At 41.3% G+C, this 127,925-nt stretch overlaps 1 protein-coding gene and 1 long non-coding RNA gene across 5 annotated transcripts; one reads left to right on the top strand and one right to left on the bottom strand.

Moving 5' to 3' along the window:
- The first annotated feature begins 7,791 nt into the window (after nt 1–7,791).
- Nucleotides 7,792–28,478, top strand: LOC117522470. Its single transcript, XR_004564220.1, has 3 exons — nt 7,792–7,986; nt 8,103–9,682; nt 28,467–28,478. It is a non-coding gene; the product is annotated as an uncharacterized LOC117522470 (long non-coding RNA).
- cables1 (Cdk5 and Abl enzyme substrate 1) lies at nt 24,220–80,642 on the bottom strand. 4 transcript variants are annotated; one of them, XM_034183886.1, is made up of 10 exons: nt 80,067–80,642; nt 55,128–55,199; nt 54,917–55,009; nt 47,797–47,874; nt 32,633–32,738; nt 31,473–31,629; nt 31,212–31,315; nt 26,815–26,921; nt 26,525–26,732; nt 24,220–25,064 (listed from the first exon to the last, which is right to left on the bottom strand). In XM_034183886.1, the coding sequence occupies exons 1-10, from the start codon at nt 80,579–80,581 to the stop codon at nt 24,924–24,926; spliced, it is 1,581 nt and encodes a 526-aa protein (XP_034039777.1). In that variant the 5' UTR covers nt 80,582–80,642; the 3' UTR covers nt 24,220–24,923. The 4 variants fall into 4 exon arrangements, with proteins under 4 accessions (XP_034039777.1, XP_034039776.1, XP_034039778.1 ...); XM_034183885.1 differs by having other exon boundaries at nt 32,633–32,741; nt 80,067–80,628; XM_034183887.1 differs by lacking the exon at nt 47,797–47,874 and having other exon boundaries at nt 32,633–32,741; nt 80,067–80,624.
- Between the last annotated feature and the right edge of the window lie 47,283 nt (nt 80,643–127,925).

The following is a 127,925-nucleotide window of genomic DNA, read 5'->3' as shown; positions in this document are numbered from 1 at the left end:
ATTTGGGGCGACATGTCAGAACTCGTAATTTGGCCTCGTTTTAGATTTCTGTAACATGTCACAGAAATCCTGCCCATTGACCCCGTATGTGCTGTGCGTGACACCACCCACAAGGCCTGTGGGAGAAAAAAAAAAAAAAGATTCCATTCAAAGCAAAGAGGGCGTGGCAAACAGAAGCACCTTTCCTTTTAAATGAATAGGCGCAGAAAAAAACGCCTTAAATCTGAAAAATTGGATTTTTATGATGCATCACCTCAGTGTCTGCATCAGGGGCCACAACACTTCCAGGATAACCCGAAACATTTACAAATACCAAAAACCATCTTGCTAATTGAACTAACTTACTTAAATAATATTTTGAAAAAACAAAAAACAAACAACAACTTGCAAACAGAAGAAAATATATAAACGGCAGCTTATGCAACAATTTAATGTAACACACCCAGGCAAAAAATGCTCTGCAAAGCTTCCACAACACAACAGCGATACAACACAGCAAAAGTAGGCACGAGTTCGCAAACAGCAGCTTCTGCCGGAAGACTTTATCTGACGGACTGTTCAGTGCATTGGGGTGTTTCACTCTTCATCTCAGCAGAGTTGAGTAAGTTTACCCTTACGCTACAATTCTGGGACAATTCTGGCAACTGTGGTTACCAGAGTTACCAAAATACCAGAAAACTCAGCCACATGGGGTGTGCAGCCAGTATATTCTGAGTGCCGGTCCCAAGCCCGGATAAATGAGGAGGGTTGCGTTAGGAAGGGCATCCGGCATAAAACAAGCCAACCCAACTATGCAGACTTAGAATTGAATTCCCATACCAGATCGGTCGCGGCCCGGGTTAACAACGTCCGCCACCGGTGCTATTTTCCAACAGGGTGCCGGTGGAAATTGGACTACTGCTGGGCGAAGACGACGAAGAAGAGGAGGAAAACATTGCCACGAACAGCGGGAGAAGAAGAAAACTAGAAGGGTGGAAATGAGAGTGGGGACTTTGAATATTGGTAGTATGACTGGTAAAGGGAGAGAGCTGGCTGATATGATGGAAAGGAGAAAGGTAGACATATTGTGTGCAAGAGACCAAGTGGAAGGGAAGTAAGAGCAGGAGCATCGGCGGTGGGTACAAGTTGTTGTACCATGGTGAGGACAGGAAGAGAAATGGTGTTGGGGTCATTTTAAAGGAAGAGTATGTTAAAAGTGTGTTGGAGGTTAAGAGAGTGTCTGACAGGGTGATGAGTGTGAAGTTGGAAATTGAAGGGGTGATGATGAATATCATCACTGCAAATGCCCCACAGGTAGGTTGTGAGATGAAGGAGAAAGAAGATTTCTGGAGTGTGTTAGATGAGTTGGTGGAGAGTGTGCCCAAGCATGAAAGAGTGGTGATAGGAGCAGACTTCAATGGGCATGTTGGTGAAGGGAACAGAGGTGATGAGGAAGTAATGGGTAGATATGGTATCAAGGATAGGAATGGGGAAGGACAGATGGTAGTTGATTTTGCAAAAAGGATGGAAATGGCTGTGGTGAATACCTACTTTAAGAAAAGGGAGGAGCACAGGGTAACATATAAGAGTGGAGGAAGGTGCACACAGGTGGACTACATTCTTTATAAGAGATGCAAGCTAAAAGAAATCACAGACTGTAAGGTGGTAGCAGGAGAGAGTGTCACTAGACAGCATAGGATGGTTGTTTGTAGAATGACTTTAGAGGTAAAGAAGAAGAAGAGAGCGAGAGCTCAACAAAGGATCAGATGGTGGAAGCTGAAGGAGGAAGACTGTTGTGTGAAATTTAGCGAGCAGGTGAGAGAAGCACTAGTTGGAGGGGAAGCAATTTTGGACAACTGGAAACGTACTGCAGATGTGGTGAGGGAGACAGCTAGGGCAGTACTGGGTATGACATCTGGACAGTGGAAGCAAGACAAGGAGACTTGGTGGTGGAATGAAGAGGTCCAGGAAAGCATAAGGAGAAAGAGGATGGCGAAAAGGTTTTGGGATAGTCGGAGAGATGAAGAAAGTAGACAGGAGTACAAGGAGATGCGGCATAAGGCGAGAAGAGAGGTGGCAAAAGCAAAGGAAAAGGCATATTGCGAGCTGTACAAGAAGTTGAATAGTAAGGAAGGAGAAAAGGACTTGTACCGATTGGCCAGACAAAGGGACAGAGCTGGAAAGGATGTGCAGCAGGTTAGGGTGGTAAAAGATGCACATGGTAATGTGCTGACAAGTGAGGAGTGTGTGCTGAGAAGGTGGAGGGAATATTTTGAAGAGTTGATGAATAAAGAAAATGAGCGAGAGAAAAGGCTGGATGATGTGGTGAGAGTAAATCAGGAAGTAAAAGAGATTAGCAAGGAAGAAGTGAGGGCTGCTATGAAGAGGATGAAGAGTGGAAAGGCAGTTGGTCCAGATGACATTCCAATGGAGACATGGAAATGTCTAGGAGAGATGGCAGTAGAGTTTCTAACCAGATTGTTTAATAAAATCTTGGAAAGTGAGAGGATGCCTGAGGAGTGGAGACGAAGTGTGCTGGTTCCTATTTTCAAGAACAAGGTGATGTGCAGAGCTGCTGTAACTACAGAAGCATAAAGCTGATCAGCCACAGCATGAAGTTATGGGAAAGAGTGGTAGAAGCTAGGCTTAGAAAACAGGTGAAGATCTGTGAGCAGCAATATGGTTTCATGCCGAGAAAACGCACTACAGATGCAATGTTTGCTCTGAGAATACTGTTGGAAAAGTACAGAGAAGAGATATTGTAATAAAATGGTCAGAAAGTAGCCTGTTAGCATCACCTGATGAGACTCTAGGGAGTTCTAAAAGATGTCGTTTTTAAGATGTAAACTACTAACTCGATTGTGAATCCTTGCTTTAATAAGGCAGTCCCCTTGCTCAAGTCATAAGCCACTGTTAGCATTTCCCACAATGAATTTGCAGTTTGTTGATCACGTCTTTATCTCTGTCAAAACACTGACATTCCTCCCACCCTAAGAGAATCATACATGGTGTGTGTAATGTGTAGAAATGTACAGTTTAGATGCTAGCAACACCAAATTTTGGTGTTGATGGCTGGCAGTGTTTCCCCAAGAATCCCCCCAAATCTTGAGGCACATTGTGCAGAAAAATACAAAAGTGAAGTGATGTGCTCATTATTTGTGTAATCTTGCCACAGTCCTGCAAAAGCTTATCATTGGTGGGTTTATAAAACCAAAACTGACTTTTCACAAAATGAAGTATTTTTCATATTCCACCAACAATATATGTGAAAATACACAAAATTGAATGTGTGTACTTGTCACAATCCCGTGGAGTGGGGCCAAGCAGTTAGTGTGCTTGTTTCCGGTTCCTGGTTCAAACCCCACCCCTCCCCCTTTCTCCATGTAATGTGGAGATGCATCAAGAAGGGCATCCGGTGTAAACCTTGTGCCAAATCACTATCCACCTCTGATTTTCTGTGGTGACCCAGAGTGAAAATGAGGCAGATTCCAAAGGGACTTACTTTTACTATTTGTCGGATCCCGCACCCCATCATTGACATGTCACAGAGTGCATGTTCAGCCACTTTTTTTCCCCTTTAGAAGTTTGGGTCCAGACACCTGGGTAATGCATATCTGAAGAGCTTTTAATGCAGTTGTTACACTTGAGAAAAGCTGCAAGCATCAGAGTTGTTCTTTTTAAGTCATACAGTACTTGGTGATGGAGTCAGCTTGTGGGGCTGATGTGATCACGGTGTGGTTAATGTTCATGGTGTTGTTTTCTATTATTGTTGCAAGCAGTTCTTCCAGTCTGACCTGATCCTGCAAATATTTGACCAGACATAAACCAGTGTACAGAAGGAACTCTGCCCAAAATAATTGGCACTGTGGCATTTGGAGTAGTGATTGTAAAAATGAATTGTCCAGCCCCCCTTTTTTTTTTTTATGTTTGCTGTTGTTGCAGATAAGTCTTGCTTTGTCTGTTTCAGCATGACAAATGTATTTGAGGTTAACACCAAAGGTAAGTGATGTCACTTTGTGAACTGAAACATTTTGTGTGTGCACGTGCAATAGTTTAGCAGCACACAATGACACAGTGATGTATGAGACTTCGAGGAAGCTCATAAAATGCCCTGAGCTGTGGATCAGGTTGGTTCCTCCCTGCTGGGTATAAGTGGAAGAACAGGATTTAATTGATCAAAAAAATCTGCTGGGTTTATTTTGGTGGATGTTTGATTTCTAAAATGATGGATAACGACATCTAACTTCAAAACCAGATGTTGCAAGAGAGAGACTGACGAAGTGTCTTCTTCACCTACTTTCAGGCAAAATCCTTACCTGAGGACTTGTGACTGTTAAGAAATTTAAACTGTAATTGCTGTGGAACAAAGTCACGCTTACATCTTTGAGTTAGTACATTTATATGTGGCGAAAGGGCCTTTCACTGACTAGCAACCTCACCTGCTCCTAATCCATCATTATACCAACAACCACTAACAATCCAACAGGTGGCAGACTCATCTGTTGGATATGACAGAGACCAAACAAAGCTATTTTGAATTGATCACCAGGCTTAAATGAATTAGTCCTCATAATTTGGTTAGTTATACGATGAAAACTGTTATTGTTTTTGAGTTATCACGTTCAAGTAAATCTGATAACTTTGGGCGATGGACTCATCTATTCACTAACATTGCTAGAGGTTTCCAAGCCTGAGAATGCCATGTGGGCTGTCTTGATGGAATATTTGTCGGTTTATCAGTGAGGGGTTTTTTACACTTTCTCATAAACTGACTTGATCTTTACTGTCCTCATGTGGAAATAAGTGTCCATCTTTACGTATTTATAAGTGTTATTTATTTAATCTCTCCTGTAAAGATCTTATTGGAGCGTTTGTGTTTCTGGTCCTCTGTTGCAGTGTTGTGGTATCTCGGTGGAAGTTCTGCAGTCACATTGTGCGAGCTTTCTCCGTCAGTGTGAAGAGAACGCGAGTGGAGCGGGCTGAAGAGGCTCTGGCCCACATGGCAGCTCCGTAAGTCCATCTTGAGTCAGTGCACCCAAGATAAAAGCCATCACTTGACCCAGCTATCTTAGCTAATTATAGGCCAATCTCCAACCTTCCTTTTCTCTCAAAAATTCTTGAAAGGGTAGCTGTAAAACAGCTAACTGATCATCTGCAGAGGAATGGTCTATTTGAACAGTTTCAGTCAGGTTTTAGAATTCATCATAGTACAGAACAGCATTAGTGAAGGTTACAAATGATCTTCTTATGGCCTCAGACAGTGGATCATCTCTGTGCTTGTCCTGTTAGACCTCAGTGCTGCTTTGATACTGTTGACCATAAAATTTTATTACAGAGATTAGAGCATGCCATAGGTATTAAAGGCACTGCGCTGCGGTGGTTTGAATCAGATTATCTAATAGATTACAATTTGTCATGTAAATGGGGGAATCTTCTTCACAGACTAAGGTTAATTATGGATTTCCACAAGGTTCTGTGCTAGGACCAATTTTATTCACTTTTACATGCTTCCTTTAGGCAAGTATTATTAGAAAGCATCGCGTAAATTTTTATTGTTACGCAGATGATACCCAGCTTTATCTATTCATGAAGCCAGAGGACACACACCAATAGTTAAACTGCAGGATTGTCTTACAGACATAAAGACATGGATGACCTCTAATTTCCTGCTTTTAAATTCAGATAAAACTGAAGTATTGTACTTGGCCCCACAAATCTTAGAAACATGGTGTCTAACCAGATCCTTACTCTGGATGGCATTACCCTGACCTCCAGTAATACTGTGAGAAATCTTGGAGTCATTTTTGATCAGGATATGTCCTTCAATGCGCATATTAAGCAATATGTACAACTGCTTTTTTGCATTTGCGCAATATCTCTAAAATTAGAAAGGTCTTGTCTCAGAGTGATGCTGAAAAACTAATTCATGCATTTATTTCCTCTAGGCTGGACTATTGTAATTCATTATTATCAGGTTGTCCTAAAGTTCCCTGAAAAGCCTTCAGTTAATTCAAAATGCTGCAGCTAGAGTACTGACGGGGACTAGAAGGAGAGAGCATATCTCACCCATATTGGCCTCTCTTCATTGGCTTCCTGTTAATTCTAGAATAGAATTTAAATTCTTTTTCGTACTTATAAAGTTTTGAATAATCAGGTCCCATCTTAAAGGGACCTGATTATCCTCTAACAGGGAGTTTTTCCTTCCCACTGTCGCCAAGTGCTTGCTCACAGGGGTCGTTTTGACCTTTGGGTTTTACGTAATTATTGTATGGCCTTGCCTTACAATATAAAGCGCCTTGGGGCAACTGTTGTTGTGATTTGGCGCTATATAATAAAATTGAATTGAATTGAATCTTATCTTAGGGACCTCTTAGTACCATATCACCCCAGTAGAGCGCTTCGCTCTCAGACTGCAGGCTTACTTGTAGTTCCTAGGGTTTGTAAGAGTAGAATGGGAGGCAGAGCCTTCAGCTTTCAGGCTCCTCTCCTCTGGAACCAGCTCCCAATTCGGATCAGGGAGACAGACACCCTTTCTACTTTTAAGATTAGGCTTAAAACTTTCCTTTTTGCTAAAGCTTATAGTTAGGGCTGGATCAGGTGACCCCGAACCATCCCTTAGTTATGCTGCTATAGACTTAGACTGCTGGGGGTTCCCATGATGCACTGAGTGTTTCTTTCTCTTTTTGCTCTGTATGCACTACTCTGCATTTAATCATTAGTGATTGATCTCTGCTCCCCTCCACAGCATGTCTTTTTCCTGATTCTCTCCCCTCAGCCCCAACCAGTCCCAGCAGAAGACTGCCCTCCCTGAGCCTGGTTCTGCTGGAGGTTTCTTCCTGTTAAAAGGGAGTTTTTCCTTCCCACTGTCGCCAAGTGCTTGCTCACAGGGGTTGTTTTGACCGTTGGGGTTTTTCTGTAATTATTGTATGGCTTTTGCCTTACAATATAAAGCGCCTTGGGCCAACTGTTTGATGTGATTTGGCGCTATATAAATAAAATTGATTTGATTTGAAGATAAACTCATTCGGAGCCAAGATACTCATTCTCAAGATACTCAAGATAAACTCATTCATTCACTTAGGGGAGGTGATGGTCTAGTGCAGGGGTAGGCAACCTGTTCCAGAAAGAGCCATGAGGCGCAGGTTTTCTTTGCAACCACTGACTCCACCAGGAGATTTTACTGATTAATATCACTTTGAGCAGATGGAATCAGTTAATCAGTGAAATCACCTGGTGGAGTCAGTGGCTGCAAAGAAAACCTGCACCCTCATGGCTCTTTCTGGAACAGGTTGCCTACCCCTGGTCTAGTGGGTAAGATGTTGGGCTTCAGACCAGAAGATCCTTGGTTCAAATCCCCGCCTGACTGGAAAATCACTAAGGGCCCTTGGGCAAGGTCTTTAATCCCCTATTGCTCCCGGTGTGTAGTGAGTGCCTTGTATGGCAGCACCCTGACATCGGGATGAATGTAACTGTAAAGTGCTTTGAGCGTCTGATGCAGATGGAAAAGCGCTACATAAATGCAGTCCATGTACCCGGTCACACTGCCTGTCTTTGTCATCAGACGAGACACTGAATCCGCTTCGTCCTAGTCCACCCAGCTATACGGAAGTAATCTGTGACTGCCTGTAATGCCTCCCAGGGGGTTGTTGTAGACTTTCACCTGCTGCACATGACTGTGTCCAGGGATAAGCTCCATCCCGATGGGCCTCGGGTCCTGTATAGGATTTACTTCTATTATTACAGTTATACTTATCCTCACAGGAGTAGAACAGTTTCATCAGGTTTACAATTTCTTTGTGAATTTTTGTTTTTGGTCTTTCAAGCTAACTGCTGCTCTCCGGCAGGTGTTCAGCGGGATCACGTTGACGAAGTTTGGAGGTATCCTGATTCTGGCACTTTCCAAGTCACAGATCTTCCAGGTCTTCTATTTCCGGATGTATCTGGCTATCGTGCTGCTCGGAGCAGCGCACGGACTCATATTCCTGCCCGTGCTGCTGAGCTACATAGGTCAGCCATGTTTTCACCAAGCGTAGTACCCGTTTCAGTCTTGAGTTCCTCGTTAACACCTTAGAGAAGTTATTGACATAAATGCACCAGAGTTCTAATGCTGCGACTCTTTGCAGGTCCTTCAGTGAATAAGGCAAAGGTGGCCGCTGCTAACAGGCGCTATGCCGGCACAGAGCGGGAGCACCTCCTCAACTACTAGTAAGCTTTTTGAGACGGCGGACTAATGACTTGTCTGTAGGGAACTGTGTGGGTGTTTGTGTGATTACTGACACACTCACTGCTATGCACCAGTTAACTCAGGAATTTACTCAGGAATAGGAGCGCCAGGGGCCTTGTCCAAGCACGTAATTATTAAATTCCTCCGCACACTTTGGACTTGCAGGTCACCACCATTTTTCCTACTCGCGTGCTACAGGACAAGCCTGAGGGAAGTAATGAACCATGACATCAGTTTACAGATGCACCTTCAGTCGTATGCTTATTAACAATAAATCTATTTTAATATTTTGATTTGGGCACGGGAGAGACACACACACACAAAGGGGTCAGTCTTTTTTCCTGTGTATTACATTTGTATCACACAACATTTTTTTGTTTGTCTTTGTATATTTACTAATAAGGTACTTTTCTACAGTTACTCACATAATGAAACATTTGACTGCAGCAGAGCTAATTGATAAAACTGACAATCGCATCGACCCTGTTCATAGCTGTTTGGTTTTTGTTGTTGTTCTGTTTTTTTTTGTTTTGTTTTTTTTAAGCTCTTCATCTAAGCAGTTGGAATGTAGAGCAAAAAATAATAATAATAATAATACATGCAAAAATAACCTGTTGGTCTGAAGCTTTAGTGATTTGCGTCTCATGGTTTTTGAGTGTCCTTTTGGTCTTGTGTGTGTAAAAACCATTTCTCACGTTTTTTTTTTTTTTTCTCCATTTTATTTCTACTTTTTTTTGCTGTGCTTCATGTATCTGCACCATCCTTTTGAAATAATTTGATTGTATTGGTGGGTTTTTACAATGGACGTATTAGTGCCACCGACAATTTCCACTGAATTGTTACTAAATAAAATGTTAAACTGAAGTTTATAAATAATTACAAGTTTTAAGTAACACGCAGTAACTAATTTAAAACATTTTCATTTGTCTTCTAATGTATGTCAAAATAAATAATGTAGTTTGACACCTGGACAACAGCACACAGCAGTCTTGTGTTTTATGTTCCTTGCTGTAACAGTTTTTTTTTTTTTTTATATATATATTATTTTGCTTGGGGTGGGGGGGGGTACTCTGAATCCTGGAAATCGTCTGGGGATTCCCCAAAACTTTTAAACACAACTTTGATAAATACTTGATTTAGAATTGTTCCCACATAAACGATATTAAGCTACAACAAGAAGAACATGGTAATTAAAATCTGGAGGCTACAATTTTCTTAAATAAATTTTTAGGTCCTTTTAAATTTTATTGCAAACATGAAAGTCAGGCTTTAAAAATATGTTTTTAAAGATCCCGCTGGGTCCGCCTGCCTACCTTCATAACCCACCAGCGCCCACACTTTGGGAACAGCTTAAAAAAAACAAAAAAACAAATCACATTTTACTAGTTTGTGCGTGTGTGAGTGTCACTACAGGTACTTTCTCTTCTGTGCAATCAATATGTCTGTTAATTCACTTTTTTCTCCACAAATGCACAACACGTGCACGCTAAGTTGCACTGTATTTATAGTGATAAAGTTTAATTTCATATGGCTTTTTTTTTTTTTTTTTTTTTAAATCTTGAATCAACAAATGCAGTTGCTGCTGTGTAAATGCATGCTTGACCACTGTGTGGCGCCACTGCACACTCAGCTCTAACTGCTGCAGGCTCTCATAATGTAACTGTAGTGGGCGTGACCTCGATCTGAAAGAGTAGAGAATCATCCAATTACATATTGAATGAAATATTTGCAGTGCTCCAGTTTTCCAAACGCAAAGTCTACAGTGCCTCAGATTTTAATTTCATTGTTTGGAGTTATTCTGTTCACATCAAAACTCACATCCTGACTGAAACCTGCAGTCGTACTCGCGCTCCGAGCACGCTCTGTTGTTACCGTCTGCCCAGACGTGCTGTCACACAACCTGCAGCTTGTGACTTATTTATCACTGTGTGGGTCTGTGCCACGGATTAAAATATTAATTTCTCCTGCTGTGGCGGCCTGCAGGTTGCACAGGTTGTGAGAGTGCAGTTACGTAAGGCGGATTCCACACTGCAAGGCTCAGTGTGGTTCACAAAATGTGGGGAAAAATGTGGCAAAAAAACAAATCCAAAAGATTGCTGAAATTACATTTTTTTTTGTTTAAACTGTATGTCTCTCACGAACTGCATCTTGAGTCCCACTTTTTACCGAGCTGAGTGTGACTTTGAGAAACTCATATTGACACCAAACAGATAAGTAATGCGACTCACAGCTGTGATGTAATAACCACTGAGCGGTTTAGTGGGATTATACTAAACGCTTGTGTACTTTAAACACTTTGTTACCAATTTTCTTCTATTTTGCGTCATTTAAGTTGTTATATTGTGTAATATCCATTGTACTGTAAACACATTGGGGAAAGCTGTTCTAATTTGTCCTGATGAGGTTTTTTGCCAATCTCTATATATGTCCAAATGTGTCCAGTCTCTATTGTTTGAATGATGTGACCTTGGATTACTGTGGTGCTTTTTTTTTTTTTTTTTTTTGATAGGTAACAAGACTGGTTTTATTGAACTAATAAAAATAATTAAAAAAAAAAATCAATACGTGTCTGGATAATGCTACAGAATTTGGTCTAAACGAGTGTCATTCAATCTGATATTCAGTATACATACTTATTTGTGAATTTAATTTTTGTTGTTAAATGCAGGATGTCTTGTGCGAAAGATGGATACTGAAAATAAAAGTTTAATTGAAATAACATTTGGTCAAGTCAAAGCAGTATTTATTTTTCCTTTTGAACATATGCATCCAGCATTCTGAACAACCCTAAATCAAAACCTTACTGTATATCTGTTTGAAAACGTTACTGAATGTTTGTATTTATGTTTGTCCTAAAGAGATGTTGCGTCATTCCAGTGTGTGAGTGTATTTCACTGTAACACCTGGATTCTTGTACAGATCAGCCCGCATGTCTTGCCGTCTTATACGGAGTTCACTCAACGTATGGAATAACAGTTTCTGCTTTACACTTAAGAAAGTTTAGAATGTCAGCTTTTATTTACTCCAGGATATGTTGGTGTACAGTGGTCACCAGTCCTGAAGATCTCCTGCCCTGCACAGTGACACAGGTGATTGGTCAAGGCTGGTGTTTCCTAGTTCCTGATTGGCTGGGCACACCTGGCTCAGTTAATTAGCAGTGGGTGGGATGGGGAGAGTTGGCAAACATGCCAGGCAGGTGATCCTCCAGCAGAAACATCAAGAAACCTCCGTATTTGATATCCAGACTGGGAAAGTTCGTTGTGCACGGAGAAGTTCTTCCCCACAAAATTGGTCCACTCCTCCATACAGATCTTCTTGAGCTCTTTCAGGTTTTGAGTTTCAGCTCCCTCCAAATATTTTCTATTGAGTTGAGGTCTAGAGACTGTCTAGACCACTCCAGACCTTCAAATGCTTCTTACGAGCCACTCCTTAGTTGCCCTGGTTGTGTTTCGGGTCATTGTCAAGACCCAGCCACGACCCATCTTCAATGTTCTTACTGAGGAAGGACCTTGGTTGCCAAAATCTCGTGATACATGACCCCATCCATCCTCCCTTCACTACGGTGCACTCGTCCTGTCCCCTTTGCAGAAGAGCACCCCCAAAGTATGATGTTTCCACCCCCATGCTTCATGGTTTGGACGGTGTTCTTGGGGTTGTTCTCATCCTCCAAACACGGCAAGTTGAGTTGACACCAAAATGCTCTATTTGGTCTCATCTGACCTCATGACCTTCTCCTTTGCCTCCTCTGGATCATCCAGATGGTCACTGGTGAACTTCAAACGGGCCTGGACATGTGCTTGCTTGAGCAGGGGGACCTTGGCGTTCCCTGCAGGATTTTAAACCATGACAGTGTGGTGTGTTACTCATGTAATCTTTGACTGTGGTCCCAGCTCTCTGCAGGTCATTGACCAGGTCCTCCCATGTAGTTTTAGGCTGATTTCCTGACCTATCTCAGAATCATCTTTACCCCTTGAGGTGAGATCTTGCATGGAGCCCCAGACCGAGGAAGATTGATAGTCATCTCGCATTTCTTCCATTTTTCTAATAATTACGCCAACAGTTGTCTTCTCACCAACCTGCTTGCCTGTTGTCCTGTAGCCCATCCCAGCCTTGTGCAGGTCTACAGTTTTGTCCCTAGGGTCCTCAGACAGCTCTTTGGTCTTGGCTATGGTGGATAGGTTGAAGTGTGATTAAGTGCTTTTATACAGGTAACAAGTTCAGACAGGTACAATTAATACAGGTAAAGAGTGCAGAACAGGAGGGCTTCTGAAAGAGAAACTAACAGGTCAGTGAAAGCCAGAATTTTTTGCTGGTTGGTAGGTTATCAAATACTTATTTCACACAATAAAATGCAAATTAATTACTTAAAAATCATACAATTTTATTTTCTGTCTTTTTTTAGATTCTGTCTCACAGTTGAAGTCCACCTGCAATAAAATTACAGACCTCTCCATTCTTTGTAGGTGGTGGAAAAAATCGACAGTGGATCAAATACTTATTTCCTCACTGTATAGTATATTTGAGCTGCAGCTTTTGGTGAGGCACAAAGCAACTGGGACAGTTAAAATATGTATAATATGTGTATGTTACATATTTTTATAGTTTTCAATGCATTTTGAGATGGAAACCATCACCTGTATCTGGTAGCACTGATCATCCTTGAGCCCTGCCCCTGCCAGCAGAACATTGGCAAGTCTGTGAGAAATAAATTGAAGAAAAAGATGCATGATGCAGCTCACATTTAATAAATTCCACTGTAAATGTAATTTGCACTAAATAAGATGTTTGAAATATCTACGGAAGGAGGGCCCTGCACAGAAGTTTGGGAAGCACCTTTCTCTGTTAACACATCCAGATAGAAATAAAAACTGGTATTCTAAACAGTTTTCTCAACCAAAATCTCTTCAGTGGGCAACACAAACAAGTGAAAGTTTTTGTTTCATGACTTTAGTACTTTGACACTTTTCAGCAACCTTTGCAAATTTGTTTTGGAGAAAATAATGTCCAAAAACTAAACTAATACTATAATTCTTGGTAAGATTAGTCTTGCCAATTTTTGTGGAGGTTGGTTGAAAAAGCATTATAATCCTGCTTGCGAAAAAAAAATGCAGAAATGCCAAACAAAAGCTCTGTTTTAGTGAGGTAAGGATATGCTTTGTTCAAAAACACAACCTCTGCAACCTTCTGGAGAGTGAAAACATCTTGTACTTAAAATGACAAGCTTCTGTACTTCCTAACGAGCGTCACCTTTGGGGGCGAGGGGAGGAATGACGGCTTCTCTAAAGGCCCTTTTCCATGACACAAAATTAGGACTACACGGCTCTACTCTTTATTTTTTTTTTTGTGGGGGGGGGGCGCTTCCCATTAGGGTTAATACCTGGTGCTTTCTTTGGTATCTACTTAGGATCGGTTCCAAGCAAACCGAGCCGATACTAAAATGTGATGTCAACAGGCCAATGTGTATCTGATCGGATTGTTCCACTTTTGGGTCCGTTTGCGTCGACATTGTCCTCACGTTCATCTTTGCCTCTTCACCACCTCTACGTAAAAGTATTAGTAAACAAGTGTGCGTTTAATGTGCCGTTCTGTATCAGTGGTTTTCCGTTACAATGGGTTCAGTTGTCTCTGACGTCGAGTCTTCCGGTGGAACAAAAGGGATTAGGTAGCTTTTAAACCTGAAGGGAGGATCAGATGTTGTGGTCCACCTGTTGTGCTTTCTCCTTCTGACTAAAAACATAAACCTGCTCACATGAACCCCGTGCAGTCACTGGTGTCTTAAAAATGATCAACCTGAGTGCTCGTGGCTTCCTTGTTTATGTGGAAAAGCTCTGAGTCATGGTACCATGGCAGGAAAAGGGGGCAAAACGGCATTTCAACCAAACGGTGTTTTAAAGGGAAGAGCAATAGAGCCGCTGTTTGCCCCCCAAAATATTTCTATAATGAGGGTCACTTATATGTAAGCGCCGGTCAGGAAGGGCCGTCAATAGAGGCCTTTATGAGGTGGCTGGGAGGGAATTAGGCCGTCAATGGCCCGGACTAAGCCACGTATGCCATGAGTCCACACTCGAACCCGGCCTGTTTGTTTTGATGGCGTGACTGTGAGCCTTGTTTACGTTGGATATGCGTTGGTCAGAGTTCCCTCTCTTTCAGAACTGCAGGTGCAGAACATTTCTAATGCCTCGAGCGGGAAAAGGCCTCCGATTCGGTACTCGGACATAAGCAACGGCCGTGGATCAATGCAGCGTTTTCAGTTTGATACTTAGTGCAAAACTCTTTAAAATTTTTTTACAGAAATGTCAGCCAAGCTTTAACACGTGTGTGAGGTTATGCAACTGCCTCAGTGTCTTTCTCCTCAAATTAATGAACATGAAGTGACAAACTTGTAGAAAGATGGTCACTGGAGGAAAGAAGCATTGCTTAAAAAATGTAGTCATATTAAAAGTAATCCACTAATCTTTTTGTATGAGACAAACCAAACTTTTTTTTTAAACTATCAGAAAAAAGCATGTTCAAATATCAACAGGACACCAGTTTTGCAACTGCTAATGTAATAATGTTCACTATTTTAATTATTATTACATTAGTGGTTGCACTAACGTAATAAAATTGTATTACACCAGTGGTCGATGTTCTGGGTTGAAATTTCTTTCCTTGCCAAATTTCTACCACAATCATTCTTAGAGGAAAAATACACAATGTACCCAGTACCCCAAAACATTTCTTCATTTTCATTTTAGATATTACACTAGTAACAGTTAGAATAGTAATCTATTATAACCACACACTAATATATATATACAGTGAGGAAAATAAGTATTTGAATACCCTGCAGTTTTGCAAGTTCTCCCACTTAGAAATCATGCAGAGGTCTGAAATTTTCATCTTAGGTGCACGTCCACTGTGAGAGACGTAATCTAAAAAAAAAAAAAAAAAAATCCGGAAATCACAATGTATGATTTTATAATTTATTTTTATGTTACTGCTGCAAATAAGTATTTGAACACCTGTGAAAATCAATGTTAATACTTGGTACAGTAGCCGTTGTTTGCAATTACAGAGGTCAAACGTTTCCTGTAGTTCTTGACCAAGTTTTCACACACTGCAGCAGCGATTTTTGGTCCACTCCTCCATACAGATCTTCTCCAAATATTTTAGGTTTGGAGTTTCAGCTCCCTCCAAAGATTTTCTATTGAGTTCAGGTCTGGAGACTGGCCAGGCCACTTGAAATGCTTGTTATGGCGCCCCTCCTTAGTTGCCCTGGCTGTGTGTTTGGAGTCATTGTCATGCTGGAAGACCCAGCCATGACCCATCTTCAATGCTCTTACTGAGGGAAGGAGGTTGTTTGCCAAAATCTCGCAATATATGACCCCATCCATTCTCCCTTCAATACGGTGCAGTTGTCCTGTCCCCTTTGCAGAAGAGCACCCCCAGAGTATGATGTTTCCACCCCCATGCTTCACAGTTGGGATGGTTTTCTTGGGGTTGTTCTCATCCTCTAAACATGGTAAGTGGAGTTGATTCCAAAAAGCTCTAGTCTGGTCTCATCTGACCACATGACCTTCTCCCATGTCTCCTCTGGATCATCCAGATGGTCACTGGTGAACTTCAAACGGGCCTGGACATGTGCTGGCTTGAGCAGGGGCACCTTGCTGCCCTGCAGGATTTTAAACCATGGCAACATCATGTGTTACTAATGTAATCTTTGTGACTGTGGTCCCAGCTCTCTTCAGGTCATTGACCAGGTCCTCCTGTGTAGTTCTGAGCTTTCTCAGAATCATCCTTATCCCACAAAGTGAGATCTTGCATGGAATCCCACACCGAGGGAGATTGACAGTCATCTTGTGTTTCTTCCACTTTCTAATAAATAATCATAACAGTTGTCTTCTACCAAGCTGCTTGCCTGTTGTCTTGTAGTCCATCCCAGCCTTGTGCAGGTCTACAGTTTTGTCCCTGATGTCCTTAGACAGCTCTTTGGTCTTGGCTATGGTGGACAGGTTGGAGTGTGATTGATTGAGTGTGTGAACAGGTGTCTTTTATACAGGTAACACGTTCAAACAGGTGCAATTAATACAGGTAAAGAGTGCAGAATAAGAGGGCTTCTTAAAGAAAAATTAACAGGTCTGTATGAGCCAGAATTCTTGCTGGTTGGTAGGTGTTCAAATACTTATTTGCAGCAGTAACATACAAATAAATTATTTTAAAAATCATACATTGTGATTTCCGATTTTTTTTTTTTTTTTTTTTAGATTATGTCTCTCACAGTGGACATGCACGAAAATTTCAGACCCCTCCATGATTTCTAAGTGGGAGAACTTGCAAAACCGCAGGGTGTTCAAATACTTATTACTTAAGTACTTATATATATATATAGAGAGAGAGAGAGAGAGAGATACCCACAGTAGTGTTCAGAATAATAGTAGTGCTAATTGACTAAAAAGATTAATCCAGGTTTTGAGTATATTTCTTATTGTTACATGGGAAACAAGGTACCAGTAGATTCAGTAGATTCTCACAAATCCAACAAGACCAAGCATTCATGATATGCACACTCTTAAGGCTATGAAATTGGGCTATTAGTAAAAAAAAAAAAAGTAGAAAAGGGGGTGTTCACAATAAAAGTAGTAAAAGTAGTGTGGCATTCAGTCAGTGAGTTCGTCAATTTTGTGGAACAAACAGGTGTGAATCAGGTGTCCCCTATTTAAGGATGAAGCCAGCACCTGTTGAACATGCTTTTCTCTTTGAAAGCCTGAGGAAAATGAGACGTTCAAGACATTGTTCAGAACAACAGTGTAGTTTGATTAAAAAGTTGATTGGAGAGGGGAAAACTTATACGCAGGTGCAAAATATTATAGGCTATTCATCTGCAATGATCTCCAGTGCTTTAAAATGGACCAAAAAAAAAACAGAGACACGTGGAAGAAATGGAAAACAACCATCAAAATGGATAGAAGAATAACCAGAATGGCAAAGGCTCACCCATTGATCAGCTCCAGGATGATCAAAGACAGTCTGGAGTTACCTGTAAGTGCTGTGACAGTTAGAAGACGCATGTGTGAAGCTAATTTATTTGGAAGAATCCCCCGCAAAGTCCCTCTGTTAAATAAAAGATGTGCAGAAGAGGTTATAATTTGCCAAAGAACATATCAACTGGCCTAAAGAGAAATGGAGGAATATTTTGTGGACTGATGAGTAAAATTGTTCTTTTTGGGTCCAAGGGCCGCAGACAGTTTGTGAGATGACCCCCAAACTCTGAATTCAAGCCACAGTTCACAGTGAAGACAGTGAAGCATGGTGGTGCAAGCATCATGATATGGGCATGTTTCTCCTACTATGGTGTTGGGCCTATATATCGCATACCAGGTATCATGGATCAGTTTGGATATGTCAAAATACTTGAAGAGGTCATGTTGCCTTATGCTGAAGAGGACATGCCCTTGAAATGGGTGTTTCAACAAGACAATGACCCCAAGCACACTAGTAAACGAGCAAAATCTTGGTTCCAAACCAACAAAATTAATGCCTTGCAGATGTGAAGAAATCATGAAAAATTGTGGTTATACAACTAAATACTAGTTTAGTGATTCACAGGATTGCTAAAAAAGCAGTTTGAACATAATAGTTTTGAGTTTGTAGCATCAACAGCAGATGCTACTATTATTGTGAACACCCCCTTTTCTACTTTTTTTTTTTTTTTTTTTTTTTTTACTAATAGCCCGATTTCATAGCCTTAAGAGTGTGCATATCATGAATTCTTGGTCTTGTTGGATTTGTGAGAATCTACTGGTACCTTGTTTCCCATGTAACAATAAGAAATATACTCAAAACCTGTATTAATCTTTTTATTATAATAACCACATTAATTATCAGCAGCCACTTGTATACCTCCCTCAGCAGCAGTTGTAAGTACACATAATTGACAAAACACCCTTATTTCCCAGTGTTTGTTTTTTGATTTGCTGACGGTTATTATAATAGTGACCACATGGAGCAACCACTGTTCTAATAACATGCACTAATGTAATAATTATCAACTTTTCTAATTGCTCCAGAGGCACTCCACCTAAACTTTCATGTTGAAATTTTAATACTTTTGTGTTGTTCAAGTGTTTGCAGTCCATCCTTACTTCATTATTTATATCATTGCTGATACTGCAATAATGATGGTTGTTATAGTGGTCATTGCATTGAACAGCCTTAAGTTTTTCTTCTTACATCTGCTCCTGTTAAGAGGTCACCACAGCAGGTCAACGAGTTCCATCTCACCCTGTCCGCTGTGTCTTCCTCTGTCATCCCAACCACCTGCATGTCCTCCCTCAGCACACCCATAAAACTCTTGTTTCGCCTCCCTCATCTCCTGGCTGCTGACTCCATCCTCAGCATCCTTCTCCCTATGTACCCGTGGGTCCTCCTCTGCACATGCCCAAACCATCTCAATCTCACCTGGCTTTGCCGCCAAATAGTCCTACCTGTGCAGTCCCTCTGATATGTTCATCTTGTCCATCCTCATCACTACCAAAGAAAATCAGAGCATCTTCAGCTTTGTCACCTCCAGCTTTGCCTCCCATTTGTTACACCATTAGTCTCTAACCCATACAATAAAGCTGGTCTTGTTAATATTCCCTTTCATTCTTTCAGATACCTTTTTGTCACAAATCACTCCTGCCACCTTTCTCCTCTGACTCCACCCTGCCTGTGCTCTTCTTTACCGCTCTACCACTTTCCACTACTTTGGATAGTTAACCACAAGAATTTAAATTCCTCTACAATCACCACCTCTTCTTATAAACACACTATTGCAACAATCCTTCACACACATATTCAGTCTTGCTCTTACTTTCATTTCCTTTCTGTCCAGAGTGCATCTCTACCTCTCTAGACTAGTCTCAGCATGCGCTCTATTCTCACAACAGATCAGTGTCATCTGCAAACATTATAGTCCATGGAGACTCCCGTATGATCTTGAAGACCTGTCTATCACCATTGTAAATACGAAAGGGTTCAGAGCCCATCCCTGATGTAGTCCCACGTCCACCTTAAATGTATCATTCATTCCTACTCATTTGCTGTCACATGGTCCTTGTGCATATCCTACACCACTCTCACATACTTCTGACACTCTAGACTTCCTCCTATAATACCGCTGCTCTTCTCTTAGTACCTTGTCATAAACTTTCTGTAAATCCACAAACACACAAGGCCTTCTTAATACTTCAACAGCAATCTTAGAGCAAACGTCATCTGTAGCGCTCTCTTGGCATAAAACCATATTGCTGCTCACAGATCTTCACTCTTTTCAAAGCAGAGGTTCCACTACTTTTGTGTAACTTCATCCTGTGGCTGATCAGCTTTGCCTTTGTATTTACTGCAGCTCTGCACACATCACCCTTATTCTTAAAAATGAGAACCAGTACACTTTTCCACTCATCAGGCACCCTCTCACTTTCCAAAATTTTATTAAACAATCTGGTTAAAGCCACACTACCATCTCTGCTAAACATTTCCATACCTCTAGTGTGGTATACCATCTGGACCAACAGCCTTTCCATTTTCCTGCCCTGACTTCATCCTTACTAATCTGCTGCACTTCTTGATTGATTCTCTCCATCATCCAGCCTTCTCTCGTCTTCATTATTCAGCTCCTCAAAGTACTCCCTCCACCTTCTCAACGCACTCTCTTTGCTTGTTAGCACATTTCAGTCTCCATCCTTTATCAATTCAACCTGCTGCATAGAATTTCCTACTTGGTCCTTCTGTCTGGCCAATCACTACAAGTCCTTTTCTCCTTCCTTTGTGTTAAGCATCACGTACCTCTCACTATATACCCTTTCCTTACCCTGCCACGTCCTTGTTCTACTTTCATCATCTCTGCCTATACCAATTCTTTTTTTCACCAACATTGCACCAAGTCTCCTTGTCTTCTTTCCTCTGTCCACATCAGACACAGTACCATCCCATCACCCTGACATCTGCAATAGTCCTCTAGCTGTCCAAAACCACTTCATCTCCATCCAATGCCTGTCTCATCTGCTCTCTGAGTTTTACACGACAGTCTTCCTCCTTCAGCTTCCACCATTTGCTCCTTAGTTCCATTCTCACTCTTCCTCACATCTAAAGTCATCCAACCACCATCTGATGTTTTCTGGTTATGCTCTCCCCTGCCACCACCTTATAGTTTACATTGTCTTTCAGGTTGCATTTCCTACATAGAATGTAGTCAAACTAAGTGCTGTGCTGCTACTCCTCCTAAAAATAAGTATTCACAACAACCACTTCCATCCTTTTTTGCCCTCTCATTCCTCTTGATACCAATCTACCCATTACTTCCTCATCACTTCTGTTCCATTTGTAATGCAGACGATAACAGAATATTTACAGAGGAATCCTCTAAATGATGATAGAAGCACCAGATTTGGCACAAATACTGCTTAGATATTACTCTTTAGAAAAAACGATTTGTCACTTGACTTTTCAATAGGCAGCCAGGTAGGGGTCAATTGAACAATTCCCATTACGGGGTAACATACAGTAGTGTTCAGAATAGTAGTGCTATGTGACTAAAAAGACTAATCCAGGTTTTGAGTATATGTCTTATTGCTACATGGGAAACAAGGTACCAGTAGATTCAGTAGATTCTCACAAATCCAACAAGACCAAGCATTCATGATATGCACACTCTTAAGGATATGAAATTGGGCTATTAGTAAAAAAAAAAAAAAAGTAGAAAAGGGGGTGTTCACAATAATAGTAGTGTGGCATTCAGTCAGTAAGTTCGTCAATTTTGTGGAACAAACAGGTGTGAATCCGGTGTCCCCTATTTAAGGACGAAGCCAGCACCTGTTGAACATGCTTTTCTCTTTGAAAGCCTGAGGAAAATGGGATGTTCAAGACATTGTTTAGAAGAACAGCGTAGTTTGATTAAAAAAAAAAATGATTGGAGAGGGGAAAACTTATACGCAGGTGCAAAACATTATAGGCTGCTCATCTACAAGGATCTCCAATGCTTTAAAATGGAAAAAAAAAAAAAAAAACAGACACATGGAAGAAAACGGAAAACAACCATCAAAATGGATAGAAGAATAACCAGAATGGCAAAGGCTCACCCACTGATCAGCTCCAGGATGAGCAAAGACAGTCTGGAGTTACCTGTAAGTGCTGTGACTGTTAGAAGACGCCTGTGTGAAGCTAATTTATTTGCAAGAATCCCCCACAAAGTCCCTCTGTTAAATAAAAGACATGCAGAAGAGGTTACAATTCGCCAAAGAACACATCAACTGGCCTAAAGAGAAATGGAGGAATATTTTGTGGACTGATGAGAGTAAAATTGTTCTTTTTGGGTCCAAGGGCCGCAGTTTGTGAGATGACCCCCAAACTCTGAATTCAAGCCACAGTTCACAGTGAAGACAGTGAAGCATGGTGGTGCAAGCATCATGATATGGGCATGTTTCTTCTACTGTGGTGCTGGGCCTATATATCGCATACCAGGTATCATGGATCAATTTGGATATGTCAGAATACTTGAAGAGGTCATGTTGCCTTATGCTGAAGAGGACATGCCCTTGAAATAGGTGTTTCAACAAGACAATGACCCCAAGCACACTAGTAAACGAGCAAAATCTTGGTTCCAAACCAACAAAATTAATGCCTCGCAAATGTGAAGAAATCATGAAAAACTGTGGTTATACAAGTAAATACTAGTTTAGTGATTCACAGGATTGCTAAAAAAGCAGTTTGAACATAATAGTTTTGAGTTTGTAGCGTCAACAGCAGATGCTACTATTATTGTGAACACCCCCTTTTCTACTTTTTTTTTGTTTGTTTTTTTTACTAATAGCCCAATTTCATAGCCTTAAGAGTGTGCATATCATGAATGCTTGGTCTTGTTGGAATTGTGTGAATCTACTGAATCTACTGGTACCTTGTTTCCCATGTAACAATAAGAAATATACTCAAAACCTGTATTAATCTTTTTAGTCACATAGCACTACTATTATTCTGAACACTACTGTATGTCATATGTATCCAGTGACATGTTACCCTGTAACATAACTAAGCATGACAGATGGTGAAAACTATTCCTTTTTAGAACCCTATTAAAGTAAATAATTTGCATCACTTCTTACCAAAATTGGAGCAACTTTTGACCCCTGTACAAACTGAAATTGTCCTTTGACACCATCCTTGCTGTTTTTACCATATAACTTCATATCATTCCATCATAGGTAGTTCAAACTATACCTTTCTGGAATATTTATAATCAAGACAAATGTTAGAGCTTTCAGTATGATTAGATCATCTTTTAATTTTGACCCCTGTGTAATTCTTCAATTGACCCCTACCTGGCTACCTATTGAAAGTTGCCAGTCAGTTTTCTCAAGAGTAAAGTCTGAGTATTTGTACCAAATTTGGTGTTCCTATCACCATTTGCAGTATTTATTTGCTGCGCTATCGCCAGCATGCTCACTGAAGTCTGAGCCTGTCCTTAATTTTGGTTTAAAAAAAATTGCAACTTATTGGTTGAGTTAATCAGGCTTTAAAAAGGAAGTTTGCATCATGTGTCATGCTTAGTTCATGTTATAGAATAATCTGCTGCAGTAATAAGCCAACAGAGCACATATATATACATATACATATATATATATATATAGCAACCTGCATTAAAGGAGAAATGCAGTTTTTAACAACCTGGACCTCATTTCTTGTGTAAAATATGGTCATTTATTACCAATATAAGTTTGGTGTCATTAGGAGTACACGGTTCAGACGTGTTTTTCTTCTTCTACTAAGGTGGATTATAACTTTTTGTGTTACACAGTGCCAACTACTGTACAGGAGAGACCTAGCAGCCTATGTGTCTCAGATTTAAAATGGCTCTTTTCAGCCAAATCTGTGGTGCTGTGACATGTCAATCATCTGGGGTGTCCAATCAGATTTCAAGGTGGTCCAGTGACACCCAGCTCAAACATGTGACATTTCCTGTTTAACTGTAGACTCAAAATTTGGCACTTCCTGTTTGTGTGAACTTGTCATTGAGTTCCCGTGGCATTCTATGAGATCTCGTCTGTCAATCCAGGAAGTATTTGACATTTCCTTTTTCACTGTGGACTAAAAATTTGGCACTTCGTGTTTGGGACTCTGTACCAGGAGCGTCACTTCGCGCTGCTGCGCGTCACTTCGCTCGTATAATATTGCAAATCTGGTTTTCATTTTCTCAAAAAAAAAAAAAAAAAAATCAAAACTGGGTCAGTTTTCTTTTTTGTTGCAAAAGTCAAGAAACAAACAAGTTTGTGCACAGTGCATTGCATGTTGTATATTCTTTGCCTTACGATGGGAAATTTAAGCAGTCTTTAACATGCACTTTGAATAAATTAAGTCTCCAAATGTAGTTGCACAAAGAAATCTGTACAAATGCTTCGGCTGAAGAAATGCTGACAAAGATGATTTGATTAAACAGGTGAAGCAGTTTATTTACAAACGTACACAGATAATACGCATCACTGCCCGCGAGTTCGTCCTCACGCAGTGATTAGTGTGCAACTCTCAGCCAAATCTTTTGAGCTCACGTTACTTCTCTGTTCTCGCTACAATGTAGTCGTTTTATGATCGTTTCACTGAAATTCAATGAACACATTCAGCAGAGTTGAAGACAGTTTTCAGGTAGTCCTCTCAATACTCAGTGGTACTGCAAGACTACATCTAGAAATGTTTGCATGAGAGGAAAAGATACTTGCCAATTAAACAACTAGGTTTCATATTAAACACTAATTCTGTTTAATTCATGATGTCATGTTGATCCTTGTTGGACATAGTTTTTCTCCCCTCGAGGTGCAGCATAAAGGTTTCACCTGGGACAGTGTCTTGCACTTCAGCAGTGTGGATTATTACTGGCATAGAGCAGTTTCCCAAATCCAGAGTCTTCAGAACTACACTCCAGGCCCAATATGGCACCACAAATGTGCCAGCAATACACTCTAACATAGAGCACAGGAGATTCAACGTGGGTCTCGTCTCCATAAGTCCATAGCAAGCTTTTGATTGATTACAAAAAAGTTAATAGAACACTTCAGCTACAGTGAAAAATAGAAAATGCAATCTGATCTGTAAGCACACGTATACAGATTTATCGTGCAGATATTACAAAATTATAACTAAATGACATGTGCGGCGCTTATGAACAAGGCTTATTTTTCAAGGTTGGTTCCAAAGCTCATTTAAAAGTCTGAAAAATGTCTTGCAATATTAAATTACTTGCAAAACACATGAATTACTCTGAGGAATAACAGTCCAGCCCAAACAGCCCCTCAAAGGGCCAGGTTTAAAATTTTACCAAGGGTGAGAAACAACCAAAATCCATGAGAAAAATGAAAAATTAAGCATTGCTTGCTTTAACTGAGAAAATGTTCACCATCACAATAATGACTTTAAAAAAAAAAGCTTTTAACAACTCTCTTAATCAACAAGAGGTCTAAAATACACAAAGCAAAGCAAACAACAACAAAAAAAAAACTTGTTTGCAGACGACAACGTTTTTTCACTCACGTTTAGCAAAATGTGTAGTAATGAAGAAATGTCACTTTGGCAGAATTTAAGTCAGAGTGTGTTGCAGGAAAGTAATGAAAAGCTGTTGATGGTTAGCGGGGCCGAGGAGTGTTATAGGAGGTTGGAAAGGAACAGCAGATCAGGAGAACACTGCGCTTGTCGTCCCCCTGATGGGTCACTAATGCTAGGACGTTTGCAGGAGGCGTCTGTAGTGGGGCATGATCTCGTGTTCAGGAAGGTGCAAGTTGAACTCCAACGCCACCAAGACGGGGAACTCGAATGCTATCAGTTCTCTGCGGTTCACCCTGAACCGCTCCTCCAGTTTCTATTACAGAAAAAAAAAAGGTGGGGGGGGGGGGGGGGTGAATTAACCGTAAGCCAGATCTGTGAGAAATGATTCAGATGTCACAAAACTGAATAACATTTTGCAGCTAACACATTCCATAGATGTAGCAAATTATTTAAAGAGTTCCTTAATTGCTACGACACCCACCAAAAAACACTGTGTTTCACTGTGGACTCATAATTTCGCACTTCCTGTTTGGGACTCCATGTACCATGAGTGAGCTTCCTCTTTGCAGCACCTCTCAAGCTCCATCAGGTTGGATGGGGAGCGTCGGTGCACAGCCATTTTCAGTTGTCCTGAAGCCATTCCTTTGATAACTTGGCTGTGTGTTTAGGGTCATTGTCCTGCTGAAAGATGAACCGTCGCTCCAGTCTGAGGTCAAGAGTGCTCTGGAGCAGGTTTCCATCCAGGGTGTCTCTGTACATTGCTGCATTCATCTTTCCTGCTGCTGAAAAACATCCCCACAGCATGATGCTGCCACTACCATGCTTTACTGTAAGGATGGTGCCTGGTTTTGTCCAAACGTGACTCCTGGCATCCATACAGGCCTGATTGGTGGATTGTCCTTCTGGAAGGTTCTTCTCGTTACACAGAGGAATGCTGGAGCTCTGACAGAGTGACCATCGTGGTTCTTGGTCACCTCACTGGCTAAGGCCCTTCTCCCTCAATACCTCAGTTTAGATGGACGGCCAGCTCTAGGAAGAGTCCTGGTGGATCCTAAATTCTTCTATTTATGGATGATGGAGGCCACTGTGCTCACTGGGACCTTCAAGACAATCCTGTCTCAGAGGTCTACAGATAATTCCTTTGACTTCATGCTTGGTTTGTGCTCTGACATGCACTGACAACTGTGGGATCTTATATGTAGATAGGTGTGTGTCTTTCCAAATCATGTCCAATCAACTGAATTTATCCCAGGTGGACTCCAATTAAGCTGTTGAAACATCTCAAGGAAACAGGATGCACCAGAGCTCAATTTTGAGCTTCATGGCAAAGACTGAATATTTATGTACATGTGATTTATCAGCTTTTTTATTTTTAATGAATTTGCAAGTCTCCAAAAACCTTTTCATATTGTCATTATGGGGTATTGTATGCAGAATTTTGTGGGGAAAAAAATCTTAATTATTTTGGAATGAGGCTATAACATAAAATGTGTAAAAAGTAAAGTGCTGTGAATACTTTCTGGATGTATTTTTTAAGATGTTTTGAGGATCAACTTTTCACTCAAGCAAAAAATGAATGTAAATCACCTCGCATTATTTATTTATAATGCAAATGCCATGTTAGAAAGCAAAAGCTAACAGGCTAATTAACGTTTCAGTCAACTTCCTTCTGACTCATTTGTTCATTATTAGTAGCAATGCTGTAATAGAGCTTAACAAAAATTGTCAAGCATTTTGATTTTTTGGATTCTGATTGCAGGTGAGGAAACTTACATCTATCAGGAGTTTGACTTCGTGTTTCTTGAGATCGCCACCAATCTTGGCTGCCAGAAGGACACACGCTCCGGCACACAGCTTGCGGTTCTGCTTGTTGAGTTTGCCGTGCAGAACGAGTTTTTCAAAGTAGACAAAAGCCATGGCCACTGTGGGCTCCTCGAAGCCGCACTCGTCCTGGGCCAACTTTCTTATCTCCCGCTTCAAGCTGCAGCGAGAAGGACGGAAGGAGTGAGGAGGCAACAGAAAGGTGGATTATCTTTAGCATGTGACAAACCGCTTGGCTGTACCTCCTGATCTTGCTGAGCGTCAGTCTTATGTGGGGGAATTTCTCCTTGAAAGTTTCATTCATGTCCTTCTTGAGGTCAGAGGGCTTGACGTATTCGATGACTGTAGTCTGAAAGGGAAAGGCAGAGGCAAAGTCAGAACGAGTGCACGCTTCAGCTCTGAGCAATCTCACTGGATTCTAATGTCACCACAAGGCTTTACAGATGCTATCTAAGCATCTTAAGAACCAAAAAGACACAGAACATATTTAACTATTAAAAGAGCTGCCTCAGTTAAAGTAAAGTAATGGTTACTATTTAACCGTTTTGTTGTTTTTTTTAAAATAAATGGTAAATTTGCCTTTACAGTCTTGAAAATGCAAATTCTGCTTGTATCAAACTATTCTAGGGGGGAAAAAAAACCCAAAACAAAATGGGGATAAAAGACCCTGAAGTCTTTTGGACAAAGAGTAATTTTGATGAAACATGGGATTAAGTGGTATTAAATACATTTCTATGTTGTAGGTGCTCCAGTTGCTTTTTTTTTTGTTTGTTTGTTTACTTGTTTCTTCGTGGTCACCACAGCAGATCCAGCACAGATCCGCATTGGGCACAGGTTTTGCGCCGGATGCCCTTCTAGACATGATTCCAGTTTTACCAGAACAATAATCACACACAGCCCCTGGTCCTCCATCAAAGTACTAACTAGGACCCACTCTGCTTAGCTTCTGAGATCTGACAGGACAGAGCATGTCATTTCTATGCATTTGCCTGAAATTGTCTAATCTCTGTGGGGACCAGAGGGATTCAGTCAGAAAGTCCAACTTATAGTGGACAGTCACCCAAGGAATGCATGCACCAAGTTTCAGAAAAATTATATTAACAGATTTTCTGTAATAAACTGAATAGTGTTAAAAAAAAAAGGGGGGGAGGGGGGAGTTGCCTTTTTTGCAGGCCTAGAAGGATTCAATGAGAGTCCAACTCAGGGCTCCCTTGAAAAAGAGGTTTTTAATCTCAATGGGACTTCCCTGGTAAAATAAAGGTTAAGAAAGAACTTGCCACAACCATACAAGCACCCAATGATTGTTTGTACCAAACTTTTAAACCACAAGTCCAAACAGGCACCCAAGGAATGTTCCCACCAAATTTCAGAAAATCATAGAATTAGTCCTTTTGGTTTTAACATTAATTCCTTGATGGGTGACTCAGATATAAACCAACAAGAAAAAAAGATACAGTTTATTAAAATTATAGGGTGATCCAAAAAACAAAATAAACAAACACCCCCCCCCCCAAAAAAACAAAACAAAAACAGAACCCCTAAAAATTGTAATCAATCCTACAAAGGATTTATTAGAAGACATAAACTTCAGTCTGTATACAATCATTCCCCAAAGTTTCAGTTATCTTGATCACTTTGCATAAAAGTCATGTTCTTTCAAAATTATCTTCCAAATGGTATGATTTGTTAGTGAAATAGGTCTCCAGGCAAAATGCATTTTCCTTGGTTGACCAAGACATGTTGGGGAAGACGATTGCGCCAATCATCTTCCCCAATATGTCTTGATACTACCTAACACAAATAATGGAAAATTAGATCTGATAAACTGACGGCTTGTATTTTACAGCCAAACACTAAACGGGGGGGAAAAAAAAGACAAAAAAAAAAAAAAAAGCTCCCATTATTTTGTGTTTGCTCGACTTTGACTTTGGGAAACTGCTGAAAAGTTGAGAATTTACATGTCACATTGTTGTAATAATACAAAAACCAATGTTGTGAGATGCTGGAGGAAGAATGTTGTTGGGGGGGGAGGGTTCACTTGGCCGGTTTTGACTGAATGTTTCAACTATGTTGGTTCTTGTTGTGTGTTCTGCCCGTCTGCGTAACAAAACAAAGTGTAGTAAAGAATGTGGCGAGAAGCTGGTTCTGATTTTATCCTCTTGGAAAAAGAGATAAAAGAAGAAGAAGAAAAAAATAGAACAGCTAATACACACGTTAGTATTTACAGTGAAACGGCCGATCAGCTGTTGCTGCGCAAGACTGAAGCGCGTTGGTCCGAGTCTCTGAGGGAAGACCGAGTCTGACCTTGCTGATTAAAAGGGACCACTGGCTTCCTTTCAAAATAAACTGATAAAACACAGGAAGGCTGAGTTCATACAAAACCAACAAGGAAGACAAATGTGTCCAGTGTGTTCATACAAATATAACCAGTCTGCAAGTCTGTTGAACTGCCGAATTTCCAGACAAGTTTTCTTATCCAGATATAAAATGTATATATGTGTGTGTGTGTGTTTGTGTATTATCAAGTGAAGTATCACGTGTGTGGCTAAGTGTTATGCATTCTCAACTTATCGTTTGAACAAAACTGGAGTCCCGTCGATTTTGTACTCACTAAATTGTCTACAGGTTAAAGAGGTGTACTTGTGACTGGAGAACTCTCCCTGGTCCCTAAGCTCCCTTGGGTAAGGTCCTGTTAGATATGTAAGTGTTTATCTATTATTGTGTTATTTTGTTTTCTTTGCCATTTGTTTTGGTATTAAGTAATTATTTTACTTAAATGATTATATTCTTAGTTTGACATACTTTTAGTCTGTTATTTGTTTGGATGTGCATGTCAAACTGGGTTGAACCGGTGTTTCCAACTAAATGGTCCCTCCTAAAAATCGGTCCACCCTGCCTTAACTGCGCTTGCGTCATTTATGTGCATCAGCCGCGGTTCTCGTTTCTGCTTAAAACTGCACTCCAGTCATCATCTGTCTCAGCAACAGATATCTGAAGCTTTTGTACAACAATCATTTCCACATAAATTCAGCATTACTTCATAATGAAAGACAGTAAGAGATCAGAGCGCCACAGCCAGAGGAGCTGCTCCTGCTGCGTTCACTGTGCCTCCGTCATTTTCAAACTTAGTAGTGACTCACTGATTATCACCTCGTTTCTGCTTAAAACAGACTAGAATGATTTAAGAGGTTTTACTTTGTCATCTGATGGCCAATAATCACATTAATCGCTTTGAGTGGAGAGAGTCCGTCTCAGACGTGCTGCTCTGGTGGCGCAGTGAAGGCAGGGTGGACGAATTCTTAGGGGGGGACCGTTCAGTCTGCAACACCGGTTTTACCACTCAGAACAGAGATTCAGGTTACAATATAAATCATATCCCGTTATCATTCGGGTTATGGGCAGGACCTCCCCTGAATGCCCATGGGGGCCAATAAGGGAAGGATTTTGCAAAATAAGGTCCGCATTTGTTATGCCCATGTTGTGCTTTCTAAAAACTGTTTCTGAACGGATGGATCCCCTGCGTGAGAGAAGTTCTTCAGAATCCAGGCCTGTTTTTCCACTGTGACTTTGAATATATTTAAAAGAGCAAAATAGTTTGATTTTGTACTTTGTGAGGTACAGTATGACAGTAAGAAGCAGCGGGGAGGTGTAACAGTCCTTTGACCATTCACAAGAAAAATTATTCTGTCATTTACAGTGAGGCAAATAAGTATTTGATCCACTGTCGATTTTGCAAGTTTTCCCAACTACTAAGAATGGAGAGGTCTGTAATTTTTATCATTCAACTGTGAGAGACAGAATCTATACAAAAAAAAAAAAAAAAAAAAAACGCCTTTTCACCAAGCTGCTTGCCTGTTGTCCTGTAGCCCATCCCAGCCTTGTGCAGGACTACAATTCTGTCCCTGGTGTCCTTAGACAGCTCTTTGGTCTTGGCTATGGTGGACAGGTTGGAGTGTGATTGATTGAGTGTGTGAACAGGTGTCTTTTATACGGGTAACAAGTTTAAACAGGTGCAATTAATACAGGTAAAGAGTGCAGAATAAGAGGGCTTCTTAAAGAAAAATTAACAGGTCTGTGAGAGCCAGAATTCTTGCTGGTTGGTAGGTGATCAGATACTTATTTTATGCAATAAAATGCAAATTAAGTATTTAAAAATCATACAGTGTGATTTTCTGGATTTTTTTTTTTTAGATTTTGTCTCTCACAGTTGAAGTGTACGTATGATAAAAATTACAGACCTCTCCATTCTTGTAGGTGGAAAAACTTGCAAAAATCGACAGTGGACCAAATATTTATTTGCCTCATTGTATGTGGACATATATACCTCAAACAACCCTAAAATCTGACTGTTGTACTCCCAGGGTTTACCTATGGTGTAAGTGTTAAGTGTGTATGTTGTGCTGTTACTTAGTGTCCACACATACACAGCGCATAGATGCAGGCATGAAGACATAATGTCCTCTATATTTTATACAAAGTGGTGGGACATAATGTAAAAAAATAGTGCTTTCTTTGGATTGGGGGGGGGGGGGGGGGGGGCTCTATCTCAGCGAGTTAAAGTTTTCGATCTACATGTTTCCACTCTGCTGTGAAAAGGGCTGTTGTTGTGGTGTTGGAAACAGCTGGAGGACTTTCTCACCATGTAGGAGGGAAATATGAGAACTCTCTTGTGTTTTCCACAAGGCCACTGAGGGTCATCCAGCAGATTGGGGTCATACTCGCGAAAGTCCCCCAGATCATTCCCTGCCGTCGTCACAAACACAAAAGCCACAAGTTACCATCTGCACAACTCCTTTTCAGTAAAAATGAACCTAAAAAACAACGCCGACAGCAGAGAGCGAGCGCTCAAAACGCCGGCAGAGCGGTGACGAATAAATGAGCGCGGTGTCGGTGCACTAACCCGTGTCCAGGCTGCTCTGGTTGCTGTTGGCTCTGCCCAAACTCAGGCTGCGGTGGCTGGTGTTCCGACACTGAGTGAAGGACGAGGTGGAGTCGATGGTGTTCCTGCGACCGCCCAGCACGTTGGTGGGATAGAGGAACTGTGTGTAGGACACAGTCTGCAGACACAGGGGGAGTTAGGCCGTCCGCCATTTACACGCGAGCCCGCAAACATCTCACACTTCCAGTTATAATGCACATTAAACCAGTGTGTGCTAAAAATAAAATGAAACTCTTCTTTCCCACATGCACGGAGACGTGCTTATCCCTACGACCGGTTAACAAGTTAGTCATTTTCTACCCTCATTACAAGAATGCAGAGCCGAATTCAGCAGGGAGCGCCGCTCACGCTGGGAGGCCTTGTTGCATTTGGGATCTGATCACAACATCATGGAGAACATCTGCACCATGATCCCTCTTAATATTTCAATTACAAAAAAGGGACCGACTTAGAGTTGATTCATTTCTTCAACATTTTCAGTGACTTCCTGTTAAACACGCAGTGTTTTTGTATTTGGTCACATGACTTCAAAACAAAACCTGTTTTAATGTATCTTTTTATAGTGAAATGTGACTGAGTTTCTGCTGCACATCAAAGTCCTACAATTCTCCAACTGTGGGAAAAAAACCCCAACAACGATCCACTTTGCTATTAAATTTAGGCCTGAAATAGTTTTGAACTTTTTTACACCTCAACATTTTCCTTTGATAGAGGTTATTAAAGATGTGATTCACCAGCAGCTGTTTGTAAAACCCAACTAATTTTAATGAAACTTAATGGAAGAGGCGGGGCATGGGCCAAGTAAGTACACAAACCATTTTGGTGGCGATCCACAACAATGACCTTGATTCCAACTTGTTCTTCGATTCAGACTCCGTTGATCCTAAATACAAGATCAAAGGAATCGGGATCTAATTTTAGCTATCGGGATCAGAGGTGAACATGTGGGATCTCAGCCCATCTACAGGTGTACTTTGGTCTAGAATAGATTCAGATGGACAGTTTTTTCAGAAAGAGTGGGGTGCTGGCAGAGGTCTGCGCTGTAACTAACCCTCATGGTTAATGTTGTTGTCAGATATAACCCCTCCTAATCCACATGCACACGTCTGCCGGGCTCTCACCTTTCCATCAGCTCCTAATTCCACCCCCTCCAGGCCGATCACCATCTCTTTGGCATTGACGCTGCCCGACGGGTGTCGCTGACGCCCCCCTTCCGGTTTTAGATCCCTGCTGAAAATAATAGCTTTAGAACTTTCTCCGTCTGAACCGTTGCCGTCAGCATCACAGATCAGACCTTCATTGATCTGCTTCATGGCATGGCCTTATTTTACTATTTGCTCTTGGCTCTGGGTAGATTTCAGGGGAATCAGATATAAAGTGCGCCCTTGGGAGGAAAGCAAACTATGGTTCCTCGCACGTCTCCTACTGTGGGAGAATTACAGGAGGTCAAAGGCTTGAAGAGTGGGCGGAGCCAAAAGTGAAGGACCCTCCACTCAGGAGATTCTAAATAGGCCAAAATATTTGTTGTATTTAATGTCTGCTGCTGAGAACAAACAAACCATGACAATTGTGCAAATTTAAAATCTTTACTTCTTGAGCCAGAAAAGCGAATATCGCAGAAATTTGCACTTTCGAAAAATTTAGAAATGAAGACAACCTCACTGTGACAATCCTGTCTTAACTTTGGTGCAAAATTATTGTCAAGATGCAAAATGTTTATTTTGGCAACAAGGGAACACTTTCAGAAAATGAAAAATTACCATGGTAATGGCCAAAATCCATTCATCACCCAGATCTCAGTAACCTCTGAGGTGGCCAGAGAAACCCAGAAAGTTTATTTGATCCAATCGAACAAGTTTCCTGAAAGTAAATAAAAATTCCTTGATCGTATTCCTCACTGTATCTTAGTAACCACGAGTCGTTAATTTCAACGTTAATTGAAAAAAAAAAATGGGGGGGGTGGTGGCTTTTGTAAAATTTTTAAAATCTATAGCCTTTTCCGCCATTTTTGGTAAGGTAACACTGACTCTTGTCATATTTACCTCCACCAAGAAAGTTGTCTGTCTGAACAGCCTGGAGCCCATAATTTTTCATATATCTTTAGGAATTTTTTTTTTTTTACTGAAGATCCATATCCTGATAGGCAAGAATCAGTTAAATTTTCAAGGTCAAAGTCAGGAACAATCCCTATCTTTGTCATTGAACGAATTTTTAAAAATTCATACCTCTGTCAAAAAAGATCAAATTCCTTTCATATGTGAGCGTGTTATGTAGGATGGTATGCTTTATCAAAGTTTGATCTGGATCTGATCCAGATTACAGATTTTGTGGCCATTTAAATTTAACATTGAAACCCCCATTTAATGTATATTTTACATTATATCTTAATCAAACGTGCCCCAATTAGTCATATTTGAAAGTGAGGTGCAGACTGACACTATCACCTGACAACGTTTGATCTGGATCTGATCTGGATTGTGGATTTTGTGGACATTTGAATTTATTATTGAAAAGCCCATTTGATGTACATTTTGCATTATATCTCAATCAAAAGTTCCTCAATCACTCTCATTTGTGACGCTGAGGTACAAACTGGCACTCTCAATGAACAGACTAAGTTTGAGCTGCATCTGATCCATATTGTGGATTTAGTGGATATTTGATAACACTGAAAAGTCCTTTTGATCTATATTTTGTATTATAGTTTAACTTATGAAAAGCCACTTCTAACAGTACTTTGACCTTAAATTCTTCCCAAGGTAAAATAATCGATGGAATTGGGAACTAGTATTGGCAGAGGTTTGTGCTCTGCAAGCACGGTGCTCTAGTTATTTTAAAATCACTGTAAATCTTCTAATTCCGCATGCAGCAGCTTTTAGTCCGTTTACGCATGATCTTCCCCATATTTTATCCCACCTTTGGTTTGCGGCTCCCCCAGTTGCACCACTGAGACGACACAGCAGATCTGTTGACTTGTGAGCTGGGGCATTGTCTTGATGGAACAGCACCCCTTTCGTCAGCTTTCCTGGTCACTTCTTTTTGATAGCCTCGCGTAACTGTCTCAGTAGGTTAGAATAGTACTGTCCATTTATGGTTTGTCCCTTTTCAAGATAGTCCACGAACACAATGCCCTTGGCATCCCAGAAAACTGAAACCATGACCTTCCCCGCAGACGAAACAACCTTAGCCTTCATTGGAGGTGGTGACCTTGGGTGTTTCCACTGCATTGATTGTTTTTTTTGTCTCTGGTTCAAAGTGGTGAACCCAACACTCATCCTGGGTAAGAAAATGTTCCATGTAACTGGCTGGATCCTCTTCAAATTGCGCCAAGTTTGCTTTCGACATGACTAGCCTGGTGCGTTTCTGATCAGGTGTCAGAAGACGTGGCACCCACCGAGCTGACACCTTTGACATTCCAAGTTCTTCATGCAGAATGTGTTCAATTCTCTCACGGGATATTCCCACAGCATCTGCTAGCTGATTAATCGTCGATCATCTGTCGTCCATCACCATTTCATGAACAAGGTCAATGTTTTTCTGGGTTGTGGCTGTTGCAGGCCGCCCAGACCTTGGGTCGTCTTCAAGGCTCTCTCTGCCCCTCTTAAATTCAGCTGCCCACTTCTGCACTGTAGATATAGAGGAAGCTTCATCCTCTAATGTTGCAACCATATCCGCATGAATGTCCTTGGGCTTTAACCCCTTGTTATGCAGGTACTTAATCACACCGCAATGCCAGATTTTGTCCATTTTTGCCGTTTCCCTCTACCACGAACTTTCAAACTTGGCTATGAACCACAAACTACCTCACAACCTGGAAGAAAAAAAACAGTCATCAGAAGAGTTGAACTTAATGCATGCCAAGTTTTATTGAAATGGCATTTCTCCTTATTCAGAATCAGAAGTAGTTTATTGCCAGGGCCAGTGAACAGGATTCACAGACTAGGAATTTGCTTCGGTACAATGGTGCAACATTAAGAAGAGATAAAATGCTAGGATAAAATATAACGTGTGTCAAAATAAGATAAAATATAAGATAAAAAAAAGAAATATGAAAGGCTGTGTGCAACAGAAAAACAGAGAAACAGAAAAAACAGTGCAGTGGGAGGAGTGCAATTAAAAACCAAAGTACATTGTCTAAAGTGACCCGTGATAAAATGATAAAGTGACAGAGTTAAGCTTAAGGTGACTGAGTTATGAGGTGTTCATGAGTCTAACGGCAGAGGGGAAGAAACTGTTCTTATGGCGGGAGGTTCTGGTCCGGATGGACCGTAGCCTCCTGCCTGAGGGGAGTGGTTTGAATAGACCGTGTGCAGGGTGAGAAGGGTCAGCTGTGATCTGACCTGCTCGGCCCAGAGTCCTGGAGACGCGCAGGTCATGGAGAGATGGAAGGCTACAGCCGATCACCTTCTCAGCAGAGGCCACAATGCGCTGCAGTCTGTGTCTGTCCCTGGCTGTGGCCCCGGCGTACCACACCGTGATGGAGGAGCAGAGGATGGACTCGATGATGGCCGTGTAGAACTGCACCATCAGCTGGACAGGCAGCTTGGCCTTCTTCAGCTGCCTCAGGAAGTACATCCTCTGCTGGGCCTTCTTGATGAGGGAGCTGATGGTTGACTCCCACTTGAGGTCCTGGGTGATGGTGGTGCCGAGGAAGTGGTGACAGACCACAGTGGTGATGGGGCTGTTGGTGAGGGCGAGGGAGGGCGGGGGGGCTGTGGCTTTCCTGAAGTCCATGATCATCTCCACTGTTTTCTGGGCGTTGAGCTCCAAGTTGTTGCGGCTGCACCAGGTCACCAGCCGGTCCACCTCCCTCCTGTAGGCAGACTCATCCCCATCCGAAATGAGTCCGATGAGGGTGGTGTCGTCCGCAAACTTGATGAGCTTTACAGAGTCGTGGCTGGAGGTGCAGCAGTTAGTGTAGAGGGAGAAGAGCAGCGGGGAAAGGACACAGCCCTGTGGAGATCCTGTGCTGACAGCCCGAGTGTTCGAGATATTTTTTCCTAGCCTCACACGCCGACTCCGGTCCGTCAGGAAGTCTGTGATCCACCTGCAGGTGGAGTTGGGCACGTGGAGCAGAGAAAGCTTGTCCTGGAGCAAAGCTGGAAGGATGGTGTTGAATGCAGAGCTGAAGTCCACAAACAGGATCCTAGTGTAGGTTCCTGGGGAGTCCAGGTGCTGCAGGATGGAGTGCAGGGCCAGGTTTATGGCATCATCTACAGACCTGTTGGCTCTGTAGGCAAACTGCAGGGGGTCGGTGATGGACTTCAGGTGGGATAAAACCAGGCGTTCGAAGGTCTTCATGACTACAGACGTGAGAGCCACAGGACGGTAGTCATTAAGTCCAGTGACGCGTGGTTTCTTGGGGACTGGAACTATGATTGAGGACTTGAAACAGACTGGAACATGGCATGACTCCAGGGAGGTGTTGAAGATCCCCGTGAAGACTGGGGCCAGCTCATCAGCACAGTGTCTCAGGGTGGCAGGAGAGACACAGTCTGGGCCCGGGGCCTTACGTGGATTCAGCCTTTTGAAATGTCTCCTCGCGTCATCCTCTTGGACCGAGAGGGCAACAGGGGGAGTGGGGAGGGCAGCAGTGAGGGGGGAGGTCCAGAGTGTTTGAATATCCAGTTGTGTGGGGGGTGGAGAGGTGTGAGTCCTTGTCTTCAAAGCGTGAATAGAAGACATTCAGGTCGTTGGCCAGCTTCAGGTCATCAATAGAACAAGGTGCTTTGGGCTTGTAGTTGGTGATCTCTTTCAGCCCCCTCTACACAGAGGCCGAGTCGTTGGCAGAGAACCTTTGCTGCAGACGTGAACTGTACATGGATTTAGCCTTTACCACCTCCTTGCTAAATCTGTACTTTGCACCTCTATAGCTGTCTCTGTCTCCTTCTCTGAAAGCCACCTCTTTCTGCTGACGGAGCTGCTGGAGTTTAGGTGTGAACCAGGGCTTTTCATTGTTATATCTCACCCTGGTGCGCTGTGGGATGATGCTGTCTTCACAGAAATGAATATATGACGTCACAGTGTCCGTGTAGTCATCTAGACTGTCTGTTGAAGCCTCAAACATATCCCAATCCGTGGTGGCCAAGCACACGCGTAGCTCCTCTACAGCTTCATTGCTCCACACTTTAGACGTCCTCACAACAGGTTTAGAGAGTTTAAGTCTCTGTCTGTACGTGGGGATCAAGTGGACCATCAAGTGATCTGAGAGTCCCAAAGCTGCATGGGCCACCGCGCGATAGGCGCCGCTCACTGTCGTGTAACAATGATCTAACGTGCTCCCTTCTCTGGTCGGGCATTTAACAAACTGTATTTTGGCAATTCCTGACTGAGATTCCCTTTGTTAAAATCACCGAGAATTATAACAAGAGAATCCGAAAAGTCTCTCTCCACGCTCATAATCTGATCCGCGAGCACGCGCTCGGCCTCGTGCACGTCCGCGCTCGGTGGAATATACACAGAGCAAAGTATGAAAGAGTTAAACTCACGTGGAGAGTAGAACGGTGTGCAGTTTATGAGGAGATATTCCAGAGAGGGACAGCAGTGTTGGGAGATCACAGTCACATCGGCGCACCAGGCGTTGTTGATATAGAAGCAGAGTCCTCCACCTCTTGTTTTTCCACCAGAGAGTGCTCAGTCTCTGTATGTGCGGAGGAGTAGGAATCCCTCTAGTTGGAGCGCGCAGTCCGGTGTCTGTGCATTTAACCACGTCTCTGTGAAGCACAGTACACAAGATGAGGAGAAATCTCTATTCTTCTTCATCAGCAGTGCCAGCTCATCCATCTTGTTGTGGAGTGAGCGGACGTTGGAGAGAAATATCCCAGGTAGGGGCGTGCACGTGCCCCTTCATCTGAGGCGCACGAGAGCTCCAGCTCGTTTTCCTCTCCGCCGTCGTCTCACTTTTTTGGCCAAAAAGTGAACGGTGAGCCTTCTTGGTGAGCCTTAGAACTTTTCAGCCTACCCTCGTACATATAACCACAGATTTTTTAACTTGAAAAACAGTCAAGAACCTCAAGTTTGTATATGATATAAATTAAACCCCCTACCCCCATAAATAAATGTCAAATGAGCGATCTCAGTGAAATAATCACCTCCCAACCCATATGTCAGTTATAGCAAAAAATATCCTTTCATGTGTATGAGACGACTTAGCAGAATGTAGAGAATTACACTGAACTACAAGTGATTGTGACATAGAAGAGAAATTAGTTTTGATGCCAAAATATACAGTATAATAATGAAACCCCCAAATAAAACTGCTTAGGACATAAATGGGTCATGTACCCTGGTACAAAAAACAAAACAAAAAACTAACTGCTTCCAATAATGACATTTTTTCTCTCAAAATAGCACAAAAAATAAATAAAAAAAAAAAACTTGCTTTGGCAGAAAGCAACGTATATGTCCACACACAGACGTGCACGTATGACAGTTTGTGTAAAGATTCTTGACCTGCTGCAATTACCCTGATTGCTACGGGGTGTTTTCCAGCGCTGGATAAGCCGTGCATTTATTTATTTTTGCTCCACATGATGTAGATTTCAGCCAAACCACATAAATGTAAAAATCGTCTGCTGCAGAATCACTTTATTACAGCAGGACATCAGTCTCGCAGCAACTCAGATATATGTGGATCTGCTGAGAATTCTCATGTCTGAAAAATATAGTCCGAAGTCACATTTGGTTGAAATTTATGAAAGTGAAACAACTTATTCAAATTTAATATGTTCTCAGCAGGCATTAAATCACAACACTGCTCATCCACAGACACTCTTCATTTTTAATAGCTGGATTTTGCTTTTCAGGGGAACATTGCCAGATAATGGAGAGACAGAGAGCGAGTGGACACAGCGGGCCCTCACATGACCGCCGTAGTGTTTGGGTGACGCGTAGGGACGCTGTACTAGAATGAAAACCGTGTTATCTGGCAAATAGGCACATCAGGACATGATGTTGTTGACAGATGGACCACAGACACGGAGATCCCCAGGCACCAAACAATACAGAACAGCAAGGGGGGGGTAAGCTTTCTATGAGAATCCTTAAAGAAGCCATCCAGGAAACAAAAGGCTGCACTTCAGTCTGCTGAAAATAAGGACAAATGACATGAAAAGCCGATGTTGCTTATGAGCAGCATGCAGGAAGAGGAATCACTGGTTTCAAACATTTGCATGTTAGTCGTGTTATAATAAACACCAACGTGTTTGTGCCTCAACAGATGCGTCCAAAAATAACATCAAGTAAACAAAAGCTCTGTGACCACGTTACATTCACAAAAACATGGAACGTCCAGAGCAGTTTGACTCACCGTTATTTGCCCTCAGCAATAAATATTAATACAACTGGAAGAGCTGTGGCCGCTTTGGGATACTTCAGAGCGCCATACTTCAACGCTCACATAAACAGTTTGACTGAGCCGACTGGTTTCTATCAACAACAACAACAACTTCCCCACAGTATCGTCCAAGTACAGCCTGTGACGCCGAGTCCATCGCTTCAGGTTATTAACTGACCCGCAGTGCTCACTTCAGATTGTTTGATGACAAATAATGTGTTATGACTGCAACTCAATTTTGGCCGCAGATTCTAGATTTATTTATTTGCACTCAACAAAAACATAAATGCAAGTTTTTTTCACTCCCGTTTTTCACAGGCTTGGGTGGTGAAAGAGCCACGATTTCGTCTATGCAGACAAGAGGCTTATTTCTCTCAAAGTGTATTAAAAAGCTTGTTAAAATTTGATAGTTTGCTGACATCATCCACCTGGCAGGTGCGGTGTATCAAGATGCTGATTAGGCGCGATTATTGCACATGTGACTGGTCATAGTAAGAAGGAATAAATAAAAGGTCCAGTCACCACAGAGACTAGACAGAAATAGAAAACTTCCACTGGAATTTTTCCTGAATGTGACTAAAAATGAACTAAACTTTGACCTCAGTCCTCCATCAGAGCTGTTGCTTGTGAAGTGAATGTTCCTTTCACTTCCACAAACTGCCTCCAGTGTTGTTTCCAAGAATCTGGCAGGCCTTGCTTCCCATGTGTAACCACCAAGCGGCAACACTTGAGCATGAATTTTGCCCCTACAGCGGAAGTTATTTTTCTTGTAGTTCCTTGACTGGCCACATGAGGCTGATTCCAAAACAGAGCACCTTACCATAGGACTCTATGTTAAAATGTCCAGCTTTAGAGCAGAAATAAACATGTTTACAGCCTGGTACAAAAAACGGTTTTGCTCTGTATAGACAGTTTCCACCTCCATGACAACTGTACGGGGGTAAACGTCTTAGTTTAATAAGTCTTAAGAAATAAACTTCAGTGACTCCTCGGCTTATAGCCTCCGACTGTAACTCAGAGTCTGCGAGCAGCGGCCACTCGCCGTTGCTGCTATGTCTGTCTGTCTGAAGTATTTTATTACAAATGCCTGTAATAATCTGGCTTATTGTGCGGTGAAACATCCTAATGGATCATCTAAAACATCCCTCCTGCAAGTCACACTCAGTGAAACTCTCGCCTTTTTTAATGTTGTACGCTAACAGTGTTAGCACTCTTAGCAGTTGTCGTAGGCCCGCTTAATGCGCGGTTACTGAGGAAGCACGCGGCATGCCACAGGTATTAAAGGCACTGCGCTGGTTTGAATCATATTTATCTAATAGATTACAATTTGTTCATGTAAATGGGGAATCTTCTTCACAGACTAAGGTTAATTATGGAGTTCCACAAGGTTCTGTGCTACGACCAATTTTATTCATTTTATACGTTTCCCTTAGGCAGTATTATTAGACGGCATTGCTTAAATTTTCATTGTTACGCAGATGATACCCAGCTTTATCTATCCATGAAGCCAGAGGACACACACCAATTAGCTAAACTGCAGGATTGTCTTACAGACATAAAGACATGGATGACCTCTAATTTCCTGCTTTTAAACTCAGATAAAACTGAAGTTATTGTACTTGGCCCCACAAATCTTAGACACATGGTGTCTAACCAGATCCTTACGCTGGATGGCATTACCCTGACCTCTAGTAATACTGTGAGAAATCTTGGAGTCATTTTTGATCAGGATATGTCATTCAATGCGCATATTAAACAAATATGTAGGACTGCTTTTTTGCATTTGCACAATATCTCTAAAATTAGAAAGGTCTTGTCTCAGAGTGATGCTGAAAAACTAATTCATGCATTTATTTCCTCTAGGCTGGACTATTGTAATTCATTATTATCAGGTTGCCCTAGACGTTCTCTGAAAAGCCTTCAGTTAATTCAAAATGCTGCAGCTAGAGTACTAACAGGGACTAGAAGGAGAGAGCATATCTCACCCATATTGGCCTCTCTTCATTGGCTTCCTGTTAATTCTAGAATAGAATTTAAAATTCTTCTTCTTACTTATAAGGTTTTGAATAATCAGGTCCCATCTTATCTTAGGGACCTCATAGTACCATATAACCCCAATAGAGCGCTTCGCTCTCAGACTGCAGGCTTACTTGTAGTTCCTAGGGTTTGTAAGAGTAGAATGAGAGGCAGAGCCTTCAGCTTTCAGGCTCCTCTCCTGTGAAACCAGCTCCCAATTCAGATCAGGGAGACAGACACCCTCTCTACTTTTAAGATTAGGCTTAAAACTTTCCTTTTTGCTAAAGCTTATAGTTAGGGCTGGATCGGGTGACCCTGAACCATCCCTTAGTTATGCTGCTATAGACTTAGACTGCTGAGGGGTTCCCATGATGCACTGAGTGTTTCTTTCTCTTTTTGCTCTGTATGCACCACTCTGCATTTAATCATTAGTGATTGATCTCTGCTCCCCTCCACAGCATGTCTTTTTCCTGGTTCTCTCCCTCAGCCCCAACCAGTCCCAGCAGAAGACTGCCCCTCCCTGAGCCTGGTTCTGCTGGAGGTTTCTTCCTGTTAAAAGGGAGTTTTTCCTTCCCACTGTTGCCAAGTGCTTGCTCACAGGGGGTCGTTTTGACCGTTGGGGTTTTTCCGTAATTATTGTATGGCTTTTGCCTTACAATATAAAGCGCCTTGGGGCAACTGTTTGTTGTGATTTGGCGTTATATAAATAAAATTGATTTGATTTGATAACTTTTGCCATCCACACCAAAGTAAACTGTTAGGAAAACCACCTCGCAGTCTCCAAAAATATGATTTAATAAACACCTGAACTGAAGTTAGCCTGTTAGCTGGTGTTTTGGACTCAGAGAGGAGTACGTTGGCTGGGAAGTGCAAATCAAAATTAGAAAATGCAAAAGAAATTTACAAAAGGCAGAACACTTACAAGTCCCGAAACAAATTTACCAAATGCTGAACATGATGGAAGGCAAATGTACCTAACGACAGACATTCCCCTTCCGTCACATTTGACATTTCTTGTAAAAGTGTTTGACTGTTTGTAAAACTGTTTTTACACTTCCCAGCCAGCGTAAGGAGCATGTTTAGGCTTTTCTTGGTCATACACAGAGCCACCCATGCTCCACCCATTTTTACATTAAGGAGTTCATTGTAAATCAGTGTGGGTGAGGCTCTCAGCATGGCAACACCAAGAAAAGGGGGTCATTTTGCCTGTTCTGATTCTCTATAGAAGACCAATGGGTGACATAATGCATACTTTGTCCATTATATATATATATGTCTGTGTGTGTGTGTACACACACAGTCTACGGTAACCACACATGCCCAGGACTGCTACATCTGGCTTTATCAACCTGAGAGATCATTTGCAATCAGCCATCCAGACAGCTGGCTTGGACAACTGAAGAATTTCTGCAAAAACTGTCAGAAAGCATCTCAGGAAAAGTCACCTGAGTGGTTGTCCTCCTCACTGGGGTCTTGATCTGACTGCAGTCCATCACTGTAGCCGACTTGACTGAGCAAATGCTCATCTTTAACAGTGTGGGACACTTTGTATGAATCTTGGTTTAACCTGTACTGAGCAGACGGCACACAGACTACGGTGTCATATGGGCAAGTGGTTTGCTGATGTCAAAACCAGAAAGTGGCCCATCGTGATGATGGGATTATAGTACAGGTGGGCATAAACTATGGACGACCACAGGTGCATTTTATTGACAGCAATTTGAATGTACAGCCTGTGATGAGGTCGAGTACATAAAAAACCTGTCAAAATCATGAAAAGCATTTAAAAAAACAAAAAAAACAAATTAAGAATGGTGCAACACTGATCTAAGTTTATAACTTCAAATTCTTGTTCAAAAAGATGAGACATCTACATCATCTACCCACTGACCCAAATGCATGCAGCTCAGTGGTCCTGAAAAGCAAATGCTCAGGGAAACGTGGAAAACAGTATTTTCTGGAGCTGTGTATTTGCAGCTGCACAGGGAAAAGATGACGGACACTTTGTTCTCAACTCCTGAAATTTGAGAGATTCTTTCAATATTTGGATCCAGAAGTGCACTGACCCTGCAGCAAGCGATCTCCAGCGGAGTACGAGGCTGTTTATACAGGCTGTGTCCATGATGTGAACACACAGCTGTACTCCCTCCACTCACTGTGATTTTACTGCAAGTGCCTCAAAATTAATGCAGTTATCTTCAAAAACATGTCACCATGGCAAGAAATCACACCTACATAAACTCTGCAATTAATCTGTGGTTCACGCATGCCAAACCGTGAGGAGCGGTCCGTATGGATCAACTTTGATCTGTGACGCCATTGCCTATGTAAATAATTATTAAAGAACATGATTTTGTGTTTTTGTGTAAGACACAGAGTATAAGTCACCAGACCTCCAAAACTAGTAAAAAAAAAAAAAAAATACGTGACTGATACTTCGAAAAATACAGTCAGCCTTTTGTGTGTATAAACATTTTGAAGCCTTTACTTGAATTCATGAAAATGGGAGCAAAAACAAAATTTTGAGTGGTTGTAGTGACTACAGTGATCTGAACAGTAATCCCATTTTATATCCAGCCCACTCTTACGTTTTTTTTTTTTCGTGCTCCCGTGACAAAATGAATCAAATTTTCATGATGGGGTTTTTTTTAACTCATTATTACTACATTAATATTACTACATTATTACTAACTCCTACCCCCAACCTTTACCATAACCACCCCGACCCCCGTTTCACTTTTAATTTCATGCAGCCATCACGGAATGAATTAGAATGAATTTGTGCTGCCGTGACGGAAATGAGGCGCTTTTTCTCACAATATCACGAACCAATAGATTAATGTATATTTCGTGCTGCTGAACCACGACTTGCCGTGAGACTGGGTTGTTTATGTCAGTAGGTGACACTGTTGCATTGCCAATTACAGATTAAGAAATCAAGAAAATAGTGACAGAAGAGCAGCTTCATAGAGTACTAAAGTGATGACATCACCGTCTCCTGTCAACCGCTTGGCTGCTTCAAATACAAACAGTTGCCAGAGTTAAAATGAATGTATTCACAATACCCTTGTGACAGTCCTACTTTTTTAATGAGCCAAAACCACGACATCAAGGGGAAAAAAATAAATAAAAATATCACAGCAAATCTGATCATGTAGAAAGTTGTAATTATTTTCTAAGTGACTGAGAAATTTTGCAAACGAGCATGAAATAAGCCAGTTACAATGCTGTGATAAGTGCTGCTGTTAGTTCTGTTGTTGTGGGTGCTGGAGTCTAGTTTCATGCATGTTGTTGGTCTACTTCTTACCGCAGTCCGTCAGATCATTTTTTACAGTGCTCTTGCTATAAATCCTTCTATACGTAATAAATGAGCAGATGATCACACGGTAAAAGCGACCACACTGCTATAAAACTGGAGTCCTTCCAGTGTCTAATTCTGGTCTTGAAAGCTTTGGGGAAAAACTGGAGCGTCTGCAAGCGCTCCACATGCCAAGTCAGTATTCTGTCACCAAAGAAACATGTTACCATATTTGAGACAGGACAGGAGAGCTGAGAATCTCATTCATTGTTCACTGGAACTCAGCTCCATTACCAAGAAAAATAATAAAATCTTTCTGCGAGGGAAGATTTAAAAAAAAAAAAAAAAAAAAAAAACCCTGTTCATGACAGTTTGCCAAATATAATGTTTTCTATTCAGATGGCTGACTGGGGCAAACAAACTGTGTCAATTAGCAGCCAGAAGCAGTTAAACATGTGTATTCAGTAGCCCTGGGGGTTCATTAACCTTTGACCTTACACTGATCATCTGTCTTAGGAATTTCCACATATTGAGCCTTTTATGCTCCTCACTGCCCCCTAATGTGGACCTGTTGTTTGACGTTCCATCAGGTTTGTTTCATTTCCTGCAAAACAAAAGATTTGGGTGATGCCACATCAACGCTGCACCACACAGCAGGACTCTAAAATGTTCTGAGAACCACTGTATAGTTTTACTTTAAAAGGAGCATTGCTGTGAAAATACATTTTTTAAAAATCATTTTTCAGGAAAATATGTTAGTAGATTCATGTCCCACAATCAGCCTGTGCTACAACTAAAATCTGACCTGAAACAGCTCGTTTTGCACTTCTGTGACATATGTCACACAAGTGGACGTCCGTCTCTGAGACACGCCAGTGGAGTCATTTTGTGTGACACACTCACGATGACTGTGGGAGAGAGAACAGAAGCCACCTCTCTGACAGGAGAAGGAGCACATCTGATGCACAGGAACAGATTGTTTCTTTAGCAATCCAAAAACAGGGTCTTTCAAATGCATCGCCTCAGTGTCTGAAGGTATTTGTTTGTTTGTTTTTTGGGCTACAAATTTCAATGTTTGTTTTAAGGCTCCATATTGGTGACCTATTAGCTTGCTGAACAGCTTTATAATATCGCCCATTTAAAAACAAACGACTCATAAGCAGATAAGACTGGTAACACGGGGGGGGGGGGGGGGGGGGGCATGTTGTGTAGACCAAACAAACATCAACTCCAAGCCAGACTGGTGGACCATTAAACCAGTGTATACCACATGATGCAAAAGTTAAGAAGAACAAGAACCTCCGGAAGATTGCCCTTAGGACGGTCTACCACTGCAGATTTTTGATCCCGACACATATAAATAGATAGAATACCCATTTGGGATCTGAACTCGGGAGTAGTATGTGTGTTATATAACAATAGACGCAATAATGAAAGTTTTAAACATATTTAAAAAAAAAAAAGTCTGAATAAACTGTGATCCACAACACATGAATAGCCAGATTTGATGGCCTCTGATTTGCATCAATCTTTTCCAAAAGCAGGTGAAAGTGGACAAGCAGGTACAACATGGGACCTCCTTCTGATCCTCCTCCAGCAAAAAGCATGTTGTGCACCTACTGGGAATCATATGTACTTGGGTGTAATCAGCAATACTCTATACACTTGTATGTAAGCAGATATAAAATAGTAGTACAAATCTGAATTTGGGTTAAAAAAAATAAATAATAATAATTAAATAAATAAATAAACTTGGGCCACCCCCAAATTTGGAAATCGGGAAGGAAATTGGGGCCAAAACTCAGCAATGGGAGACCGGCCTTAATGGCTAAAACAGTAAAGCCAGCAGCTGTTATGACCCCCATGCCCTCCAAAAAAGGATGAGTGCCTAGAAATCACTGGAGCCATTAAAGCAACAAGCATTCAGCAGCTCTCACACCCGGCTGAGTTCTGTGCCATAACAGGCAGAGTTACACCTCAGCTGACTTCCATAACCAGCATTCAGCACAGTCGCCCTGAGCAGGCGCACCACTCAGCAAGAGTCATTATTTTTAAATGGCACTTGGTGGAATCTCTGCCACCTCTTTTCTACTCCACTCAGTACGAACCGCGGCAGGCCCAGTGCAACTCCAGACAATCTTATTGTACACTCTGTCCTCAAGTCTTGACATTTTATTCATGTCCTGCGTAAAAACTGGACAGCGAGTTGCGCTGAGCTTCCACCAGGCCGCACTGAGCCGAGTGCAAGGTGGATGACATGGCAGAGAGTCCGGGTGAGCTCCTGAAGTGTTTAAAACTGGGACAAGTTTAACCAACCTTTCCAGGTTTGTGCTGATCTATGCAGAGCAGCTTGCCGACTTCCCCCAGGACACACACGAGCCGTGCCGACACGCTGCTCGCAAGAACTCTCCCAGGTGTGACAGCTGCTTTCAGCTACGGTGCAGTCTGGACTGTTATTTCGATCCAGTGTTATATATACTACTTTTTAAAAAGGTAAAATTGCATCCACCAAAACCAGGCCTTAGCATTATATGCAGAGAGAGAAAGCATTCACAGGAGAGAAAGGGATGAAAAACAAAAGGGAGAGAGGGAGGCTAGAGGTAGTTACAAAGTATGGCATGCCGTCGGATACATACCCTGTTTGGCTACAATCTCGATAGGGCAGGACAGAAAATACACTATAGAAGGATCTTCTGCCACTGATAAGGACTATCCTATAAAAACAAAGATGGTAAACAAGCTAATCAATATCTAGCTGATAGGATCCACAGGTCAAGAAGGAGAGTGTGCAGTAAATAAGAATGAAGAGAATGAGAATGTGCATGTCTGTGCAGCGTTGCAGCACATATTCAGTCGTTTGGGGTAATCATGATGCATTTTTAGTTTAAAAAAAAAAAATCATGTATTTTTAAATGATCTTTTTTCAAAATAACTGGAGTGACGACGTATCAGCCGCATAAAAAAAACCCCCTCATATTTCTTTTCATAACTGCAGCTCACACATACAAATCTTACAGCTGAGCCTAAATAAACAGCAGGAAATATCTGTGTAAGGTACAGTTACCTGACAAACCGCTCTGAAAGGCATCATACTGTGAACAAAAACCTCTTTAAACCACTGTTCATTACATACGGTTGGGATTTCTTGTTTAAAACACCCACGAATTTGGGGCGACATGTCAGAACTCGTAATTTGGCCTCGTTTTAGATTTCTGTAACATGTCACAGAAATCCTGCCCATTGACCCCGTATGTGCTGTGCGTGACACACCCACAAGGCCTGTGGGAGAAAAAAAAAAGATTCCATTCAAAGCAAAGAGGGCGTGGCAAACAGAAGCACCTTTCCTTTTAAATGAATAGGCGCAGAAAAAACGCCTTAAATCTGAAAAATTGGATTTTTATGATGCATCACCTCAGTGTCTGCATCAGGGGCCACAACACTTCCAGGATAACCCGAAACATTTACAAATACCAAAAACCATCTTGCTAATTGAACTAACTTACTTAAATAAATATTTTTGAAAAAACAAAAACAAAACAACAACTTGCAAACAGAAGAAAAATATATAAACGGCAGCTTATGCAACAATTTAATGTAACACACCCAGGCAAAAATGCTCTGCAAAGCTTCACAACACAACAGCGATACTAACAACACAGCAAAAGTAGGCACGAGTTCGCAAACAGCAGCTTCTGCCGGAAGACTTTATCTGACGGACTGTTCAGTGCATTGGGGTGTTTCACTCTTCATCTCAGCAGAGTTGAGTAAGTTTACCCTTACGCTACAATTCTGGGACAATTCTGGCAACTGTGGTTACCAGAGTTACCAAAATACCAGAAAACTCAGCCACATGGGGTGTGCAGCCAGTATATTCTGAGTGCCGGTCCCAAGCCCGGATAAATGAGGAGGGTTGCGTTAGGAAGGGCATCCGGCATAAAACAAGCCAACCCAACTATGCAGACTTAGAATTGAATTCCCATACCAGATCGGTCGCGGCCCGGGTTAACAACGTCCGCCACCGGTGCTATTTTCCAACAGGGTGCCGGTGGAAATTGGACTACTGCTGGGCGAAGACGACGAAGAAGAGGAGGAAAACATTGCCACGAACAGCGGGAGAAGAAGAAAACTAGAAGGGTGGAAATGAGAGTGGGGACTTTGAATATTGGTAGTATGACTGGTAAAGGGAGAGAGCTGGCTGATATGATGGAAAGGAGAAAGGTAGACATATTGTGTGTGCAAGAGACCAAGTGGAAGGGAAGTAAGAGCAGGAGCATCGGCGGTGGGTACAAGTTGTTGTACCATGGTGAGGACAGGAAGAGAAATGGTGTTGGGGTCATTTTAAAGGAAGAGTATGTTAAAAGTGTGTTGGAGGTTAAGAGAGTGTCTGACAGGGTGATGAGTGTGAAGTTGGAAATTGAAGGGGTGATGATGAATATCATCACTGCAAATGCCCCACAGGTAGGTTGTGAGATGAAGGAGAAAGAAGATTTCTGGAGTGTGTTAGATGAGTTGGTGGAGAGTGTGCCCAAGCATGAAAGAGTGGTGATAGGAGCAGACTTCAATGGGCATGTTGGTGAAGGGAACAGAGGTGATGAGGAAGTAATGGGTAGATATGGTATCAAGGATAGGAATGGGGAAGGACAGATGGTAGTTGATTTTGCAAAAAGGATGGAAATGGCTGTGGTGAATACCTACTTTAAGAAAAGGGAGGAGCACAGGGTAACATATAAGAGTGGAGGAAGGTGCACACAGGTGGACTACATTCTTTATAAGAGATGCAAGCTAAAAGAAATCACAGACTGTAAGGTGGTAGCAGGAGAGAGTGTCACTAGACAGCATAGGATGGTTGTTTGTAGAATGACTTTAGAGGTAAAGAAGAAGAAGAGAGCGAGAGCTCAACAAAGGATCAGATGGTGGAAGCTGAAGGAGGAAGACTGTTGTGTGAAATTTAGCGAGCAGGTGAGAGAAGCACTAGTTGGAGGGGAAGCAATTTTGGACAACTGGAAACGTACTGCAGATGTGGTGAGGGAGACAGCTAGGGCAGTACTGGGTATGACATCTGGACAGTGGAAGCAAGACAAGGAGACTTGGTGGTGGAATGAAGAGGTCCAGGAAAGCATAAGGAGAAAGAGGATGGCGAAAAGGTTTTGGGATAGTCGGAGAGATGAAGAAAGTAGACAGGAGTACAAGGAGATGCGGCATAAGGCGAGAAGAGAGGTGGCAAAAGCAAAGGAAAAGGCATATTGCGAGCTGTACAAGAAGTTGAATAGTAAGGAAGGAGAAAAGGACTTGTACCGATTGGCCAGACAAAGGGACAGAGCTGGAAAGGATGTGCAGCAGGTTAGGGTGGTAAAAGATGCACATGGTAATGTGCTGACAAGTGAGGAGTGTGTGCTGAGAAGGTGGAGGGAATATTTTGAAGAGTTGATGAATAAAGAAAATGAGCGAGAGAAAAGGCTGGATGATGTGGTGAGAGTAAATCAGGAAGTAAAAGAGATTAGCAAGGAAGAAGTGAGGGCTGCTATGAAGAGGATGAAGAGTGGAAAGGCAGTTGGTCCAGATGACATTCCAATGGAGACATGGAAATGTCTAGGAGAGATGGCAGTAGAGTTTCTAACCAGATTGTTTAATAAAATCTTGGAAAGTGAGAGGATGCCTGAGGAGTGGAGACGAAGTGTGCTGGTTCCTATTTTCAAGAACAAGGGTGATGTGCAGAGCTGCTGTAACTACAGAAGCATAAAGCTGATCAGCCACAGCATGAAGTTATGGGAAAGAGTGGTAGAAGCTAGGCTTAGAAAACAGGTGAAGATCTGTGAGCAGCAATATGGTTTCATGCCGAGAAAACGCACTACAGATGCAATGTTTGCTCTGAGAATACTGTTGGAAAAGTACAGAGAAGGACAGAAAGAGTTACATTGTGTGTTTGTGGACTTAGAAAAAGATTATGATAGGGTGCCAAGAGAAGAGTTGTGGCATTGTATGAGGAAGTCTGGAGTGGCAGAGAAGTATGTTAGGGTAGTGCAGGACATGTACAAGAATAGTGTGACAGCGGTGAGATGCGCAGTTGGAATTACAGACTCATTCAAGGTGGAGGTGGGATTACACCAAGGATCAGCTCTGAGTCCTTTCTTGTTTGCAGTGGTGATGGACAGGTTGACAGATGAGATCATACAGGAGTCCCCATGGACTATGATGTTTGCAGATGACATTGTGATCTGTAGTGAGAGTAGAGAGCAAGTTGAGTCTAGTCTGGAGAAGTGGAGATATGCTTTGGAGAGAAGGGGAATGAAAGTCAGTAGAAGCAAGACTGAGTACATGTGTGTAAATGAGAGGGAGCCCAGTGGAATAGTGCAGTTACAAGGAGTAGAAGTGGTGAAAGTAGATGAGTTTAAATATTTGAGGTCAAGTGTTCAAAGTAATGGAGAGTGTGGTAGAGAGGTGAAGAAGAGAGTGCAGGCAGGGTGGAGTAAGGTGGCAGGAGTGATTTGTGACCGAAGAATATCAGCAAGAGTGAAGGGAAAAGTTTACAAAACAGTAGTGAGACCAGCTATGTTGTATGGTTTAGAGACAGTGGCACTAACAAAAAGACAGGAGGCAGAGCTGGAGGTGGCAGAGCTGAAGATGTTGAGATTCGCTTTGGGAGTGACAAGAATGGACAAGATTAGGAATGAACATAGAGGGACAGCTCAGGTGAGATGGTTTGGAGACAAAGTCAGAGAGGCGAGATTGAGATGGTTTGGACATGTACAGAGGAGGGACCCAGGGTATACGAGGGCTGTCAATAAAGTAACGGTCCTTTTTATTTTTTTCAAAAACTATATGGATTTCATTCATATGTTTTTACGTCAGACGTGCTTGAACCCTCGTGCGCATGCGTGAGTTTTTCCATGCCTGTCGGTGACGTCATTCGCCTGTGAGCACTCCTTGTGGGAGGAGTCGTCCAGCCCCTCGTCGGAATTCCTTTGTCTGAGAAGTTGCTGAGAGACTGGCGCGTTGTTTGATCAAAATTTTTTCTAAACCTGTGAGACACATCGAAGTGGACACGGTTCGAAAAATTAAGCTGGTTTTCAGTGAAAATTTTAATGGCTGATGAGAGATTTTGAGGTGATTCTGTCGCTTTAAGGACTTCCCACGGTGCGAGACGTCGCGCAGCGCTCTCAGCCGCCGTCGTCAGCCTGTTCAAGCTGAAAACCTCCACATTTCAGGCTCTATTGATCCAGGACGTCGTGAGAGAACAGAGAAGTTTCAGAAGAAGTCGGTTTCAGCATTTTATCCGGATATTCCACTGTTAAAGGAGATTTTTTTAATGAAAGACGTGCGGACGGGTCCGCGCGTCGATTCACAGCTGACGCGACGCTCCGCCACAGGAAAAACACCTCTGTTGAAAGCCTTAAGGACAAGTTGGAACATGTCCTGCTGTTAAACAATTTCTCATATACTCACTCCACTGAAAGCCATCAAAAGCCGCCTGGATTTTACAAATGGTTATCAACACGGAGGTGTTTTTCCTGTGCCGCCGCACCGCGTCGGCTGCGTCCCGACGCGCGGACCTGTCCGCATGTCTTTCATTTAAAAAATCTCCTTTAACAGTGGAATATCCGGATAAAATGCTGAAACCGACTTCTTCTGAAACTTCTCTGTTCTCTCACGATGTCCTGGATCAATAGAGCCTGAAATGTGGAGGTTTTCAGCTTGAACAGGCTGACGACGGCGGCTGAGAGCGCTGAGCGACGTCTCGCACCGTGGGAAGTCCTTAAAGCGACAGAATCACCTCAAAATCTCTCATCAGCCGTTAAAATTTTCACTGAAAACCAGCTTAATTTTTCGAACCGTGTCCACTTCGATGTGTCTCACAGGTTTAGAAAAAATTTTGATCAAACAAAGCGCCAGTCTCTCAGCAACTTCTCAGACAAAGGAATTCCGACGAGGGGCTGGACGACTCCTCCCACAAGGAGAGCTCACAGGCGAATGACGTCACCGACAGGCGTGGAAAAACTCACGCATGCGCACGAGGGTTCAAGCATGTCTGACGTAAAAACATATGAATGAAATCCATATAGTTTTTGAAAAAAATAAAAAGGACCGTTGCTTTATTGACAGACCTCGTATAGGGAGAAGGATGCTGAGGATGGACCCACCAGGCAGGAGGAGAAGAGGGAGACCAAAGAGGAGGTTCATGGATGTGCTGAGAGAGGACATGCAGGTGGTTGGTGTGACAGAGAAAGATACAGAGGACAGGGTGAGATGGCAACGATTGATCTGCTGTGGTGACCCCTAACGGGAACAGCCGAAAGACAAAGAAGAAGAAGAAGAGGTTACCAGAATTCTGTAAAAATTACAGTGAATATGTAAATAGTTTTATATAAAATATGCCAGTTTTACAGTGTAAACCTGTTGTAATTTAATTGTCGATTTAGAAGATAAAATCTCTGCAAGACAGTGACCTTATGTTTAATTATCCTCAAAATGTAGTTTAAACAGACACATAACATCTTTTCAAACTCTTAATTATCAGTGTTTTACTGTATTATACTTTAAACTGGCTTTTAACACCTAGTGGGGAGGTGACATGTTTTATTTTTACGTGCTGTTTTAAAATTTTATTGTTTTATTTTTGTGAATTTGTGTTTTTAATGTTAAGCCCTTTGGACACCAGTCGGTACTGTAAAGCACTCCATAAATAAATGCTGACTGATTGTAAACTGTAGTATACTGTAAAATCTAACTGTATTGTACAGTTTTTGGTATTACGGTTTTTCTGTTTAGACTATAGTCATTTGTAATGGCATATGTTTATTTTAACTTATTTTACATTTTAACATATTTGTACTGTTAAATTCACAGTTCAGTTTCGTCCTACATTTTACACATTACTGCTGTAAATTAAACACTTCTCCATTGTTTTTCTTTTAACAGTTTTTAATGTCGTGATTTCACAGTTAATTTCAGACTTTTTTTTTTATTTACAGTGTATTTATATTTTCATGTTTTCTTATACTATTTTGCAATGCACTGAAGAGTAAAGTCAGTTAAAGTCCTCCAGGCAGAAACCTCGTTTGTTCTGTCGCAGGCACGTTACCATATTAAATCGCTAACTGTGTGACAGGCAATACTTGTATTCTGCATGTTTACAAGTATTTTCAATTTGTAAGACTTTTTTCTGATGCAACTACCTGTTGTATTGATGTAGGTGTTTTTATTGCATTTGTAAATGCTTTCAGAATTTGCTAGTGTTGTCTTAATTTGGAAGTGTTGTGGCCCCTATGGCCACCACAGAAGGCTGACAAAAACAGCTACACTTTCAAATACAATTGCGTGTGCACATATACTTCACTCGGACATATTCAGAGAGAATATCAAACAGATCAAACTCAAAACAGAAAAGTGATGATGCAGGTTGCCCTTCACAACACAACAATCTTTACACAGGCAGTGTATCGTCCTGCAACAACCTTTTCAAAATCTGGCATTTGAAGTTACAGTCACCCTTTTGTACTTTGTGACGATAACGTGTGATTTAGCTTTAAGCAGAGGGATTGCATGATGAGATTCCAGATTTATTGTACTGATCAGATAAAAGTCACCCACTGTTGTATGTGTATGTGTAGGTTGGCACACTGTGAGCCCGCTCAGCCCGCTTCTTGGAGATGTGGCTTGTAATGTGAGAAACAAACTGCACTTCATTGACTGGGGCAGACTGCCATTTATCCACTGAGGACTTGTATTGACTTGGGATGCCGTTGTTTGCCTTCATACCTTCCACTGCGCATATCATGTTGCTTCATGTTCTTTATGAAGTGGATCTTCTTGAAGCTCTTTGGTCGAGGTGAACCTGATAGGGTTCGGCATCTAAAATGTAACGCAGACAAAAACATTAGTGTAGTAAAAACATGACAAGTGTGTCACTGGGATATGTTACACCGAACTGTAGCGGCGCAAAAAAAAAAAAAGCTGTGACGCGTTCTACCTGCGTAGAGGAGCGTTCTCCTCAATGTCTTCTAGTGTTTCCAAGGAAGAGCGCTGAGAGATGAGTCTTCGTCTGGGAAGACGGAACATACTACATTAGGTAACTGGATTTTAAAAAACATCAACAACGGGTATTTACAAACAGATTCATGCAAATTAATCCTTTGTTTTGCGAGATCATAATCTATGATTGTGTGTGACATTGAAATTTGAATCACATATTGAAATTTGAACCACATTATTCTCAACATAGATTTCCACCATGTTTAATCGGTTCAAAGCAAGAGTTATGATCTTTCATGGTCACCTAAGGTCAAAGGTGAAGAGGCCAGTAAAAAGGTGATATATGACTTCTTATCATATACCTATAAATGATACGCCAATATGATTGGATAAAACACTAAAGAATAAATAGCAATACACCCTTTTCGCGGACAGGTAATATTTTTCATACCACCCGAGTAATCAGCCAATCAGGTATCACGTACAATTCTTTCCGCCTCGCTTCGAAAACAGCGCTTGGAACTTGAGGTGGATGGATGATGAAAGAAGCAAAACACCTTCGCAATTTATGTCGATATTTTGATGAATTTCTTCATTTACAGCAGCTTCATTAAACAAATGTACTCGAATGATTATCAGCACGACGGCGAGCTTACAGGCTAACCTCCGCTAACACTAGAGGACAGTTGCCAGTTATAGCTTCTGAAACAAGGGAGAAAAAAAAGAAACAGCACAATTCAGCTGAAGCATTAGTGGACGTAAAATATTCTGTGTCTGTAAAGAGCTTCACCTCTTGTTCCACGTGTGTATTTCCCACCGGTGTCACGTACGTCCACTAATGCTTCAGCTGAACTGTGCTGTTTCTTTTTTTTCCCTCCCTTGTTTCAGAAGCTATAACTGGCAACTGTCCTCTAGTGTTAGCGGAGGTTAGCCTGTAAGCTCGCCGTCGTGCTGATAATCATTCGAGTACATTTATTTAATGAAGCACCTGTAAATGAAGAAATCATCAAAAATTCATCAAAATATCAATGTAAATTGCGAAGGTGTTTTGTTTCTTTCATCATCCATCCACCTCAAGTTCCAAGCGCTGTTTCCTAAGCGAGACGGAAAGAATTGTGACACCGGTCGGCATCACCGTGATTGCTCTCACTACCTCCAATTCGCTTACTGAGTCGGTAAGCTCCACAGCGGGCCACTCACACCGCCCCCCCCGTCTGCTGTGCCGAGCTGTATGCAGCAACAGGTCCAGAGACTATGCTCGCTGTTTTGATGCGCAGTGCCCGTTGCATGGTCTCGGTAACGCAGCTTCAGAGCTCCGTGGCCATGACTTGGATTCTTTTTGGGTCCCGCATCCGTACCCCCGGAAGCAGTGAGCGAAGGGAGAGCGCGCGCATTGTGTTCTGCGTGCATTTATCATTTATAGGTATATGATAAAATCATTATCAAGTTGTTTTACCAATGAACAACTTGATAACTGATAATATTAGTGTTGAATAGTACCTGTCTAAAGGTCCTCTATGCTGTATATAAACACTGAGCTCACATTTTGACCTTGCCCTTTCACCTCGATTTTTCTCTAAATTTCTTCCGGGTACTCCGGTGTCCCGTCGAGATGAGGTGCGTCGCGCTACTGGGCATATCGCTCTACCCCGGACTTGAAGACGTCACCCGTCGAGATGAGGTGCCTCGCGCAACTGCACATGTGGAGATGATGTAACTCGCTCGACATGCAACGGCACATGCGCCTTTTTTGGTTTTTTTCCCAGTCAAAGTTTTTTTTATTAACTGTATTCAGTGTATTTATAGCCTAGTAAGTAAAACATTTTCTGTATTTTACGTTAGGAGCATAAATGTATGTATATGTATATTTTGCCTGTCAAAATACGCTAACTCCAGGTTAAAAATACTTATCGTTTTATAGTGAGTAGATTTTATACATTACTACGTTCGGATGAACAATTTATACATTTACTTGCCCATCAAAATAAGCAAACTTCGTCAAGTAATTTTTTCAGTGCATGCATGTGCAGTTACGCGAGGAACCTCATCTCGATGAAGCAAGTCATCTCAACAGAACACCGGTTTCCTCCCACAATCAAAAACATGGTTGCTTAGGGTCTGCTGCTTCCTCTGCCCCTGACCAAGAAAGTGTCTACATCTGGAGTTGGTCCCGAGGCGCCAGTCCATGGCTGCTCACTGCTCCTCGTGGTTGGATTGTGTCTAATTCTAATTAGGATGGGTTACATGCAGAGGACAGATTTCATTTTATGTATGTACTAACTGGATCCAGGATGCATCATTCCTGAATCCTGCACTGCAGAATGCTTTGTCTTAGCACAAGTTATTCCACTTCCTCAAACTTGTATATTTTTAAAACTGCTGATCCACCACATTAGTGCTGCCAGCGTGTTCTAGAATGAAACAACGCAATGTGGTCTGACTGGAATTTTACCTGGATAAAACAGGTTTCATTCAGTATTTTTGAGAGGAACCCAGAAAATTAATTCACAGTCTAGTTGTGTCATGTGCACAGGGCCATCAGGGCACGTATACTTAGTCAATTTGGCTGCTCCCTTGTTCTCACTCAGGGTCACTACAGCAGACCAGAGGTGGATCTGCATATTGATTTGGCACAAGATTTACGCCGATGCCCTTCCTGATGTAGCACCCTTCCTGTTTTTGAGTATTATGTCCCAGGAATATTTTAATTTGAAGAGGAATGCATTATGTTAATTGTAGAGTATGTGGGCGGATGATGTTGTGGTTGGTCTGTTGTGAGGTCTTGTTTTTCTCAGACAGGATGGAAAGTGAATGTTGTAACCCAACTTGATAGCATTATATGTGAAGTGAATGAGTAGTCTGGTTCACGTTAATGTCTCTGGCATTTGTAAGGTCTGGAAAACGTCTCTTGCATTAGAAGCACCCGTCGCTCCAGTTCATCTCTAGCAGTCGGATTAAAGTCCTCTCTAGTACAGATGCGTTCTGGTGAAATGTTTGTGCCAGGTGGGGTGAGTGTACGGTCACTGTATTTTTGATGGATTGTAAGAATTCACTAAGATTTGCAGTGGAAAACTGACAGAATGTCACACATATTTGAAACTGAGGGCTACATTGAGATTATTTCTTCTCTGACAGAAATTGTGTTATGTTGAGAGCAGCCAGGAGGTTCAGACCCTCACCTCTGCTGATCAGTTCCTCCTTTTTCAGAGAGATATCATTGAGTATATGTCACCAAATGGTTCAATAAACTTGTAGACCAATCAGGGTTAAAGTTACAGTGTGTAGGAGTTAGTGACATCTAGTGCCGAGATTGCAGACTGCAATATACTGTCACCAGCCACAATCTTGTTTCCCTGCTTATCTGGCAACAGGGATTCATGCTCCTTTGTCTTCTCTTGCGATTAGAAGTATGTGTTTGTGTGTGTTGTCATTTCGGCTGCTCCCGTCTTGGGACGGGGTTGCCACAGCGGATACAGCCAGATCTGCATTAGTAATTGGCACAAGTTTTACACCGGATACTCTGTGTCAGCCTGATCCCGTCAGATCTAAGCAGTGCAGAGCTAAGCAGTGCAGCATCTGGTTCGTACTTGGATGGGAGACCTCTTCGGAACACCAGCAGCCGTGTGTGTGTGTTTCTTTGGGTGAAACTGGAGTTGCGTCAGGAAGGACATCTGGCGATTAGAAATATGTATGGTCCCCAATTTCACATTAATTAGGGTTGTCAAATTTATGAGCCTGTACTAGCAACCATTGTTGCAAGTACTTGTACACTAATGAGCAGATGTTTATGAATGCTATACTCCATTTCTGCTCAGAAACGCCCCCAAAATCCTGCTGACTATAGCTTTAAGTGATACCTGCCCTTGGGAGATTTCACACTAGTAGGTTTACTCAAAAGCCTAATCGGTTTTCAGGAAGTTGAGGCAACAGTTTTGCCTTTTTTCCCCTCTGCATTAAAAATTGCAGCATTTTCCTAACAGTTCGTCAGAAAACCTGACAAAGTGTAGGAGCTCGAAATGATCTTGCTATATTTTCAGGTAGATCTGAATAAAGAAGAAAAGTTTGAGAAAAAAAAAAAACAGGTTGTTTTGGCAAGTGTGCATTTCACAAGAGTGAAGGCAGTGTAATTGTTCTCTAATTTTTAATGACCATACAATTTATAAACTTTAAACTAGATTAATCTCAAAGCACATCAAAATGTGTTAATAAGACAGTTCGGAGTCCTCTTAAAGTGGCCTTGGGGTCGTGTGGCGGCAGTGGGATTGAACTATTGGATGAAACCTGGTGATGCAGCAACAATGCCAGAAAAAGATGCCTATTCCTCGACAGCCGTGGTGTTGTGAAAGTGTAGGAACACGGACCCACAACAGGGGGGGCTCAAATGAACGGACAATGGAGGAAGTCAAATAACAACACTTTACTGTTGTGAATAAGCACAACAAACACAGCAGATTACAATAGTAGACAAAGAAGTCAATTCACAAAATGTGTCACGTGGGCAGGCTCGAAGATAAGAGACGTCTGTCCAAAGCAGAACCGGAACCACACAATTTCCTCTGCCACCGAGCCCCGGGAATACTGGAGCCGCCAAGTCCCGAACTCCCAGGTGGCCACTGCCTCCGCTTGTCGGATCTGGTACTGCTGGCGAGGAACAAAAACAGTTAAATGTGGGTGCGTTTGCACCCAGCAACACGTATGGTGGGAAAACCACCTCCACCTCTCGTCGGAAGAAATGTCTGCTATCCAACGCACAAAGTAACAAAGTATTAATGTCAGGAAGACAACACAGTCGGCTGAGTACTTTACCTCCTTGGTAGAGCGATATCTCGGCAAAGAGGTGGAGATGTCGTCTTGCTGATATACCACTGAAGATCAGATGATTGATGACAGCTGTCGTAGGTGATAAGTGACAGCTGTCACCCCGGCTGCTCCTGTGAGGTGGCAGTGCCCTCTGGTGCCTGGAGCCCGCACTCCAGGCAGGGCGCCCTCTGGTGGTGGTGGGCCAGCAGTACCTCCTCTTCAGCGGCCCACACAACACGTGGTCTGACTTATCCAGCTCTCTAAATTGTCACAGGAGAAGGATGATGTCACATCGAACATTAGTCACATGATGACTTTCAGGCATTGGTCACCTCCCACCCCACCCCAAGCTGACTGACTCTTTTGACTCTTGTCTGTTCACTGAATATAAAAAAAGTTTCATTTCCAGCCTTCTGTTTGAGTGTGATGTACTCCATTTTTAAATTATTTTGCTGGTGATGTACAGTGCAGAGAGTCTATGTTTTCTTGTCTGCTGCAGCAGTCTGACTCCTCGCTCAAAGACTTGCGTCGTCCCTTCTTGTCTGGCATACAATGGCCACTCAGCCTGTGTTAGCTTAAACTCTGAGATGCTCAAGGACACAGTCATCTTTTGTTAAAGGACATGTCACACTCAAATCATAACAACTTAGATTTAGACTGTTAGTCACCATCCGATGGTACACTGGGATTGCTTTGTGCACTTCAGTGACGGTCTCAAAATATGTATACGCCATTTGCAACAAACAGCTACGGAAACTGCCGAAAACAGCGTACTCATTTTTCCATGTTTACGTAGCTTTGAGGGAACATCCTAACGCTCTGTTGAATGGGATGTAGCTGCTAACGTTAACAATGGAACTGCAGACGTTTACATAAGTGTGATGTTGTGTTATGATGACTCATTTTAAGTGATAATTGTTCATTTTGATGCAGTTACTGTAAAAGCAGCAGCCGATCTCCAATGTGAGAAGACAGTGCATATGCATGTTTATCATGAATGCAGGCTGTTAAAACCAGTCTGCTAGAGGCTCAGCTTTGTGCACACTTGTAAGTGTTGCCATCGATGTAACTGTGTTCAGGCAGCCTGAAAAGCAGTTGAAAGTTCCGCATGTATGTTCATTGTGGGAGCTATAATGGGGTTCAAACTGTGTAGTGCTCCGGTACAGACAGCAGACTCCACATACATCAAGATCCAAAATCCACCAAACTCTCTCAAAGTAAAATTAACAAAGTCCACTAGCTCTACAGAGAACAAAATGTAAAGCCCACACCATCAAAGAAGTCATTACACACAAGTCACACCCAATTACCAGCCAGAGAATAATGTCCAGGTCCATACTATCAAAGAGGTCCCAACTAGCGCAGCCATGCACGTATGGCAGGTGATTGCCAGCCGGAGAATAATGTCCAGGTCCACGCCATCAAAGAGGTCGCAATGGGCACAGTCACGCATGGCTGGCACGCAATCGCCAGCCAGAGAATAATGTCCAGTTCCGTGCTATCAAAGAGGTCCCAATTGGCACAGTGATGTAGGGATGGCACACAATCGCCAGCCACAGAATGATGCCAAGGTCCACGTCATCAAAGAGGTCCCAAATGGCACTGTGATGCATGGATGGTGCGCAATTGCCACTCAGAGAATAATTTCCAGGTCCACGTCATCAAAGAGGTCCTGACTGGCACACTCATGCACGGATGTTGCGCGATCGCCTGGCGGAGAGCATTGTCCAGGTCCATGCCATCAAAGAGGCCCCGACGGGCACAGTCACCATCAAAGCTTGTAAAATAAAATATAACATCTTTCAATGTACACGCAGTATAAAATAATTAATTTTGACCCTCAAGGTTTATGCTCTTTGTGAAATAATGTTTCTGTATGCATAGTTAAACAACAGTAAGTATCCAAAATCAAACTTTAAAAATTGTTAAAACACTGCAATATTTCAGCAGACCCTGCTGCAGCTCCCTCCATATCATAATCAGGGCGACGTTCCCGACCATATCTGATAAATCCAAGCCATCACTTTCAAATAAAAGCTCAGATGGTTTGTTATCGGATGCAGCAGTTTTCGTGTCACTCTCTTGGCTATCGGGACGTTTCTCTGTGTTTGCTAAAATGTACATCACACACATTGAGAAATTCCAAGGAAGACATTTTCCAGAAATGCCCCTGCTGATGAGCGTGAGAGGAATAATTAGCAATTAAATACGAGGTCTGTGAGTAAAGTATCCGACCTTATTATTTTTTTAAAAAAACCATATGGATTTGAATCACGTGTGATTACATCAGCCAAGCTTGAACCCTTGTGGGCATGCAAGAGTTTTTTCACGCCTGTCAGTGACGTCATTCGCCTGTGAGCACGCCTTGTGGAAGGAGTGGTCCAGCCCCCTCGTCAGAATTCCTTTGTCTGAGAAGTTGCTGAGAGACTGGCGCTGTGCTTGATCAAAATTTTTTCAAAAACTGTGAGGCACATCCGAGTGGACACCATTCGAGAAATTCAGCTGGTTTTCGGTGAAAATTTTAACGGCTGATGAGAGATTTTGTATTGTTTCTATTGCTGTAAGGACTTCCCATGGAGCGGGACGTCGCGCAGCGCTCCGAGGCAACGTCGTCATCCTGTTTCAAGCTAAAAACCTCCAAATTTAAGCCTCTGTTGACCCAGGACGTCGTGAGAGAACAGAGAACTTTCAGAAGAGGTCAGAATCAGCAGTTTATCCGAACATTCCACTGTTAAAGGAGATTTTTTTAATGAAAGACGTGCGGACGGATTGGCGCGTCAGCTCGCAGCCGGCGCCACCACAGGAAAAACACCTCCGTTGGAAGCCTTAAGGACAAGTTGGAACATGCCCTGCTGTTAAACAATTTTCAGATACTCACTCAACTGAAAGCCACCAAAAGCCGCCTGGATTTTACAAATGGTTATCAACACGGAGGTGTTTTTCCTTTTCTAATAGACCTCGTACATTAGTGACACTGCATGTGCGTGGATAGACTTACGATCAAGAATACTTTGATGTTGTGTTGCTAACCAAGACGTTAAATAATGTGCAACATGCCTTTAATTTGTCAGGATTATGGGTCGTTTATTAACTTGCTGGTGAAATGCTGCACAAACGTGGGGTGGTTCAGGTCAAGTGTCATCAACGGCAGGGTCTGTCATTTAATGGCTTGCTAGAATAATGAGGGACTACAATATGATCTGTGCACAATGTCAACATTCATTTGTGACCTTAATTGATTTTGCTAAGGGGTCAGACTGCAGGTTTTATTACTATGTGACGGGTAGGCCTTTCTCCCAGAACATGTCAGGATTCTGTGGTTTTGTTCATTTAATGTGGCCACTGAGGATTATGTTGCAATTCTTGTTGCTAAACATGCAGTTACAACCTAATTTTGGAACAGCGCAGGCCTGTATGTGGGTTTGATTCTGAAACCGGCAGCTGATCACATAGAGTTGTTGAGTCGTGCAGTGCGTGTGTGAAATCAAGGCCATCTGTGCCTAAATGTGTTACACAAAGTGGCTGGAGTGCCAGATCGTTGTCCGCTTAACGGCTCCGATCCTGGAAAGCTCTGTTTATGATGGAGGAATCTTTTACTGTGTTGCTGATGAATAGCAGATGCAAGTTTCATCATCTTTTGTTTTTGTAAACGAATCACAGACGAGCACAGCAGTGTTGATGATTTAACACCCGTGTTTTACCTTTGTACCGAAGCATGCTTGGACACGGTTTATAACAAGCCAGACGTTCATCTTTGGAAAATAACTGACTGACTGCTGTCCTCATAGTCTTCAGGTTTTTGGTGCTTTTGGGCAACAACAGGTTTCAGTAACTAATATTTAACAACAGCATAATCTCTTTGTTCTTAAACTGGTTCCACTCAGTGTCCATGGATCGCTGCTAAACAGGCAGCCAGCCCACATTTCCACCAGTTTAATGTGGAACCGTAGTGGAAGTAAACCACTGCAGGCCTTCATGGTTCCCAATTCAGGTCCTGATCTTTTAAGCTTCAGAACACGGAAATAAATTCCTCATGTCGGGTAGCAATTATTTCACAACCTGATAAATTTTCTATTTCTGGTGGGGGGGGGCAGTATGCATAGTGTGCTGAATTCGATGCGTTATTGCATGTGTGCTCCTGAGTCCCTCATGCTCCATCTCCGGAGCAGAGTTTTGCAACCTTAATTGTGGTGTCAATGATGCATCTCTCTGTAGGCGCGCCAAGAAAACTGTCAGAAAGTGAAAGTTTACCGTGGCAACGTCCCAAAGCAATGATATTGGTAAAGTGTACCCACTATTCAGAACTCTGTAACCACAGAGACTAGTGAACAGGTGTTGATCTAAAATTAATCAGGAATGCTGTGTTTGTTTGACCTAATGGTGCATTTACACATAAGCAGGACATGTTACGAATGTCATATTTGCATCATTCTCTGCAAATTCCTGACATTCTTAACGTGACTTAACGCATCTGAATAGGTTTCTTATTAATGCGTGTTGGTGCATGATATTCCTGATTTTCATGGAGCATGTTTCTAGCTGTCAAAAAATCTTTCCATGTATGTCACACACCACCCTCATTTGGCCTCATGTCGTGGAGGTTGCAACTGAGCATGTTGATCAATCTTGATTAGTGGTGATCCTTAATAGAGTGTGACAGCATTCTTCTCTGACATGCGCACAATTAAACCCTGCTGCACAGCATTTGATGCATTATGCTGAAGGAGGACGGTACGTCAAGTCGGCTAACAGTCTCGTTCCAATGCTCATCCGCGTGTTCCTGCAGGTGTTCCACCTGCTGCAGGTGCCTGATGTTTGGGAAAACGAGCGAGACAACAGCCGCGTGGAGCCACACTTCTGGCTCTCTCAGTCTCCTCCTCCTCGCTGCACCACTCCATGGCACAGAGCCCAACTAAGCATGCAGTCACAAAGTTCTTCTGTTGTGGATTTTGAGGCGCAAACTGGAGCAATCTGAATTGTTCAGCAATTGACAGTTGGATGAGTATGGGTGTGTGTGGAAACAATTCACCTCATTCACAATGCGACAGAACGTAACGATGCGCTGTTACGCACGATAGTGCACAACAGTGCGGAACATTATTCTTGACCATGCGTAATGGTTCCTGATAATTCTCCAGCAACACGTGCCATTAATTGTAATGCGTGGTAACAGGTTGCAGCAGTTCCTGAGGTCACCTGACACCTCTGCTTCAAATCATCACATTTGTGATCAGCAGCCAAGAATGTGTACTTCGTGGCATTCGTGATTTGTCGTCGTTATGTGTAAACATAGCATAAAAAATAAAGTACAATCCTGATTTTGACCAAGATTAGATTACCCTTCATTGTATTTGAGTAACCACTGACACTAGACACCCCAAGTTTAAATTTGATCAAACTGAGCATTTCACCTAGAAAAGAATGGAAATACCAGTTTTGATCTTTTAACAATGATGAAACAACCTCTAGCTGGATGTTGGTATCTGCTCAAACTGTTCCATTGAAGAGATCAGTTTAGAATCTGACAAATCAAACTGGAATGTGCAGGTAGGAATCACTTGATATGTAGGGATAATTTAAGAAGAGGGGCTATTGTCGTTATTGTATGTAAATAAATTATAGACTGTGAAAATTTAAATATCTGTAATCTGTCCATATTAGGGTCATCATTTTCGGCACCTTCATACACATTTTCAAGTATCTGTTTACAGATCAGTTATTCTGTTTAGAAAAAAGAAGCATTTGTTATAACCATGATGTCTGAACAACAGTCAGAACTAATATGTGACCCAGTTGTGCAAAACTCCAGAAAAATAAAAGCTTGTATCACTCTTTTTTCCATCCACAGCTTGTGCTGGTTCATAGCAGAACGAAATCCTTCTTTAAACACTGCACATACTTGTAAGAGAGGATGTGGGTGTTTTAGGACAAACAGATGAAGTGAAAACTGATCTACATCTTCGGCTGACGATGCTGGACGACAACATGGACCAAATATTTTCTTAACAGACCTCTTGGCATACTGATTCATGATGAATATACACAGAGGAGTGGACAGAAAGCAGATATGAAACCATCCCTCATTTCCATGCGTTAGATTCTGAGGAGGATATGGCGTGAAGCAGCTCCGGCCTCGGAAAGTCTCCTTTGGCGACTCCTCAAAGGCTCAAAGAGACTTCCTGAATGGCAGCAGCACTGTAGGCCAAAGGTCTGAGGGAAGAGTGTGTCTGAGAGCCCCCTGGGAGAGGAAGCGGGAGACAGAAAACACAGAGCCCAGAGGCCAGGGCAACTTCTCAGAACGCCCGAGCATCCTGCCTGTCCCAGCCAGGGACCTCCGCACACGTTTCCACCAGCTGCCCTCCGAAAAACAAACCAGGCACTGTGCAGAGGGCTCCTCTGCCTGTGCACCGGCAGAATACAGCCCCGCTTCATTGACAAGTTACTGAGATGTCAGAATTCATTTTAAGTGGACATCTTACGAGCACATTCCTAAAGTAGGGTAGAGTCCACGGCTGCGTTCACACTACCAGCTCAAGCAATGTGAATCTGGTGGTTTCTGCATGCACATGACACATTTAGGTGAACAAGTCAAACTGTGCATAAACTCGGGCGGGTGGGAGAAGGGGACTGAAAGAACAGCACATTTGTCTGTCTTCAGCTAAGCCATTAATTCCCAATAACTCCAGTGGATCTGGTCAAAAGCCAACAGATCAGACTGGTTTTACCGGGCAGACTCCAGATGTGAATACAAAATTGTTTGCGTGTGAACAGGGCATTGCTTAAATGGACTATATGCACGGAGCGGTGCGAATAATTTCCGTTAAAATCTCTGATTGCTGTGTCGTTTCCGGTTATGGCGGATGACAGTGTTTGATTCTGTTCAATATCTGAAAACTTTCAATTTTCAATGTTTCTAGTATGTTTTTTTGTCATTGTTCATATTTTGTGTGTGTTTTTTTGTCATTGTTCATATTTTTGTGGTGTTCTCTGCATTTTCTGCCTGCTGATGTAATCCAGCCATCAACCACAGAGGTGCGCTGTTTGTTTAAAAAAAAAAAAAAAAAAAGAGCCATCCCCATTCTTTTCAAGTGGAACAACTACTCTATTCCTGCCCCTCGTCCCGGTGTTTGGGAGCAAAGAGAGCGACCAAAACCTCTCGCTGATCACCTGGAGGAACCAGCAATGGAAGTAACTTTGCCTGACCACAACTACTGCTCTTCTGCGGCGCCAGCTGCAGTGGATCTGGCACTTGATGAGACCGAAGGGCTCCGGTCGGAAGTTGCAGCTCTACGGAGGCACATGGAGGAGATGACCATCAGCTGTAAGTTTGGAATGGAGCGGTTTTCTGCCTCCGATGATGACATCAGGTTATATACAAGGTAAGAAAGCTAGAACATTTGCATGACTAAAATGAATGTTTCAAAAATGTTAGCACAGAACGATACAATGCAAATAAATAGCAAACGCTATTGACAACAATTCTACATGCGTGTATGCAGCCCTATTTTTTGTATTTATATAACGCTACTGATTATTATAGTGATGATTAACTATTATGGTGATAATCCATAATGGTAGTGACTTTGGCAACACGGAACTAATGTGTGCATATAGTCCATAGAGATCATTGTTCTTAGAGCAACTACTCACTCAAAATAAAGTTTTTAGGGTTCTAAGGACTGAGATGAGAAGTATCACTTGTGCTGTGTGAGTGGCCACCACGTCAACATTTCAGCCATGTGGTGCATTTGTCTATGCATGATCCAGTTTGCAGGTGCCTGAGTGTTGGGGACCCCCAGTGGAAGGAATGGAGCTTTTATTATCTAAGTGTGTAATTGTGTAATTGACTTATTAATTTGTCTTTGACGAGTCTGCACAGAGTTCCGTGTCACCACATCCCTGTGGACACCGTCCTCAAGTGGTTTCAAATTGGGTGAATGCTTTAGAGTGAACTGCTAATCTTGCCACCAACCCTGTGAGGAGAATCTTGCAATACAAATACGAACAGTTGGGCAGTGTAATTTCAACGCTTCATCATGAAGCGGAGCTTAGGAAGAAGTGTGGCAAGAGGAAAGGAGGACTTGGAAACAGAAGGGGGTCGAAGCAAGAGCAGACAGGATTTGACATGGAGGTGACAGACGCATGTGATGACTGCTAACAACAGCTGTCGCACTGGAAAGGAGGGAAAAAAACAACAACATGAAAGCGGTCTTCATGCAGCCAAGGTCTGAGCAGATGGAGATGGCAAATAAAGACAGCTCTGGCTATACAGGACAACTTTTTACGGGATGGTAACGTCACACAGTGGAAGACGAGTGTGAGCAGATTTTGGAAAGACGTTCACAAAAAAATAATTTGAGGTTTAATAAATTTGACAGAGCATGAGCACGTCGGAATGAAAGAAAGAAACTGATGAGGTGTTCCAAGTTTCCTCTCAGGGAATGAGGTTACAGCTGAACAGCTGTTGGATGTGTGATCATGTTATGTTTCCTTAAGCAGGGCAGTGAGCCATAATCTGCACCATCTGTAGAACGGTGGGGTTAGGGCAGCAAAGACTCAGGTCAGGAATCATCCCTACATCCACACCACAAAACCACCCCAGATCCCAGGTACTAACCACTTGGACATACAACTGGTGCATCCCCACCTCTCTAAAGTAACCATCTATCTGCCACAGGCAGGAGAAACGCTGACGTTAACCATGGCATTTTGCAGTTGCTGGGGTCCTCAATACTGTGGCACCTGCATGCTGGATCATGCCCAGACAAACACACCTCACTACACAAATAATATACCTCAGCAGAGTCTCTCAAAGCAACTGTTCACTGGACATAAAGTCGCACCAGCGATACTCTAGGATTCTTCAAAGAGACCTAGTACCAAAGCAAGGCCCGGATCCAGACCGGTTTGGACCGATGCAGTTTCACTGGTCAGATTTTTTTTTCTTTTTACGCATCATTCGTCATCGGTAGAAAAAAAAAAAAAACTCAAGTAATCCCGAATAGTGCCGAACGTGTCCCCGCGGTGAACACAGCTTTTGATTTGATCCCACAATGCACCACGCAGATGGATCAAAAGAAACAGAGCGTCAGTCCAGTCGAGTCGATGATCATGGCATCCGGGAAAAAAGTTGTTGTGCAAGGAGGCGCTTATTTCAGGAAGAAACGGTGAGTGGGTTATAAATAGTTTTCAGACAATAGTGTGGTTTGAAAGGCATTCTATGATGACTGAAATTACATTTTCAGTGGTTTTCCGACTAAAATCGTTGGTCAGTCGATGGCCGAAACTTGGGAAAAAAAAAACCACTCGTTCAGTCACTGTCAATTGTTGATGCCGACGATACTGGACATGCCACATGCATCGATTGTAAACGTATTTAATTTATCCATAAATCATCATGCCTGGTTTAAGTGTATTTATGCCACACACAAACTTTCAGATCGGAAAACATGGTAGTTATATTTTTTCTTCTGGAGTGAATCAATCAATCAATCAATCAATTTTTTTTATATAGCGCCAAATCACAACAAACAGTTGCCCCAAGGCGCTTTATATTGTAAGGCAAGGCCATACAATAATTATGTAAAACCCCAACGGTCAAAACGACCCCCTGTGAGCAAGCACTTGGCTACAGTGGGAAGGAAAAACTCCCTTTTAACAGGAAGAAACCTCCAGCAGAACCAGGCTCAGGGAGGGGCAGTCTTCTGCTGGGACTGGTTGGGGCTGAGGGAGAGAACCAAGAAAAAGACATGCTGTGGAGGGGAGCAGAGATTGATCACTAATGATTAAATGCAGAGTGGTGCATACAGAGCAAAAAGAGAAAGAAACAGTGCATCATGGGAACCCCCCAGCAGTCTACGTCTATAGCAGCATAACTAAGGGATGGTTCAGGGTCACCTGATCCAGCCCTAACTATAAGCTTTAGCAAAAAGGAAAGTTTTAAGCCTAATCTTAAAAGTAGAGAGGGTGTCTGTCTCCCTGATCTGAATTGGGAGCTGGTTCCACAGGAGAGGAGCCTGAAAGCTGAAGGCTCTGCCTCCCATTCTACTCTTACAAACCCTAGGAACTACAAGTAAGCCTGCAGTCTGAGAGCGAAGCGCTCTATTGGGGTGATATGGTACTACGAGGTCCCTAAGATAAGATGGGACCTGATTATTCAAAACCTTATAAGTAAGAAGAAGAATTTTAAATTCTATTCTAGAATTAACAGGAAGCCAATGAAGAGAGGCCAATATGGGTGAGATATGCTCTCTCCTTCTAGTCCCCGTCAGTACTCTAGCTGCAGCATTTTGAATTAACTGAAGGCTTTTTAGGGAACTTTTAGGACAACCTGATAATAATGAATTACAATAGTCCAGCCTAGAGGAAATAAATGCATGAATTAGTTTTTCAGCATCACTCTGAGACAAGACCTTTCTGATTTTAGAGATATTGCGTAAATGCAAAAAAGCAGTCCTACATATTTGTTTAATATGCGCTTTGAATGACATATCCTGATCAAAAATGACTCCAAGATTTCTCACAGTATTACTAGAGGTCAGGGTAATGCCATCCAGAGTAAGGATCTGGTTAGACACCATGTTTCTAAGATTTGTGGGGCCAAGTACAATAACTTCAGTTTTATCTGAGTTTAAAAGCAGGAAATTAGAGGTCATCCATGTCTTTATGTCTGTAAGACAATCCTGCAGTTTAGCTAATTGGTGTGTGTCCTCTGGCTTCATGGATAGATAAAGCTGGGTATCATCTGCGTAACAATGAAAATTTAAGCAATACCGTCTAATAATACTGCCTAAGGGAAGCATGTATAAAGTAAATAAAATTGGTCCTAGCACAGAACCTTGTGGAACTCCATAATTAACTTTAGTCTGTGAAGAAGATTCCCCATTTACATGAACAAATTGTAATCTATTAGACAAATATGATTCAAACCACCGCAGCGCAGTGCCTTTAATACCTATGGCATGCTCTAATCTCTGTAATAAAATTTTATGGTCAACAGTATCAAAAGCAGCACTGAGGTCTAACAGAACAAGCACAGAGATGAGTCCACTGTCCGAGGCCATAAGAAGATCATTTGTAACCTTCACTAATGCTGTTTCTGTACTATGATGAATTCTAAAACCTGACTGAAACTCTTCAAATAGACCATTCCTCTGCAGATGATCAGTTAGCTGTTTTACAACTACCCTTTCAAGAATTTTTGAGAGAAAAGGAAGGTTGGAGATTGGCCTATAATTAGCTAAGATAGCTGGGTCAAGTGATGGCTTTTTAAGTAATGGTTTAATTACTGCCACCTTAAAAGCCTGTGGTACATAGCCAACTAACAAAGATAGATTGATCATATTTAAGATCGAAGCATTAAATAATGGTAGGGCTTCCTTGAGCAGCCTGGTAGGAATGGGGTCTAATAAACATGTTGATGGTTTGGATGAAGTAACTAATGAGAATAACTCAGACAGAACAATCGGAGAGAAAGAGTCTAACCAAATACCGGCATCACTGAAAGCAGCCAAAGATAACGATACGTCTTTGGGATGGTTATGAGTAATTTTTTCTCTAATAGTTAAAATTTTGTTAGCAAAGAAAGTCATGAAGTCATTACTAGTTAAAGTTAATGGAATACTCAGCTCAATAGAGCTCTGACTCTTTGTCAGCCTGGCTACAGTGCTGAAAAGAAACCTGGGGTTGTTCTTATTTTCTTCAATTAGTGATGAGTAGAAAGATGTCCTAGCTTTACGGAGGGCTTTTTTATAGAGCAACAGACTCTTTTTCCAGGCTAAGTGAAGATCTTAGACGCCATTTCCTCTCCAACTTACGGGTTATCTGCTTTAAGCTACGAGTTTGTGAGTTATACCACGGAGTCAGACACTTCTGATTTAAAGCTCTCTTTTTCAGAGGAGCTACAGCATCCAAAGTTGTCTTCAATGAGGATGTAAAACTATTGACGAGATACTCTATCTCCCTTACAGAGTTTAGGTAGCTACTCTGCACTGTGTTGGTATATGGCATTAGAGAACATAAAGAAGGAATCATATCCTTAAACCTAGTTACAGCGCTTTCTGAAAGACTTCTAGTGTAATGAAACTTATTCCCCACTGCTGGGTAGTCCATCAGAGTAAATGTAAATGTTATTAAGAAATGATCAGACAGAAGGGAGTTTTCAGGGAATACTGTTAAGTCTTCTATTTCCATACCATAAGTCAGAACAAGATCTAAGATATGATTAAAGTGGTGGGTGGACTCATTTACTTTTTGAGCAAAGCCAATAGAGTCTAATAATAGATTAAATGCAGTGTTGAGGCTGTCATTCTCAGCATCTGTGTGGATGTTAAAATCGCCCACTATAATTATCTTATCTGAGCTAAGCACTAAGTCAGACAAAAGGTCTGAAAATTCACAGAGAAACTCACAGTAACGACCAGGTGGACGATAGATAATAACAAATAAAACTGGTTTTTGGGGCTTCCAATTTGGATGGACAAGACTAAGAGACAAGCTTTCAAATGAATTAAAGCTCTGTCTGGGTTTTGGATTAATTAATAAGCTGGAATGGAAGATTGCTGCTAATCCTCCACCCCGGCCCGTGCTACGAGCATTCTGACAGTTAGTGTGACTCGGGGGTGTTGACTCATTTAAACTAACATATTCATCCTGCTGTAACCAGGTTTCTGTTAGGCAGAATAAATCAATATGTTGATCAATTATTATATCATTTACCAACAGGGACTTAGAAGAGAGAGATCTAATGTTTAATAGACCACATTTAACTGTTTAGTCTGTGGTGTAGTTGAAGGTGCTATATTATTTTTCTTTTTGAATTTTTATGCTTAAATAGATTTTTGCTGGTTATTGGTAGTCTGGGAGCAGGCACCGTCTCTACGGGGATGGGGTAATGAGGGGATGGCAGGGGGAGAGAAGCTGCAGAGAGGTGTGTAAGACTACAACTCTGCTTCCTGGTCCCAACCCTGGATAGTCACGGTTTGGAGGATTTAAGAAAATTGGCCAGATTTCTAGAAATGAGAGCTGCTCCATCCAAAGTGGGATGGATGCCGTCTCTCCTAACAAGACCAGGTTTTCCCCAGAAGCTTTGCCAATTATCTATGAAGCCCACCTCATTTTTTGGACACCACTCAGACAGCCAGCAATTCAAGGAGAACATGCGGCTAAACATGTCACTCCCGGTCCGATTGGGGAGGGGCCCAGAGAAAACTACAGAGTCCGACATTGTTTTTGCAAAGTTACACACCGATTTAATGTTAATTTTAGTGACCTCCGATTGGCGTAACCGAGTGTCATTACTGCCGACGTGAATTACAATCTTACCAAATTTACGCTTAGCCTTAGCCAGCAGTTTCAAATTTCCTTCAATGTCGCCTGCTCTGGCCCCCGGAAGACAATTGGCTATGGTTGCTGGTGTCGCTAACTTCACATTTCTCAAAACAGAGTCGCCAATAACCAGAGTTTGATCCTCGGCGGGTGTGTCGTCGAGTGGGAAAAAACGGTTAGAGATGTGAACGGGTTGGCGGTGTACACGGGGCTTCTGTTTAGGGCTACGCTTCCTCCTCACAGTCACCCAGTCGGCCTGCTTTCCCGGCTGCTCGGGATCTGCCAGGGGGGAACTAACGGCGGCTAAGCTACCTTGGTCCGCACCGATTACAGGGGCCTTGCTAGCTGTAGAATTTTCCACGGTGCGGAGCCGAGTCTCCAATTCGCCCAGCCTGGCCTCCAAAGCTACGAATAAGCTACACTTATTACAAGTACCATTACTGCTAAAGGAGGCCGAGGAATAACTAAACATTTCACACCCAGAGCAGAAAAGTGCGGGAGAGACAGGAGAAGCCGCCATGCTAAATCGGCTAAGAGCTAGTAGCTACGCTAAGCTAGAGGATTCCTAAAAACACGCAAAGTGAATAATGTGTAAATAATTTAGAGGTGATTCAGCAGAAGGAGTGCTTTAGTTAAGGCACATAAAGATTACACTGGGAAACAAATCGTAATCTAGATAACTAGATCAATCTAACTGCGCAGATTAAACAGCTAACAGATACAGAAAAACACCGCTGTGCTCCGGAACAGGAAGTGATACAATACCGCAGTGAGAGCCAACCACCAGCACTCTGGTGGTTGGCTAATAAATAAATAAATACTATTAGAAATAAATTCTATAAAATTACAAAAACTACACTGTAAATTTGTAGATTTTTTTTTTTTTCTTCTGGAGTGAATGAATATTAAAAGTAAATTCTATAAAATTCTAAAAACTACACTGTAAATTTGCAAATCTACTTTTTTTCTGGAGCAAATAAATAAATTCTGCAAAATTCTAAAAACTTGATTATTTTTAAATTATAGGGAAGTTCCACAGCCATGTGATATGCAAATAAAATAAAATACGAATAAAAGAATGAAGATTATTGAATAACAAGACGCGTACGATTTTTATTTTATCATTGGGCAAAAATGCACTCTGGATCCAGCCCTGCAAAGACATCCAGTCACACCTTAGGTCACTGGTTAGTGTCCAACTCTCACAACCATACGGGAAGCACCAGGACATTTGTTCTGCTGCAAAGGTACCACCTCTGTCCAGTAAGTCCAAAAGGCATCTCTCTCAACCTCAAAGGCAGGAGATCCAGAGACGTGAACCTCAGTGCAGAGATACGCGAATGTCTCTACAAGTTTAACACACACAGATGCATTTCTGGTGGCTGACAAAAATAATCCTTAACTGATTACAAAAATAATCATTAGTTGCTCCCTGTTGCTCATACAAATCTAATTTCAAAACATATTTTTACAAAAGAAGCTCACATTTTACAGATTAAATTTTTGATGCTTCATAAAGACAATGAAGAAGCAGGGGTGGTGGCCAAGTGGTTAATGCGCTTGGTTTCAGTTCGGAAGGTTCTGGGTTCAAATCCCACCCCTGCCACATTTCTCCATGTAATGTGGAGTTGCGTCAGGAAGGGCATCTGGCGTAAAACCTGTGCCAAATCAACATGCAGATCCACCTTGGATTTGCTGTGGCGACCCCAAGTGCAAACAAGGGAGCAGCCGAAGGGACTTACTATAAAGACAATGAAGAAATTAATCAGAAAGGATTCCCCTAACGATACAAAAGCTCAAAAATAAACATTAATAAACAGCTTTAAGAATACTTTTATTCTTTGCCCAGGCATGCGAATGAGACATCCTGAAAAAGCTGGCGGTCTGGGCCCCACCGTCGGAGCGCCTTAGTTTTAGGCAAAGTTAGATCCACTTTAAGCCTTATTTTGCAAGCAAACTTAATCATCCTTTAAAAAAAAGAATTAAAAAATAAAATAAATTTTAAAAAAAATCGGATTTCGAGTAAAATCCTGAAAATGCTCATGCCTGCTGGTGCCTAATTGCCAATTTTTGTGCTTTCCCTGGGGAACCATTGCACACTCAGAAAAAGAAAAAAAAAAAAAAAAAAAGAAATGAGTCAATTCTGTAATTTAGTACTTTAACATTTTCCATAATCCCCCTGACCACCCCTGCGCTTCCCAGAATGCACTAGCAAGGATGTGGAAGGCGTTTATCTAGCAAGTTCATGGGCGATTATGATGACGCGTTCTCCCAAGTTGAGAGGGTTATCTAGAGGAGGTGTAGCACCTGTGACGGACTTCTGCTGTTCCCCGATGTTGTCCATACTTCACAAGGTTTGTTTGCATTGTGTCACAGACTACGGGATGGTGCAAAACAGTGAATGTTACTTACGACTACATAATCTGAGAAAAACTTTGTTGTTGCAGAAAAGACAGGCTGTTACCGTTGTCAAACTCAATAGAGAGACTTTTTTTTTTTTTAGTAAATTGGTCAACTATGTGTTCCAGCTCAAACTTCCTTTTCCTGTTACAAAATTCCTAGTGAATGCACTTCTTGTACATAGGCCTGTAGGTTACTATATATATATATATATATATATATATATATATATATATATATATATATATATATATATATATATATATATATATATATATATATATATATACATACATACATACATACATACATACATACATACATACACACACAAACAAAATATGAACTACCCTTTTTTATAAAATAAAATGTTTTGTGCATGTAGAAACTCCCCTGCAACAAGCACAATTTAAGCATGCAGTGGCTCATTTCCTGCTGCATTTACACACGAGGCTGTCTACGGTTTTCTGACTGCAGGGAGTCACTACAACGTGTTCCCACAGGGACCGTACACACAATGCTAAGAGGAGAAACAGCAGCACATCATAATATATCTGATCCCATTACAGAAAATGCATTACCTGAAGCATTTAGCTCGGTGCTACTGCTTTCCAAGAAACTGCTTTTGTCATCTTGTAACTTCTTTGCTTTTCCTGGTACAGAACAGGGTGCGAGTGCACCTACACACAGACTATGAGGCATTCACTGTCTATTTTCATGCAAAATTGTCTGTATTTAGTTTACATAAGATAATAGTAGAAATTTTCTAGACACTGTTATGTTGACAGGGCACACTTGACTAATGATAGTCATAAAGGGTGATTCTTAGACTACGGGCACTTATTATGTCCTCTGATCATATTGTATGAATAACAGAAAAAAGGGGAAATTTCACACTTTTATAGTTATCTTTACAATGAAAGTGTGTTAAGAAAGTTGTTCTAGTAGTCTATGATGACTTTTTCACCTTTTTTCAGCATCATTAATATGCAAATATTGCCATTTTGTTCTTGTCCCACACCCAGACTTTTGATCTTCAATGATAAAAATGAATGGTAAAGAAATGTTTTTTCTAATGTTGGGGTATTCAATGTCATACAACTGTTGTGATTTTTTTTTAAACAAAATGTAGTTGTCCCACACTATTGCGGTAATTTCCACCACAACACTGTAATGTCCCTTTAAACAGTTTGTATGAAAGATTGTTTGGGTAGTTTCTATGGAGATAAACAGTGATATCAGAGCACATGTATATAGCGCCAAATCACAACAAACAGTTGCCCCAAGGTGCTTTATATTGTAAGGCAATGGTGTGGTGGAAATTACATTTACAAGGCCAATAGTGCCCGTAGTTAAAGAATCACCCATAAACAAGACTACTAATCGCACCACAATTAGTAGCTATAATCATAAACTCATTAAACAGCTCTTATTCCAATGTATTAGTAACCTAGCTGGCAAAGCAAGGCAAATTCTAGTCTGGAACTTATTACATCCAGCAAGGACGTAATAAAATCATTGGTGTTTATTTATTTGGCTGTCTGTCTGTCTGTTAGCAGGATTATGTCAAAACTACTGCACAGATTTTTACAAATTTTTCTCCACAGATAGATATTAGGTCATGGAAAAACCCATTAAATTTTGAGGGTGATCCGGATTTATATAGGCTTTGAAGGATTACATCAAAACTACTGCATGGATTTTGACAAAATTTTCAACACAGATACATATTACGCCATGGAAGACTCAGTTAAATTTTAGAGGTGATCTGGATCCGGATCAAGTTTAACTTTACATAGACTTTGAAGGATTACGTCAAAACTACTTCACAGATTCTCACCAAATTTGCATCACAGATCGATATTAGGGCATGGAACACTACATTAAATTTTGGAGGTGATCCGGATCTGGATTGGCAGACGTTAAATCGCTGATATCTTTTTTATTATTATTATTATTAAAAAAGTTTTAAAAAAAAATCTGTGTGCATGCGTGGATCCTACAGATTCAGACCAAAATGCATCTGGACACAATAAGAGAAAGACCATCAATTAGAGCAGTGTAGTACGTGATGTACGCCGAGGGACGCAAAAAAACGTCAAGAAACTGAATCACTTTAGACAAGCTAAGAAGCTATTACTAACATTTTTAAACATAGCTGAGATAATAAAAGTTATGAATCATTGCAGCCTGGTAGCACATTGTGTATTTGATGCTACAAGCAAGTTCACGTTAACAACTTTAGCTAGGCTAGGTAACTCATAACAACATCCAATTCATATAGCCTGTATTTCAGTATCATAAAAAGACCTTTGGTACGACTTCTTAGAAGCTGACTCTTACCATTCACACACAACACAAAATGCACCCACAACAATCCAAACAAGATTTTCTTGGAAAGCCTTTGAGAATAAGCAGCCAGGACGCTAGGCTTCCAAATACGATTTGGCAATGCCTGCTGCAGATTTCAGCTTCATCATGGATACCTAGCTGCATTTCCCAGGTCGGCTGTGTTCCTGATCCGTTCCTTGACGGGTGACCAACAGAGAAACAACAGCCACAGGGTGTTGACTACCACATCATTTTAACAAGCACGGCCAGGCTAGCCTAGCCTAGCTGTAGTTATGGATGCTGACGGTCTATCATCGTATCAAGCCGACCCAACATCAGATAAATGTGTCACTCACCTGGCGAAAAACCAGCTTCAATTTGAGAGGCGTCTGTCAAAAGAGCAGAGCAAATCAAATATGAACCATGAGACGAGTCTGGTTGTCATTAGTGGCCAAGATGATTTCTCAGTCATCCCTGGAAACAGTATCTTGAAATCTACAGCAAATGGGCTTCAAAATCTAAGTGAGTTTACCGATAATATTCACCCTTAAAAAGAGTGGGATGGGGATATATATATATATATATATATATAGTGCTATAGACTGGCGTCCTGTCCAGGGTGTACCCCGCCTCGCGCTCTATGACTGCTGGGATGGGCTCCAGCCCCCCGTGACCCTTAATTGGACTAAGCTGTTGAAGATGAGTGTGTTTGTGTATGTATATAAATAAACATCTTTCAATGGTCAATCATCTATTGGAACAGGAATTAAACACCCTTAGGGAAAGTTGCAGCATATTAGCACATCATCTTTCACTAATCTGTTGCAATAAGAACTACATAAAACTTTCATCTGGGCTACCACACAATCATTCTTTTCAGTTCTCATGCTCACTTATCAATATACTGCCATAAGAAATAAATATCCTTAGGGTGCAGTATATATTGGGGATACCACACCATCTAACCTTTCACTAGTCACTCATTTATTGGAATAAGAACAATCCACCCTGTGGTACTACATACAACTTAAACTGGGGCAATCACACCATTTTCTTCTCACTCTCACTTTTCATTAATACACTGGAGTAAGAATTATATACCCTCAGGGTACTGTATATATTGGAGTTACCACACCATCTTACTCATCTACTGGAGCAAGTATTATATACACTTAGGAAATTTGTGGTATATGACCACACCATCTTACCTTTTGTTGCTCATTTATCTATTGGAATAAGAACTATATATACCCAAAGGTATAATATTAAATTTCCATTGGGACTATCACACCACTTTCTTCTCACTCAGGTTTTTGTTTTTTTTAAGAGTCTGCTCCTTTCTCAGCTGCACACCAAGCCAGCATCTACATCTGGAGTTGGTTCCCGGATGCCAGCCTGTGGCTGCCCGCTGCTCCTCCTGGTTGGATTGTATCTAACTATAATTCATCTATGCACAATGACAATTGTTTTCTTTTCATTAATACATTACAGTCAGAATTATATACCCTTAGGGTACTGTATATATTAGGGATACCACACTATCATTGATCATCCGGGGGCAGCCAATCTGCTCTGTGTCAGCCTGATCCCTTCAGATCTCAGAAGCTGAGCAGAGCAGGATCTGGTTAGTACTGGGATGGGAGACCTCTTTGGAACACCAGCATCTGTGTGTGTTTCTCTGGGTAAAACTGGAGTTGCGTCAGGAAGGGCATCCGGCATAAAACCTGTGCCAATTCAACATGCAGATCCACCTTGGATTTGCTGTGGCAACCCCAAGTACAAAACAACGGAGAAGCCGAAGGGACTTACTTACACTATCATTGATCATGGATATAATTGGGATTTGAATTGTACACTTTTAGTAGGGGTACTGCATGTATTTAGGACGTCAAACCACCTTTTCAAACTTAGGAAGCCCCTTGGATGACTTCCAAAACATCTAGAAAACGAGTCCAGTTGCTGCTTCTTTTAATATTTTAGGTTTAAACTGCATTTTCTTGAGCCAGTACTCCCCCTTTGTAGTCTCTGTGTGTTGGAAATAACCGCCTGTCCCGGCCACAGTATGTGATGTGTTCGATACCTGGACCTCTGCAGCTCCACGGCAGAGTTGGCGATCTGTCCGCCCTCCAGGCTGCAGTAGTTCTGGGGGTTCTGTCTGCTGTAGTGGGCCGGGAGGACTCCCTGAGTGTAGGTCTGCAGCCTCCCTCGAGCCGAGGCTGGCACGGCGGAGAACGGCGAAGGCACAAAAGCTTCGCCCTCCGCCTCCGAACCCGCCGGGACAACAGCGGCGGGAGTCGAGCCCAGACCGACCCGACTGCTGCCGAGAGGAGCCGCGGCGGCCACAGCGAGCGGCTGGGCGGCCGAGCGGTCCGGGACGAGCGGGCTGAGTCCGGTCCGGGCTTCCAGCGAGGAGTCGTACTGATTCTGGGCTGCATCGTCCTGCGCGGGCGGCCGTCCGTCTAAAGAAATGTTGCTGAGGAAGGACAGCGCCGCCTGCCTCGTCCTCGGGTCGATCCGTTTCCGCGTGTGTTCGAGGCTGCCGTGTTTCATCTGGAGCGCGGCCGCGGTGCTGCTGCTGCTCGTGGCAGCCGCCATGGTCCACGTCCACCGAACTGAGTCCCCGCAGCCGCGAGCTGGCGTTTTAAAGTGGACTTACAGTGCGCGTGGACGGTCGAAAACGTGAAGTGGCAAAAACAGGGAGGTCACGTGAGTGCAGCAGGCAGAATGTGGACCAATTAGCTGCCTGGAATGTTTGGTTTTTGTTTTTCCACCTCCTCTTTTCCCTTTTCCTGACTCCTGCAGCCTGCGCTCCCGCTGACTGCAGTTACATAAACCAAGCAGTGCATCTCTAGTTACTTGTCTATGAGAAAAAAAATGTTTAAATTTCACTAAGATAACTTTAATAAAGATAATCAAAGAGACGTTTTAACCACACTAAACATTTTCCTAATGAGGGGACCACTTGCAAGGACCACTCCAGTCCCAATTTTATGCACATTTTGTTGTGCATGTGCTGGTTTTGAGAAAATACATCATTTTTGAGCGAGTTTGTATATTTGCAGCAATTGCGCCCCCTTTCCTGTTTGACGTGAATTGCAGACACTCTTTAGAGTAATAACATAAGGAAAGCTGTCATCTACCGCCATCTAGTGGCTTGATATTATTACTACTATTATTATTATTATTATTTATAATTATTATTATTATTATTACGTCCGGCAATGACGTAATAAAATAATCTGCGTTTATTTATTTGTGTCTGTTAGCAGTCAAAACTACTGCACGGAATTTGACGAAAGTTTCACCACAGGTAGATATTAGACCACGGAAGACTACATTAAATTTTGGAGGTGATTTGGATCTGGATCCGGATTCTGGATCAAGCCTTCACTTCATATAGGCTTTGAAGGATTACGTCAAAACTACTTCACAGATTCTCACCAAATTTTCACCACAGACAGACATTAAGCCATGGAAGACTCCACTGAATTTTGGAGGTGATCCGGATCCGGATTCTGGCTCAGGATTTCAATCATAAAGATTCCAAAAAGGTATAGTTTCGACTATCTACGACTGGATGTTCTGAAGTTAGGGGCTAAAAACAGCAAAAAAGGTGGCAAAGGTCGATTTCAGTTTGTACAGGGGTCAAAAGTTAAAGTTGAAGTTGCTCCAGTTTTGGTAAAAAATGTAGCAAATTGCTGGTTGAGTTTAGAGAATTTTAAAAACAAATACTTTGCACGAACTGCCATGCTTAGTTATCACTTTACAGGGTAACATATGTCATATATATCATAACATCCAGCGGACGTTGACCTCGTTTGACCTTTACTTTGGAGACCAACCATTCAACACGTTCAAAACTATTCCATTTATTATAACTCTAACTGTATGAATGAATGAATGAATTTATTCAGCACACACAGACCCAAAAGAACGACGTAAACTCACAAAAAAATCCAACAACACACCCATGTCCCTGAAAGGGTGTAGGCAGAAGAAAAAGCTTATAAACTGTGATTTGGAAAATTACAGTTTTGAGCCTCACTCATTTTTTTTGAACAGACAAAAAGACCAGATGTATCAATGCGTGCGTACGCATGGATCCAAGCACATTGCGTTTGTACATTAGTGAACATGGAACTGAGCGGAGATGCAGACATATCAAGCTCCTCCCTTTCCACACCCCTATTTAAATATGCAAATTCATGTAAATAGGCCCTGGAGCTGGGTTTCCCCCTCCATCAGATCAGCCAACATGAACACAGAACAGAAATTATACTGTTTGAGTTCCAGATGACTGGAAATGTTATGGAGATGCGCAGAGATAGTTTATTTGGTACCCTGTCAAACGGAATAAACATGAAACTGGAATAATGTTAGTGGAAGCATGTGTGTGTGTGTATGAGGCCGTAAATGCTGTGAGTTTAGAGTAGAGCACACACTGAAGTTAAAAAGTGAGATGCGCCGCAGCTGACAGTGTGTGACATTCACAACGTTACATGTTTGGTGACAAATACTGAACATAGGGAGACAATCGGGGGCATCTGTTAAGAAGCGTTGTAGCTGTTGTTTCAAGAGAAAAAAAAAACATATTTGAATGTGCACATGCCCAGATGTACCCACACTGGTTTTCATTCAGAACAATTACACGAATAAACTATATACTCACAAAGCAGCCACCCATCAAGCACCATGCCAGCCTGCCTGTTCCCAACCCAACTCAATGCATTTGTGCATCACATGTGATTTGAACACTGATGGAATGAAAATATTGCCTATTAGCAAAAACAAATTCATCATGTGATGGCGCCTTTATAGCAATATGTGTACAATCAATAGCTCCAGTTACATTAGGGAAACTGGCTCTCTCTGCAAATTGCGCTTTAATGTTGGAATGTGATGTACCTGGATGACATTCGGATGATTGTGTTCCACACAGCTGGTATGGCTCAGCTCAAGGTTAACAGGGACACTCCTGACTGATTGGCTAGCTCCCGCTGGAATGCCCCTGTTGCCAGGAAGCCCAGTGTAGTCAGTACCTGTGTGGGCACACACAACCCCTGGCTCCTCACCGTATTACACTCAGGGCCGACCACAGTTCTGCACACAACTCCAGTAACAGTGGCGTTGGTACATAAAATCAGCTTATGAGCCAATTGTTGTCATTTGCAAGTAAATCCTCGTGTTCCCTTAATGCACGCTCACGTTGGATTGCACCATTTTCAAGGTCCTCTAACAACACTAACATAGCCACTGATAATGTCATTTTCCTCCTCACTTTGCACATGCTTTTATGTCCACCCATATAAGGGTGATTCTTAGACTACGGGCACTTATGTCCTTTGATCATATTGTATGAAAAACAGAAAAAAAAGGGGAAATTTTACACTTTTATAGTTATCTTTACAATGAAAGTGTGTTAAGAAATTTGTTCTAGTAGTCTATGATGACTTTTTCAGCATCATTATATGCAAATATTGCCGTTTTGTGCTTGTCCCACACCCAGACTTTTGATCTTCAATGATAAAAATGAATGGTAAAGAAACGTTTTTTCTAATGTTTTAAAATATCTCTGAATAAAATATCAGTAAAATAATCAAAACATAATTGTCATACAACTGTTGTGATTTTTTTTTAAACAAAATGTAGTTGTCCCACACTATTGCCGTAATTTCCACCACAACACTGTAATGTCCCTTTAAACAGTTTGTATGAAAGATTGCTTGGGTAGTTTCTATGGAGATAAACAGTGACATCAGAGCACATGTATATAGCGCCAAATCACAACAAACAGTTGCCCCAAGGCGCTTTATATTGGAAGGCAATGGTGTGGTGGAAATTACATTTACAAGGCCAATAGTGCCCGTAGTTAAAGAATCACCCATAATTGCAAACTCGTGGGTGTGTTAATTGTTCATAAGTGTGTTTCTGATGTGCACAGCACTCTGATGACTTCTTGTTTTCACACTGTTAATGATTCCCAGCATCGCTACCTGTCAGCAGTAGAACAATAGCTCTAGAAATATGCGTACGCCAGCCATGATTTTTGTGTGGCGTACACACATTTCCACAGTCATTTCACTTTTCGTACATCTAAACCATTAGCGTGCAGACGGACGTACGCCAGGTTTTTGTGCGTATGCAGCCTTTGTACATGAGACCTCTGTTCTCCTTGTGTGTAATTGTGCACACAGTTTTGTGTGTTCAAGAGTTCAACTGTTGAACTTTTCAGCAATGACCTTTGCAGATATGTACTTTGGCATAACATCTCAGACAAGTTTGAGACAAGAGGTCAAGGTGGCAGGTGGCACAGTCATAATCACCCATCACAAACATTTTCTTCAGAAAATTGTTCACTCTTTCAAAACACTTGAAACATGAAGTGACACACATACTTCAGAATGGAATTTAAATTTTAAAACACTAAATTAAACAACTGCTCCAGAAAACCAAATCAAAATACTACTATAGTTCCTTCAGAAAACAATTCAGACACAAAATACTAAAAACACCAAATTAACAGCTCAAGTTTCCTCAAAAGACTTGAAGTCCTGAATTGGCGACATCTAGTGGACAGTGGAGTGTATCTGGCAAATTGTGATTTCTTTTCTGAAAGTGTAATCAAAAGATTTTGATGGATCCAAATTTTGGATCAGATCTAGATTAGAAGGCGCTTTTCCATGGTGTCTCCTCACCCGCCCCTGCCACGTTTCTCTATGTAACGTGGAGTTGCGTCAGGAAGAACTTGTACCAATTCAACCTGCAGATCCACCTTGGATTTTCTGTGGTCACCCCGAGTTCAAACAAGGGAGCAGCCAAAGGGACTTTTTATGTATCTATCTATCTAATCTATATATATATATATATATATATATATATATATATATATATAAAATACAAATAATGAATGTTTATGAGTTCAATGGTACGAACATTTCATGCGGTGAAAGCTGGAACAAACCATTCAATGAGGCAAAGCCGAGTTGAATGGCTTGTTCCAGCTTTCACCGAATTAAATATTCGTTCCATTGAAAGAATGTAAAAACATTCATTGTTACCTCCGCCAAGGAGCTTATGTTTTCGGTCATGTTTGTTTGATTGTCTGTCTGTCAGCAGGATAACTCAAAAAGTTTTGAACAGATTTTGATGAAATTTTGTGGAGTGGTTGGAAATGACAAGAGGAACAAGTGATTAAATTTTAGTGGTGATCCAGATCACGATCCGGATCACAATGCTAACGCGTTAGCATGTCTATGGCATTTTCAATGTTAAAAGTTAGCATTAAGCAGTTGCAGCTGTCATCACGTTTGGGTGCATTTGTTTTCAAATTGTAATATTTCTTAAATTTATTTTTGTTTATATATTAATAATCTAATGATTATTATATACAATTTTAGAGAAAGAGACAAAAAGAAATAGATCACTGTGCCAAGGAGGGAATCTCTTTAGGGTCAGTGACCCTATGGCCTTGTTTAGAGAAGTGTTTCATAAATGTTAAAAAATTTATATATTTGCAGTTTAGTTGAATAATAAATTGAATTTTGTCTCATTTGCTTTTGTTTATAAGCACATGCAATATCAATATCAGTGCTCAGATGACAGTAGCTTCTGGGAAAGGTGCAAGTTGCAATAAACTGTGATGCCAAGCGCTAAGGATACATGCTATCCAGTCACAGCAGATGAAACTTTTTTTAACTACTGAGCAAGCATCATTGTTAGACTTTTTTAGGTTCAATGATTCCACAGCGTGTAGATGTTATGGTGTCAGTGACCCCATGGCCTTGGCGGAGGTTTGCACTCATCTAGTTTGTTTTATGTAATGGCGAAAGTAGATCCTTGTCATTTGACATTTTATTAATTTATAAACAACGGAAAAGAGACTTACATTTTGGTGTTCCACTGCTGCTAAAGTCCAAATTGTGATGTGTAGTCCAGTGATGCACTGACTTCGGACTTCCATAAAGAAAAAAAAAGACTTTGTGTCGTTCCTCAGTCCAGCCAAATATCACATCAACTTTTCATGTGAACAGCTCTTCGTGCATCCAGACGGCTTACAGCAGAGTGGATTTTGTGTGTGTGTGTTACAAGAATTAGCAGGGTCAGTTAGCTCAATCAAATCATGTCTCCGTAGTCGTTGTCCCCTGCGCGCACACACGCAACCTGGTCGGCGCTTGTGCGTGCATGTACTATCGAAAAAAGACTGTACATCCTCAGTGCAGCGAAAAAAATCACATCAGAAATTAATCCAGCTTTTCATTCCAATTTACTGCCAGCAGCCTCCAGACATCACAGTGGATATGTTTTGTGTGTGCCGTTGCACGCGTGCATGCGCATACACGATCACGTGTGGCCGCGCATGAGCTCGTGAGCGCACACGTGCGCACGCACAATTGCAAGCACGTGTGCATGCGTGTGTATGCATGCAGAGTGCAATGGTACCAAATGTATGGAACCATATTTGTACTCTAAATGGAAACAAGCCGCACTCTAAATGCAATGCAACACAAATGAGATGAATTAATCCATGTCATGTGACTACAAAGCACCAATCAAAAGACAAGGATCCACCCAGTCTTATATATATATATATATGTGTGTGTGTGTGTATGTGTATGTATATGTATGTATACCTACCTGTAATAACTAAGAAATCACATGCAAATAAGTATTTTTACCCTTTTCTCAATACTTTGTTGATGCAGCTTTGGCAACAATTACTGTCATGATTTTCCCCTGGCCTCAACTCTGAACTGTTTTTTTTACTTCTGTCATGTGTTTTGCTCCCCACTAGATGGCGTCCTCAGTTTTGACGATATCAACTCTGAACTGCTGTTAGAAGTTTGCCAGATACTTTCTTGAGCCATGCCTGGTCTTAGATCCAGAGACGTACATGTTTTTGCTGTTTGTGCCTTGCTTTCCTGGTTTTTCCCAAGCCTCGTTCATGATCAAGACAGAGACCCAAAGGACCAAGCCTGACTGCTGACCTTGAACGCATATTCCAGCTGTGCGCTCATGACGCCGAAGCTTCCTGCAGCTTAAGCTCAGGTAATGCTGGGCTCTCACTGTAATTCTTGCATTAGAGTGAACTGTCTTTTCCTGATGTTCCAGACTATTCCAGTATGGCATCCAAGTGGACCTGGACCCTGGTACTCACTGCCTGCACTGCAACATCATTTTGGGAACTCCTCGGCTCCTGGTGTGGAGCGCTTCTCGACTAAACGCCAGTACGTTCCCCTCGTCTCCGTGAGATCCCGTTCTCACTAGTTCCTGTTTGTCACTGTGCTATAAAGAACTGTTTTAAGAACTCTACCTAAGAACTGCATGAACTCTGATATCAAACAATTGAGAATCCAGTCCAGCTGTATCAAGTCCTGCTTAATTGGCGCTGCGCTTCAATACGCAGCACTTGACCTCTGACCTTTGGATGCATCTTATGAACTATGAAAAATTGCTGAACAGAGAAGAGAACTTTATTTCTTGAACTCTGTAACAATCCGTGTTAATCCTGTTTTTGAACTGTGACTGTGTGAGACTCCAGCATTACGAGTGCATTCCACTCACCCATTGTGTCTTCTTCCTTTGTTCCTGGTTGCATAGGCGAGTGTCCCACCTGGCCCTGGTCTCAGAATCCTTTGTTGACATATTCCTTCCTCCATACTGCAGGTATTCCCCAGCGCAGCTATTTTTGTTTATTTATTATAAATAAGTATCTTTTCCTTTTGTACTCCTCTCTGTGTCCAGCTCCCTGCATTTGGGTCCATAGTCTGAAACAGTTCGGTTCCACCCGAACCCCTAACCCTAACAAATTATAGCATCACGTCTTCTTGCATATGATGCTACAAACTTGGTGCAACTATCTTTTGGAAATTTTGCCCATTCCTCTGCAGCACCTCTCAAGCTCCATCAGGTTGGATGGGATGCATTGGTGCACAGCAATTTTCAGATCTCTCCAGAGATGTTCAATCAGATTTAGGCCTGGGCTCTGGCTGGGCCACTCAAGGATATTCACAGTGTTGTCCTGAAGCTACTCTAGCATCTATTCTCCCTTTCGTATGGCTGGCATACTGGAATGCTATGCCAGTATGCTAATCTATCTATCAGTATACTGGCATAGGATGGCTAGCATACTGGCATATGCTTCTTATCCTTCTAAATTAATTTTATTAGCAAACAAAGCAGGTCACAGCGTCAACTTTATCTGAAGTCTGGGTCTGTTAGTGAAGCTTAGGGCTAGTGAACGGCGATCACCTTAGTATTTCTTTTGCTTTCCTGTTGCTTAATGCATCTCAGTGATGATCAGTGGAAACAGGATGCACCTGAACTCAGTTTTGAGCTTAATGGCAAAGCCAGTGAATACTTATGTACATGTGATTTCTTAGGTTTTTATTATTATTGTTATTATTATTTTAATAAATTTGCAAAAATCTAAAAAAAAAAATCTTTTTTCACATTGTCATTATGGGGCATTGTGTGTAGAATTTTGATGAAAAAATGAATGTCATCCATTCTGGAATGAGGCTGTGACATAACAAAATGTAGAAAAAGTGAAGCACTGTGAATACTTTCTGGATGCACCGTATATGGTTTCTTTTGATTCCAAAGCCTGGATCCAGTGGCCACTAATGCTTATATGTAAACACATAGATATTTTTTTCATAACTTCATTATGACTTCATTATTTTGTGACTTATTTCAAAATGGACAAATTAAATGCCACTTTGAAGCATTTTGTTCTACCACTAGGTGTCTTGGTTGGATCTCAAACCACCAGTTTGCTGCATACTCACTACACTCAGATTCTGCCTGAGACAACAGCACATTTTTGCTCCTGTTTAAGCCATATAAAAATAACAACAACAACAAAGAAAAGTTACAATCCTTTAATAATATTGGCAGTATTATTTTACTTGAATAAAGAAGTATATTAAAATGCAGTCGTATATGAAAATTGATGATCTTAATGACCTCTCTACCAAGAAATTATACACACAGTACCAATCAAACTCCAAACACATAGCATGGGGGAGGTGGGGGGGCAATGGTCTAGTGGTTAAGCGTTGGGCTTGAGACCAGGGGATCCACAGTTTAAACAATTTAAACACCAACCATTCTAGAAAATCACTAAAGGCCCTTGGGCAAGGTCCTTAATCCCCCGACTACATGCAGTTAAGCACCTTGCATAGCAGCACCCTGACGTCACAGTGTGTAAATGGGTTAATGCGAGGCATCATTGTAAAGAGCTTTTTGCTTCTAAATCAAATGGAAAAGCGGTATATAAATGATATAAATGTAGTCCATTTACAGTATCTAAATTTATTTTGCAAGCATCAGTGGCTTTGAAACCAAAAATGAAAGAAACTGACAAACAAGCTCATTTACACAATAAGCTCATTCCAGCTACACAAAACTTCAAAAACAAACCTGCTCCTAATTTCTGTCATATATGTGTGTGATGGCAACATTATTTCATGCAACAATGCCAGACATGCACTGCTGCCTTTCGGTAGAAAGACTGGGCAGTAATAAAGTGCAGGTTAATCTGAGGAGCCCATCAGTCCCTGCAGGGCCGCTGCAGCTCGGACTTCTGCCCTTAGTGAGAAACACTGGACTTCCTGTGTTTGTGTGAAGTTTCCTATTCGTGAAGTACTTAGGCACCTCATTGTGAGGCTGCATGCGCATGACTCCGCTATTACTTTCACAATGATTAAAGACAAACATGCCAGCATGCATCATAAATCATCTATGACCTCTCTGAGCTAGAAACACAATACTGTAATTGCTTATTGGATATAGTATTGTAAAGTAATGGGTAAAGAGAATTCAGAGATAAAATGTGATGTGGAAGGAATAGGGTAAGGATCAGGAATGACAATAGAAACTCTATTTCTTTAATCTAGTTGTCACTATAATGGGTGTTTTTCATAATACTCTACCTGGGAAAGGTTGTACTCTTGAGTTAATTATATCAGTAACAGCATGAGGTACTGTAGGCTAAAACAATTAAAATGCCTGACAAGATTTTTGAGGGGTGTTAACGTCAACACTGGCCTTAGTTGATGTTGATGGGATGTATATGTATGGGATCCTCTCTCTCTGTTTAATGCTTTACTTAAATACATCAATTACAATGGAATGTCCATTCTTTGACACTGAAGAGTAGAGGAAACCTCATCCCTGTAGTACTGCCGGAGCTACCTTTTACAGCTTCAGATAGAGTTAGCACATGAAGCTAACATGTAAATTGATCCATGTGATCAGTGGTAATGTTGTTTAAGACAGGCGTAAAAAATTAGTTATTTCTGGCACAGTGATCACCTCCACACAACTCGAACGAAGGAATGACAAGCAAAGCCTTTAACAAAGGAGATCAACGTCTTGAAAATGTGACTATTTTAAGAAATGTTTCAGTTATTCCACTGTGAACGTAGTGAAGTCAGGAGACGCCGCTGTTGTTTGCCGCTTACTTTCCTAGAATGCATCATGCACAGATGGTGGTACCTGCGATCGAGTCCATGTGCTGCCATGAAAGACTCTCAACGTTACACCAGTAAATTCAGTTAGTGAGCCTTAATGTTACTTTTAGCGCATATTAAATTTACATAATTGATTCACTAAAATGCTATACAGTAACTCATGTTAGTTGCGTAACTGATCAAATTGACAACTAACATTAATTCACTAACATGCCAGGTTAACAGTTAGTGGTGTTAGCTTCATAACTAATATCTACAACTAACATTAATTCATGACCAAGTTATTTAAACTCTGAGGGCTAGCGTTGTAGCTATTCATTTTTACAACCAACATTAATTCACTAACATTTTAGGTTTACCCTAACTGGTGTTAGCTTCACTACTCTTCACAACTAACAGCTTAATAACTAATTCACTATCATGCTAGCTTAAAACTATCTGGTGTTAGCTTCATAACTAATAAAATTCACAATGAACACCAAGCATTAACTAGTGCTAGCTTAATAACTAAGCAAATCTACAAATAACATTAATTCACTAACATGCTAGTTAAGCAACTAATGTTAGCTAAACTAGTTAAATTCACAACCAGCATTAATTCATTGACATGTTAGCAAAGCATGAGCATTAGCTTCATAACTTTAATATTAACAACTAATATTTATTGACTAAGTCAATAAAGCACTGCTGTGTTGAGCCGCATTGTAGCATTTATTGACTGGTAGCTATGCTTGCATTACAATCTTACATAGACACAGTTTAGGGAAGCACCTTTGAGTATAGTTTTTGTTTAACTTCCAATAACTCCTGAAAAGGTGGATCACATATGCTGTAAATTAACATTTTAATTCTCCTGCGTTGAGAGTAGTTTATGACCCTACAAGGTTCCTCCCAGTCCCAACTTCTTGAAAATAATGACATAAATTGCTGGACCAGTGAGAAAATATCCATAAACTAACAGGTTTATAATCTGGCAATTTACCATGTACTTATTATTTTGTGTGCAAGTCTACCAAATATCAATGTGAAATATTTTCATGTCCTAATTTCACAGCCAGAGCTTGGTATTTAATCAAGTTATCAGAAAAGACTTGTACATATCAAAAAGACACGCTATCTCTGTGATTAGCTCTTGTCTTTGACCTTCATCCATACAAGGAACATCAGTGGCGATATGGATTATCAAGAACAGATATGATATATATTAAACACTCCTGATGTCACGCATGAATTTTGCACATTTTAACTCACTAGTAACAAATAATAAACACTGTACACTTACACCAGGAAACCCCTTGAGTATAGATGAGCTGGTTACATTTTAGGGTTGTTTGATGTATATATTTGTGTATTAAAGAGAATGAATTTGATTTTCTAATAGTCATTACTCGAGAATGCTTTATGAGACTTTATAATTAAAATCTATGTGTATTGCGGTGAATTGAATAAGACAAAACGTGCATATACTAATTAGTAAGTCTGGGATGATACATTTATTTTTCTCGATAAAATACATATTGTTGTAACTTAGTGCTAAACCAGTACTTATCGTAATTCTTAAAAAATGCGATTCGATAAGCAGATTAGTTTGATATTATAATATATTGTAGTTTTTATTTGCTTTTGTTTTTTAATTACTTTTTATTCTGGATCAATTTCTGAGTTTAAGTTTGTATATTTCAGTTGTACTTCAGTCCGGTTGTATAGGCCACTGAGGTCAGGTCAGTTTGACCAGAATCCAAAACCTGCGGCTTGTTTATCCATCATCCCATTGAAGTTGAACCCAAACAACACACAGAACCAGGGCAGCGGTTGCTTTATGACAGCATTAAAATGCCTTTTTATTGCACTGAGGTAAAAAAAATACTACAATATACTATCATAATCAAGTGTAGAAAGTATTTCTAATGTGTGCTCTATTTTGAGACTATGATGTAATTTTTTTTTTTTATACAGATTGCTCCCATATCACCCCGTGCACATCCAAATCTATCAATTAGGTGTGTGTTGATGAGGATTTAGATAAGCGTGTGACGTTGGCGCTATGTTTTCATGTAGGACTGCTCGTTTTAATGAGCCACGGTTCTTATCAGAGGAATCTAAGGAGCTCCCTGAAGTTCATCTCAGTTCATTGGGATACTTGTTCATGACCCTCATATTATCCAGTGATGTACTCAGGGAGTCACTTTATCAATATTAAAGAAACAAAACAGTGTTTTGAATTATTCAGAGTGTGAATGTCTCAGGGTGATGGACAAGCTGCTGCGGTGATCTTTGAAAGCCTGATTATGTTAAATTAGGGATGTTTGTTTCAGTGTGTCAAAGCTTCGTCGTCTCAGTGTCTGACACAGACAGATATGCTTATCCTGGTTGAGTGTTAGTCCTCTGTGGTCAAGAGGGCAAGGTTGGTTGTGGTTGGGTACATGGTTAGAGGAGCGGGGGTGTGGGGGGGGGGGGGGGGGAAGCGAGAGGAGGTGTGGAGAGGAGAGGTCTGCGGTTGTGGGTTGGGATTGATGATTCTGTTACAGGTCGTGGAAGAAGAAGAGCCCACCCGCGTGCCACAGTCCCCCAACATCAAACATAGCCGTATTATGTTGATCTATGGACATGGATGGCCAGCACTTTCAACCGAGTCAGGCCAGGTCCATCAAAGGATTTATCTCTTGGTAAGATTAAAGGGGGCCAAGGCATCTCCCAAACAAAGGCTAACGCTGAGGGTCAGCCCCAGTCCCGCACTGAGAGATTTACACCAGGCTACCTTTAGTTCGAACAAGAACCCAGAAGACCTTTCAGGCTCTTGACATCTACCTTTACAAATGATGACAGCTTATAGATTCTAATCTGTTATCCGTCTTTAGTTAGCAATGAGGTTGCTGAGTTTCTCATTTTGAGTGTATACTATAGAGGTTATGTTTTTAGGACGGGAGACGTGATAACATTTTACGAGATGATCTGGGTGGAAATGCAAAATTTCCTACTTTTATTTTTAATCTTCGTCAAGGATGTATTAATATCAGTCTTATGTGTTTTTCCTGGTCGTGTTTGTTTGTTTTTATCAGAAGACATAAATCCTACATATTCCCTGAGTTCTATTGGTGCTGGTGCTTATCCCAGGATTCAAAGGTCATTTTTATTATATTTCCTATTGATACATGTACAAAGCATTACACACGTCTGCATTTCATTTCATTCAATAAAAGTAGCGGTGGCCTTGATGGCCACTAGACCTAGGTTTAGGAAATGAAAGAAACTAACATTAAGCTCATTTCCAGTTACATGTATCTTCAAAATCACATAGATGAGTATGTTGAGAGATGCAGAGAGAGAGAGAGAGAGGGAAGAAGTGTCAGCTTCCGCTACATTCATACAAAATCTTTTCTGCGGGGTTGTGTGGATGTATGACCAGAATGTGACTGCTGTTAAGCAATCAGAAAATAACAGTTGATTTCTCTGAGTGCATTTCTGTGCAAAAACATTTATCTCACTCTTAGAGATCCCATTCACACCTTACGTCGCTTGTCCAATTTTTTTCTTTCGTGGCTAAATTCCTTCCGCAGAGTTGTGTAACGGTATGACCTTGTTGTTTGAGTTTTAGAACATAACCGCAGATAAGCAATCAGAAAGTAACAGTTTTCTTCTGTGATTGAGAACATTTCTGATGGAAACGATCAGTCTCTCTTTTTTAGAACACCAACACAGTCGAGAGTTATTCACTGTTCCGGAGTTGTGAATCTTGTGCCGTCTCGCGGTCCGTAACTCACGCGAGAGGTCAGTTTCAGCAGAGTTCTAGTTCAGGGCACAGTGTAAACAAACCATGTGAAGTATGGACAACAAGACAACATCGGGGCGCGGCAGAAGTCCATCACAGGTGCTGCACCTCCTCTAGATATCCCTCTCAACTTGGGAGAACGTGTCATCATAATCACCCGTGAACTCGCTGAATTGGCACCATCCACATCCTCACTAGGCATTGTTTACATGCACTGTGAGATGCCGCGGTGCATTCTGGGAGGTGCAGGGGGCTGCCAGGGGGATTATCGGAAGCGTAAAAGTACCAAATATAATGTTATTGAATGGGACAATCAAAACCACAAAGTAAACCGCTTCCTGTTACCACTGAACAGGCAAAAATGTCGTTAGAAATATCTCGCAGCATCTTCCATGAAGGTAAATGTCTGTATGTTTACCTCATGAAATGTAAACAAACATTTTAAGATGACCAATTATACAGTTTGCTACTTACCTTCATTGCTGTTTATTGCATTACTATCTGCTGAGGTATTACAAGTCAATTTCCGGCGAGAGGTTCATTCTGTGAGAAGTCGTTTTGATCTCCCTGTCCAATAATCTCATATAGCTGGCTAACTAGTGATAGTTTTTATATTCCAAATCAACATTTCTCCAGTTCATTTGGTTTTTGTCTTGAGTTAAAAAAAAACTAGCCTCTATCTAAAAATAGAGCTTAGATTGAAAAATTCCAGAGATCTCCTTTAAATGGGTTTTTAAAGTGCACTCTAAAAAAGGAAAACTAATTTGCATAGATTCTTAGAAGTTATTTCAACTCAGATATTTCAACTTTCAACTGAGTTAATGCCACAAGATGTCTCTAGGTAAGTTGAAATAACTGAGTTAAAATAACCTAAATAAAATTCTATGCAAATTAGTTTTTCTCATTGAGACAGCGGTTAATTGTTTTAGAGTGTGATGAATGATTTAGAAATCTATTTTAAACTGGTTTTATACTAGCTAAATTTGATTGATTTATTTTACTGATTGTCCAAAACTATTGGACTTTGTACTGTTTGGTCAAAATTAATCAAGTTGTGGGAAATTGTGATTTTTGTTCTTTTTGTTTTGTCATTTTGGGGACAAATAATGTCGTTATTGTAAACAGAATCAGCAAAATAATCAACACATTAATTGATAAGGAAAATAATCACTCGATTATTGTGTGTGTGTGTGTGTGTGTGTGTGTGTGTGCGCGCGCGCGCGCGTGTTGATGAAGGTTAGATCTAACAGCTACCACTATAAACACATTAGCACATACTTTAAGTCAGGCTGAGGGTCACACAGGCCGAGTAAAAGTTATTCTAAACCTCCTTTCTATTTCTGACATGTTCCTGGCGTCTTTCAGGATTCCATAGTCATGATGAAATCACTTTTTAGGAACATTGGAGCAATTATTTTTCCTATATCTTTTTAAATAGTAAGCATGGATGTTTTAATCGTCATGCATCAGCTGTTACATTGCTTTTGCACAGATTCATGTCACATCCAGTGGCTTGTTCCTGCTACTTTGACCTTTCCACTCCTTGCTATTAGTCACTTTGTAATGTTGCCAGTTGAGGAATGCAGACTTTCCACTGTTGCTTGCTTCGTATTCCCGATAATGATGTGCCAAAAACGGATGGGAACATCATTCTTAGAATTTAATCCATGCTACAATGTTAAAATTAATTATTAATTGTGATATCACTAATGAATTTTTACTGCCTTTCGTCTGCAAACTTTATGACCGTGCAACTTTTACACAAGGGCCAAATGCAGACATGAAAACCAATTTGTCCACAACTTTACTGTATTCCCAAGAATTTCCTTCATTTGTTTTTCTTTCAGATGAGATTGCTCCTTTTAAGAGCACTAGCCGGTGTTTTTGGGAACATACTTTGCTGTTTTCCTTCTGTCTCACAATGAAAACACTCATTTATATTCATTTGGAATTGAGTGGGTGAGAGACAGAGAGTGGGTTGGCGGCGTGATACGATCAGGCGCTGGAATAGGCGAAGTGTGATGACGTCGGCTCGCTCACATCAACGTGGAGGTTTTAAACGAGCCGAGTCCCAACCTTGGACACGGGAGCCTTAAATCAAGGTAGAGCACTCTGAGGAATGCATGTTCACATGCCTTGCGATTAATTTCACATGGGAATATTTGTCTCACTTATAAAGATCAGTTTTTAAGAGTGCTGGGTGATGATAATGGAGGGCGAAATGAAGGGAAAAAATACGACTTTTATTAGAATTCCTCCTCTTCCAAAGCAGTCCAACCCCAATGACTGGAAACTGGATGGGAAACATGACCTGCGCTGACCTTTCTACACCTCATCAGCAGCAGCCGCCATTGACAGCTTGTTAGCCGGCATTCTGAAGTTCTTGCACGACGGCGTGCATGACGGCAAACTGCAACCGAGCTACACGTTTTGCGTGAAAGTGATGAAATAAGCAGAATCCAACTCTGCGATCTGTTTGTGTTCATGCCATCACAGCCTTTATTCTTTGTGTATTGTGCACACCTACGTGTGCACGCACGTATCACTGTTAGCACAGTGTTGTTGCGTGCTGCACAACTCAGGCCTTGCCCGTAAGAGGAGGAGAGTACAGGGCAGGGTCAACAGTGAGTGAGCCAGAGGAGACGCTGTGCCTGGCACCACCAAACACACACACACACACACGCAAACACATACACACTAGACGCTAGACCTTGAGAATCAAAGCCAAAGCAGAACAGAATGTACATTAAGGAGTTTGTCTCTCCTCCCCTTTTCTGCTCCTTCTATCCAAATTACAGCGAGACACGGAGGAACAAGTTTCCACAAATCTCCTTTAAAACCAGCTGAGGTGCTGACTGGAGAAATAAATCTAAGTCGTTCATGTTTACAGCAACTTCAGTTATTTATTTATTTTTTTAAATAGGCAAGTTACATAATCAGACTCTTGTGTCAGAATCTTGTGACCAGTTGTTCAGTTTTGTCAAAAAGCATCAAATTTGGCACACATGCAGACTGACCTGGATATTGAACCCTTGAGAATTTTGCTCTGGAGCTTTGGCAGCCATTTTTCAAAATGGCCACCATTCAGTGTTGCAGTTCTAGGGGATGTGTCATCTCGATACAGTTGTGCTGAAAAGTTTACATACCCTGCCAGATTATTATTATTATTTTTATTTATTTTTTTGGGCCATTTTTCAGAGAATATGAATGATACCACAAAAACTTTTTTTTCACTCATGGTTAGTGGTTGGGTGAAGCCATTATTGTCTAACAACTGTGTTTACTTTTTTGAAATCGTAATCACAACAGAAACTACCCAAATGACCCTGATCAAAAGTTTACACCCCAATCCTTAATACAGTGTATTGACCCCTGTAACATCAATGACAGCTTGGAGTCTTTTGTGGTAGTTTTAGACAAGGCTCTCTGATGGTAAAGCTGCCACTGAATATGTCTTAGACTTATGTGCATCACTTATGAAGAAATACAAACAATATGGCACTTTATGGTAAATCTGCATGGAGTAGACAGTTCTCAAAAACTGAGTGACTGTGCAAGAAGGAGAAGAGTGAGGAAAGCCACCAAGACACCCAGACAACCCAGAAGAAGTTATAGGCTTCTGTGGCTGTGATTGGAGAAATTGTGCATAGTGCAAATTCTGCATTTTCCATCAGCACTCTTAGCTTCATAGTGGAGTAGAGCAGAGAAGGGTTTTCTTCACCAAAACAGATCAAATCCAGGCTTGCATCTCAGATGTACCTTCTGGCAATTTGTAGCTAAACTTTCAGGTTTTCTTTTTAAGAAAATCCTCCTCTATACCACTTCATCATGAAGATGGATAACTGGTGTTACAAAACGCAAAGCTTGCACTGTGCATAATTTCTCCAATCACAGCCGCGTAAGACTATAACATCTAAGCACTTTGCACTTTTGTCCATCCTTCTGAAAGTAAAAATTGGGCTGAAGATGAGAATGATTGTATCAGCTTGATCAGGGGTGATGATGTGGTTTTTTTGGGGTACGTTGGGTTCCCCATGTCTCTTTTGCCAGTTGTGTCACTTGAAATACAGCTGCTCTCGGGAGCGCTGTGCAGTCTCAGTCACTGTTTTCCTAAATTAATAATAATAAATAATAATAATAATAAAGATTTATGGCAACTAAAGCAGTCATCGTGTATTATCACAGCAGTCAGAGGCTTATTTGCTGAATAATGTTTTAAGGTGACTCACACTGCAAAGAAATGAATTTATGCTTTCATGTCAAGATTAACTCCACCGTTCAGATTCTGAGGATGCAGCGATGATTTCGAAATGCCACTGGAAGCATTTGACTGCAGAGCGGTTAAAGGTCAAAGAGCAGTGTGTCCTGGTGAAGCCCTTGCTGTGCTGCTCCCTTCCTCCTTCATAGTGCAGCAGATAACAGAATATTTACAGAGGAATCCTTCAAATGGTGTTAGAAGCACCGAATTTGTCAGAAATACTCCTTAGACATTACTCTTTGGAAAAAAAAAAACAACTGATTGGCCACTTGAATTTTCAATCGGCAGCCAGGTGTACAATTCAATTACACCCCTGTGTAATTGAAGAATTACACAGGGGTCAAAATTAAAAGATGCTCCAATCATATTGAAAACTATATCACATTATTTTTGTGAACATAAAGATTCCAAAAAGGTATAGTTTGGACTATCTATGATTAAACGTTATGGAGTTATGGGGTGAAAATAGCAAGAATGGTGACAAAGGTCAATTTCAGTTTTTACAGGGGTCAAAAGCTAAAGTTGCTCCAATTTTGATTAAAAAAAAAAGTGATGCGAATTATTGTGTTAGGTTTGTGTATTTGAGTTAATAGGGTTTTAAAAAGGAATAGTTTGCACCATGTGTCATGCTTAGTTATCATGTTACAGGTAACATATTTCACAAGTCATAGAATCCAATGGACGTCAACATATTTACTTTGAAGACCAAACATTCAGCACAGTCACAATTCTTCAGTTTATTAATCCTATTAGCTCAGCTAATAGCATTTTTTTTTGTTGCTTTTTTACCAAAATTCTAGCAACTTTAACTTTTGACCCCTGTACAAATTGAAACTGACCTTTGTCACCATTCTTGCTGTTTTTACCCCATAACTCCATAACATTCAGTCATAGATAGTCCAAACTATACCTTTTTGGAACCTTTCTGATCAGACAACTAATATGGTATAGTTTTCATTATGAATGGAGCATTTTAAAATTTTGACCCCTGTGTAATTCCTCAATCGACCCCTACGGGGCAGCCTAGTGAAAAGTCAAATGGCCAGTTGTTTTTTCAAAAGAGTAATCTAAGGTGTCTAAGGTATATTTGTGCCAGCTTGCATCACCATTTTAAGGATTGTTGCAGTGATTTGTTGCACTATCACTCTCCAGCTGGAGGTCATATGGTTAAAATTTGTCTTGTAAACATCCATCACAGGGTTTTACCTTTGTGTTAAAGGTCTTTAACAGCAGGCCCAATGAGCAGCAGATGAGAGAAGTCATGTGTGGAAGGTTTATAGGTGTGTCAGGTGTGCTGCCATGTTAGGTCTTGGAGGATCTAGTCGAGGTCCTGAGGCTTTAAGATCAGTATAGAGGCATGAAGCCATTTTACAGCCAGTATATGAAATGAGACCCTTAATGGTAACTTACCAGAGAAGAATGTAAAGCCCCAAAAGCCAGAAAATGTCTGTTTTGACAGTTACCTCTTTGACCCAAATGATGTTTGGTGCAATGATGTTCTGTGTGTCACTGACATTACCTCTGTCTTTGAAAAATGAAAACAAATGCACTTCTATACTTCAAAGTACTTGTAGTGTGTTGCTCGTGGGTATCCACAGGTTCTATACTGGTAGCATTTACAAAATAGGTAGTTGATGGGTTTTAATAAATTATGCAAAGTTTCTATAAGGGAAATTAAAAATGAGAAAGTTTGGGGAATAATTGTATTTATTATTTGAGACATTTAGTTGATGTCATGTTTTATAACTGGCAAAGCTGAGATATTTCCTTTGTTCAGAGCCTGTCCGGTTACCAGGGACTGATTAATGGTGATATCAATGTCCATTGTTCACTGTTGTTACCTGATATCCCTAATTTCTCCAAAGATAATATGTATATGTCACGGACATGAACGAGCGAAGCTCCTTGGCATCTCACCATGTCATTTAGGTCCTTCAGACTTTTTTTTTTTTAGTAAAATGCTTCAGGGGAGCATTAGCATGGCTAAAACCTTTCAGCTTCTGGTGAAGCCCCCCTCAGACCCCTGCCTTTTTAAGCATCTTTCTTTATTTGCCTCTCACATGCCTAGAAGCTCCTCGCCATCTAACCATGTCATTTACGTCTTTCAGACTTTTTTTGAACAAATGCTTCAGGAGAGCATTAGCATGGCAAAATCCTTTCAGCTTCTGGGCAGCTACTTTAACTTTTGACCCTGTAAAAACTGAAAATGACCTTTGTCACCATTCTTGCTGTTTTTACCCCAAAACTCCATAACATTCAGTCATAGATAATCCAAACTATACCTTTTTGGAATCGTTATATAATGTAGTGTAGTTTTCAATCTGATTGGAGCATTTTTAACTTTGACCTCTGTGTAATTCTTCAATTGAAAATTCAAGTGGCTTGTCGGTTTTTTCAAAAGAGTAATGTCTAAGGAGTATTTGTACCGAATTTGATGCTTGTATCACCATTTACAGGATTTTGCTCTAAATATTCTATTAGCTGCTGCACTACAGAGGCCACTTTGCTTTTGATATATAGATGATTTACTGCCCCCTGCTTGAATGGCGTGTGAGTCCAGAATGTAATTATCAATGTCCACATTGCTCACTGTTGTGACTTAATATCCCTAATTTCTCCAAAAAATATTTGTTCTATCAATTTTACATTTTCACGGCGTTCATCCTTGACTCACAATACATAAACATACCAAATGGCAACTATCAGCACCCCCCCCCCCCCCCCCCCCCAGTTTCTCCATGATCAAAATTACACCCACATGTACACGGAGGTCACTTCACTATTATATGATAAGATAACTCACACTTAAGCTTATTTATGTCTTTGCTACTGTAACAAGCCAAAAATGTGACAAATTTTAACTTTCAATAACACTTATCACAATAGTGTGTGGCTGCTGCTCTCACAGCCAGCAGTGGTACAGTTTCCCATCTTCCTCTCATTGAAAACGATTGAGCATCTTGTTTAGCATCTTCTGCATCCTACCAACATGTGCATACTGTATCAGGAGTAGTTTTTGGGGATCATCTGTGCTGTATTCACAGAGAACAGATCTACTACTAGTCGGCGTCAACAGTGATGATGAGCAGGCCAGAAATGAAGCCAGAAGATACGTTGCCTGAAGTGGACTCCATGCGCCACTTATCCTTAGAAACTTTTTTAAACCTCTATTTGAACCCACAGGAGAGCCTACCATATTTTTCTGAGTATAACTCATGTTTTTTTTTTTTTGGGGGGGGGGGGGGGGGGTAGTTTTTTAGTTTTTAGTTTTGGAAGGTCCTGAGACATATATGAAAAAAATACTGGATTATCATCTATAGCAACAAGATGGCACCATCTACATGCCTGACAAGCTGCTCCTGTATACTGAATGTAGTACTGTTATTCACACTCCGGAGCAGAAGAAGAAGAAGAAGAAGATGACAAACATTCTGTGTCTTAGAGAATGAATAAATAATAATAAAAAAATAATAATAATAATGCGCTCCACCTGAAAGACCATGCTTTGGAATAAAAAGAGGGAATATAACTTTAGTAATGCTTGACACAACACTTGTTTGGACTGTGTGGGAGAACAAGAACAGCAATAGCAAGTCAGCTAAGGTAAAGTAAGTTTATTATCTTTTACACATTTTACAAAAGAGTTTTTTGTTTGTTTGTTTTACAGATACAACAAATTGACAGATGTGTAATTAGCAAAACTAGCCCAGTGTGACTTTATAGTTAGGAAAATAAGGTAAAAGCATCAAATAGAAACTTGGGGTTTCTGAATAATTTCAGCTCTCATGTCTCAGTGGAGTGGGTGATTTATTTTTTCATTATTATGATGATAACACTTCAGGTTCTGTCAAAGTTTTTCATTAGGACCCAGAAAAATTTGTATCCTGCAAAGAATTTGTTGCCAAATTTAGCACATTGTGACCAGCAGTTTCTTAGATGTATTCGGCCCTTTTCCACCACAGGAACTTGAAGTCATTTTAGGATGGCCGAGATCTCTGCATGTGTCTCCACACCACTGACCAGCCATGAAAAGTGAGGTTAAGCATCCTTAGTCAAGGAATGTCCCGTCGTGCAGGTTATGCACTTCTGACCATAGACCGTAGCTTCTGACCAGCCCTGAAATGCTGCTTGATGTGGCTCAGTGCTGACTGGTCAACTTCACTCATAGGAAGGAGACAACAACACTAAAGCAGCATTTGTGGATCTGAAAGTAAGCAGAAATGAGAAGAATAACCACAATGGAGAGAAAAGGCAACAGATGAACTGATGAGGAGGTACAGCCCACAAATCAGGCCTAGCGAGGATCTGAATCCCCAAAGAGGAAAGCGAAACAGTGTAGAGAGAAAAGACGGTAAACCTCCAAACAGTGAAGCAGGACTACAAGTGTCTGAGCAACCACAACAATAAAAGCTGGTCACACTGCAAAACCAATGGAATACTGTCCCAAAGACCTCCAGCCGCATGTGACTCGCTGTTTCATGACAGACGTTGCAGTGGAGAGGACTGCAATCAAGAAACCCGCAGGCGGGCAACAAATTAATTATGCACGGCTAATTTAAAAGTTTGCACTATCTGGCAATCTAGTGGGAAACCAAATTAAAAAAAAAAATCACGTTACTCCAGCTTTTGCCTTCTAACTAATACGCTAACGTTGGATGCCATTGACAGCTAGCAATCAAGAAGCCTGCAGGCAGGTGACAAATTAATTATGCACGGCTAATTTAAAAGTTTGCACTATCTGGCAATCTAGTGGGAAACCAGATAAAAAAAAAAAACATCAATTACTCCAGCTTTTGCCTTGTAACTAGTGCGCTAACACTAGATGCTATTGATAGCTAGCAATCAATCAATCAATCAATTTTTTTTTTATATAGCGCCAAATCACAACAAACAGTTGCCCCAAGGCGCTTTATATTGTAAGGCAAGGCCATACAATAATTATGAAAAACCCCAACGGTCAAAACGACCCCCTGTGAGCAAGCACTTGGCTACAGTGGGAAGGAAAAACTCCCTTTTAACAGGAAGAAACCTCCAGCAGAACCAGGCTCAGGGAGGGGCAGTCTTCTGCTGGGACTGGTTGGGGCTGAGGGAGAGAACCAGGAAAAAGACATGCTGTGGAGGGGAGCAGAGATCGATCACTAATGATTAAATGCAGAGTGGTGCATACAGAGCAAAAAGAGAAAGAAACAGTGCATCATGGGAACCCCCCAGCAGTCTACGTCTATAGCAGCATAACTAAGGGATGGTTCAGGGTCACCTGATCCAGCCCTAACTATAAGCTTTAGCAAAAAGGAAAGTTTTAAGCCTAATCTTAAAAGTAGAGAGGGTGTCTGTCTCCCTGATCTGAATTGGGAGCTGGTTCCACAGGAGAGGAGCCTGAAAGCTGAAGGCTCTGCCTCCCATTCTACTCTTACAAACCCTAGGAACTACAAGTAAGCCTGCAGTCTGAGAGCGAAGCGCTCTATTGGGGTGATATGGTACTACGAGGTCCCTAAGATAAGATGGGACCTGATTATTCAAAACCTTATAAGTAAGAAGAAGAATTTTAAATTCTATTCTAGAATTAACAGGAAGCCAATGAAGAGAGGCCAATATGGGTGAGATATGCTCTCTCCTTCTAGTCCCCGTCAGTACTCTAGCTGCAGCATTTTGAATTAACTGAAGGCTTTTTAGGGAACTTTTAGGACAACCTGATAATAATGAATTACAATAGTCCAGCCTAGAGGAAATAAATGCATGAATTAGTTTTTCAGCATCACTCTGAGACAAGACCTTTCTAATTTTAGAGATATTGCGTAAATGCAAAAAAGCAGTCCTACATATTTGTTTAATATGCGCTTTGAATGACATATCCTGATCAAAAATGACTCCAAGATTTCTCACAGTATTACTAGAGGTCAGGGTAATGCCATCCAGAGTAAGGATCTGGTTAGACACCATGTTTCTAAGATTTGTGGGGCCAAGTACAATAACTTCAGTTTTATCTGAGTTTAAAAGCAGGAAATTAGAGGTCATCCATGTCTTTATGTCTGTAAGACAATACTGCAGTTTAGCTAATTGGTGTGTGTCCTCTGGCTTCATGGATAGATAAAGCTGGGTATCATCTGCGTAACAATGAAAATTTAAGCAATACCGTCTAATAATACTGCCTAAGGGAAGCATGTATAAAGTGAATAAAATTGGTCCTAGCACAGAACCTTGTGGAACTCCATAATTAACTTTAGTCTGTGAAGAAGATTCCCCATTTACATGAACAAATTGTAATCTATTAGACAAATATGATTCAAACGACCGCAGCGCAGTGCCTTTAATACCTATGGCATGCTCTAATCTCTGTAATAAAATTTTATGGTCAACAGTATCAAAAGCAGCACTGAGGTCTAACAGAACAAGCACAGAGATGAGTCCACTGTCCGAGGCCATAAGAAGATCATTTGTAACCTTCACTAATGCTGTTTCTGTACTATGATGAATTCTAAAACCTAACTGAAACTCTTCAAATAGACCATTCCTCTGCAGATGATCAGTTAGCTGTTTTACAACTACCCTTTCAAGAATTTTTGAGAGAAAAGTAAGGTTGGAGATTGGCCTATAATTAGCTAAGATAGCTGGGTCAAGTGATGGCTTTTTAAGTAATGGTTTAATTACTGCCACCTTAAAAGCCTGTGGTACATAGCCAACTAACAAAGATAGATTGATCATATTTAAGATCGAAGCATTAAATAATGGTAGGGCTTCCTTGAGCAGCCTGGTAGGAATGGGGTCTAATAAACATGTTGATGGTTTGGATGAAGTAACTAATGAAAATAACTCAGACAGAACAATCGGAGAGAAAGAGTCTAACCAAATACCGGCATCACTGAAAGCAGCCAAAGATAACGATACGTCTTTGGGATGGTTATGAGTAATTTTTTCTCTAATAGTTAAAATTTTGTTAGCAAAGAAAGTCATGAAGTCATTACTAGTTAAAGTTAATGGAATACTCGGCTCAATAGAGCTCTGACTGACAATCAAGAAGCCCGCAGGCAGGTAACAAATTAATTATGCACAGCTACTTTAAAATTTTGCACTATCTAGCAATCTAGTGGGAAACCAAATTTAAAAGAAAACATCAATTACTCCAGCTTTTGCCTTGTAACTAGTGCGCTAACACTGGATGCTATTGACAGCTAGCAATCAAGAAGCCCGCAGGCAGGTAACAAATTAGTTATGCAAGGCTACTTTAAAAGTTTGCACTACCTAGCAATCTAGTGGGAAACCAAATTTTTTAAAAATCACCAGTTACTCCAGTTTATGCCTTCTAACTAGTGCGCTAACGTTGGATGCTGTTGATAGCTAGCAATCAAGAAGCCTGCAGGCAGGTAACAAATTAATTATGCACAGCTACTTTAAAATTTTGCATTATCTAGCAATCTAGTGGGAAACCAAATTAAAAAAAAAACATCAATTACTCCAGCTTTTGCCTTGTAACTAGTGCGCTAACATTGGATGCTATTGACAGCTAGCAATCAAGAAGCCCGCAGGCAAGTAACAAATTAGTTATGCACGGCTACTTTAAAAGTTTGCACTACCTAGCAATCTAGTGGGAAACCAAATTTTTTAAAAATCACCAGTTACTCCAGTTTATGCCTTCTAACTAGTGCGCTAACGTTGGATGCTATTGATAGCTAGCAATCAAGAAGCCTGCAGGCAGGTAACAAATTAATTATGCACAGCTACTTTAAAATTTTGCACTATCTAGCAATCTAGTGGGAAGTCAAGTTTTTAAAAAAATCACCAGTTACTCCAGTTTTTGCCTTGTAACTGGTGCGCTAATGTTAGATGCTATTGATAGCTATCAATCAAGAAGCCCACAGGCAGGTAACAAATTAATTATACACGGCTACTTTAACATTTTGCACTACCTGGCAATCTAGTGGGAAACCAAATTTTTAAAAAATCACCAGTTACTCCAGTTTTTGCCTTCTAACTAGTGCGCTAATGTTGGATGCTAATGATAGCTAGCAAACAAGTGCGTTTTGTTATGTTCCTTTGCACCTCTCGTTCCAGTAATCTGGGGAGGAGGCTGAGTTCCTGTGGTAGAAACGGGCCTATTGTGCTGACTGAAGCAGGAACAGACAGCATATATCACTCTACTTATTCTGCAGTCAGTTTAGTCAGTTCTTAGAATTACGTGGGTCGGTACGTACTGTAAGTCATGCAGTTTTCAGTCTTTCAGAAGCTTGCTGCCTTGTCAGAATGACTCAGAAATGTTGATCAGGTCTTCCTGTCATGGATCCCTGCTGCTGCTGCTGTTGCTGCTGCTGATGATGATGATGAGAAATGGATGGAGAGGAAACACAACCAGCAGATTTCAGGCATTCTACAATGCATTAGGTCATGAGAAATGAAACTGGAGGAGTTTAAATGATGAAATAGCTCACCGAAGGGACCTCGATTGCGGTTCATACTTGGTCGCCAAAAGGTCATCTCCTTCTAAGAGAAGAGAAAGAATGATGAATACCCTACGCAATTTCATCTCCATGTTCCTTTTTTCTGCTCCGTTGCAGAGTCCGCCATGCTGCTCTCCAGCACGAGCTTGGTGTTCCTGTAGGAATTTCATGTGACAGACGTCCAGAGAGCGACGAGGGCCAGAGAACAGAAAGGTCGCAGCCAGACATCTGAGCTATTTTTGTTTGTAGAAATTCAGAAGTGGTCCTGTTACCCTGGAGGAGGTTCGTGTTTTCCATATAGCTCAGTGACTTGGCAGGCCTCTGCAGGCACAGCTTCACATTGCCCCCCCCCCCCCCCCCCCCTTCCCAGCCCTACAGCTCATGCCCCACCGTCTCCCCACCCTCTGTTTTCCTCCCTCTATCCCTCTATCCTCCCACCATCCTCCTCACCCCTAGCAGGAAAACGCTCATGGCCTGCCATGGAGACAGCCTGACTGCGCAGGCGGCCCAGCCGATGCACTGAAGATAAGTTTGTGTGCGTAAGCTGGGCCGCGACCCTTGGCGGCAGGACATTGACCAGATCCTGTCAGTGAGAGGGCAAGAGCCGGGCCAGCACCTCCTCTGCTTCTATGCCCCCCTGCCCCTAATTCCACTGCTTCTGGGACTGGCTTCCCCAGCCGCCCAGCGGGGGCCAGAGGGGACGACAGGCCCCCTGGAGCCAAGATTTTCCTCTGGCATCCCACACAGAAACCTGGGGCTCCGTAGTACCTCCTGTATGCACTGTAGCGGTTTGAGACGCAACAAACACACAATAGGTCCCCAAGATAACTTCCCTCGTCTTACTGAAAGATAATGGCTGGTGTTGTGTGACGAGCTTTGTGACACAGAAGCCAAAAACACAATCCTTTACGTTGCATCAGCACTTTTTGGAGGAAATACGTCAGGTATTAGTGACTGGCTCATATCTGGTGCTGCCCAAAGGTGTCTTTAAGAGAAACCTGATGAAGTTATTAGGTTGTCAAGGATAATGTAGGTCACTTCCGCCTCCAGTCATTGAATCTGGCAGAAGTGACGTCCAACATAAAGCACAGAAACAAGCACCACAACAAGGGCATTAGGATGACTGAGTCTATTTAGTAGATGGCAAGACCTATCAAATCCAAGAATGCCATGTAGTGTCAATCATTTCTGGGCTCCATCCAAATGCAGGGCCCTCAAGGACTTCAGATGAGATGAAAGGACTGGCACAACTTGACATGCCACAAGGGAAACACTGGAAATTAGGTTTCTTTGAAGTTCAGATAATTGAGCTTTAGCTGCTTTTTATCTTTATAGTCACTATGTTTGAGTGCAGTAACGTGGTTCAGGGTTAGAGTTAGGTTATGTATTTATGGACTGGGATCTGGTAAAACACAGAAACTAATTCATTCTCCTCACTTTGGCCACATTTTAAATTCCAGTCCTTTTTATTACTCTGCATTTTATGGTTGGAAGCATTTGTGAATCAAATCACAATGGAAAGGAGCGTCAGCCCACATCTCCTTCTGCTCTGAATCATAACCTACCACTTGAAATCTCTCACCAGACGAGTGAATCCTCCACACAATGCTGAGGTCCCATCCTCATGGCTAAACGGTTAATCAGAGTTTGTGATCAGATTCCAGTGGGCGAGATGGATGAGAACATGATGCAACAATCAATCAGAAATGCTCACACGAAGAAGTCTACTCCTTTGCTCGGAAATCTCATCATCAGCTCCCTTGAATATTTACATTTTTCCGTCCTCTTGGGTTCTTGAGAACTTGTTTCCCTGTGTTGTTCAGTACAGCTCAACACTTAGGTGCTTTCTTTCTAGTATGACTAGGAAGGAGTGTTGGTATTGAGGTCTGTAACAGTGAGACCTTCCCACTGCACCTGAAATCAGCCCCCACAAAACCAACAACAAATGAACTATTTACTAAAAGATGGCAGCACTTCATTTATACTCCATGTACTGACAAATCTCACTTGACTAGGTAATAGTGCCCATGGACATGAAGACAATAAGGGCTATGGCGATCTGACATTTGACCCCATTAACCTTGATCTTCACCCAAATAGTTGACCTCTGGCTCTGGCTGAACTTCCCAGGGAAGATTTGAAATCCACCTGTGTGTGCCACAGTTGATTGGGTTGAAAATCAAATTCCTTGACCTTGACCTTTGCCAAAATTAATTCTTTAAAGGAACGTCCAGAACCAACTTTCACTGCCATACCAACTTTAGAAATTGGCAAAATGACCTGTGACACATGACTTTGGCCCAGATAATAGACCTGTTTTTAAATTTGACCTTGCTGGCCAAATCTGGACCAACATGTGTGTAAAGATTAGTCCCTTCGGCTGTTACCTCTGTTTCTCTCAGGGTCACCACAGAAGATGCATGGTGGACCCATGTAATTCAACAAACTGACTAAGCTGACCGTAGAATACAAGTAGAGTGATATATGCTGTCTATTCCTGCTTCACACGAGATGCCCTTCCTGACACAACTCCATATTACATGGAGAATGGGCAAGGGGTGAGTTTGAACCTGGAAACAAGCGCACTTAACCTCTTGGTCATCATACTGCCACCTTTGACCCTACTGACCTTCTAAAATGAGTCGTTTTGGGACTAAATTTGTTTGTAGCAGGTGAGTCTGTACTTCTGCTGCCACAGGATGATGGGAGTCTGTTTAACTGTAATGTGTAGAAAAAAATAGTTTGTCACATTAAAACCCCTTTAATGACCCTTTTTAAAACATATACAGTTGCGGTTTTTTACTAGTTTGGTAGACCCAGCAACTTATATTACAATGTGACTCGTATATAAAAAACATACTGCATTATCATCTATGGCCAGAAGATGGCATCACATACAAGCCCGATAAGCAGCTCCTGTATACTGAATGAGGTACTGTGATTCACACATCTTAGCAGAAGAAGATGATTCAGTTTTTTTGTTTCTGTTTGAGGTGCGGCTCCATCCAGAGATGGGTGTTTTGTCTGTTTCTGCAACCCACCTGTCCTGTGCACTGGCAAAATTTTCTGTATATTTGTTCTGTAAATTGTTTTTAAAATTGTGTCGTAGCATGGCTCAAGCAGAGGGTCACCCCTTTGAGTCTGGTCTACTTGAGGTTTCTTCCTAAAATCATCATAGGGAGTTTTTCCTTACCACTGTTGCCTGTGTGCTTGCTCTAGGGGTTGGTAAGATTAGACCTTACTTGTGCGAAGCGCCTTGAGGCAACTTTGTTGTGATTTGGCGCTATATAAATGAAAATAAATTGAAATTGAAGAGGAACCTCTGAATTAGAAAACAATGTTCTTTGTCTTAGAGAATAAGTAAATTAAAGAAATACTGCTCTCCATCTAAAAGACCACGCTCTGGAATAAAAGCATATGTTGTAAGCAAGGAACAGCAACAGCAAGTCAGCAAAGCTATTATTTTTTTACAAAAATTTTTTTTTTTAGTTTGGATTATAAATAAATACATTTTAAAATGATTAATTACATTGTACATTTACCTCATGTATGATGGTCTGCTCAGTGTCCAAAAGAAGCAGTTTACTCACGTTTTGTCTCATACAATAACATAAATTAGCTCATTAGCTTCTGACCACTAACGCTGTGTTTGCGTTATGAAAAAACAATGGTCTAATTAAATTAATTTTGCGTCTTGTTGCATGAGGCAGTAGCACTACATTTCAAAAACAAATATGACTTATACTCTGGTGCAATTTTTATATATTATCTTCCTTTTCATTAGTTACTTCATCCAAACCATCAACATATTTATTAGACCCCATTCCTGCCAGGCTGCTCAAGGAAGCCCTACCATTATTTAATGCTTCAATCTTAAATATGATCAATCTATCCTTGTTAGTTGGCTATGTACCACAGGCTTTTAAGGTGGCAGTAATTAAACCATTACTTAAAAAGCCATCACTTGACCCAGCTATCTTAGCTAATTATAGGCCAATCTCCAACCTTCCGTTTCTCTCAAAGATTCTTGAGAGGGTAGTTGTAAAACAGCTAACTGATCATCTGCAGAGGAATGGTCTATTTGAACAGTTTCAGTCAGGTTTTAGAATTCATCATAGTACAGAAACAGCATTAGTGAAGGTTACAAATGATCTTCTTATGGCTTCGGACAGTGGACTCATCTCTGTGCTTGTTCTGTTGGACCTCAGTGCTGCTTTTGATACTGTTGACCATAAAATTTTATTACAGAGATTAGAACATGTCATAGGTATTAAAGGCACTGCGCTGCGGTGGTTTGAATCATATTTGTCTAATAGATTACAGTTTGTTCATGTAAATGGGGAATCTTCTTCACAGACTAAAGTTAATTATGGAGTTCCACAAGGTTCTGTGCTAGGACCAATTTTATTCACTTTATACATGCTTCCCTTAGGCAGTATTATTAGACGGTATTGCTTAAATTTTCATTGTTACGCAGATGATACCCAGCTTTATCTATCCATGAAGCCAGAGGACACACACCGATTAGCTAAACTGCAGGATTGTCTTACAGACATAAAGACATGGATGACCTCTAATTTCCTGCTTTTAAACTCAGATAAAACTGAAGTTATTGTACTTGGCCCCACAAATCTTAGAAACATGGTGTCTAACCAGATCCTTACTCTGGATGGCATTACCCTGACCTCTAGTAATACTGTGAGAAATCTTGGAGTCATTTTTGATCAGGATATGTCATTCAAGGCGCATATTAAACAAATATGTAGGACTGCCTTTTTGCATTTACGCAATATCTCTAAAATCAGAAAGGTCTTGTCTCAGAGTGATGCTGAAAAACTAATTCATGCATTTATTTCCTCTAGGCTGGACTATTGTAATTCATTATTATCAGGTTGTCCTAAAAGTTCCCTAAAAAGCCTTCAGTTAATTCAAAATGCTGCAGCTAGAGTACTGACGGGGACTAGCAGGAGAGAGCATATCTCACCCGTGTTGGCCTCTCTTCATTGGCTTCCTGTTAATTCTAGAATAGAATTTAAAATTCTTCTTCTTACTTATAAGGTTTTGAATAATCAGGTCCCATCTTATCTTAGGGACCTCGTAGTACCATATTACCCCATTAGAGCGCTTCGCTCTCAGACTGCAGGCTTACTCGTAGTTCCTAGGGTTTGCAAGAGTAGAATGGGAGGCAGAGCCTTCAGCTTTCAGGCTCCTCTCCTGTGGAACCAGCTCCCAATTCAGATCAGGGAGACAGATACCCTCTCTACTTTTAAGATTAGGCTTAAAACTTTCCTTTTTGCTAAGGCTTATAGTTAGGGCTGGATCAGGTGACCCTGGACCATCCCTTGGTTATGCTGCTTTAGACGTAGACTGTGGGGGGGTTCCCATGATGCACTGTTTCTTTCTCTTTTTGCTTTGTATGCATCACTCTGCATTTAATCATTAGTGATCGATCTCTGCCCCCCTCCACAGCATGTCTTTTTCCTGGTTCTCTCCCTCAGCCCCAACCAGTCTCAGCAGAAGACTGCCCCTCCCTGAGCCTGGTTCTGCTGGAGGTTTCTTCCTGTTAAAGGGGAGTTTTTCCTTCCCACTGTAGCCAAGTGCTTGCTCACAGGGGGTCGTTTTGACCGTTGGGGTTTTTCATAATTATTGTATGGCCTTGCCTTACAATATAAAGCGCCTTGGGGCAACTGTCTGTTGTGATCTGGCGCTATATAAAAAAAAAGTTGATTGATTGATTGATTCCTCTTCAAGGTACATTTTTGACAGATGCGACTTGTACGCTGGTGCAAGTTACACACTAGGAAACATGGCGTATGTCCATGCCATTGATCAGAACACGAATGGAAACACTCCTGATTAAAAAACAGTCAGTATTCAAGAATTTATTGTTATAATTAGAACAGCTGATTTGGTGCCCCCTGCCTTCCAACTTCCACCATCTATAAAGAAAGAAGTGACGCTCAAACTACAATTTTCAGCCCTTTTCTGATGTAAAATGTGCATGAATCGAGAAGACATATTTTCATCATTATTCCAATGACAAAAACCTGAGTCACTTTCACAAAGATATGTTTTGGTAAGTCATTTCTTTAGAATTGACCTGATCAGCCTGCCCACTTCGTGACGTTTTGACCGAGACACACAGACAATAACATGCTTTAGCGCTCATTCACACTCCCTACTGTCTTCCCATGAATTTCCGTTTGCATTGTGTAATGTGTAAAAGGAGTTTGGTCCAGTGTAAATATTGTCATAACGTAATTCAGCTTTAAAATCTGGAGAGCACGTTGCTGCATTTTGAACTTCATCGGGACTCTGATGATTTTTCCGGTCTGATTTCAGGGTCAAAGGCTAAACTGTGTGTTTTATACAGTGGATGAAGGAACAAATGGATTTGTTACAGGGGATGATGGGTAATTACGATGATGGGTTGCTCGTGTGTGCTTTCCCACAATGTGATAGCGACTGCTGTTTTGTTTTGTTTTCTGACATCACAAAAACAAATGTTGCCTTTGAGGAGAAACCGTGATGTCATTACTCAAGCACATCGCTCGCCGTTATCATGTTAATGTTCACGTTCGTGTGGGAGTGTCTTGATTCGATTAACGTTGAAACAACACCATTCCTCAGCACAACACACAGGAATCAGGGGAATATAATTTTCTGCTCTTAGGGTTTTGTCTTTCAGTGCAAGCATTTTTTGTTTATTTTTGTTTTTTGGGGGGTTTTTTGGTGGAAGAATAAAAGAACAAATGAATAATATTAGAATAGTTTGGGTTATTTCCCAGACTGCATGATTTATGATCGAAATGCTTTTCTTTCATTCTCATTCGGAGAATGATACAAAAACATTAGCTTGACGAATGTGACATATTTACTGTAGTCATGGCTCAGATATTCAATTATTAATACATATTATTATTAATGCATCTTTGATCTATTTAGAATTTAGAAATCACGTAAAACAATAAGGTCCAAACTAAAGTGTTTATGTGTGTGTGTGTGTCTATATCATAATGAAATTTCATGCATTATGAAATGTCAAACATTACTCATACATAGTGCATCTCTTCCGAGGTCAAAAACTCACTGTCTCACAATACAAATGAAAGCAATTCAATAAAACCAAAGGGGCACTTCGAAAAGTGTAAACGTTTGACAATGTACAACAGGTTTGTCAACCACATTAACACCAACCTGTTTTTCCCACTTTTCATGTGTATGTTTTTAATTAATTAAGTAATTATTAGTATTATTTTTAAATTCATTTGATTAATGAATAAATTCCTTACCACTTGTCAATGTTCCTGTGGGCGAGGTAATCGTCTCGTGGTTAAGGGCTGTGTTTGAGACCACAGGATCCTCAGTTAAAACCCTAATTAGACGGGAAAATCAGTAAGGGCCCTTGGGGAAGGTCCTTAAACCCCCAAGTTGCTCAGAGTGTGTACCGAGTGCCTTGCATGGTAACACCCTGACATGTGTGTGTGAGTGAGACAATGGGTGAATGTGAGGCATCAATGTAACGCAGACTGAGATTTTGATAGCACTTTGAAGCGACTTGGAGCTGTATTAATATATTAAATTTAATAGATTTGATCATTTCTTTGGATAGACTGGCATCCTGTCCAGGGTGTACTCCGCCTCTTGCCTGATGACTGCTGGGATAAGCTCCAGTCCTCTGTGACCCTTATCTGGAGTAACGGTATATAAAATAAATGAATGAATGATCATTTCTTTCAAAGTTATCCTTGGTATTTGCCTTTTGTTTTCTGTGTGTTGGGAGTTCGGTCATTCAGAGGGAAGTCCTGACCCAGGCAATGCTTGCAACGAGTTGGCATAATACCATTTCACCGAGTATAGTACTGTATACTCTTCATCCGTCTGCAAAACCTGCAAACACGTGGTGTCAAGCCGCTATTTTACATCAAATGTGTAGGATGGAAGTTCTCTTATTCCTGGGCAACAACAAAAGAAAGAGAGAGAGAGAGAATGGGCTGGAAAGCACGGTTCTGGCAGCCGCCTGGGATTCAGTCAAACTAAAAATCAATGCGATAGAAAGCCGACTGACAGCAACATCCGCTGACTAAACGTAGAGTAGGTAAAATATTGTTCTCCCGTGTTTACCTCACACTGTGGCTGCCCTTTAATCTGTAATCCTTTCTTAGTCTTCAGACAACATGGGCCAACGGAGCCATTGTATGAAATTCCACGGTGCTCTCTCTGGAGGTGTGTGATTAACCTCTACTGTACATAAGAGCAAACAGCGGATCAAAGGCGGCCTCAGAGGGTGTCTGCAGGTGACAGGTCAGTAGGAGGTGAAGGTTCTCCTCTAGGCTGCCCAAGCAGTCTGTCTGAGCAATGAGAGGGTGAAGGTTCGGCCAAGTCAACGACGGATTGTTTTTTACCTTTCCCACCTCTGTGCTTCAACTGGAATTAAGCTAAAAACAAACAGTAAAGCGCCACTCCTGTTCAGCTAGCGACGTAATAGACAAGTCTTATTCATCAAGGGCTTGTCTGACTAATCCATATTTCTGAGATAAGCCATGACGCTGAGACGTTTATATTTGTATTACAGTCTACGGCACATTAAGACACCACCAAGGTGTCCAACATGCATTTATTTTCTTTGTTGGCGGTAAAAATGCACAGGAAAAATAATAAAACATGTATTTGACCCCCAAATAACATATAGACACAACTCAACGACTTGAATCTATGAAAGTCAAGCCATGAGATGTGCTTTAGTTGTCAGAGATATATTTGTGACCAGAGATTACTAGTCATACAGTTTTCATATACATGAGGAAGTTGTTCATCTTCATAGCTGCGCTAACCACCACTCGTATATTAGTTAGCATAACTCGTAACTCTCCACACTTTCAAAGAAGAGCTGTAGTTAAAGGGTACTCCAGCATTTTTCAGCGTAGGTTCTATTTTTACACTTAGGGGAATATCAATTTAATCAGTGCAATTTAGAACGCAAACACCTTCACAGGCTAACTGGATATATAATGTTATTGTACAGAGCAAGTAAAAATTCACAGTAAACTGCTTCTTGTTGCACTAAATAGATGAAAATGTTATTAGAAGTGTCTGTCAGCATGGAGAGGATCTCTACAGAGGTGAATATGTTTACCATGTTTACCATAGTAAATGTAAAAAAAACTTTTTTAAGATGACCCATTATATGGTTAAGTGCTTACCTTAGCCTCCAGTCATTTTTGTGGCACTGCTTCCACTGAGGCTGTTATGTGTCGACGCGGGTTGAGCAGCGGACCTGCGTCTGACGGAACCCAGCGCTAAAACAACCAGAAAGCGGTTCCAATAACAAAACAATTTTATTTTTCCCCCTTCTGTGCAATACAAAGTGTACAAACGTAAACTGCGTCAGTCTGGTGGAGTGAAGGACGGCACGCTCTCCAGCGCCCAAAAGGATTGAAGCCCGGCGCTTCTGGACCCACGTTCACCACCAAACACCCCCCAGGTGGACACGACAAACCGACTCTGCGAAGGATAGAAAAGGTGAGGTAAGTCAGCAGCTACAACTAATATCCTTCAAAGGCACACACTATCAGCAACACATTCAGGTCTGAATTTAAGCTTTATATAAATGAGCAGCTTCTCACAACTGGTGGAGGATCATCAGTCCGCATGCCACGGCCGTGAGAAGCGAGCTGCACAATTCTCAATGTTCACATATACTGCGTAACGAAATACCAAGTTACTGTTAACAATTATTCAGACAATCAATCACCTCTGATGTGTGCTGACAGCATGTGTCCCTCACCCGTCCTCCTTCACAGGCACGATGTGTCAAACCCAGGCGCGGTCCTCAGCGTCTCACAAACGAACATCACAAGGTCGAGTTCCCGGCAGTTCTGCTTGAATCACACATGGCTTAAATGCAGAACGCCATCTCATTATCTGCTTCAGCTGAAAGTCTTTAAGGTTGCACGTGAGCACCATCCACAGGTGCTGCACATCACGTTGATGAGGGTGAAGGACTCTTTTCCCAGCACCTTCTCCACAGACAATAAATCAGTTTGCATACCACCTGGAGAGCAAAGTAAAGAAAAGAACACCCAAATGTCCAGCCAAACCCCCCCAACACACAACAGAGGCATTACAAATCGATTGCTGATGAGGGACTTGTTTTGCAAAATGTTCACTATTGCATCCACTAAATTAATTTTGTCCTGAGTGATAAGATGAACCCTAAACACCTAAAAATCAAGCCCAGGTTGATAAATGTCAGAGATCCTCTCTAATATGAGTGCGCCTTAACCCACTGGGGTCCAAGGACATTTTTTGGACAGTTCACTCGCCTGGCATAAATGTTTTATTATTGCTGTTAACAGCTCTCCCTGCATCCCACAATCAAGTTTTATGTCTCTTTTTTTTCAGGACAACCTGTACTTTCAAAATATATATGCTATATTTTTGTTTTATAAGTGTAATAAAGGTTTACAATCAGAAATAAGAAAAGAAAAAGTAAAGAGGAAATAATTTTCCACACACATTTATTCAAAACACACAGCAAACTATAATAAATAAACTAGTAACACATCACTCCTAAAACAATCTTTGTTGTGTCACGTGAGGTGAATCTGCCCTATGACTGGATTTTGGAAAAGCATGTGACGGTGAACCAATTCCGATTGGACACTCACATTGCTCAAGTCATCGCACAGCTTCTATGAGGAGTACAAAGATGGTGGACGAGGGCTTGAAAGTCTGCAGAGTTAACTTTTTAGCAAAAAAAAAAATGTAAGTTTCTATCTCATATCATAATTTAGTAAAGCTTGGTCTCAGCCATCGTATATGATGGCGTCGGTCCCAGAGGGTCAATATGACTGTTGGCCAGTGTAAATGTTGTGCGAATGATACAGGAATATTTGTGTGTTCAAATTAATGATATTGTGAGGCTACAAGCTTAAATGTACAATTATAAAACATTTCAAATTGTAGAGAATCAGGATACCATCAGTGCAATTACAGCATATACTTTATGAATCATTTTCAAAGTAAAATATTTCAAAGTAAAAAGTGAAATGAATGATGCCCCTTGTCTTTGGAACTAGGTCTCTCCAGGGGATCCTCAAGGTTGGGTAGGATTACTTTGAAATGTAATCCAACAGTAATCAGATTACAAGTAATCCAAATGTATGTACAGTACATACATGTAATCCACATGTATTCTTTCAAAGTAATCCTACTCAACCTTGGCCCGGATCCTGTACTTAATTCTTAATTATGAGCCTTGATTGTCCACTTGATTAATTTTCTTGAGCATGACCCAGTGCAGAGGTGCCTCAGTGCTGTCTGCTAGACCCGGCACATGTATCACCTGGCTGGACCAGTAGTCTGCTTGTTGCTCCTTAACGTGGTGGATGTGGCAACATGCAACACCAGAACATACTCCCTGACCTGGCCTGTTTTGTTTTGTACTGCGGAGATTACGGAATATACCTTTAAAGGCAGCCAGTTTGCCTTTCCCCATCAAGTGACTGAGTGGGGTCATTTATGACCCCGAGCATATATTTTTGTGCACCATTTTTCTAATTTTAATCAGAAAAAAAGTTTCCTACCATGAATTTGTCAATCTATCTGTCCTGCATTTATTCATAGAATTTTGCAAGGATCGGCTGGTCTGTGTGGCAAGTATAATCCAAATTTGTGCGGGGTCACTTATGACGCCCCCGGGAACATCTATGAGATTTTCAACACTATAGCTTCAAATGGTATTGTAATTTTCCAACTCTAATCATTGTATTTTACTGTTTTGCAGGGAAGCATGGCCAACAGACCTAGAATAGCAAGATTAACAGCTGCACAAGCATTGAGACTAATTCTTGATGCCCAGAGTGAGGATGAAAATAGCTCATGATTGTCACAAAGGATGACTGATGGGTTAATTGAGATTTGTGTTAAATTATTGACATGTTTGCTAGTCACCTGTTTTTCTATATTTGATACTATAATTATCCTATTAGTCACTAAAATAGTTTGATCGCTTGATGATTAAAGTCTTGTGCAGGATAGGATGCATTTAGCTGGTTTTATGTTGAGGCAATAAATCAAAGTCACAGTCAAAGTGTCTTTATTAGTCTCCCTGGGAGAAATTTGTCTTGGGCAGAGGGGTCTGCTGCACAAACAATACATCCGTGCATCAAAAACCCATGCATCAAAAACAATTACATAATAGATCGAAATTAAAATACAAATGCAGATGTATAATCAACAAAATCATACCAGCATCTCAGTGCAACTTCAGCAACACATGACCTTATACTATGTTTTCTGTCCACCCTGAGCCATCTGCTCATTTATGAGCTTCACTGACAGTGGAATAAATGAGTGTTTGTATCAGATAAATTTACAGAGAGGAACTCTGTACATCCTTCCTGAGTTAAGTCAAATATAGTCACAGTGCAGTAGATGAGAAGCATCCGATAAAATATCTACTTAGCAGGTGCTTAGCATCGAAGTAGCCATTCAAGGTGAGGTTGTCAAGTCAAGTCTGGGATCCACCACGCCGCAGAACGACCTTGCATCCCGGATGGCAACCACCCACACAACCGGCGCATCCCCACCTCTCGAAATTAACCATCTATCTGCTGCTGCCAGGTGATTTTTTTTTTTTTTTTTCTGTGTAAAATGTGTCACTTCTTAGATAAATCTGAGCTGTTTTTGTTCTGGTATGTGTTACTGATGTGTGTGTGTTTGGGGCCCAAGCACCCTCGTCTTTGTGCTGCTCCACTAATTGAATGATTCAGAACAGAGCTCAGACCAGCCGCCTGTGCGACTCTGTCCGTACCGAGTTTTATCAGAACGGCTGTCACACAGCGGTCCAGAGCAGCTTGAGTGGAATGCAGCCTGCAAGTGTGAGCCAGCAACAGGCCCTCTACTGCAACCGCACACCCACAACCCCCCCAACCCACTACCCCAGTACTTACCCAAACCACCACGGGCCAATCAGTCAACAAGCCCCCAGGGGCCATTTTCAAAAACAATCACTCTCTCTAAGTAGTCAAGAGGTGCCAGGGCTAATTATAAACAAACTATTGATGTTGTAGCTAAGGATTGTGCTGGACCGTGCCAGTGCAGTGTGTGAGTGGGGGTGTGTGTGAGGGTCACGGGAAGGTTCTGCTTGACAGAGCGTTCAATTGGGCATTTAACAGACCTCACCCAAAGTGAACGGTGCATGAACACAGACTCTTCATGACAAGTGCCTTCATGCATTTACCTGAATAACCAAAAAATATAAGTAGGAGTTAAATTGTTTGCTTAGACCTTATCTTAATATATTTCATTAGTGTTAAAGGGGTCATAGTTTAAACATTTTCTATAAGCTAGTATATGTTACAGAGTATTAAATTTTGCTGTCAATAATGGCTTATAGATATTGATGTGATGTACGTGTCATGGTATGAGATGGCAAGGCACTAAACTGGAGGACACAAAATGCGGACTTGCAAGCTGAGGAACTGAGGTAATCAAAAAGGCTTTATCGAATGAACAGGCAAGGATTCGGTACATGATTTGGTAGTCAGCGGTGTACAGGCAACAGATAATCGTGAGGAAGAAGCGAGGTTCAACAGACAGGCTGAGTTTGGGTACACAGCGTGGCGGAGATCAGAAAAACAAGCAAGGTCAAAACACAGCGAGGCAAACAATACTATGACAAAAGGCGAGGATGCAAAAGTACTTCAACAAACTGGCAGGGGACAGAGAGACAGTGAGGGCTTAAATCCAAGATGGAATAATCAGGGTGTGAATGTGAAACAGATGCGGGGAAAGTTCTGGAAGGGGATGTGACCGAGAGACACGGAGGCAGGTGCAAGACAGTGTGGTGAGACAAAAGCAAAGCAGACCAAAGCAAGAGAAATAAGTAAACAAAAAACAATGGTGAATAACATAAAATGCCAAAAGAAAGATAAGACCCAAAAACCAAGAATTAACATGAACAGAACAAAGAGGCAAACTAGGAAAGAAAATTACAGACCTTAAAAGAGGACAACAAGAAAATAAAAGACTATTACAAAACGAAAACAGAACTCACAATGGCTAAAGAATAAAAAGTATTACAATCAATGATAACAATAATAAGAAGAAAATAAATAATGAACAGAAAACAAAACCAGAGACTAAAGAAACACAACCCAATAATAATACACTGAAGACAAATGATAAAACCACAGATAATCAAAGACAGAGGCAGGGCATGGTGACCAAACCATAACAAGGACCCAGAATGGACCGAATAATGACAGTAAGGTAAAAAAAAAGTTTTAAGGTTTCTAAGAAATTACAGATTTTATATCCATGTGTTTAAATGCCCATTCGTGGACTTCTGTGATGTATATCACATGAGTGTTAAACAAGCCATAACAGGATTAAATTTAGCTTGTAGCCAAGGAGTTTCTGCATGCACAAAGTGAGAATGCTGGGACTGTTTTGATGATCTGTAGTTCATGGCTTAAATTGTATAACACTAGTGCATTTGGGATGTGTCCAACTCCTTTTTGCTATTTATATGGCATACAGTTTGAGGCTGCTGGACAGACGTGTTTGGCCAAAGTCAATATCTTTGAGTAGGAATGAAGGTCCAGGTCTTTAAGGTCCTGGTGCTTCCCATCTGCCTGTATGCTTGTGAGACAGATGCTAACCAGTAACGTAAGGTGATTTCTTTGCTACTAGATCTCCTCAGAGGACTCTTGGGTATTGTTGGAATTATTTGGTGTCAAACAAGTGCTTATTTAAGGACAGTAAGATGAGTATCACTTGCATTGTAAGGGAACATTATCTGTGACATTTTGGTCATGTGGTGCATTTCTTTTTGCATTATCCAGCATGCAGCTGCCTCAGTGTTGCTGGTTCGAGTCGATAGAGAAGGCCAAGTTGTTGTCCATGTTTCACCTGGCTGCGGCAGACGGATGGTTACTTTTGAGGTTTACGGATGAATTGTTTGTCTGCCTGGGTGGTTGCCAACTGGGACCCAGAACCAGGGCAGCTCCATTGTGTGGTGGATGTTGTGGCACACACAGTGGACAACAACCACCAAAGCTCCCTGAGGTGAAGCAGTGAAGCAGTAAAGTGAAGGACTGCATTCCCCACAAATATTTGCTTTTATTTTGTTTCATGGTTGTTTTCATTTCAGTTTTGTTTGTACACAAGCAGCGTGTAAATGCGTCGAGAACCTGCTTATGTAAGGTGCATGTGAGTATTTCACTCTGTAAATACGACAAATACATTGAGCTGGACTTTAGATCAGGTTTATGCTGATCTATAGTGCAATGACATTCTGCTTCCATGTGACGCTGATGTATTGTCACTGCTCCTGGCCACACCTCAGTTTGAGATTAAAATGCTCGTCTGTACAAAGATGAAGTTTTTCAAAGTGTACAATATGCACAGATGTTTAAACGCAGCCTTGCACTTTACTGGCAGATTATATGCATAGTTATTTTTCAGACTTGCTGAATACGTGACCCTTAAACCGAAGCACTGCAACCTCAACGTGACACCCAGTGAATCTAGTTTCACTGCTGATTTGAGCTCACTTGAAAATAATGTACTTAGGTCTAAATCATGCGATAAGGGCGCACGCTACAGGTCTGTGCTTTATGACGGAGACAGAGAACAGAATAACGGACGTACTGCAGAGCCAAAGACTTCCATCCTCCTCTTGTTAAAATAACAGCCTTTTTCCTAGGAGCTATTGCGCTATGACACATGGTCTGATCCAAGAGCCTTATTTATTTTGGTATGGGCTACATTTCTTTCCTTTAAGTAATGAATTACGAAAACACAGGACCTGGCGCTGGGATGCAGCGATGTGTGGGAGAGAAACTCACTGCAAGCAGGAAAGGAGGGGAGCTGGGGTTTGGGAGTGAGCTATTGTAAGAAAGGAGCATTCCCCCTCATCCTTTCATCCTCTCATCCTTTCAACTCCTCCCTCTGGTGAAGTCATGTTCTCAGCCTTCTGTCCCAGAAATAAAAGGAAAAATGTAAGACAGCCATAGATGGCAAAACGTCATAGATGCAGAATTTTTTCTGGTATTGGAAAAGAGGACAGACAATATCAGTCTTTCTTCTGTCAACTTTTACTCATTTGTCTTCAGCTTCAATCGAGGTTGGAAAAATGTAACGGTCAGCCGACGAGCATCAGCCCCCCCCCCCCCCCCCCCCCCCCACCACACTCTCGTCCAGAACACCTTCTGGAGAGAGGTTAAATAAATGTTAGTGATGTGATAACCAGCTTGTTTATTGAGGGGCCTCCAGCAAGACAGCCAGTGGGTCTGACGGCTTGGGTTTCCTCTTTGATGATGTCACACCGCCAGGGTTCCACCACCCGTTGCGGTGCCTGTCCTCTCCACTGCCGCTTACATACTGTCAACAATATTTACAGTAATTACGTTGAACTACCTGATTCCCTGTGGATAAATCCACTGTAATCTAGCCATAAGTGCCCAAAATAAAAACACTATATATATATATATATATATATATATATATATATAGCTACGCTTGATCTGTACTGTCAAATAACACAAAAAACACAGAGGTCTGATAAAAACACCAACATTTGATATTCCTGTACAGAACGAGCAAGCAATGTTAATAATTTGTTAACTATATCGCTATTATATATAAACACGCAAACTTACGGTATCGCCCGAATACGAAAGCTTGAGCTCATTTGCTGTTAAATCCTCCATTTTCTTTGTTTGCTTTTTGTTTTTTGTTTTTTTTTTCTTGTTGTTGTTGTTTTTTTGGGGGGGGGGGGGTTCGTGCCATGAAAATTGTAAACAAAATCACAAAGTCGCAAACCTGATACGCGATCTGGACCAATTGTCATGGTAACGGTCTGATATGAGAAAACATAACACTGGAAATCAGCCAGTCAGAGCGTGCGTACCGCCATAGCCATATTTTATATATATATATTTTTTTTTTTTTTTTTTCCCCCCTTTGTTTCAATGAACAAATTCTAAGTATGATTTCACTTTCTGCAAATACAGAAGAATCACAAAAATTGAGCGAGCCTGTGGGACACAATGTGGCTACAATATGTTGTTACAGGATTGCTGTTGTACAGCTGTAGCCAAAATACCACTGTGTAGATGAGTTAGAATATTTTTATTAATGTGGGCAGTAAAAAAAATGCTACATCAGATGCTGTTTTATAAAGAATCTGAACCTGAACTGAATTATTTTTAAGTGAAAAATATACTCAACAAAAATATAATTTGTCATGCGTTGGCATAACAAATCTAAGATTTCTTCTGTACACACTAAAAGCTTATTTCTCTTGAATTTTTGTTCACAAATCTGTGAAAATCTGTGTTAGTGAACATTTTACATGTGCCAGAATAATTCATGCACCTGGGAAGGGTGGCATATCAAGATGCATATTAAACAGCATGATTATTGCATGCTTTGGACTGGTCACAGTTAAAGGCCACTCAAGATGTAAAATATTTTCTCACACAGCACAAAGTCACAGATATCGCAAATTTTCATGGAGCATTTTGCCGACTGCAAGAATGTCCAGCAGAGCTGTTTCCCATGAAATTACTCTTTGTTTCTCCACCATAATCCACCTTCAATGTTATTTCCAACCAGTCTTACAAATTCGTAATAGATACAACGATGCCAGCCCAAAATTAGCTCCATAATTTACAGTGACCTTTTACTATGAGCAGTCCAATGCACATTTGTGCAATAATCATGCTGTTTAATCAGCATCTTGATATGGCACACCTGCTAGGTATGGACGGATGGGTTTTAGCAAGCCTTATGTATGCATAGAAGAAGTCTTAGATCAATCACACAGGAAAAACATGATGATGTCAGAAAAAGGGATTTAATATTGTAGTTTGTGATACGATCACAGAACGGAGTACGTTTGTTGATGGTTTCACAAAGTTTGGGGTGTCACAGGGGCTGTTATGGTTAGGATTAGGGTTAAAAACAGGAACCGAAGGTTGACTGCTTCACGAACACATTTTGTGACAGTATCGTGAAAGAATAAAAAAGAAAACAAAAAAACCCATGATATTGAGGTGTAAAGCCCAGTAAGTCGAAAACCACACATTATTATTGAAGGCTAACATGCATTTGGCTGCTTAACTAACTTTCATTTTGCAAATTGCAAAATACTGAAGAATGCAACACACCCTTTTCCTTTTACTTATGGAAATCTGTCCATTTTTCATGCATTTTCCTATAAATCCTCATTTTAAGCTGCATTTTTCTCCATTTAAAAAAATAAATTAAGTGACTGGGTTTTGCATCTGAACCCTTCATATCCAGGTGACTTTTCTTCAGATGTCTCATCCAAGTAAAGCAAGAAAACCTTTAGATAAAATGAAATTCTACTTTCCAAACATTCCAGCCTCAGTTCTGCGTACATCTTCACTTTCTCCTCCTTTTTCCTGTTTCCTGATTAAAAAAAAAAAAAAAAAAAAAAGCAGGGTGAGGCCCAGAGGTGAGCATTAGTTCAGAGTTGAAAAGGGCACCTTTGAAAAACACGGGCAGGTATTGAACACTTGTGGTGCATTTATGATAAAAGTGCTGTCCAACGTTTGTTGCAGATTTAATGGGGGTAGGGGTGGCGGCGCGTGGGGGGGCGTCGGATTGGATGATAAGAGATGTGAAGTGTGTCTGCTGAGGTCAGTTTGGAAGCTTGCACCCATATCACTTTATCCCGTTCATGCAGCAATAAGCAACTAAAGTTGCAGCAACTCTATCTTACAATAACTGGACATAGACTGTAGTGCTTTGCACTGTAAGTGAACTTCTTAGTGTTAATTCACTGGAGTATTTTTTTTATATAAAGGCAGGAAAGGATGCATAAATCAGAGATTCCCCCCACTCGCCCCTAAAAAACTGACTGCATAGGTGTAATAATAAACATCTCAGGCAGAGATTGATGTTGGATGGGCCTGACGGAGGGCACGTAGCAGCTGATCCGTGCTGAGGCCTTGCCCACCTTGGGCACCACTCACTTCTGAGTTCCCACATTAGTCGGGGGCGAAACAGGAAGAAATGACAGACATAATTTCCCTGCGATCAAGCACTGTTGATCGCTACATTAACACGACTGATGCAATCTGTAGCCAGCTGAAAATAAGAGAATGTGCTGAAGCTGAGAACTATTTTGAGGTATTTCCTCTCTTTAGAGCAGAAGGGCAGATTGGCTTAATTAAGGAGGGAAAAACAGGAAGGTTTAGAGTCAAGTCTATAACTAATTGGCTGCCTCAGCCAAAAGGTCTGCCTGGTCAGGGCAGCGCAAGGAAACAGCTCTGTTATTGTGCTCAGAAGCTGGCCCTTGAAACTGCTAATCATACTGTGGATGTGCAGAGTTTGTACACATAATCGAAATGAAATATTAAACAGAACACCCTGTTTTGGAAATAAAGTAAGGTTATTTTAGGAAGTGAATATGAACATACAATGTGAATGTACGTAGTTATACAACCCCAATTCCAGTGAAGTTGGGACATTGTGAAAAATGTAAATAAAAACAGAATACAATAATTTGCAAATCCTCTTCAACCTATATTCAATTGAATACACCACAAAGACAAGATATTCAATGTTCAAACTGATAAACTTTATTGTTTTGTGCAAATATTTGCTCATTTTGAAATGGATGCCTGCAACACGTTTCAAAAAAGCTGGGACAGTGGTATGTTTACCCCTGTGTTACATCACCTTCTAACAACACTCAATAAGCGTTTGGGAACTGAGGACACTAATTGTTGAAGCTTTGTAGGTGGAATTCTTTCCCATTCTTGCTTGATGTACGACTTCAGTTGTTCAACAGTCCGGGGTCTCCGTTGTCGTATTTTGTGCTTCATAATGCGCCACACATCTTCAATGGGTGACAGGTCTGGACTGCAGCCAGGCCAGTCTAGTACCCGCACTCTTTTACTACGAAGCCACGCTGTTGTATCACATGCAGAATGTGGCTTGGCATTGTCTTGCTGAAATAAGTAGGGACGTCCCTGAAAAAGACGTTGCTTGGATGGCAGCATGTGTTGCTCCAAAACCTGGATGTACCTTTCAGCATTGATGGTGCCATCACAGATGTGTAAGTTGCCCATGCCATGGGCACTAACACACCCCATACCATCACAGATGCTGGTTTTTGAACTTTGCACTGGTAACAATCTGGATGGTCTTTTTCCTCTTTTGTCCCAAGGACACGACGCCCATGATTTCCAAAAACAATTTGAAATGTGGACTCATCAGACCACAGCACACTTTTCCACTTTGCATCTGTCCATTTCAAATGAGCTCAGGCCCAGAGAAGGCGGCGGCGTTTCTGGATGTTGTTGATGTATGGCTTTCGCTTTGCATGGTCGAGTTTTAACTTGCACTTGTAGATGTAGCGATGAACTGTGTTAACTGACAATGGTTTTCTGAAGTGTTCCTGAGCCCACGCGGTAAGATCCTTTACACAATGATGTCAGTGTTTAATGAAGTGCTGCCTGGGAGATCGAAGGTCACGGGCATTCAATGTTGGTTTTTGACCTTGCCACTTACGTGTAGTAAATTCTCCAGATTCTCTGAATCTTCTGATTATATTATGGACTGTAGATGATGGAATCCCTAAATTCCTTGCAATTGACCATGGAGAAACATTGTTCTTAAACTGTTGGACTATTTTTTCACGTAGTTGTTCACAAAGTGTTGATCCTCGCCCCATCTTTGCTTGTGAACGGCTGAGCCTTTTGGGGATGCTCCTTTTATATCCAATCATGACACTCACCTGTTTCCTATTAACCTGTTCACCTGTGGAATGTTACAAACAGGTGTTATTTGGGACGTGATGGTCTAGTGGTTAAGATCCTCAGTTCAAAGTCCAGCCTGACTGGAAAATCACTAAGGGCCCTTGGGCAAGGTCTTTAATCCCATATTGCTCCCGGTGTGAGTGAGTACCTTGTATGGCAGCACCCTCACATCGGGGTGAATGTGAGGCATTATTTGTAAAGCG

Source organism: Thalassophryne amazonica, chromosome 12 (genome assembly GCF_902500255.1).
Source record: "Thalassophryne amazonica chromosome 12, fThaAma1.1, whole genome shotgun sequence".
Taxonomy (NCBI): domain Eukaryota; kingdom Metazoa; phylum Chordata; class Actinopteri; order Batrachoidiformes; family Batrachoididae; genus Thalassophryne; species Thalassophryne amazonica.
The sequence above is the reverse complement of the archived record's forward strand: the minus strand, read 5'-3'. Positions and strand labels throughout refer to the sequence as shown.

Coding starts and splice junctions, on each gene's coding strand:
- cables1 (XM_034183885.1), bottom strand. CDS start 80,581: ATGGCGGCTGCCACGAGCAGCAGCAGCACCGCGGCCGCGCTCCAGATG. Junction 47,875..54,916: donor CATGATATGCGCAGTGGAAG/GTATGAAGGCAA, acceptor TTGTTTTTATAG/GATAGTCCTTATCAGTGGCA. Junction 25,065..26,524: donor AAGTCAAACTCCTGATAGAT/GTAAGTTTCCTC, acceptor TTTCTGTAATAG/AAACTGGAGGAGCGGTTCAG.